Source organism: Hydra vulgaris, chromosome 15, assembly GCF_038396675.1.
Source record: "Hydra vulgaris chromosome 15, alternate assembly HydraT2T_AEP".
In the NCBI taxonomy this organism is placed as follows: domain Eukaryota; kingdom Metazoa; phylum Cnidaria; class Hydrozoa; order Anthoathecata; family Hydridae; genus Hydra; species Hydra vulgaris.
The window spans coordinates 1,920,001-2,044,862 of record NC_088934.1 but is presented as its reverse complement, the minus strand read 5'-3'; the positions used below and the strand labels follow the sequence as shown (position 1 = coordinate 2,044,862).

Sequence of the window (124,862 nt, the reverse complement as noted above, 5' to 3'; positions counted from 1 at the left end):
TGCACACACACACACACACACACACACACACACACACACACACAGATATATATATATATATATATATATATATATATATATATATATATATATATATATATATATATATATATATATATATATATATATATATATATATATATATATATATAGTTTTATTAAAGGTAGGTCAACGATGGTTTCAAAAACTTTTTAAAATGTCTAGATATTGCTAGGTTCTAAACATCACTTACAGAATTGCATGATTCAAATAATTTTACAATTAATTTTGACATTAAATTCAAAAAGAATGAAAAAATGTATAAAGTAGTTAATTTTCTAGAGATATCCATTACCCTTTAAAACAACAAATACATTAAAATGGATATACTTTACAAAGAAACAGATAATCAAACTTAAACAGTCATCGTCCATATCATATAAAAAAGAACATCCCATAAAACCTTGCTTAAATAATCGTTTTTACAGTTGCTTTATACAAAAAAAGGATTGAAAAAAGGTTTAAGTTTTTTTTTCTTCTACAAATTCTACCAAGGTTGCTACTCAAACAAGCTATCACCACTCTTTTCATCAAGGAAAACTTAATTTTGACTGACTTATCATTTAGCAAAGTTTCATTTTTTACCTGTTCCTTCATGCTCAAAAAACATTTATTTATCTGTTTCTTTTCCTGTCACATTAATGGTTTGAAATTCTCTCCCATCTAGATGTTTTCCTCACTCATACAATTTAGAGTTTTCCATATTTTCTAACACTTTCTTGCTCTTTAACTTTCTACTTTGTTTTCTGTTAACTCCCAAATTTTTAATTAGTTTTAAAGATGTTGAGTAGTGAATCTAATAATTTTTATGGATGTGGAGTAGTGAGTCTAATAACTTTAATGGGTGTAGAGTAGTGAGTCTTATAATTTTTATGAAATAGCAAGTTTAAAAAAGTTTTTCAGCTATTTTATTAATAAAACATAAAAAAAAACTAAAATATATCACCTTAAAAAAAATAATTAAAAATAATTAAATAAATAAACAGTATTTACAAAATAATCATAATTCAGGGCTGTGCAAAATAAGCCGCCTTTTACATGTTTGTGCAATCAATAAATTATAAAAACTCAAATGTAAATAACTTGCCAGTAAGTTGTAATCTAATTTTGATATATATATAAGTGATTAACATAGTGTGGAGTATCATTCCACTAATGGATTTTTTCGGGTCAGAAAGTTAAGGTTAGAACCTGTTTTATAACACAGTGTAAAGCTTTATCCTTTTCTTTTTTTTTGCACACATGTTTTCATCTGCAAATTTAAAGTGGAAAAACTTTTGTGAATAATAAAAGGGTAAAACAATAAAAAATTAACTTTAAAAAAACAATAAAATTTTTTTTCACTTTTCAAAAACATAGAACATTTAAAAATTTTTCAATTAAAAACAATATAACCTGGGATCATTTTAAACCTCTGTGAAAAATTAAAACAACATAAATGTTGATTTAAATTTATGTTCATATTAATATTTAAATTATAATTATAATTATAATTTAATTTTTGATTTTTCAATGCCAAATACTTTGAGCTCCGAATATTGCAAAAAAGTACAAAAAACAACTTTGAAACTTAAAAATTTTTTATCATAGAGTATTATTATACATTTGAGCCAAAAATTAAATAACCTTTGTTACCATGAAAACAAAGATAGACTACTGTTATTTTAGAATTAGATGGTGTAGAATGATGATATCAGTCCTGTAACCCAATTGTTGTTTAGGATAGTGTCATAAAGATTCAAAGTTATGAATTCTACTATTCAAGGAATTAATTTACATTGTTTAATAAATTTATATAGTTAAAAGAGTTTATATGTTTTAACTATGACAAAGCATGATGAGACTTTATAATACTAGCATAACTTTTACTGTAAATTGTGAGTCACATTAAAAATTAAACTATACACATAAATTTAAAAATCAAATTATACCTGATTGGCAGTTATATATACTAAGATTGGTGCATCTCTTGATTATTTAATTATGATGGTTACATTAGAACTATACCCAAAATGAACATTAATATTCTTCATGTAAGATTCTGTTCTGTCCAAATTAGAAAACTCAGAATATAGTAGAAATCTAAATCCAATGCATCTCTTGATTATTTACTTATGTCATATATAAAAAAAGACAAACCGTTGGATCAAACAAATGCTGAACTAGAACCTGTTGTCCAATAAAACTATAAATACAAAAAAATCCAAACTCCCAAACACAAGTAAAAAACTGACTGTACAGCAATTATTTGTGATATAATCAAAATAGGATCCCAGATGTAACTGCGAAACTGCCCTAATGCCATAAATACCTTACTATGATAACTTAAATCATTCTTTATTTATTAACATAAATTACTATTGATTTACAGCTCTAAAAAAAAAACAATAAAATTTAAATAATTCAATAATAAATATATTGAATTTTTTTTTTTTAATTTTTGTTCTTACCATTAAACAAACAACTCTAATTTCTGGTCTTCCAGAGATTGCTTTAAATTAATCAATATATTTTAACAAAAGTTTTTACAGACAAGATCATTTACAAATGAGTTAAAACTATTCTGAAGTAAATACCACCAAATAACTATACAAATAATTATTTCAAATCAATAAAAATAAATTATAAATTTACATTATAAATAACTTAACAGAATAAATAATTAGAATAAGAAGATAATTATATAGTATTAAATTATATAAATAATTAAATTTTTTGTAAAAATAGCATTTTGCCACTTCAGAATTAACAACTCTCAATGCAATTCTTGAGTTGACATATGCTTTTGGCTTTCAAATTAACCTCATAGACAGAGCACTTCAGAATTGCCTAAAATTCTTGATAGGCCAAACCTCTGATTACATTAGGAGAACTTTTAAAATTTGAAATATAATTCTTTTACGAATCTAGGAAGTTGATGACTTCATTTTCATGATGTGAACTTGCAAAATCAGATCAAAACAAGAAATCTTTATTTTTGTGATGCTTGTTGATGAAAGATCCATACAGAGAATTTTCATGTGTTAATAGTTAAGCAACTTTTTATCGTAAATGGCTTTGACACACCATTGGGTGATACAATCACAAAAACAAGCAATTTTTCCTCAAATTTCTATTTCATTTGGAATTCGATATTTGGTGAAATACCTGAAACATTGTTTGACTAAAAGCTATTGTTTCCAATAGTGTTGCCAATGGTAAAACATAACTTATCATCCAAGATCCAATCAAGATTCCTAAAATTGAAGAACCTCAATTATCAGCAGCACACTCAAGAACAATGTATATGGCTGTACTTGGCACCCATTCTTTTTAGAAAATGTTTAACTGAAAATATTTTAGGTACATCAGAGTGTATTATTTGAAATTATTTTAAATTATTTGAAATTTTAAATTATTTAGAGAATTGTTTCCAATAGTGTTGCCAATGGTAAAACATGACTTATCATCCAAGATCCAGTCAAGATTCCTAAAATTGAAGAAGCTCATTTATCAGCCACACACTCAAGAACAATGCATATGGTTGTACTTGGCACCCATTCTTTTTTAAAAATGTTTAACTGAAAATATTTTAGGTACATCCGAGTGTATTATTTGAAATTGGCAGATTTATTTTTGGAGTTCCTCTTGAACATTTTTCTGGAACCATTTTAAAAGCGGCAAGAAAAAACTAATGTGATTCAAATAATAAATCCTCTCTAAAGTGAAATACATTTAATTATTTATCAAGTCATACATTTATATTCATTAGGTCAAATGATCTTTAAGTCGCATACAATAAAGTGAATTGAACTTTATCTGAAATTTTAGTCAACATATGTTAAAAATAATTATTTGTAAAAAAAAAAAAAAATAAGTATCATCGTAATAAAAAGTAAAAATTTATTAATATATCATTAAAAAAATAAACAGAAAAAATTTACTATTTCTCAATAATTAATAGAAAAAATGTATACTTCAGATAAATTTGCAAAAAATATTTAAGAAACAACTTTAGCTAAAGTTGTTATTAGTAAAAGAAATTGTATAAAATAATTTCTATGATTTCATTTTGGTAAAAATTAAACAATTAGGTCCTTTTAAATTTGAATCACCTGGTGAAGCATATAAGGCAACAAAGGCGAGAGTAATGTGCAAGTAGATCAAGTTCAATTAATCTCACTTCTAACAAAAAGAGATGATGATGCAAGCGATGATGATGCAGTGAATTATATGTGGTAGTGGTAAAGCATTCATTATGTAATGAGAACAAACAACTAAAAATTAGAACAACAAATCAAAGAAATAAGTACCCTCTAAGACTATAGTTTATATTCTCCCCTTATAGTGTATTATATTTCCCCTTATAGTGTATATTTCTTCTTGGAAAAGTAAACACAGTAATAAAAAAGGTAACAAAAATAGGTAATAAAAAATTAAGCATTAAAAGTAATACACCACAAGTAAAAAAGAAAAATGGGCAAAGAAGATTAATGATGTCTAAAAGCATATACAAAGAACAGAGATGATGATCATATAAATGATCATCAACTTGACTCTAAAGGATGAAAAAGGTAATGGTAACTTTAAACAGAGATTGGAAATAGTGAGCGTATCAGAGAGGGTGACCTTGGGAAAATTAAGTTTAAAAAAAATCTTTTCGAACAATTTTAATTTTTTGCTTTAATTTCACTAAAATAACTGTTAAAAATTGAAAAACAAAAAATTTTGTCAAAATTCTTTAATTATTTTAACTTTGTAATTAATTATAAACATTGTAATAAAAACTTATTCTATTTTAATAAAAAATAACAACAAATATTATTTAAAAAAAACAGTGTAAAAACTTATAAGCAATTTAAAAAATCATTTTGATTTATTACTTATTATATTACCTAAAAAAAATATGTGCAAATAAAAAATTATTATGATTGTTTTTTAAGGAAGTAGTAAACATGTTGTGCATCTGCGCCTATACGAATGGTCAAACCTTCTGGAAGTTCATCTTCAGTATTTCGGCATAGCTCTTCATAATTGAAAGAACTACCAAACATCTTTTCAAGTCTATTTCTGAAAATAACGTGAGGGGGATTCCCACCACGCAAAGCAACATCATACTCAAAGCAGTTTAAGATGATATGTGCATCAGAGGATAAAAAAGATACTAATTTATCAACATATATCTGCTGTTCATCAGGAATCATAGCAGATAATGAATTAATGTCCCAACAAAAGTCAAAATGACCACCTAAAATGTCAACATTCATTAAAAAAAAATCTCCTTGATAAATTGTGATATCTTTTTCCGCGCAAACATACATTTTATAACCATTTTCTTCATTAAATTTATAAGATAAACCCATTTCTTTGAAAAAATCAATAATTGGCATATCTGCAAACTCAATACCAGTCACAGATAAACCTTGTTCACACAGCCACAACAAATCAGGCGTTTTTCCACAAAGTGGTACCAGCACTCTTTTTTCAAAAAAATTTTGACCTCCAGTAAGTACTGTAAAATACGATTTAAAAAAAGGATTCACACCAGGTAAGACCCAACCTGTATTTCCATTTACCCATCGATTGCACCAATACTCATTTAATTCCTTTCTTTTATCAACATTAGTTGTATTGCTACTCATCTACATTCAAAATAATAAATAATTAATTTTATTTATACAAATTAAATTATTTATTTTAATGTAAATATCTTTTTGTCAAATTTAAAATAATTTAAATTTGACAAAAGTTTTTGAGACTCTACAAATAATTATTTAGAGAATTAAAAAAAAAAAATTATGCTTCTTTTTCCTAATCCATAATATATTTAGTATAAATATATTTTGATCGCTTCTATATATGTCTTAATCGCTTGTATATATGTTTGATCACTAAATCTGTTGAAACAGCGCACAAAAATAACATAACAAAAACAATATTTATCCAAAAATTATAGCAAACTATTTGAAGATATATTTTATGAACACTGAAGAACAACTATTATCAAATATTTTTGATCATATAATAAAAAAAAAAATAATAATAAAGCATGCTGAGACCAAAAAATATTAATTAATATGTATACATGTAGTATAATTAATATGTATACATGTAGTATCCTTATGTTTAGTTTGACTTATGGCACTGTATGTAGGTAACCAGGATTCTGTTTTTTTTTTTTAATAGAGAAAAAACACACCACAAACTTTAAAGAAAATTAAAGGAAAATTAATTTACAAGAAAAATAAAATTAGTCATTAAAAATAAGTTTAAAAATTATTATTTTCATTAAAAACAAACAACTCCATTAATTGCTCTGCAAAAATTAAAATCATTGAATTAAAAATATATTACTACTTTATACACACTATATAACATAAATTCACTGGACATAAGTATATAACATACTTTTACTGGAAATAAGTATATAACATAATTTCAATGGACATAAGTGTATAACATACTTTTACTAGACATAAATATATAACATACTTTCACTAGACATTAAACAATTTTATTAAACTTTAAAACCTAATAATTTATATTCAATAATTCTACATAAAAGATTAAAATATATCTTTTAAAATTCTCTAGTTTATTTTTTTAATCATATAATATATGTGCCTTGTATTAAAACTGATTCGACTAGTATAGCCTTCTGGTAATGTATCTTCAGTGTTGCAACATAACTCTTTGATGATAAATTTATAACCAAACATATTTTCAAGCCTATCTCTGAAAATTGCATATAGAGGTTTATCATTACGCAAGGTAACATCATATTCAAAACAGTTTAGAATAAGACGACAATCAAAAGACAAAAAAGATATTAATTTATCGACATACAGTTTTTGCTCATTAGGGATCATAGCAGACAATGAGCTAATATCACAACAATAATCAAACACTCCACCTAAAATATCAGAATTCATTGAAAAGAAATCCCCTTGATAAATTACAATATCTTTGCTAATACACTTATAAACTTTATGACAACTTTTCTCATAGCATTCATATGATAAACCCTTCTCTTTGAAAAAATTGATAATTGGCACTTCACAAAACTCTATACCAGGTACTGATAAACCTTGTTCACATAGCCATAATAAATTAGCTGTTTTTCCACAGAGTGGCACCAACACTCTTTTGTTGCAGACACTTTTACCTTTTGTAAGATTGGGAAAATATAATTTAAAAAAAATTCACACCAGGAAAAACCTAACCATTATCACTACTTGCCCATCAGATGCACCAATATTTATTTAGCTCTTCTCTTTTATCAACAATAATTTTTATTACAGCTATCTGATAGCTATAATAAAAATTTCTATATATATATAAAGTTTCTTAGTATTTTATAAACTTGTTTTAAACTAGGAAGTCTTATTTTATCTCAATAAAAATATGTTTACAATTTAACATAGGTGATGTTAAATTGTAAACATATTTTTATTGAGATAAAAAAAACTTCCTAGTTTAAAACAAGTTTATAAAATACTAAGAAACTTTATAGTTCATCCTCAGTACAAATACAAATTTTAAAACAAATGTCAGCAATTTTTATGTTTCGTGTTATAAAATTTATTAAAATAATAATTATTTATAATTATTTCTATAGATACAATTGAAAAATAAATACAACAATAAAAGGTGTAATTTGAAAAAAATACCAATGAATGTAATCAATTAAATATCTTTATACACCATTAAGAAAGAATTGATATGCAATAAGATTAAAAAGTGGCAGGATATTGTAATTTGATAAAAGATCTTAAACGAACAAGGTTAGAAAAATGTCAGATGGCTCATCCTATCAAAATCACAATTTTTAGAATTGCATATATATTATAAAATATTTAACATTATAAAATGTTTAAATTTTCATTTAAAAATTTGTGAAATTTTTGTTAAAATTATAAATATTATGAAAATTGTGAAATTTTTGTGAAAATTATAAACATTTTGAAAATTCAGAGGATTTTTTTTGAACTTTCAGCAATATATGTTAATTCTGAGCAATAAATAAATAAAATTAAAAATACAATGATAATGACAATAAAGTAAGAAAAATAAAATAAAATGAGATTACGATAAAACAAAAGTAAATGCTGATGCACTGCAAGCCAACTAAAGGTTAAGAAGAGAAAGCTCACTCTTCTTGACCTTTACTAAAGGTCTTTAGTTGGTTGCAGCCTATTGACGTCTAAAATGACTGTTTACGTGTATAGACAATACATTTTCGTTATAGACAATACATTTTCTTTTAAACATATCTATAATATATATATAATAATTTTGTAACTATAATAATAATAATAGTTATAATAATAGCAATAATAATAACAATAATAATAATAATAAAAATTATAATAATAACAATGTAATAACAAGTATATAATAGTATACAGTAAAAATGAAACTAATAGGCCTGTAAATCGAGCCAAGCTTGCCTGGGCTCGGCTTGACTCGTTTACATATTAAGAGTGTTCAGGCTCGGCTCGAGCTCGTTTCGAACATGAGATTCTTTGTTCGAGCTCGGCTCGTTAAGGATTAGTATTGTTTGGGCTCGGCTCGTTTTACATGTTGCTCGAGCTGGACTGGTTTAAAATTCGAAATAATTATTGTAACCTGTTAGTATAAAGCTCGTTTAGTAAAAAAAAACTGTTTGTTAAAGGCTCGTCTGTAAATAATGCAAGTCCAAATCAACAAACAACATAAACAATCCTACAGTCTATTAAACATGCAAATAAACAACATAATGAAATAAGATCCCACAAATCTAATAGTTCAAAATAAAAGTTAAAACTAATAGTTCAATGTTCAAACTTAATGTTCAAAGTTCAAACATAATGTAAACTCTCACAAACATAATAATTCCTATTAAACACTGCACTCTAATAGTTCAAATTAGATTTTCACAAATAAAAGTCTTGCTCTCATTGCATTGGATAAATATATATATATATATATATATATATATATATATATATATATATATATATATATATATATATATATATATATATATATATATATATATATTCGAGCTTTAATCGAGCCTATATGAACGAGCCTATGATGTTCAAGCTCGGCTCGTTTAATAAATGAGCCTAATTTTTTGTTCAAGTCCGGCTCGTTTACCATTCGAGCCGAACATGAACGAGCTCTTGTCGAGACGATCACCGAGCCGTTCACGAACACGAGCCAAGATTTACAGCCCTAGAAACTAAGTATTTTAAATGAAAACGCTAAAAAAAATTTATATATATGATGTGATCTCGAATTTTTAAAAGTAAATTACTAGACCGTTATCTTAAAAATTAGACCGTCAGATAGAATAGCTGAAGATCTTCAAAACAAGCGAATTAACGAAAGAAAAAAAGGGCGTGATAAAATATTTCTTGGTTTTAACCATATATAAATTACTGGATACGGCATAGGTATGCCTGACCACATAATTTAGAAAAATATTTTGAAGACGAGCTACCGTTGAAAAAGTGACGTAGAGTGAGGCAAAACAACTTTTATACAAATTCGTAAACAGTAGTTTAATAAAAGTAAGATGTAACATAATATATGTATTATAAAACATATTACTGTTACAAAAAGTTTATTAAAAGTAATATGTATTAATATATTTCAAGAGAATTTATTAAATGAGCTGGTATAATTTTAATTATTAAGTTATTTGGCTCATGACTTGACCCTATTAACAATTTATCAGTATCACTTGAATCAAGACACCTGATATCAGGTGTCTTGACTAAAGTGATACTGATAAATTGTTAATCATCGATGATTTGATAACAAACAGTTATTTAAAGTGAATTTGTATAAGCAAAGAAAATATACAGTCTATATTGATTTGGTTTCAAACAAATAGTGAGGGGGCACGTATATATTTATATACAATTAAAAACGAAAAAGAAAAAAACTTTTGTTATGGAACTTTAAGTTCCATCCCTAACGGCAATCATCAGTTATATCATATGACTGATGATTCACATTTGGCATAAAACTTAAAGTTCCATAATTAAAGTTTTTTCTTTTTCGTTTTCAAATATAAACCGCTCTGTTTTGAAATTTATATATTATCAAAAAAGATTTTCTAAATATTGACCACTTTTCAGCGAACATAAGTTTTGTAATATTTTAATACTACACTTCATCAAACAATATATATATGTATACATATATATAAATATATATATTATATGTATATATATATATATATATATATATATATATATATATATATATATATATATATATATATTTATATATATATGTATATATATATATATATATATATATATATATATATATATATATATATATATATATATATATATATATATATATATATATATATATATATATATATATATATATATATATATGTATATATATATATATATATATATATATATATATATATATATATATATATATATATATATATATACATACATATATATAAATTAAAAACTTAAAAACTTAAATTAAAATTAACTCTTTCAGATAGACACCAAATAATTTAACTTTGATTAAGCAAGTGTAACTTTTTATACGAAGATAAAATCCGAGTTTTACCTACTTCAGGTCGAATTGGTTTTTCATTGATAGTGGTCATAGCTGAAGCATTTTTGCAAAATAGAGAAAAAAGAGCCCTTAATATAGCCTTTGTTAATTCATTCCAATCTACAAAAGATATGTAGACGATACCCGTGCTTGCTTCGATTCGAAAGAAAAACAAGAACTGTTTCTTAAAACTTTAAATGAACAAAACCCCTCCATAAAATATACTGTTGAACTTTAAAACGGAAGAAAACAACTTAACTTTTTAGATACATCTATTACAAAAACAATGAACGGATTTTATGAATTTCAAATACACCGTAAGGATGCGATAACCAATGTTCAAATAAAACCAAACTCCAACATCAACCCAAGCATAATCACTGGCGTCTTTAAAAGATTTCTATGTAGAGCAAAACAAGTCTGCTCTCAAAAACATGTCTCACAAGAAATTGATTTACTCATAGATACATTTTTAGAAAACGGCTATAACAAAAGTAATCTTATTAAAATAACCAAAAACTATTTAGACCGCGTTTCAAAAAATTCTAAACAAATCTAAAATCTAAAAAATTAAATAAGCAGTTTGTTAAACTACCTTGGATATCTATAATTGGCCCTAAATTCCGAAGAGAATTTAAAAATTAAAACATCAGAGTTATATTTACTTCACCTCGCAATTTAAATAACATACTATGCAACAACAAAACAAAACTATCACCGAACTCAAATCCGGGTGTTTATGAGCTTAAATGCTCATGCGGAAGTAAATATATTGGTGAGACCAAAAACAAAATCATTTCAAGAAGTGCGGAATACCAAAGAGCCTGTAAAAATCAAAGATGGTTGAGTTCAGGAGCCACAGAACATTTAAGAACATGCAGTGGTACTTTTGATTGGCTGAATCCTAAAACCTTGACAGTCATTCCAGAATACAGGATAAGAAAAGTTAGAGAATCCCTGGAAATAAATAAAGCAAGAATTCAACACGAGATAGGTATTGGACGAACTGTTCTAAATAGAGATGACGGGGATAATGTGAAAACAAAAACTTGGGGATTAATTTTGACGAAACTTTAACTGACGTCACTATTATATTATTTGATTGGTTTTTATATTTTCCGCATTTAATGTCTTCTTTTTTAAACGGTTAGTTTTATGTTATTTTGTAACGTTTTTTTCATTACCTGATGACGCTGACACAATAGGTCAGCGAAATATATATGTATATATATATATATATATATATATATATATATATATATATATATATATATATATATATATATATATATATATATACATATATATTGATTGGTTGTTTATGTATTATTTTATATTAAAATAATACGAAAACTCTTGAGCCTAAAACAATGCTCAATATTACTATAATAGAGCAATAAATATTTAAATTTTGTTTAAACGAAAAACACCATTATTAATAGTACTTAAAGTTTCGTGCCATACACTGCAATCATCAGCTATTAAATACATTAAAAAAAAACCGTTAGAAAAAATCGTTTAAAAACAACTTCTATAACAAATAAATTATAAATTTCTGTAGAATGACTTTTGAAGTAAAAAAAGATGTAACTATTTAGTCTCTGGTATAAGGACGGGCAAAGTCAACTTTTTAAGACTCGAATTTAAATGAAAGACGAACTTAGATCAAATGCATTCACCGAGTTTAGGACGTATATTTAGCTCAAGTTTAACTAGAAGACGAATTTGGACTTCTAAACCAAATTTAAATGAAATCCGAATTTGGATTTTAAAAGCACATTTAATTGAAAGAGAAATTTTAAAAAAATTTTTAAGAATTTTATAAATTCTTTTTTTTTAGTTGCCCCAAGAAGACCTTTCAGTTTTGTCACTGAGTACAACAGAAAAGTATTTAACTAGGAAGTTCAAACCTCCTTCCTTACTGATGGTGCGAAATGTGCCCAGAGCTTGCATTTAAACCCTAGGTTTCTTGCTTCAATAGCAAGTGCTTTAACCACTGCACCGCAGTTGCTGTGTATTCATTAATTATAAACTAAAGTTAATATTTTTTAGCTTCTAATTAACCATAATTCAAAACATGACAAAGAGCAAGTGAAGCAAAGCAATTTTTAATTTATTTTAAAAAAGTACGCGTACAAAAAACAATTTGCGTCGAAATAAAAAATCTAAAAATTTAGTAATAACGAGAATTTAAGTTACGGAACCTTTACAACTCCCAACTTTTTGGGACAAACATGAACAAAAGAACATTAAAAACGTTTATTTAAAAATTTCTTATGTCAATTTTATAAAGGAAAAAGATTGTTAAGAATATCAAGTTAAATTTTCATCTGTTTTTATGCTTGTTGGATTTTTTATAGCGATAAATAAATTTAATAAGCGATGAATAGACTTTGTAAACTTCGTAATCCGAATTTTAACGAATATTCGCCTGTCCTTACTCTGGTATCAAAAGAGGTTAGTAGATATTTTTTGGAATGGAAAATATTATCTAAGTGTCGATCCTTAGATAATATTTTGTCTTTTTTATTGAGCAGGTTGTTTTCTTAGCGAAATAAATTTCTCATGAAGGCAGAGGTTACTAGTTTTGGATGTTGTTTTGATAGGTTTACAGCGTTTTATAATATTCCACTTTATTGTGTGATTTATGTTTTTTCCTTTTAAACTCCAAATCTCCTTAGAAAGCTTGGTTTCATTTCTATATTTCACGGCATTAAAAGATTTTAAATGATTTGCGTATCTAAGCTTGAATGGTGTCTCGCTGATACCGAAGTATATTTTTCTTTTTCTTTAGGATTAGGATTTTCATCAATCACAGTAGCTTGATAAACAATATTACATAATAAACATTAATCAATGGGCAAGCGATCTTTGTAATGCAGTTACAAGTTCTTGCATTCAAATTTGTACTACTGAGTAAAATCTTGTGGTTATGTGAACTAATTATAGACTTTACGTTTTGCATTCACCTATAACTAACTTTGATTGTAAACGATTGTCTATTTTTGTTTCTACATTCTGACTAAAAGGATCGTTGTACCTTATGACTTTTTGCTTTCGATTTTTGTTTTTAGTCAAGGTTTTTGCTTTTTTCGTAAGGTGGAATAGCATTATAAAAAGTAGATTCGTTTACTGATGTGGCAGATAATCTCAATTCAACAGTGCGAGGGAGTCTTTTGATAATACTAGGTTTATTGGGTGGTTTGAATCAGAGTGAACATAGTTATATTCACTCTGATTCAAACCATCCAATAAGCTGAATTAATTCAGCTTATTGTCGCATTTACGGTATGGTTGAAAAGAGTTGTTATTAAGATCAAATGTCACGTCGAGTTAACTATTTTCTTATTACATTGGATGGAAATAAGGAAGTCGTTACTTTTAAAATTTTTACAATATGTTTCTTGATTTTCTACATTTGTTGGCCATTTTTGATTTTAAATATCGCTAGCCCGTCATCACGATATAGACCAAAATCATCTCTATTATAATAATGCGGAAGTTGGAATAAAAGAAAAAGTCCTACTAACTCACATACTTCAGCATACGATGGTAAGCGCCCATTGTAACATCAAAGAGTCCACCTTTTTTCCTAAAGATTTTCTTGCGCGTCCTAATAATGTTTTATATTTAGTATTTATTTTTTTTTTATTTTTTTTTTGCCGTTTAAAAATATACATTTCGTAATTTACTAACAAAATATAAATATAGCAGGGGCGACAAGAAGACTAATATGTCTAATCACCAAGCCCCTTTATAAATTCCGTAAATATAAAGTTTAATTTTAAAATAAGAAGCTTCGTTAAATTTATAAAATAAACAAATGTACAAAAGTGGTAAAATAATAAATAAAACATCTATTAATAAAAAAAAAAAAGTGAAGAATTAGCTAGAAGCGCTATAGGCTTAGCAAAAAATAAAAACAATAAGAATATATATGTTAGGATATAAATAAATTTAACTCAGTCTTTTTCTAAGATTAATATACTTTTCATGTATTTGATAGATAAATCATAATGTAATTTCAGAAATAGTTTTGTGGTAAATCATTCTTTATTAATAGCTGTCTTAGTTTTGTCTTAAACTCATTAAGCATTGTTAGAGTTTTAAGTTCAGTTGAAAGTATTTTATTCCATGCCTTTGGTCCTCTCATTGAAATTGAAAATCAGTTGCTGCATAATAACTCTTGAGCTGTATATATCTGTTATTTGAATATCTAGTTAAATATATGTTTTCCTTTATTTTGAATAACGGGTTAAATATTTTTGGAATGATACTTTTATTAATTTTGAACATAAAAATTAGGAGATGATAAATATTTATTTGGTAGGTATTTAGTATATTTAAGTTAATAAATAAGGGTCGAGAGGGTGTATAGCGGCTTTTATTGGATATAATTCTGATAGCATGTTTTTGCATATTAAAGAGTTTTTTCAATTTATTTTTATTGGTACTACACCATGCAATGCTAGCGTAATTAAGATAGGAATGAATAAAGGAGAAATATAAGAGTTTTAAACAACTTAGATTTAAAAATGGTTTTGCCCTATATAGCATGCCGATGTTCCTTGATATTTTACCTTCAATATATTTTATCTGACATCTCCAAGTTACATTTTCGTCCAGGAGTAGGCCTAGAAATTTTAATGATACCTCTCTTTTTATTTCATAATTGTTAATACAAAGATTTGGAAGTTTTAATGGAATTTTGTCTCTTTCATGATAGTGATGGAAAAAAGTATATTTTGTTTTTATTACATTTAGAGATAATTTGTTTGCTCTAAACCATTTAGAAAGATATTGAAGTTCTATGTTTACAGTTTTAAATAAGATTTTTATGTCATTGTGAGCATAAAATAGATTAGTATCATCTGCAAACAAGATTGAGTCTAATATATTACAAGATTTACTTAAGTCGTTGATATATATTAGAAATATAATAAAAGTTTTACTGCAATTATGAGAAATGTATTGCTGTCTATTTGACAGGTAGCTTTTAAACCATTTAAAGTTCGAGTGTTTAATACCATAGTTTTTTAGTTTGGTTAATAAAATATTATGATTTACAGTGTCAAAAGCCTTACTGAGATCAATAAACACGCCTAAAGTATATTTATTTTCATCAAAAAATTTCAGAATATCGTGAACAAGATAGGCAATTGCCTGATCAGTAGAGTGACCGTTTTTGAATCCGAATTGTTTATTATAAAGGATGTTATTAATATCTAAGAAATGGTACAATCTTTTATACATAATATGTTCTAGTATTTTTGAAAAACATGGTAGTATTGAAATAGGTCTGTAATTTGCGACACAATTTGCATCTCCAGATTTTAGAACTGGTATCACCCTATCACACTTTTAGTTTGTCAGGAAAGATACCTTGTTCTAAAGAAAGACTAAAAATGTGCAAAAGCGGAGTTTTTAAATAAAATATTGATTTAATTATTATATTGCTACTTACATCATCAACTCCATTACCTTTGTTTGATTTTAATAAATTTACAGCATCAAGTAGTTCTTGTTCAGATAACTTATTATTTTCCATGAGATCATTATTAGAGGTCAAATATGACTCGAAGCTAGTTTTGCTGTTTTTTACTTTGGAAGCCAAACTCGGGCCTGTATTAACAAACTCATGATTGAAAGAATTAGAAATTAACGTTTCATTAATAATTTCACAATTATTTATAATGAGTTTTTTGGGAAGTTCATTAGCGCTTATGTTTTTTTTTCCTATCACCTCTTTCATGATGCGCCACATTTTTTGTGCATCATTTTGCAGTTATGTAATTGGTTGGTATAGTACTGTTTTTTCGAATACTTTATAACTGTCTCGAAAAGACGTTTGTAATTTTTATATTTTGTTTCATTTTTATAAGTTCTTTTTTTTATAAATTTTTCGTACAAACGTTTTTTTTTTTGTGATGACTTTATTATTCCCGCCGTTATCCAGGGAATCTGATGGGATTTGGTTTTGATTAATTTACTAATAATTGGGAAAGCTTCATTATAGTGGTCTTGAAATATGCAATGAAAAATATTATAAGCTTCCTGAGCATTTTTAGTTTTTAAAATAGTTTCCCAGTTTGTTGTGGGTAACAGATTCATAAAAGTCATAGTGGATGTATCATTAATTATTCGCTTTTTAATTTCTTTTTTTTTCTGATATTTTATTGATGCTTTTTTGTGAAATTATAAAAACCGGAAAGTGGTCTGATATATCAGTGACAAAAATTCCAGTCTTAACTTTTATGTTTTTGAAATTGTTTATTATGATTTGATCGATCAGTGTAGCACTATTTTTTGTTATGCGAGTTGGTTAATTAATTGTTGGAATAAAACCATTTTGAAATATAATATTAGTAAGATTTCTGACGTTTTTATTATTTTCATAATCGAGAAAATCTAAATTGAGATCGCCTACACAATAAATTAGCTTGCCATAAGTATCTTTTTTTGTAATTAAACCTTTAAAGTGTTTGCTAAATGCTTTTATATTACCTGAAGGCGGTCTATATATGACGTGCAGAATTGCGTTTTTGCTGGCATCGTTTAAGACCTCAACGATTAGTAACTCAAAATCCTTTGTTATTGAGCACATTTCTTTACGCAGTTTAAAATCTAAAGAGTTATGTATGAAAATGCACACTCGACCTCCTATTTTTTCAGATCCTCTTATTTGATGAATAACTTTATAATTATTAAGTTGAAAGTTAGAGTTATTTTCGATTTCTTTATTCCTGCACCATGTTTCTGTTAGACATATAATTTGAAATTTTATTTTAACGCTAAACAAAAATTCTTTAAATTTATCAAAGTTTTTTTGTATACTCCTTATATTTAGATGCAGAATGGATAGTGCATTAACATCAATGTTGCCAATGAGCGTTGAAATGTTCGAGTTGTAATAATAAGGGCTTATATTTTCCTCTCCATCCCCATCCTTAAAAAAACTAATGTTTAATTCAGGGTTATTTTCGAAAAGTATATTTTTGTTTCTTAGGAAAGCTTTAAGTTTATTTATGTCATTATTATTGCCATTATTATTGGATGTGTAATTTTTTGCATCAAAATTAGATAATAAATTAGTTTCCATTTTAAAATAAGAATTTAAACAATAAAATAACAAATAAAAAACATTTACTTTTCTTTGGGAGTCCATTCGCGAATGATTAGTTTATCGTACGATATAACCGCATATTTTCCGCCTTCTCGTTCTTTTTTCAGTTGTTCTCGAAGCTCGTTTCTTATAATTGTAGTTTCGGCGCAGTAGTCTTCGTTTATGTAAATATTTTTTCCTTTTAAATTTTTTGCCTGTTTTAAAATTTCTACTTTGTCTTTATAGTTTAGTAGCTTAACAACTATTGGGCGAGTTTTGTGTGTGTTTCTAAATCCTGTCCTGTGAGCCCTCTCAATTTGTATACTTTTTAAATCAAGTGTATCTTCAAACATCTTTTGTACCTTAGATTCGCTTACACTCCAATTTTCGTTTTTGCTTTCTTTCAGGCCTTCTATTCTGAGGTTGTTCCTTCGTGAACGATCCTCGATTTCTCAAAGCTTATTCTTTATTTTCAGTATTTCGCTATTGTCTTTAATTTTATTGCTTAACTCTTTTTTTTTTTTCTTTACTACTTCAAATTTATTCGAAATAATCTCATCGTTAGTTTGGATAGATTTCATAATATCACTGCAATCAGATACAAGTGATATAACTTTTTTATTCGTTTCATCTAAATCCATTGCAATGTTATTAATTTTATATGAGTTTTCGCTTACGACTTTTTCATTCATATCTAGCCGCTCAGTAAGAATTTTCATATTTGCTGCAGTTATAGATGCGAATACTTTTTCGTGATCTTTCAAAAGCTTCCTCGTTTCTTCTAAAATATCTTTTTTTTGTTTCTCTAGTAAATCTGAAATCATCTTAATATCCATTTTGATTTAATTTTTATTTTTTTTATTTTTGAGGCAATAAAAACCATAGTTATAAGAAAGATATAGTTTGGAAGCGAACAATAGCGCATTGTTTTAACTCTTTCATACTGTTTTTTCTCGTTTCCGGACTTCCGAACCTGCACAAAAAGATTGTTGTTGTTAGCGGTTGCCTGTTATTTTTTAAAGTTGTCTTTCTATTTTTATTGAAATTGATTTTTTTTGATATGCCTGGTGAAAATTGTGCAATATTTGGTTGTTCAACTTCAAGAAGACACAAAGGTATCAGCATTTTCAAAGTTCCTACTCCAACTAATGATGCAAATAAGAAATGGAGTAATGAGCTTATTAACGTAATTACTAGAGACAGACTCATCGATGATTCTTTGAAAAAACGAATTGATTCCTTCAACATTTATATTTGCGAGCTTCACTTTACTGAAGATCAATTTTGGGTTTACTCATCTCGAAAAATTTTAAAGGATGGAGCATTGCCAACTCTAAATCTCCCTAAGAAAAGTAATCAATCACAGCGAAGTTCAATATCCATTACAAAACGTGAGGAGTTTTTAGTGACGCAAGAGTTAATTTCTCGAACTACAACGTCATGTTACAAATCTTTTGATGATTTTACAAAACGTATTTTAAAGCTCTCTCTTGATGATTGTTGGAAAATTTCTTTGGATGATAGATTTATAGTAATTACTTGTAATTCTCCAGAACATATTTTACCAAAGTATGAAATTTATGTCGACGAGTTGCTAGACTATTGTGTAAGAATTTTTGGTTGGATGTTACCAATAGATCATCTTTTGTACCTTCAATATAAAGGATCTTTTTTAAATGTTTCTTTATCAAAATTTATAAGTCATATTGAAACTCTTGTTCTTTGTCCTGGTGTTGAAGTAAAAAGTTTAGACTTAATCAACCAAAACTTTAAATTTGAAAAGCATGTTATAACTAAAAAATTTAACTACTTGCTTTTTAAGCAACTTCCTCTTAAACCTAGATTAAATCAAGATGAGTTTTATCGTTCACTTAATTGTAATATTTTAATAAAATCCCAGAGTTGTTGTTATTCATGCCATTCTTTGCAACTTAAAACTAATTATGAAGTAAATAATAAAAATAAAACTTTAAACCAACCTGCAAAGCTGAATGCTCCTCTTAAATTTACCTCCACCGAACGAATTAAATTAAGTTTGCAACAACATCGTTTAAAATGCAAACAGTTGGAAAATCAGATTGAACATATGAAAACAGTTTTGAATATGGAAAGTGAAAAAGTTAATTTAGAACTTGATCAAGACCTTAAAACATTGTACTCTGGTTTTAATCAAAAAAATATTCCAGACTTCATGAAACTATTTTGGAATGAGCAGCAAAAGTATATTAAAGCTTCTAGCCCCTGTAGTGTAAAATATCATCCAATGATAATAAAATTTTGTCTCAATTTAGCAGCTAAATCTTTGTCAGCATATTCTGATTTGCGTTTTGATAGTAAGACTGGTTCAGGATTTTTAGTTCTTCCAAGTTTACGCACCTTGAGAGACTACAAAAATTATATACATCCTTCAAGAGGTTTTAATCCTCAAGTCATTAATGATCTTGCAAATAAAACTTCTAACTTCTCTAGTTCTGAACGATTTGTTACAATTCTGTTTGATGAAATGAAAGTTCAAGAAGATTTGGTTTGGGATAAATACTCTGGTGAGTTAATTGGATTTGTAGATTTAGGAGATATTCAAACTAACTATGCAACACTTAAAAATGTGAGAGAGCTAGCCTCTTATGTTTTAGTTTTTCATGTTAAAAGTATAGTAAACCCACTTTCCTATAGTCTAGCAACATTTGCCACAACTGGAGTAACATCGACACAACTTATGCCAATATTTTGGAAAGCAGTGCGTTATCTGGAGAGTATAAATTTGAAAGTCATAGCTGCAACTGCAGATGGTGCATCTCCAAATAGGAAGTTTTTCAAAATGCATAAGAAATTAGATGGTGGCTCAGGGAAAAAAATTATATATCGCACTAAAAACTTATTTAGTAATGATAATAGATTCATCTTTTTCTTTGCAGATGTACCTCATCTAATCAAAACTTCTCGAAACTGTCTAAGTAATTCTGGTTCTGGATGTAAATCACGCTACATGTGGAATAGTGGATTTTTTCTTCTTTGGAATCATATTTCAACATTTTATAATTCTGATTTAGAAAGAGGTTTAAAACTTGTTCCTAAACTAACAAGCGATCATGTAAACTTAACACCATATTCTGTGATGAGGGTACGTCTTGCATCCCAAGTATTGAGCGAAACGGTAGGAAATGTTTTAAAGCAGTTTGGACCACCAGAAGCTGCTGGAACTGCAGAATTTTGTTTAATGATGGATATGTTTTTTGATTGTTTGAATGTAAAGAACAGTGTTGAGCATATAACAAAAAGAAAGCCATTTTTAAAACCTTATGAATCAGTAGATGATTCAAGATTTGCTTGGTTAGATAACTTCCTCTTATACTTTAAATTGTGGAAAGAATCTATAGATCAACGAGAAGGAAGTTTTGATGAGAGCTCAAAATCAAAAATGTTTATTTCTTCTCAAACTTATGAAGGTTTGCAAATTACAGTGCATTCATTTAAAGAAGTTGTTAAATTTTTACTTGAAAATGGTGTTCGATTTGTATTTTCTGAAAGATTCTGCCAAGATGACCTTGAAAACTATTTTGGAAGACAACGTGCAATTGGTCGCAGAAAAGATAATCCATCTATCAAAGATTTTGGCTACAATGACAATACAATCAAGTCACAATTTTCAGTTCGTTCAATTACTGGTAACATTCAATCTACTAACAATAATATCATGGATATTGAAAATAATCCTTTACCGAAAAGAAAAAAAAATAGTTCAAAGTTAATTCAAATTACAAACCAACATTAAGTTCTGCTTTTTCACATTTATTAATTGAAATAAAAAGGTTATTTTCATAACCACAAAGTTTTAAAAGCATTATTTGTCATTATATTTATAATGGTAAGAGTATCTATAAATGAATTAGTATAAAGGCATTGTGTTTTTCTTCAAAAAAATATTTTTAAACAAAATACGATTGGCATATTTTATTAAAATAAATTGGCGGGCTTCCATCAAGTTCAAGTAAGTTAAACTACTGATTTTGGACCCCCTCCTGAGGGTTATTTAAAAGAAAAATTATTTTTTTGAATATTTTAGGGGGCGCGGTTTGACTGTTGTAGGGGACATGGGGGTCAGCTTGCCCCCCACGTCTTAGACTAATTCTGCCATAGGTATAGTAAACATTTAAAATAAACAAGATCAATACTTATAATTTTAATTCACTTGGAATAACATTTGCTTGTTTTCTATTTGCTTGCATAATTATTTATAAGTAAATAAAGGGGGACTGTGACCGACGGTCGCAGGTGTGATCAAAGTTTGCTTTGAAAAAATATATGTTAAATGAAAGCGATGAAGTAATTCATCACTTGTGTGACTATGTAGTGATGAAATACTTTGTCACTACAGTCATAAGAATATCTTTAACGTAACTAAAATTAATTCATTTCAATAAAATTTTATTTTATTGGCTCAGCCAGTACCGTAGCAACTGAAAATTGCCCCATGCGAGTAAGGTTATTGAGGTGCAAAAAGAAACATTTTTTTTATATAAATAGCTCTTTTTAATTATTAAAAAAATATTTTTATTCTTCCTTATGAAAATCTTTTTAGAAAGATATTGCTATTAAATGTCACAAAATTATTAATAATTTTGATCTTAATAATTTTTGGTTTAAAAAAAATTGATTTTTTTCAATTGATTATTTCTAAAATTTGTATAAAATTCTGGTTCTTTTGAGACCCAGGTTGATATACTTTTTGAGAAAAAAAAAAAACTTTTATTAGGGAATTAAGGTATAATCAAGGTTCATGGGGTGTGTAACCTCTTTCAACGAAAACAATGACATTTTATTTTATATATATATATATATATATATATATATATATATATATATATATATATATATATATATATATATATATATATATATATATACTTACTCTTGCCAACTATAGTGAGCAAAACATGATAAAATATGTTACCTTTCTTTAAGTGTGTTTTTTTTTTAGAAAATTTTAGTTTATTTAGTAGTGTTTTTTTAGAAAAAGGAAAAATAATGAAAAAAAGCTGATCCCTGCCCTAACCCAAAACTTTCAATGTGCTAACAACTTACTTGCAGGTTCTCCCTAAATCAGTCTATGCATGTACCCTCTTCTCTCGCTTTATCAGTGTGTTGTCTGTGTGATATATATATATATATATATATATATATATATATATATATATATATATATATATATATATACACACACACACACATATATATATATATTAAATGATCAGGGTTATGATCAATTACGTATATATATATATATATATATATATATATATATATATATATATATATATATATATATATATATATATATATATATAAATACGCAATTGATCATAACCCTGAATTTACTATGAGATTTACAACAAAAAGCTAACAAAAAGTTTATTGAAGTACTATTTTAATAAATTAAGTAAATATTAAGTAAAATTTTAAACAGAATTAAAGTAGTTTTATGCCATTAATGTTTTAAAAAGATATGTGGCTATGAAAATAGCCTTTTATGTTCAATATTTATGTCAATTTCCTTCACTTGCTTTCTTTATTTCGCATCGCAATGAACGAGTTTTACAGGTTTTCTTTCTCATCTTATGTTTTTCAATAATATCTTTGGCATAAGAAAATGAACGAACTCTTACAAATAATGTAATTAAGTGCTCTAGCAAATTCTTACTAACTTCAGTTGATTCTGGATCATTGCAAACTTGTTTATAAAGGGATAAAACAATATAATTTGTAGACATGGACTCGATTAGAACTTCAGGATCTAGTTTTAAAAAAACTTGTGTTGTTTTTTTACGAAAAATATTCTCACATGTCAGAAAAAGATCTTGAATTATATTGTTTACTTTCCACAAACCCCCTCTATCTCTAATATTTACAAGTGTCTGAGTATCATCTTCCATAACCCTACAGCGCAGTAAAATTGAAACACACTGTTGGCTATACTTACATACATTTTTACTACTTTTAAATTTAGTATACACTCTCTGAAAAATATATCCAATAAGATATTGTAAACTCTTTCTCTCTATATCAGTTATTTCCTGAGTTGTATTTACAGATTCAATAGTATTTGGTTTTATATCAGAAAGATTGTTTAATATAAGAGAAGACATTTCAGTGAGTAGTGTATTACTCAAAGCTAGATCGCTGAAGTGTGAAGCTAGTAGATTTTCGCTCAACAATCCATAATATTCTTGATAAAATAAATCACTATTGCCTTTAAATTGTTCTATTATTGGTTTTAACTTTTGCCAAAGATTTTCAGCATCATCTAATGAATAACTAAATTTCTCGCATGAGAACTGTTTTCTTATATCAAATGGCAGACACATGTCCATTTGCAATAAACTTGCACATTCTTCAACTATGCTTTTCAGCTTTAGTGGTGACAATGTATTAGACGAGTTCTCCGTATTATACATTTTGGAAGAATCTATTTCAAAACTCTCTAAAATATGCTTCGATGCAATGTGTCTCTTTAAACCTCTAATTGTCTTGTAAACTTTGGGACACTGAATGCATGCATGCTGTTCGACATTATCTCTATAAATATCAATATCAGAAACAATAGAATCTATATCTGTAATTAAGTTAATGTCATTGTTCAAAAATCCTCCTTCAACCACGTCAAACAAACATTCCAAATCACTATTTATCTCGAAATCGCTGTTAAATAATGCCATTTTTTAAACTTGTGCAGGTTTGCCGGGTCGTTGTGCAGTTTTCAAGTTAAAATCGAAAAACAATGGAAACGGTCCGTGTTTCCAGACTATGTATTCTTATGACTATGTAAAAACACGTCTGTTCACCACGATGTTCGGGATGATTTTTGATTATTTTTATTTATTATTAGTTGTTCGGCAAAGTTGATTGCATTATTAAGCATTCACTTATTGAAGGATAAAAATCATCGATGTCGAAAATATTTGTAAAGATGTTTATACTTCATTTTCAAAAACCAGTCACGTGACGTTTAAAGAGCTTAAAGTTATGCTTAAAGTTCATTGTTAATGCAATGTTAATGCATTGGTAATGCATTGTTAATGCATTGTTAAGCTTAAAGTTCATTGTTAATTTTTTATAAAATAATTTTGCTTATTTTCGTTATCTCATTTATTACTGGATTCAAAAGTCGTACTGAAGGGTAATTGAAGAAGTTTTCTTTGTGATTTTTGAAAGTAAAAAAACATTCAGAAGACCCATTTATCTTGATTTTATCATAAATATCATGGTTGCCTTCTTTCTTTATTTTATCTTTAAAATTTGGGTAAGCTTTCTTGTAGTAGGTACGCGAATATCGCTATATACGAAGCCGAAAAATATGCTAAAACTCTGTGCCACGTTTTTTGAACTTTTTTTAAGTAGCGCCAGAGAAACGTTTTTTTTTGTAGCATTTCTTTTCAGAAATTTATATGAACTCAGATCATTTTTGGAAAATAAAAAGGTGGAGCTTTTTTTTTAATGTGGTATTTATTTATTACTAACACATTTTCATTTGACTTTATTGATGTTGAAAGATTAGTTGCTGTTCTCGTGTCAAATTAATATTGAAGGAATGTTGGGGTTTTTCTCAAAACTATCAGGATAATTTTTTATACACAACATCTAAGCACCTGCCAAATTTCAGAAAAAAATATTTAGTCGCAGATACCATAAAAAGTGTCGCACTTTGGTACCTAATATCCTTTTTTTCGAATTCTGTATTGGGTGAGGGGGCGGTATTAGATTGAGAACCTCGTGAGACTTTTTGAGACCAAAGACATCGTTATTGACTTAACTCCTAATATAATCATTTTATGATATTGTTAATTTTAATATTATTATTATTGAATTTAACATCATTAAACAATGTAATTATTAAATCTAATAAATATCTATTATTAGTAATAATGTATTAGTAATTATTTAATAATCATTATTATTAATAGTGTTAAATAATGTACATTATTAAAATACATTATAAAAATGTAATACATTATGTATTACATTAATATAAATTATTACTAATAATTTATTAGAAATAATGTATACATTGTACATTATTTCTAATAAATTATTACCTATACACAATTTAATGATAAATTATTATATAATTTATGATCCATTATTATAATGGACCATAAATTACAATTGTTGTTATAATTATAATGATTATAACTAAACTTAACATTGTAATATTGTTAGATAATAAAGACAAGTTATTAATTTGTGTTAATTCTATTAATATTAATAATAGTATTATTGGGAATAATATTATTAATGATAACATAATAACAATGTTTTTAAAAATATTAAATCAATATTTGATTTAATTTTATATGTGGTAAATTAAATTTTTTTTAAATATTCTATATAGAAATTATATCAGTCACGGGATATACTTAATAAGCATCATCTAAAACAAATCTATTTCAGTTTTATACAAAGTTACTTGAATTACGCGAATATTGCGTGGTGTAGTACATCCAAAAGCAAGCTTGAAGCACTCTATCGAAAACAAAAACATGCCTTAAGAATAATAAATTTTAAAAATAAAAACGAACATGCAAAACCACTGTTCGAAATTATGAACATCTTTACGTTATACGAGATAAACGTTTATAAAATTTTATGTCTCATGTACAAAAGTAAATTTCAACAATGCCCCTCAATTTTTAATGATCTTTATGAAATAAAACCTAACATTAAGTATACTTTACGCACAACAGGCTTAATTGAACCATTGTGCAAAACTAAACAAGAACAATTTAAAATTACGTATCGTGCTCCGCACATCTGGAATAAAATCTTAGCAAAATATAGTAATTTACAAGATGTAAACAATATAAATTGCTTTCAAAAACTAATAAAAAAGAGTATTTCAAAGTATAAAAATCTTATTAATGATTTCTTTTAAACTGCTTTTTTTTTTTGTTTTTTTTTTGTTTCTTGGACTATTTGTTTTATTTGTTCTTGTCTTTTTACATTGAATGTTTTTGGTGTTAACACTATTTACCTTAGTTAATTAAGTTTTGCTTTTAACAATATTATAGGAATTTAATATTGTAAAAACATAACTAGTACAACGGTTCTTGATGATAAGACTTAATGGTCTTCTGTAAGTTTCCCGCATTTTTATATATTTTTATATAACTCTCTCTTATTATTTTGTCTTTGATTTTTTTTTATATTTATAACTGGATTATTTTTGAAAGAATAAGAGTATCTTGTATTATATTACGGAATTTAATTGTAACAAAAACGGAAAATTTAAAAAAAAAAAAAAAAAAAAAAAAGAAATTACATACAACTATGGATATTGATATGTATAAAGGTTTTTATTATTTCTATTGTTGAGCATTAATTTTATTCCAATTTTATTATAATTTAGTTGTAACATAAATTTTGTTATTATTTTAATTGTAGATTTTTTTTTTAGTTGAGGTATGAGGTATATGAGGTAACCATGTATATGAGGCAACCATGAGGTATTGTTATCTATGATTGGTATGATACTGAACAATATATGTCTGTCATGTATGATGGCAGAGTAGAAAAAGTAAAGAAAAGATTGCAGAAAGAAAAAGATTGCAAGACAGAACTTGTACTATTTCTTACTGGCAACAAGATGAAACGGATTCTGAAGCTGTTGATTATTGTATAAAAAAATGCAGCTTATTGCTGATGTTGTTTCAAGAGAATTAATATTATTTTAATGTTAATATGTGTTATTTGTTGAAAGTCTTACTGTGTACTATTTTCATAATTTGCTATGTTTAATAATATTAAAATAGATACCACAGGTGTTGTGAGTTGCAAAAAGATATCGCAAGTGATGAAACTTGAAAAATCGATACCACAAGTGTACTTGCAATAAGGTTCCGCAAATGATGAAATTTGTAAAATAGATGCCGCAGGTATAGTGACTTGCAAAAAGGTATTGCAAGTGATGAAACTTGGATAAATTTTTGATAGACGGCTTTCTCTTACCTTTATGTGGTGTCTATCGTTAAAAATGATTATTATATAGTTTCATTATTGAAACTTTCATTTTTAATCATTTACTAAAAGCCTAGACAAAATTAAGTAACTAAATACATCCTCTGTGTAATTAAAAATTTTTTTTTTTTTTATTTATATTTTTTTTTCTGATTTTTATTACTTTTTTATTTTAAAACAGTCATAGTATTCCATCGATAGCAATTGTATAATATTACTTTATAAGGTTGTGTTGTATTATTTTATTATGTTGTAATGTATAATATTATTTTGGTAAAGCAAATTTATTACTATTTTGATTTCAAAATTTTTTTTAAAGTTAGGTTGGAAGAAGACAAACACCCTATCCCGAAAGGGTATATATAGGTATTTTTTAGCATGTTTTTGATAATAATTTTTACACATTTTATAACGATAAAAACAGTCATAAAATTGCATCATTTTTTTATTTTAGTTAAAAGAAATTTGTATTTTTGGACTGTAAAGATGGCGGAACAACCCACTCTGGTTATACCAAGCAACATGAGGTATCATAATTGCATTTAAATTTTGTTTTGGAAACTTTGGCGCACAGTAAAAGATAGGTATCATAGTTGCATTAAAATTTTTTTTTTAAGGGTTAAGTCAAAGGCGGACGCCCTTCCCTCCTATATGTCAACCTATGCACCACTGGTATATGTTGTAATCGAGTAGAATATAAATTTAATTTGTTATAACTGTTATAATAGTTTTGATAAAAAAATATTTATAAGAATAATTTTTTTTATGCTGGGATGTGTAAAACTATCGCCGCCACGTCCACCCAAACTATGAGATACACTTCTTATGTTTCCTTGCGATGTAAAATGAAATAATAACAACTTTTTGTATAAAAAATTTACTACCTCATTCAAATACACACTTTTATGGATGAAATTTGCATTTATTAGATGGTGGAGGCGGTGGTTTAGTGCCTCCTCTAACTCCCTGGAAACGCCCATTGACTAGTAATCAACGTAAACACATAGTCCTTTCATACACCAAAATTTTGATACCAAGATATAGTATTTTAATAAGTATTGACAAAGTTTTAACAATTTTACTTAAGGAAAATTAAATTTTGACCACAGTTTCTTCAACAAATCCATATATCGAAAAATCGGTACTTAAAACGTCATAACCTTTGGTAGGTATGTTGAATTTTATTAATTTTTTCACCTTTAAAATATTGAAGCCTTTTCTAATGATATATAACAATTTAGTATGTAATCAATTTAAAATTTTCATATCACATACTCACTTGAAGGTGGCAGTAATATTACCACCTTTTAAAAAAAAATGCTATTTAGCATTTTTTTAAAGGTGGTTATATTCCTCTTTGGATAACTTTTTTTTTTTTCTTTGCTTCCAACAAGGCTGCAAGCAATCACTACAAGAGTATTTTATTCAAAAAAATAAGTCAGTTGTGTTAACTTAACGAGAATATCGAAAAAGACATCGTTATCAATCAGCACCTGATAAGAAATCAATTCATGCTTTATCAAATCGATTTGAACAGTATGGAACAACTTTAGACTCTCACCATTCAGGAAGACCAAGAACTGTCCACTCTGAAGAAAATATCGCTTGTGTTCGTGAAAGTATTGCAGAGTCACCAAAAACGTCAACAAGAAGACGTGCTAACAATTAAACATTTCTCAGCGCTCTCTTTGAAGAATTTTGAAAAAAAATTTACACCTTTTCCCTTACAAAATCCAGTTAGTGCAAAAGCTAATGATAAGAGACCATAATCAACCATAACCCAGAGAACATTTGAACGTTTTTCGTTTGAAGAATATTGTTTGAAGAACGTTTGAAGTACAGTAATGTCATTTTGAATCTTGCGAGAGAAATTGATAATTTTAGTGAAAAAATGATAATGATTGACGAAGCACATTTTCATCTTAGTGGCCATGCAAATAAACAAAATTCTTGATTCTGGGGAAGTGAAAGCCCACAAATCATTCATGAAACATCATTGCATCCACAAAAAATAACAGTTTGGTGCGCTATTCATGCCAAAAATGTCATTGGATCTTATTTTTTTGAAGATGAAAATGGACAAACGACAACTGTTACTGGTGATAATTATCGACAAATGATCCGAGACTTTTTAATGCCACAAATGGAAGAACAAAATCTGGACAATATGTGGTTTCAACAGGACGGTGCCCACCACATACAGCCAAAGAAACAACACGAATTTTGAAAGACCTTTTTCCAGGTCGATTAGTTTCTCGTTTTGGTGATTTGAATTGGCCTGCCTGATCACCTGATTTAACAGCTCCAGACTTCTTTTTATGGGGTTATATAAAAGAAAAGGTGTACGTGAATAAACCACAAACTCTTGATCAACTGAAAAACAATATTCGACAAGAAATAGAAAACACACCGGTTGAAATACTCAAAAAAGGATTGAAAAATTCAATAAAAAGAGCTGATTTGTGTAGAACCGGACAATAGAAAGGCGGACATTTAGTTGATATCGTTTTTTAAAATTGACAAACAAAAAATTTAAATGCTAAATAAACATATTATTTCAAAATTTATTTCAAAATTGCAAGCAAGCCAAATGGGGGAATTAGTTTTGCCTCACCCTGTATTATCTTAAAATGTGTTTTTGACTTTTCTAAACTTTATTTTTTTTAAATAGATATATTACATCTTTCTCGAAAGAAGACATTTCTTTTAATTGAGGTGGACATTTGGTTAAATTAATTCCATAGCTTATATAGTCCTGATTATCTTTGTATGATAAATTGTTGTAATAAAATAAAATGCTTTCCATCTCATTTTTTTCAAAAACTAAGTTTTCTTGAGTGGTTTTAGTTTATTGTCTTTTTCCGATGGTATGGGAAAGGTATGGGTTTGAGGATGGGTATTGGGAATGGGGATGGTATGGGAATGGGATGATAATGTGGATGGTTTGGGAAGTTTGTTTAATAAAATGGAAAAAATAAACCTGAGATACTCAATCAAAAACATTCTGCCCACCTCTGATTTTTTTATCAACAAGTAAACTTTATGAATTATCATCAGTTAGAGATGTAGTATAGGCCTTATATTTAATAGATTTGATTAGTTAGCAACCACCTAAATACTTCACCATTTCTTCAGAATATTCAGACAATTTTGATGGTTCCATAATACTTACTAGTGTAATACCTTCATTAGCTGTACATTCCTGATGATTCATAATTCATTTTGTTACAGAAACTATTTCTGTAGCATCCTGAGTTAAACAATTACCAGTTTTTATGTTTCGTAATGAGTGATGTACTAACAAACGCCGATACGTTGTCATAAACTGTTTTGCTGATAGATTGTTATTAAAACCACCTTGACTAAAGAACATTTCAATATGATCTTGACTCAGTTTGTATGTCAACAAGAATTTAAATTGGCTCTCTGGAGATAAAATCAAGTATCGGCTAAGTTTAATTACTGATTGAAGGCCAAACATAAATCCAATGAAGCCAGTTTTTTGGTTTGTTTTATAAATTAAGTTATCAGCACTCTGTCAAACTGGACAAGTATTTACATACCATATTGACAAAGTTTGTACAATGTTCTAAATTGTTTAAAGATATAGAAGCTTTATAACTTTTACCTATAAAATTCCGACTGTTTAGTAAATCAAAACTTTTGTCGATATGCTGAATAAAATTGATAGTTGGTCCAAAATCTTGAAACTCTTATAATTTAAACTTGTTTGCACAAAAATCAAAAGCATCTGCAACACTTTGACTTAAAGTTTGTGCTGCCAATTTCACTTTCATTTTTGTTGTTTCCACTCTATATGGTGTTTTTCCAGTTTATTCGCAGCATGATTTCCTTCTTTTGTTTGAAGCTCATACAATTGTTTAATAAAAGCGTAATTAATAATGCCATTGTTACTTTCTTTAAGTAATTTCTTTTCACCAAAGCGATTTCTAACTAATTTTTACATATGGCAAGCATCAAGAATTAAAAATATTGGTTCTGCACTTACTGGATGTTGAAAGTATGGTTTCAGATTTATTACTAAAGTAAGCACCAAGAATTTTTATCATATTTACAGCTGTACCATCAAAAGTTAAAGAAATAACTTGAACTCCAGTTTCATAAACTTTGATGAGATATTCAGAAATAATGTTTGCTTTCTCTTTTGAATTAAGTCCATCTGTTAAAAAATATGTATTAAAAACAAAAACTTCTTTGGCAATTCCAACACTGTCATTGTTAAATCCTGTTCCATAAATAACAAAGCCATAAAAAATTTTTCCATCCATATCAATTTGCTTTTGAATTGACATTTCGTCCATCATCAAACTGCATACAATTTTTTTGTTAGATTCATTATTTTTTATTTTTAAAATTTGGAATTCTTCATGAGTAAAGCGTGGCTATTCATTAATGCTACTATACCATTTTCTCAAAGTATCTGGGAGAGGAAGACAAGGACTGTCTGACATAATCAGATGTTTTTGCTGAATAAAAATGCAATATTAATGGAATGACGGAGAGTATTTTAATTTTCAGTTTTCTTTGAATAATATAAATCTTTAACACCAGCATTAAGGCTAATTAAAGTTGCTGTTCTTAATCATTAATTAAACATTTTTCTTGTAATTCATTGATCACATTTTGATGTTTTGCAATTTTTTTATTTGAGTCTGCGCTTCTTTTGCATCATACACTTGATACGTTTTTTCTGTAATTTGTAAGTATTTAATACAACAGACAACTTATTGTTGGCAGTTTGCAAATTGCCTGAATCAGTTTCCATACAATCTTCTACATTCATTTTTTTCTTTGTATTAATCACCTTTTTTTCATGAGTATTCTCAAAAACTGTGTCTTTTTTTTTGGTATTGCATCAGATTTCAGATATTTTCTCAAGCAGTAACCTGGTGTTTTGCTTTCATCAATGAAATTAAAAGAAAATGTTCTGAACAAATAAAACTAGCGACAAAATTCTTTCTCTCTGTTGTAAGAACCCATGCTGCTCTTTTATCTGGATTCATTGGAATTCTATTTAAAAGTTCGTTGCTATGATTCATTACACATACAGTGTTTGCCTTTTAAAATCAACATAATAAATTTCTATTGAATCTTTAAAAACAAAATGTTATATAAATACTAAATTCCTAACTATTAAAACTTCTGGAGACCTCTTTAGCAGATCTAGCTGTACACCTAAAAGCACAGCACGAGCTAATCATTTTAAAACAAGTACTAAATCCCTAAATATATTGTACATAAATACATATGTATATTATAGATAAATATATTATACATAAATACCCAGACAACATTGACATACGGGTACCGTACGGAGCCCATACGGGTTTTCAACTGGGTCCCATATGGGAAGACCAATGGTATCTCGCCGGATCTTGGCCGCAGTTTCCATATGGGGCCCATATGGGTATATCCACTGGGTATCCCGTATGGGTCCCAGTCAAATCCCGTACTTTAAAACCGTAAGGGGCCCATTATGGTTTGCAACTGGGACCCATATGAGAAACCCATCGGGGACCCGTCGGATATTGGCCGCGGTTTTCCTCTGGTGACCATGTGGGTATGCCCGCCGGGTATCCCGTAAAGGCCTCACGAGGTTTACTATAGCAAATCTTAAAAAACTACGTTTAAATATTTAAAATTTACAGAAAAATCAAATTTATATATAACTTGATTGGTTTATTTCAAAAAAAAAAATTAAAATTACAGTCGAAATTAAGCAAACTTTTAAACGATTCTTCAATCGTGTATCGAATGTTTTCATGATTATCTTGCGAATTGGAAGCTTTTCCATTGTTGTTTAAACGACTTCTTTGAAAATATGACCTGTAAAAAATTAAAGTTAACTGTTAGTCTTAAATTTTATAGGTAACATAAATTATTTTTAATATGTTATAAAACTCTAACGATTTCTCCTAAAACTTTTCAGGTAAAAAAAGTAATTTTCACCATCGAAGGTAGAAAATTATAATCTTTAATTTTATAATCGACAATTTATTCAAACGTTTCAAAATGTACTTGTAATAAATAAGCACATGCTTGTGATTCATATAATAAATTGATAACATTCTTTTAGTTACTGATAAATAAATTATTTAAAACTATTATATAAATATAACTTTATATTTATATTGAATATAATTTGATATATACTGTTTATAACTTTATATATATACATATACTTTATATATATCTTTTACTGCTGATTTAGGTGAGCAGTGTGACATCATACTGAAATAGCCTGCTGCCAGGGGCTAATAATTTTTAAATGTAATCTTTAAAATAGAGTGAAAACTTTTTCATTTCACACTCAGGTTTCATGGTCATTCTTCAAGGTTTGACGTAAGTGTCCTTTATTAATGTTGACTTTATGTTGGTCCGCCAGACACAACAGGTGTAATACAGTTGGAGCAAGTAAGTCATAGTTTACACCATAATTATTGCCAACGTAAATCTAAACTGTTTTCTTGTATGATGACAATTTATCGTTCTGTGTTTATGGAAATATTATGAGAGACATCGTCATAATGGACAACAAATTTAATATTTAATCGAAGCAGCAAAAGTATTGCAGAGTTAGGTCTAAATGTTAACTGGATGCAAAATGATAAATTTAAGCAAGCAGCGAGATGTAGGGGATGAAACAAAAATTCTCATTTGTTTCATCCACTCGCGATGTAAGAACAGGTTCTTGTGATTATTTTCAAAAAATTGAAAATGCATATAGAGTTATCTATGATCTTACTGAATCTCCATTACCTATTGAAGATATTCCTGATTTGCTACCATATTAAAAGGCTACCCCAAAAGACATCTCTAGAAAAACCATAAAAGTAACTCAATGGAGGGGAAAAAGGTCTAAGAAGCGGTAACTGAACAAGAAAATGAAAAAAGACGAGAAGAAGCAGGTGAATAAAAAAAACCATCCAATAATTAAAAAACAATTTATCAAATGCAAACTTCAATGTCCATGTAAAAAAAGGTGTTTTGTATTTGGCTACAAGCAGTGCCCTATTTGCAATATTGTTTTAACGGGTGATGCGGAAGTTATCGGACAAATGAATATTAAATATAGAAAACGTGAAAAAAAAAAACTGAATATTAAATATAGAAAACGTGAAAAGACTTCAAAATACACTATAGAACAACAAATAAAGGCAAAGAAAGAAAGCAGGAAACTAGTTAACCAACTCCAAAATACACTATAGAACAACAAATAAAGGCAAAGGAAAGAAGCAGGAAACTAGTTAACCAACTCTATAACACAAAATCGCTTCTAGTCATCGATGACGAAAAATACTTTTGTTTTGCAGGGGACAACATGCCTGGAAATTCTGGATACTACACAAACAAAACAAAAAAACATGCCCAGAAAGTGTTCGTTTTATAAGAAAAGAGAAATTTCCAAAAAAATTATTAATGTGGATAGCCATATCTGACCGTGGTATGTCCGAACCATTGTTTCGCACTTCCAAGGCTGTAGCGATCAATTCATCAATCTATATTTATGAATGTTTAGAAAAACGACTTCTTCCATTTATTCACAAGTATCATGGAGACTTTAACTATTTATTTTGGCCAGATTTAGCAAGTTCTCATTGTTCTAAAGATTCTCTAAATTGGATGGACCAATATGTCTACTACGTTGATAAAGAATCCAACCCCCCAAATGTGCCTCAAGCACGACCAATTGAAAGTTTTTGGGGACATTTAGCACAGAAGGTTTACGAGGGAGATTGGCAAGCTTCAACAGAGCAAGTTTTGATTGATCGCATTAAACTAAAACTACAAGAAATTGATTTGAACTTTTTACAGTCGCATATGAAAGGCGTCAGAGCAAAATTGAGATCAATTGCAGATGGTGGTGTTTTTTCATATAAAAAATAATATACTTTTATTAAAAGATAAATGCTTTATTTAAAAAAATATAATAGTAGTTTGTTTTTTTATTTATAAATAAGTTATTTACGTTTGTATTTTGTCCGATAACTTCCGCATTACCCGTTAAGTTAGTTTGTAACAAGCAATCTTGCAAAGTTGACGGTATTAAACCAAAAATTTCCTGAAAAAAAAACTGAATGGAATTGTTGTTTTAAATTATATTCTTTTATACCTTGGTTATTTCCTTGTATAATATAAACCTTTTTCTAATATATTCAAAAATATGAGACCGAAATTCAATTATCAGCTTTTTAAGGTACGCATATATTTTAAGGTACTAATACCTGTACTTAATTTAATTTAAGAAGCCATTTACGTAAGTTCGATATTTGTCTTTAAATATTCAACTGAAGACAACAGGTTGCAATATTTTTTTGCGTCCCATACGTAAAACAGCATATAATCAACTATAATTCTTTAACTTATAATAATTGAACGAAATTTCAATATACAGGAAAACCAATCAATTTTTTGGGATGAATAATACATATATAAACATCTAGTCTGTTAAAATAAGATATATATATATATATATATATATATATATATATATATATATATATATATATATATATATATATATATATATATATATATAAATATATATATATATACATGTCTTAAAAACGAAACGAACTATACTACCACAGCAAACAGTTCAGGAGTCTGGAGTCATAGCATGCCATGACATGAGCAATCAGCTGACAGGTGACACCACACAGGCAGAATTTCGTTGACAAGTGCCATTTTGCAGCGGACAAAACAAGTGCAACTTTTATGGTTTGTTTCATTTTCTTAAGTCTGGTCCGTGTCAACGTCACGGAAGTTTTTTAATAATTAAAGGAAGTATCAAAAAGTTTCCAGAAGTTTCCAAAAGCATCTGGAAGCTTCCAGAATATTCCAGAAGAAGCATCTGGAAGCATCCAGTAGCATCCAGAAGTATCCAGAAACATTCAGAAGCATCCAGACGCATCCAGAAGCATCGAAAAGAGGCATCTAGAATCTTCCAGAACAGGTTCACACAGGTTCATTTTACTATATAAGAGACATGTAAATCGACATGTAATTCAGTCAGTATATGAAAGTCAATCAGTCAGTATTATCAAGACAGTTTATCGAAGTGAGTTTTATCAAAGTGTTTTATCGAAGAACATCAATACAAGAAGAGAAATACAACAAGTGTTTCATTACATCAATACAGTCCACATCCAACCAAGACGTTGTGTTCCACAGAGCATTATTGTATCATCACAAGGTAAATGTAGCACGGTAAGCCTTGAGAAGCGTGGTTATTTATTTTATTATTTTTATGACTTCAAGTGCAAAAATAGTTTTGGATTGGAACTAAGAAAGAAAATTATTGGCGATTACGTAATTGGAATGTCACAAAAAAGTATTTGTGATAAATATCGCGTGAAAAAATGGACCGTATCAAGACTATGTTCCAAATATCGTTCTACGGGGAAGTTGGCAGCAGATAACAAAGGTGGAAGACCGCGTTCCACCACTTCTAGAGAGGATTCTATGATCGTCATTTCCATCAAGATAGATCCCTGGATATCATCAGTCAAGATACAAAAGCAATTAGAGCTGCCTGTATCGTACCGAACAATCAGACGACGTGCTGTTGAAGCCGGATTGTTTTCTCGACGCCCTGCAAAGAAACCGCTGATTTCACTAAAAACCCAGAAGAAAAGACTCCTGTTTGCTACATCTTATATTGACTGGAATGTGCAGAAATGGCGAACTGTCCTGTTCAGTGATGAATCGAAGTTCAACATCATTGGGAGCGATGGCATTTGCCGTGTACGTCGACTGGCCGGAAAACGCCTCGATTTACGTTACTGCCATAAGACTGTGAAGCATGGTGGAGGCAATGTAATGGTCTGGGGGTGTTTTTCTGCTGTCTTGGTCTAATACATCGAAACGATGGAATAATGGACCGTTTCATGTATAAAAATATCCTGAAAGATGTTATGTTACCTCATGCTGAATGGAACATGCCAATAAAATGAGTTTTTAAGCAAGACAACGATCCGAAACACACTGCAAAAGTAGTCAAGCAGTGGTTTCAAGACAATCACCTATCGGTGATGGATTGGCCGCCTCAATTTCCAGATCTATCGAGAACCTGTGGGAAATTGTCAACCGCAGAATCGTGAAGGTGTTCGTAATAAGGATCAACTGTTTAAACAAATCCAAAAGGCCTGGGCAGCGATTCCACTAAGTTTCATTGATCACCTGACCAAATCTATGCCTTGAAGATGCAAGGCTGTGATCGACAACAAAGGATTCGCCACAAAATATTGATAGCGAATTACAGTTTGGTCAACATTTTGCTGAGTTGCACTTGTTTTGTCCAGAAGGAAATCAAAGTTTTTTAATACTTTTTATTAATTTTCGTGTGCAAATAATGAACTTTGTGATGAATAAAACTTGAAGAACTTTGTCTCTAAACAGTTACATAGTTATTTCTCTGAATTGAAAAAATGCAGAACTTTTATATAAAGAAACTAAATTAGCATTATTTGGTTGCACTCGTTTTATATAGTTTTATATAAAGTTATATATATCGTTATATATCGTTTTATATCGTTTTATATAAAGAAACAAAATTCGCATTATTTGGTTGCACTCGTTTTGTCCAATACTGTATATAGCTCAAATAAACGATGATAATAATAATTAAATTTTTGTTTATTATGACCATAATTAATAGCTGCGCATGTTGGAGTGTTCGAAGATTTGAACGGTGGCATAGAATACAAGTAAATTGACGTCGTGAAATCCGGTTCAAAAGATCGATTCCAAAAAGCTAATTAACCAGGTCTACCAAACCAACTTAAAAATGAAAGCCTGATATAACTAGGTCAAGATTAATGGTTAAATCGATCTTGTCGACAAAGATTACGTCCTCAAACATTTTCGTTCAAGTGATGAGTAAGTCATTGCTGCTTTCGATAAAGTTATCCAAAATAGTTTGTAGTAATAAGATGAAAAATTATATTTAATGAATATTCAAGTGGTTTGACCTGACCGATAAAATTTATTACTAATTACAATAAGAGATTCCAAAAAAAAAATCGAGATATCGAAATGTCAGGTTATTCCTATAAAAGGTCAAGGGATTTTTATGTTTAATTAGAAAAAAGAAAAATTCAAACGGGCGGCAATTATATATTTAACTTTATATATTACTAACAAAATTTTTATTAGTCATCTGTTTTAAGGTTTAAAATAAATTATTTGAAAGCTTCTAAAAATTTAATATGAAATTCTTTAAACTTTTCCAAAAAAACTTTTAACTGGTCTTCTGGCGGAAGAATAGTCAAACTACAATAAAACAAAAAGATAATTGCACAAAATAAAAATAACAACAAAAACTTACGATTTAAGATAATTTATATAAAAAGTTACGGAAAAAAAAGACTAAGAAAATACCGAAAATGATAGGTTCCTTCCTTTTGACGGAAACCACTACCTGGTACTACGCATATTCCTGTTTGTTCAAGAAGCTGCATGCAGTAAAAGAAATCAGCAGCTTGACCTAGTGACTGAAAAATATTAAATATTACGTTTAATAAAATGCTGAAACGCACACGAAAACATATGCAAACAAATTAATAAAAAAAAGAAAAAACTCAAAAAAGGAAAAACCTTAGCGTGATCAATAGCTTTCTGAGGAAGATGTATTTGAGGAAAAGCGTACATAGCCCCCTGAACTTCGTTGCAGGTAACTCCTTCTATTTTGTTTAAAGTTTCGTACACCAATCGAGCTCGTTTCTTTAGAGAGGATAAAACGCTGAATTTTTCCTTTAAACCAGTAAGCACAAATTATACAAGTATATCAGGTAATATTTTTTACTAATTTATGCTATGCTTCGATTTAAAAGCTGTTTCCTTTTTATTTTCATCAAGTTCTAAAAAAGTTCTGTAATTAAAGTAAACTTTGATGCTTTTGTACGTTGTATTTTTACATGTAATTTAAATATTTTTCCTCCCCCCAAAAATCGTACTTTTAAAAATGGGTAACAATAAAAAGCTATGGGTTACAAAAAAAATTTACTAAGTAACTAAAAAAAATAATTTTTATAAGAAAATACTTCTTACTTGAACAAACAAGTCATACGAAGGTTCACCTATCTTGGGTGGGTTAACGAGACAATCCAAAACTAACTGCCCAGTTACATTTGAGCCCAGTTGAGCAGATTGTAACTTATTTAAATGATAACGAACTTCATTACTAATACCAACTACTTCAACATACCCACCTCTCAGTCCGCATCTAAAATAAAAACAAAAGGACGATATTTTTTTTTATATAGAAATAAATATATTTATATATAAAGAAATATATAGTTTAAAATGTCATACTCTCCCAAGAAACCTTTAGAGCAAGAATGCATAGATGCTAACTGCAAATCTTTAGCAACATTTCCCATCTCTTTCATTACCTTTTTAAAAGAATAAAAGGAACATTCTTCAGCATAAACATTATCTTGATAAACTTCATCAGCGATAATAAATAAACCTTCTTCTATAGCAAACTTGATTATCTCTTGAATGTTTTGATAAGAAAGTACTTGTCCGGTTGGATTACCAGGATTTATTACACAAAGACATTTTACAGAACATGTTTTTCTTGCATCATCCAAAGAACGCTTTAACTCTGATATATCTAACGACCAATTTTTTTCTTCATTTAAATAATATCCTACCTGTAAATAGTTTGATAAATACAATAAAACAAAAGAATGATAAAGAAAAATGTGTATGCACACACACAGATATATATATATATATATATATATATATATATATATATATATATATATATATATATATATACATACATATATATATACATACATACATATATATATATATATGTATATACATGAATATATATATTTGTATGTATATACATGTATATATGAATATACATGTATATATATACAGAGCCGTTCCGAACGGGGGGTCTAAGGGGTGTCCTCCTCCCCCCCCAAGCTGTTATATATGCATTTCAGTAGGCTTATTTGTACCTTAAGCATTTCAGTTGGCATGTTTTAAAGTATAGTAGGCAAATGTCAAATATCAAGGACCTTTTTTTTCCTACCCATTTTTTAGGTCTAGTTGGCAAAAAACACATACAACACCGCCTGTGAAAGACCTCTTTAGGACAGCCCTGTATATATATACACACACACATACATATATACATACATAACTAAATGTGCATATCTGACTTTCAAGATACCAATTTTGATGCGAAAACCTATGACTTTTTTTTCCAAAAATGTTTAGGGTGTTGTAAAAATGAATTTGTTGTATATTAATTTTATATTAACTTAGATTTTATTTTAAAAGTAGTATAGTTTAAGTGTATTATGTTCAGATTTTTATAATTTATTTTTATGTAACTTTTATTATTAACAATCGTAAAATATATCTCATCTGTTCAGTCACTAGAGACAAGGGAAAAGATAGTGTTTACTGTGAAATATATGAGCAAGAATGAGAAAGTGTTTATAAACGTCTATGGATTTTTAATAATTTTTTCAATGTTTTCAAACCATTAAGGATAGCTACCAATATTCTCTATATTAGCAATGATGAAATCATTAGTTAAATAGACAACAAAAAACCTTGGTTAGAAGTCAAAAAAAAAAAACATAATATGGAAAATTTATCAAGTCAATGCTTCACTTTATTAATGAAATGCAAGTTCCTGAAATAATTCCCCATCTCCAAAAATGGCGATTTATAATTGGTGTCTTCAATCATCAATAGCCAACAAAACTATTTACCATTACAATGAAACTATTTACCATAACAATGAAACTATTTACCATAATTAAATAGAGCTTAAAAAGTTAAAACCTTAAAAAAACTATAAAACAAAAGTGCTTTTAAGTTCAATCTTTATTTCAGTTATGTTAATAAGCCAAGTGAATTAAAAAAAGCAATTACTTTTACTTAGTAAATAGTCAGCTTTACACGAACAAAAAATTAAGCAATTTTTTGCAGACCTCAAACACTTTTAGGTCAGCATTGCTGAATGACGAACTTATTTCTAATGGCTGTAAGTGCAAATCCATAAATTTTATATACAAATGCATCATCGCAACTAAAAACCAACACAGCAAAGTTTATATTGGATTAGTGGAAGGTGAATGGAAATCCAGATATAACAACCACAAATCATCATTCAGTAATGTTAAGTACAAAAAGTCTACTTCCCTATCAAACTATGTCTGGTCTATTGTGAAATCTGGACCCCCTACTCAAATGTTTCCAAAAGATGCCCACTATATGAGAAATTTGATATTATATCGTTATTAAAACCCGAGGAACTGCTAAATAAAAGGGCCGAAATTATATCAAAGTGCCAATGGCTACTTGTGGTTATAACCCTTTCCCAACTCTATAACTCTGAAACACGAACCTTGACAAACAAGGCCGCTGTGCAGAGAAACAAGTTGAGCGCGGTACTACCAGGGACGTAGTGGGAATCAAACTTGGAACCTCTCGCTTATGAAGCGAGCGCCAATACCACTACTGCATTACTAACCCAAACCGCTTAGCTTTACGTAAATAAAAATTTGAGTGAGTTTGCTAAAAATTTTATTCACATAAAGCTGAACAATTACTTCAAAAACGCTGAGTAAAAGCAATTGCTTTTTTTATTCACCCGGCCTAATGAAGTATAATATTAAAAAAACATTGATTTGAGTTGTTTTTTTTTTAAAAAAAAACAACATCTTAACTTCTAAAAAAGGCTGTATGCAACCGCTATTAGATTTGAAAGTTACTGGAAGAGAAAAGATGAAGTTTATAAAGCAAGATAATGATTAACAGACAACTTAAAAGATAGCAAATTATATAAATCAGGAAAACAAGATGAGGGAAGAGAATTGTGATATATTATCTAAAAATCTTACCAAAATATTTTTAAAAAGGAGAAATTAAAATTATTGAACAGTTTTATTACAGGTAAGTCGACAATGGTTTTAAAAATTTTTCAAAATGTCTAAATATTGCTAGGTTCTAAACATCACTTACAGAATTGCATGATTCAATTAATTTTGACATTGAATTCAAAAAAGATTGAAAAAATGTATAGTTAATTTTCTAGAAATATCCATTACCCTTTAAAACAACTAATACATTAAAATGGATATATTTTACGAAGAAACAGATAATCAAACTTGAACAGTCTTCATCCATATCATATAAAAAAGAACATACCATAAAACCTTAAATAATCATTTTTACAGTTGCTTTATACAAAATAAAATGTTTGAATTTAAATTTTCTCATCATTGTAAGGTTAAAATTCTTTTTTTTCTTCTACAAATTCTACCATGGTGGCTCAAACAAGCTATCACCACTCTTTTTATCAAGCAAAACTTAATTTTGAATGACTTATCATTCAGCAAGGTTTCATTTTTTACCTTTTCCTTCATGCTCAAAAAATAATTATTTATCTAGGTTTGAAACTCCCTCCCATCTAGATGTTTTTCGGACTCATAAAATTTTAGAGTTTTCCATATTTTTTAACACTTTCTCGCTTTTTAACTTTCTACTTTGTTTTCTGTTAAACTCCAAATTTTTAATTAGTTTTTAAGATGTTGAGTAGTGAATCTAATAATTTTTATGGATGTGGAGCAGTGAATCTATTAATTTTTATGGGTGTGGAGTAGTGAGTCTAATAATTTTTATGGATGTTGAGTAGCGTGTCTAATAATTTTTATGAAATAGCAAGTTTAAAATTTTTTTTTAGCTATTTTATTATATTATTATACATAAATTTAAAAAACAAAACTAAATTATATAACCTTAAAAAAAACCAATAGAAAATATATATTTATACAAAAGCTCAAAAAAGAGTCATACTTGCTTTAAACCAAATTCATCAATTGTTGCTGAGTAAAGTGGATATTGAGGAATCGGTATCATGATGCCAATATTTTCATTTTCACTCACAAATAACTCTAAGATGAGCTAAAAAAATATATACAAATAAACTTTGTTATATTGTTTTATAGGTTTATGACAACCATTTCAAACATTTAATGTGATATACATTAGTTTCCTTTTGAAATAACAAATTGAAGAAAAAAATATAAATTGCACATATTTGTTTAAAAACATAAATTTAAAATTAAAGAACACTTAAAATGTTATAGTTAAAAACAACACAGGTAAAGTCACACTTAGAAAAAACTAATTTGAGATTCAAAAGAAGCAGTGTTCTCAAACCAAAAGCAGTATAAATTATGTCGATTAGTAATAAATTACATCATTATTATCATAACAAGTATAACAAAAACTATTACAAAAATTAGCCATTGTCACAAGGGCTAGCTTGAATAAGAAATTTAAAACTTCTTTTTTAAGTTTCTTTTAATATATTTTATTGAAAAACTCATTTAAGTTGTTTTAGTTAAGTATCAAGAAATAAACTAATGCAATTTAAAATAACAATGTTAGAGCGCTAATTTTTTGCTGCAATAAGAAAAACTGTTTGAACAAATTTTATATATTGAATAAATAGATATTAATTTCAGATAAAAGTAAACCTAACTAATTTAGATTTAGTTTTATCTGAAATATCTGAGTTCAAATAAAACTCAATTTTTTTCAGCCAATCATTATCACAATAATTTAGATCTTCCAATATTTATGAACAGTAATGTACTCAATGAGTCATCTACCCTTCATCTTCTAGGATTAACTCACGCTTCCGATCTTTCTTGGAAACTATATATCAAATCCATTGCAAAATTTGAATCTGCTAAGGTTGCATCTCTTTGTTGAGCTCGACACTTTCTTACTCCTGATTCTATTCTCTATCTCTATAAATCTCAAATCTGGCCTTATATAGAATACTGTTGCCATATCTGGGGCGGATCTTCTAATGATGCCCTTTCTCTTTTAGACAAGGTGAAAAAACGCATTGTAAACATACTTGGACCTGCTCTTGCAGCCAACCTCCAACCATTATCACATCGTCGCAATGTTGCTCTCTTTCTTTTTTCTACAAATACTATAATGGGCACTGCTCTAAAGAGCTAGCGTCTCTTGTGCCATCTACTAAAGTTCATTCTTGTGTTACTTGTCATTCAATTAAGTCTCATCCTTTTTCTGTGACTGTTCCTAAGTGCTCCAAAAACTCTTATTAATCTAGTTTTTTTCCTCAAACATCAGTTCTTTGGAATTCGCTGCTTTCATCTTGCTTTCCTGATTCATATTATTTGCAATCTTTTAAGTCGTATGTCAATCATTATCTTGCTCTACAATTTCCATCTTTTCTTTTCCAGTAACTTCCAACTCTAATTAGTGGTTGCTTGCAGCCTTGTTGGAAGCGAAGATGTTAAAAAATAAAAAAAAAATTATTTAAAAATTTAAGATGAATTTGATTTGTAACCTTAGTTACATATCTTATTTATCTTATTTATTTATCACTTAAATTAAAGACCTATCTACCACCATAAATTAAAGGCCTATTTACAATAAAGGTCTACCTATTATAAAAGAAGATAAATGAAAATAACTTAAAAAAATACCAAAAAATAACCTACGAAATATAACGAATTTTAATTTTAGACTTTCAGATGTCATTACATTTTTTATATTAACTGCTTTCACAACAACAATAAACTGCAATTAGAAAGGCCACAGATTAATGACTAATAAATTAAATTCCTTATTTGAATCTTGGTACTAAAAATTCAGCAATTAAACTAGATAATTTATTACTCTTGAATCATCATTGGAAACATCAACATCTGTGTAAAGCAATATATCTAGACCTGTATTAATAATTAAAACATTGTTACTTTGAGCCAATTAAAGTAAGACTAAGTTATAATAATGACTTACTGGTTTATACAACACACGCCCCCTCCCTTCATCATCCTCCCATGTATAATCTACTATAATAAAAGAAAACTTAGTGAAAGAAAATTCTTTTCAAATAAATAAGAATATCTTATAATAAATATTAAAATAGTGTATAGAAATATAATATAAAGCATATAAATTTCAATTTTATAATTATATAGTTAATAACTATATTTCTAAATGCTATTTTATAGTAATTTTATAGTACTTTATATAAGTAAAAATAGTATATATTAGAGATACCAACTTAGTTTTCTACCAACTTTTATCAGATTCAATTTTATAGGACAGCCTAAAAATTGAACCAGCTTTTGGTAGAACTTTATATTCACCTACTTTAGCAAATTTTTCTTACAACAAAATTTAATGAGATCTTTATTGGTAAATTTTTAAAAACCTTTTTTTATATAAAAGACAGTATAATATTATACTTAATATTATGCACCTATTCACACCTAAATTATTTAAAGATAATAATGTTAATTATTTTAATTAATTTGTAAAAAAATTGTTTTTATTTTAACAAATCTTAACATGCAGTAAATGTTCCACTATATATACTAATGAAAGTTCTTTTTTATCAGTTTTTATTGTAAATTACTTTATCAATTTTTATTTATGTCTGATTTATATTTAAAACTAAATAGCCATTTAATAAATGCCCCACTTTTTCATTACTAGCTCCTGCACTTCTTCATTATTAACTCCTGCACATGCACCATTACTAGCTTCTGCACTTGCATAACATGGACCAATTTCTGTGGTCTTAAGGCTAAGAATTGTATTCAAGCACCTGTAACTATAAATTGCAATGCTTGCAGAAATTACCTGTGAAACCATGTGACAAGTGAATGGTGTTCACTAACCTCTAAGTTATTTAAGATTGATAAAAAAATATACAACCCTCAGAATTAGGAAAAATGAGGTCAGCAATAATTTGCCGAACTTACTTTTTTAGAGGTCATCAGGCATCAGGTCAGCAAAAAAAAGTTAATACAAAGGTCTTACCATAAAACATAGAAATGAGGTCAGCAATTTTTTGCTGACCTTAAACACTTTAAGGTCGGCATTGCCAAATGTCGACCCTAATTCCGAGGGCTGAATATAAATTATTATATACTTTTCCCCTAAAAATGGACCTAAGGCTCCAAATTTTAAAGCTTTTTTTGTTTCTAGGCTACATCCAACTTTTTAATAAAAGTCTTTATTTCACATCATTACTGCAAACTACCTAACTCACCCACAAAAAACAAGTTTATGTCTACGTTAAGTATTTTAGTATGTTATTTATCAGTATCACTTTAAATAGTTACAATCATAAATAAAAATAAATATAATATTACAAAAGACTAAAAGACTTTAGTCAGAGAATTTTATGGATTGTTTACCTTGACTGATGAACTTTTCAATTAATGTAATCAAAAAATACTAATGGTTAAAATAATAAGTACACCCTACAAACTAAATATACACATCTAATATGCTACAATTATTTATCAAAACATGCTAACAATTTATTATTTCATTAATTGGTTTAAAGTCTCCAAACTATTTGCAGACAACAGTAAAGTAATTGAAATAGCCTAGAACTGCAAAGGTTGAATAGATATATGAGTGACCTTAATAAACAACTAAAATGGAGCAAAGATCAGAATTTAACAGCAAAAAGTGATAATCTTTAAAGTTTATGGTGCCAAATCAAAAATAGTAAATATTTAGTGAATTAAGCTTTTATACAATACTACCTCAGTATTCAACAAAGAAATGCATAGAATATTAACTGAAACAACATTAAAGCAAGACCTAACTATGAAGTAACAATCATAAACGTTCAAGTATTGGTCCACTGACTTATTTTTTAAACTCTATTAAGACCTTAATTAGAATTCTGTGAATGGAACCCTAATACAAAAGGAAAATACTTGAGTAACAGGTCTTAAACACAAATCATATTACAAAAGAATTTTTATCAATAATACAATTAGGCACTCAAAACGATGTTTTAAAACACATAACAAAACGAGAATATCTACCAAACGACTGTTTTTAAAACACATAACAAGGTCAAAAATATATTATAATGTATTAAACAACTTTGTTTAGTTATTTAGGCAATCTAACAAGTCCTCATGATCTATTCACAGAGCACCATGATATAGCGTTTAACCAGAAAGTTTATGCCTTGGTTAAATGTTATTCCATGTTGTAAACTTTATATATATATCTTATATTTACATGGAAAGTTATAGTTGATAAACTTATTTATAAATATGGTTATAAATTTAAGTTTATAATTTATACTCAAAATATTACCAGTTTAAATTCAAAAAATAAAAACTAAAAAGTTATTTTAGTTTTTTTTTTAAAGCCACTTGGTTAATTTTGAAACAATCTCAATCTAAAATGAAACCAAAATATAAAAATACTAAATATAAGCTAAAAACAAAACTATTGATTACAAAATAAAAATGATTACTTTGACAGCAGTACTGGCACCATTTGTAATAATTAAATGTTCTGAATTGCAAGGATAACCATCACGATTACTGATAAACTTAGCAACATCTTTTCTAACAATGGCTAATCCAACAGAATCACTATAGCAACCAGTACTCTCATTGATAGTACTTAAAATTTCTTTAGCCCTCTCATTTACATCAGAAGGAAAAATATTTTCTTTTATCAATGGAGGATATGAACATGCTGCAAGAAGCTGCAACAAAATGATATTAAAAAATGCTTGTACATATATTAATATAATGATAAATTAAAATAATGATATATTAATATAACAATGCATATTAATATATACTAAATAAATGAAAATTAAAGTATATGTTAAAATGTAAAACATGACAATCTTTCCAAATAAATATAAAATATGAGAAAACATACCTGTCGAATGAAAGTAATTGGCCTTTGTCCCATGGCATGGCAGTCACCAATATTTGCTTTGATGATTTTTTCAAATGGATATTTTTTCCCCTAATATTAAATATGAAAGTATATATCTCGAAATGAATTATAAATCCTAAAACAAAAATTGTATATTATATACTATTATATATTACTATAACTGTTGTCAATCTCTGTTTTGAGGATAAAATTAAAATTTCCAACTATAAAAGAAGATAATAATAATAATTGCATAATAATTGTTTAAAGCAGGCTTGTGGTGCCAAGCCGGAGTCGCTGTTCTTTGCGGTTCTCGTGTTTTTTTAAAGGATAGTAGAATCTATGTTTTTTTTTACTGTAGACAAATTTTATTCATTCATTGTTTTACTAATTTTATGAATAAATTATTGAATTTCTATTTTTTCTAACAGTTACAGTCTTGCCAAATAAAAATGAACATTATAATGATTTTGTACTTAATAAAATATTATTCTTTAATAGCATTTCATATGCTTTATTACAAAAAAAAAAAAAAAAAAAAAAAGTAAAGTATATATGGAAACATTCTTACATTATTACATATATTTCTTTATGTTAAATTTTTATACTAATATTATGCTGTTAAGTATTCGATGTGCGGTTTAATGATCAAAGGTTATCAGTATCTTAAAAATTAAACAACCCAGTGGGCACAAAGCGTACAAAAGACATCTTTTAAACATGTTTGGAGCATTTTTAACGCCTTTAGAACTTTTTTACGTACCGTGTCTACTGGGTAGAATTAAAAATAATATTTACCCATGACATTTTTCTTTTTTAATGTACTATCCGGTAGTAAGGTAGTGATAGTAAAACTTTAACTTTGTAATTATGAAAGTTGGTTAAAAATAAATTGCTGCAATTGGTTTGGATTTGGGTTGGCATATGTGATCAAAAAAATTATTCTAGAATTTGCGATTTTTGTTCATAAAGTTTGGGAGTCGGAACCAAGCCGGACATTTCTTAGGAGCCGAAGATGAGCCGTAAAAAAAATTTCGACTCCACAAGCCTGGTTTGAAGGTGGCTTTGCATTTGATTCATAGAGATTAAGCTATAGAGATTTAACTTTAAATTAAAATTTTAAAAACAATCTTGCACCTTGCAACCTTGCAAAATAACAACTGAATAATAATTTATTAAGGAATTTTAAGATAAATAAAAGTTGTGTTGTGAAGATATGAAACAAAATGTAGAAAGAAACATAACAGAACTTTGTGGTAACCAAGAAGTTACTAAAAGTGAAAAAGAGTTTTGGCTTTGAGGACTTGACTAAATAAAGTAAAAAACTTGATAATCTATAAAACTTTAAGATTTCTTATGCTCATGGAGAAGATCAGCAAGGCAAATTTTATCAAAAGAAAATTTACTGCATTTGGAACAGTGATTCTTATTAAAAAATAATAATAACTCAATCGTATTCTTTCTATTTTGGAACTGTGTGTTTAGCTTCTCTTTTGACTTCTAAAAAAAAAAAGAAAATTTAAAGGATAAAAAAATCAAGGAGATGTTTTATATATCTAAAATGCACTTAAGTACTTTTACAGTAAGCTTGATTTTGCTGTCACCATGCCTCCTCCACTAATCACTTAGTTTTTAATCATCAGAATCTGTATCGGCATTAGCTTTTTTTTTACTATTTTATCATTTTCCGACTGTTGTCATTTTAATACTTTCATCCTGCATTATGATAATAATTAAATAATAAATAAACTAAACTTTATCAGAGATTATCCTGGTCATTTTTAAAATACCCAGAAAATTTTTTCCTAATAATATCCGCAAAAATCCAGAAAATATTTTTAAGAAATCACCGAGAATAAGAACTTTGTCTAATTAAATAATGAAATATTTTTAGGCGTGATTAACGCCTTTGTAGTTAATAAATGACGTCAAACAAAAAAGCTCAAATACTAGAGTTAAAAGCGTTATATTTGGGTTTTCCCTTTTGCAATTAACTTTTATGTAGATCAGGCATGTCAAACTTAAATCCTAACATGGCCCAAATGAACAATTTAAAATTTTAGGTGGGCCGCAAAAAAAAAAAACTAAAATTTTTTTTTTCCTCAAAGAAATCTCTGAACTTTTCACTCACTGAGCTTTTTTTTAAAGTAAAAACTGAAATAATAAAATAAGAGAAAAAAATATGAAATAATATAGAAATTAAAAATTCAGTTTGACAGCCTTGATGAAGATGAATGCTTTTATATATCACCATTTATAAAACATAAAAAAACTGAACAAAAATAGCAAGCTCAATAAGTAAATGCTTTAAAAGCCTAATTTATATTTGTTTTGTTAAAAAAATATTTTTTATTGTGCTATAACTAAAAGATATGTAAATTTAAAAAATATGATTCTGATAAAATCTAAAAACCAAAATAACTATTTTTATTTTATATGTGAACTTAGTAAGAAAATAGTACAGACAAATCTGATTTCATGGTAAATAAAAACAAAATATTTAAACTGTATTTTCGAAAAACTATTTGGATATCCAGAAAAAATAAAAATTTATAAAAATATCTGGAATTCCAGAAATATCCGGAAAAAGATAATTCCTGCTTTATGCATTACTTAGAATTTTTTCGAGAAACTGTTTATATTTATTTTGTTTACAGGCAAATTTGCTTTTCTTAAGATGATATTTATAAGCTTTAATTTAACAGCAAAATGTAATTATACTTTTATTACCATAATGTTGTTTTTAGAATAATTTTATTTTGTCATGTTCTCTATCTTCTGTTGAAAGTGAACAATTGTTTAGTTGTTGAGGATTAACTTATTCTCCACGATGAAACAGGTTGGCTCCGGAAACAGGAGAAATCCTTATGTTTTTACAATATTTATATACACAATTTTAAATACTAAACATTTTACAACTATTATTGGTGGTTTTTTTAGAATCTTAAAATTATTATTTTCTTGGTATTTAATATTTGATTTGATTGATAAGTCTCTTATTTTATTTTGAGAAAATATATTTCATGTTGTAAAGGTTTTTTTTTATTTGTTTTTTAAAGTTCTAACTTCAAAATTTTAAGTAAACTGCTTATCTTAATACCATTTTTTTTTTCAATTGAAATAAAAAGAGTTGCTATAAAATTTCATTTATTTTTTGAAAGTTTTCTTTTCATAGGTAAAAAAAACTAAAAAATGTATGTTATTTTAACTCAGCTTTTCAAATATCTTAAAAATAAAGGTTTGGCTCTGATTTGGGTCCAAGAATTGATTTACCAGTTCTGATTCCATGAAAAAGTTTACACGATTTAAAATTCTATGGTTTTATATTTTCAAAAATTTTAATTAGTTAATCCATTGGTATCGACCTTTTCCTATCAATTGGCATCAGTATCTGTAATGATGCTATTTATGATATTGAAATTGCTGAAAAAGATAAAACAAATGTGTAATTGGTACATCACTAGTAAGCAGTACTTTAAAATATTGAACAGTTGATTTTGGAAATGCATTAAAGAAAATATATATCCTAAAGAATACTGGAAATTAAGGTGAATATATGGTACATAGTTTTATGGTACTTTTTATGGTTTTATGGTTTTACTTTTTTTGTCACTAATTGGTAACTGAGCTAACACTACACTAGAGATTCAAACAGAACACAAACATATATATATATATATATATATATATATATATATATATATATATATATATATATATATATATATATATATATATATATATATATATATATATATATATATATATATATAGTAGCAGTTTGATAATAGTGATCATAGATATGACCTGACACCAAATCTAGGGAGAGCAAGAGAGAGGGTATCCAGAACAAGAAAAAAGAGCAACCAATATTATTGACAATCAATATTGTTTGTATGGTTTCTAAATAATTTTATGTTTTAATTGATATTTACCCTTTATGGCTGTCTACTATAATGATATATTGAGATGATACAAATAATGGTTATGTTTATAGAAATGATGCTTATAAACTGTTATCAAATTTCTATTAAAAAAACTGCTTGGATTTTATAAGTGGGTTTTATTGGGTGAGTTTTTTTATGTCACTCTGTCTTTGCTTAAATTGTGTCATTAAATTAAATTGCTAAAACTGAACTGTATGTGACATATTTTATTTAAAATTTTATTTTTCCTAATTATCTGAAATCCTAATTATCTGGATGTTAAATTCTTTGAGATTTATTCTTTTTTTCGTTGTTGTAAATTCTTTGAGATTGATTTATTTATTTATTTTTTTTGCTGTGAATTCTTAAAAACTATTTACACTAAATCAACTTAACTTATACAATCTTCTGTAAGAAAATATTTCTTTAAAAAAAAATGTATATGAAATTGGAAGTAAGAAATGCACACACTAAACAATATCAAGGGGGGGAGGGGGGGTATTGTGAGGCAGCTTCTTTTTATTATAAAACACTTTTACCATGAAATTCAGCTTTGTATACTTTGAATCAACCCTTATTTTGAATTTACAAAAATAAAAAATATAAATTTTATAATACAACGCTTACACACTAGTTCGTAATAGTATAATAAATCACTCCAATTAAGTTAGTACTTCATTAAAATCCAGACCACTAAACCAACAGTCTGCATCTGATGAATTCAGACAGCTGTTTCAGCAGTCTGGCTACTGCTAAAATGTTTCTAACTTTACAAAAACAATTCATTGCCTGCAAAATAAAAGTCAAACTAAATGCAATAATTTAAATGTTCTTTACTTTTATGTATTACTATAAAGAATCGTTTAAAAACTATAAAGAATCATTTAAAAACTGTTTAAAACAATCAATTACATTTAAAAAAAACAAGAAACTATTTAAAAAAAAATTTATTTATAAAATTGGTTATCATTTTAACTGGTATGTATTTTATTGCAAATTACAAACTATAATTATAATTATAAACTATAATTGCCACAAATTTTATCATTGCATGAAGTTTTTCTCATTTTAATATAGGTTAACTATATAGGTAATATAACAGTATGTTAATTATTTTAAAAATATTGTCTGAAAATCTTTCTTGAGATTTTTTGCAAAGGGTAGGATTTAACAGACAAAAAATTACTTTATATTCCATAAGTATTTGTAAAGCATAAATTAAAATATTTTGGTAATGATGTTTTTTGTTTTATTTAAAATTTAATTTGTTTTTTAACCCTTGATTTATTTATTTAACAAATAAATATATCAAGGATTAAATTTATAATTTAATCCTTTATATACTTATTTATTAAAAAAACTTGATTTAAACAGTCAGCAATTGGAACTAGAAAAAATTATGGTTGGAATCAAGTTGGCACAGCTTTTTAACACTAAGGTTGCCATAACAACATATAAACAAGATTAAAAAAAATGAAAAAATACGAACAGATGCAATTATTCAATACTTAACTATTAATAGTGTTTAAAATGTAACAAATAACTTTTTTATTTTTAAGAGTATAGAAGTGTAAATGAAACACCAACACATTTCTTCTTCATCCCATAAATGCTTTTCAATGTTGCTTCTGAAAAAATTGATGAAATCTTTCTCTTTATCTATCAACTAATATAACTGTTTTTGGTAACTTTATTGGTCATCAAATTGGATGGTTTGAATTAATTACCACTGACCCTGTTGCAGAGTCAGCGGTACTAAAAAATAAAGCGTAAGCAATTGCTATGCGCACACAAACTAAATATTCAAGAAACTAATATGGGTGGATAATTATATTATAATATATGATATTGTGAACTAATATATAAGCAGTATATTACAAATTATGTAAAATTATATTTTTTGTTTTGTAAATTCTAAGGCAAGCCTGAAAGCCTTTATATCTTTTTTTTCGTGTATAGCAAAGTTTGGTGGGGCATTCTTGCCAATAAGATTGTCAAAATTTAAAAAAAAATCAGATCAAAATATTTTGATCTTTAAAATAATGTAAACAAAAAAAAAATTATTTACATAATTCGGTGTCAGATGGCAATGAAATTAAAAAGCTGACATTTTTATATCTAAATACTACTTATTTGTCATTCTCTTGATAACAAATTAAGTTTAAAATGGTAATCAAACAATAGATACCAAATGTAATTTCTGTGAGACATGGTTTAAAAGTGATTTAATAGTAAACATTGAAGGTTACCATTTGTATAGAAAAGATAGACCAAACTGACAAAAAGGCTATGTTAATGCAATTTTAAATGAGAATGGAATTGAATATAAATTTAAAAATAATTTAAATGATAATTTTCTTTATCAGCATATTAACATACCAACTTTCCAGCTGTCACAACTTGTTATTACCTTAGACAATTTTTTTTTGTTAATTCACCTCCCCAAGGCCAATAAGGCCACTACAGATGAGGAGGCTGCTTGTGGTTATAACCCTCTCTCAACTCTATAACTCTGAAACACAAACCTTGACAAACAAGGCCACTGCGCGGAGAAACAAGTTGATTGGTCAGAAGTTAATTGGTCTTTACAACTCAGTCAGCAAATATTAATGAAATGGTTTCTAAATTTTTTTGAGAAACATAAAAGAGGCCATCTAATAATATATTTCATTTTCATCTTGTCAGATAAAGCAGTCTATGCCAACAAAGGAAAGCAAAGATTTATATTTGCTAATTTCAATTTAGAACTCATATCTGATCTAATTTCAAATAATGACTGGATACAATGCTTCAGTAATAAAAACGGACAAGAAATGCTTGATAAACTAATTTATTACACAGAGGTGGTAATTTAGATCAGCAAATATCACTCCTACGTACAAAAAAGACTAACTTTTACCAGTCCGAAACTGCTGACCGGTATCACTCAGTTTAATTGCATGTAAAATAATGGAAGGCATAATTAAATAGATACTTGAAACTTTTTTATATTAGTTCAAACTAATAGTCAAGCAACAGCGCGGTTTTGTTAAAGTTAAATCATGGTCAACAAATCTACTTTAAATACTTGATTTTATTTCAACCGCCTAAGAGAATGGTTTTGACATATTTGAAACCTTTTGATGTTGTTTTTTTGGATTTCGCTAGGGGGTTTGACACAGTGCTACATAAAAGATTATTACTCAATATAATAGCCTATGGAATATCTGGATTGACAATTCAATAGACTGAAGCCAACAAGACAATAGGCAAACAAGTAACAAGATGCATAGGCAAAGCGAACCAAATATTGGGTCAAATTAGAAAATGTTTTGTTAGTTTAGATATTAGACTTCTGAGAATACTTTATGCTTCTTTTGTGCCACCACTGTGAGAGTTTGTAGTACCAGTTTGGTCACCTATTTGAAAGGGTGAAATTGATTTATAAAAAAGACTCCACCATCGCGCAGCTCGATTACTCAAAATTAGTTGTAAAAACAAACTCAAGAGAGGTTACTGCTTTAAATATGTCAAAGAAATCACTAAGCAAACACATCATGAAAACCTTTTATTTAACAAATCAGCTAATTAATGAAATAGCTTGCCAAGTGAGTTGGTTAACGCACAATCAGTTAACAGTTTTAAAGCAGGTCTTGATTGCTGGATGAGCAGTAATCAAGCAAATTGACTGCCATAGTGTGTTAATATCACACTAACTGGCTCACACAAGTTACAACAATTACTAATACTAATATTACCAAGAATCAAGCAAAACTTTATGAACAGTTTATAAACAATAGGATCACATAAGATGTAATGGAACACAAGAAAACATAGAAATCATAGATATCACCGAAGATTTTCACTTGGTGTCAAATATTGACACTGCTATATTTATTAATCCATTGTTACTCACAGATGTATCAAACAATACACTGTCATCTCCTTTGAAAAGACTGTTATTCATTTAAAACCCTTTTTTATTGCAGCCTGGATTGTTCCACACCCATTAGAAATTTCAATTCTGTTATAAGCTGAAGGTCATTGAGGATTGGTAAATTCAAAATAACTGCTATATTTTGTCTTGAATAAAAAATATCTGAAAAAATGCTTTTTGTCATTTGACAAGTTTTACTCATTAATTTGAATAATTTATTATATTAAGCACATTTAGAGAGGGAGACAATTTAAAAGAATAATAATAACTAAAGAAGCCTAATGAAAGTAATTAAAAATGTGAACAAAGCAATAAAAATCAGCTTAAAGAAATGAATATTTTTAAGTGAACTGTTTAAGTTTCTTGACTTTGGGATGTATTTAGAGAGCAGAGTAAAAATTGATTATACAAAGCTTTTGAGACATTTTTATGGATGTTTAAAGTTTAAGATCAAATAAAATGGTGATATTTATACAGTTCTTTAAGTCTAAGTACATTTGATGCTTTGTTGATGACACCTTTATTTTAAAAAAACCATTAAAAAAATAAAAAATATGTAAACTACAGTCTAAAAAAACTTAAAGTTAAATGTCAGTTAATGAGAGTATAGAACAATTTTCAGTTTTCTTTGCATTAAGAATTAATATTGTTTAAAAAGTGTCACCAAAATGCAGACCACAAAATCAAAAATAAATTTAATGGCAAAAACAAAAACTACTAAGATATAAAACTTTATGAAAACTGGAATTTAAATGATATCTCAGCTAAGTTAAACAATACTCTTGCCATTCTTTCTAAGGTAAAACATTTTATAAACAAACAAACAAAAAAACCCATTAAAGTCTACTATGATTTATTCCTTCTCGCTGATCATCATTAAATCCAGTCTGACACCAATTAATAAGTATTTAAATTTCAGACTCTAAAATTGACAACAAATTCATCATGCAGGTTCTATTAAATATCTAGGTATTAAAATTGATTTTTATCGTTTCTTCCAAGAACATTAAGAAAATATAGAAACTCGGCTAAACATTTAACATGTTATATATATATATATATATATATATATATATATATATATATATATATATATATATATTTATATATATATATATATATTTAAATTTAGATTCATTTAGAACAAAGATGCAAGCCACTATTAATTTGGGAGTTATTAGAAAAAAAAGAATAGAGTTATAGAGTCTTTTTCTTGTATAATTCAGGAAAACACAAAGATGGGAAAGAGTTCCAAAGAGTTGAAGTACTGGAATAAAAAAATTAACAAATAAAAGTTTTTAGAGAATGGGGCAGATACAGTAAATGAATAAGACTTTGCTGAATGATTTTTTAGTCGATGGAGCTAGAGATGATAGCTCTTTTGAGCTTTTTGGGTCATATCTTAGAAATAGATGTCAAATATATGTCAATACATGATTTGGGTTGATCTAAGATATACTTATTATATACATGAGGACAATCCATAAACAAAATTTTCAAATAACTAAGTTTTGGTTATTTCTAACTTACTAAAACTAACGAACCTTGACGTATATCTTAACTGCCAATTTGTCTGGAATTACAATCACAAAAACCTTCCTTAACATTTTAGATTTTTTTACAAGTACAAACTGTCAAATCATCTTGTTATTATCAGTAACTTAAACTTAGTTATTCCAAAAGACTATTCTGCTAAGTATGGATATTAATCCATTAAATATCAAAGTATAATTCTCTGACTTTGAAATCAAGCATTTCAATCACACTTCAATACTATTAGATATTTCTACAGTTTCAGATTTAGATTCTTTATTAATTTATAAATTTATAATCTTTCAGTTTTTCTTTCTTCTATTTTCAATATTATAAAATCATACATTTATTTATCTATATATTAATCTCAGGTTTTATTAAACTATTTATTCAGTACTTTGTAGCATAGCATTGATATTTATATTATTACTAATATTACTTTTATTGTTAGCATTATATAAACATTATTATAATTACTACTATCATATTAAAATTTTCATTGGAAAAATAGTAAAATATAAAAAATAGTAAAAATAGTATGACATCATACTATTTTTATCATTGTTACTATTTGTAGGATCTATCTTTAGGTGTTGACATTAGTGCTTGTACTGTTATAAATGTACTTGAAATGTTACATCTTATTGTGAAATATATTAGATATAAAGCTTGCTTATTTATGCACTATGTCTCAACAAAAAGCTGTTACCTATATTAAATGAATGGTTTACTTTAAGTAAATTTGCTTTTTAAAGTGCAAATAGTAACCATTCTACAAGAAATTTTTGCAGAGGTGCACAAGTATTCACCCTATAATTTATTATTCTATAACAAAAATTCTTATAAAAAATTTTGGCAATGATGGATTAGAATTATATATATATATATATATATTAGAATTATATATATATATATATATATATATATATATATATATATATATATATATATATATATATATATATGTATATATATATAAATATATATATATATATATATATATATATATATATATATATATATATATATATATATATATATATATATATATATATATATATATATATATATATATACTTATAATAGGGTGTTTCATATTTTATTAATTTTTGAAATTGAACTCGTGAATCGATTTATAAATTGACCATTTATATTAAAATAAGTTTGAATAAAAAAAATGTATATATAATTTTTAGAGTCCCTGCAAGTTTGATTTTGGGCAAAAATGTTGGGTGTTTTAGACGCCTGGTGGGGTTTAAAACACCTTAAGATTTATCCTATGAACTTTTTTATTCTTTTAAATAATATATGATGGATTGAATATTAACTACATAAAAGAAGCATGTTGAAAAAATTGAGAGATTATTCTACAGAATCATCTAAAATCGGTTAAAAAAAATTTTTTTCTTTACAAAGACCTATTTTATAACTCGGTGGCGTATTTTATTTTATATATATTTTTTTATATATTTTATTTTATATATTTCATTTTATATATTTTATATATTTTTTTTGCTCAAACCTATTTATATATATATATATTTATATATATATATTCATATATATATGGTCAATTTATAAATCAATTTGCAAGTTTAATTTTAAAAATTGATAAAATATGAAACACCCTAATATATATATATATATATATATATATATATATATATATATATATATATATATATATATATATATATATATATTTGTACTCTTTAACAACTCATGTAATACGTCTACATTTTTGGCAAATATATCATTGTTGTTGTTGTTGATGCAAATTTTTATGCTGCATGACCATTATTAAAACATTATTGTAATTAAAATTATGAGGTTTTTAATAAATTTAATAAGCATACAATCTGTGTACCTCTTTGAGCTCTTTATCCAACGCTGCTGCTTTAATTACAATAGGTCCTCTAACTGCATATTCTACTTGTTTGACTCTGGGGTTCATATTTTCAATATTAAGGCCTTCATTTTGCAGTTTTTCTGCATTAAGTAAATACATTTCAGTCATAATCGTTCGAAAATCTATGGAACGTGAGCTACAAAAACTACGATTACGAAGCTTGAGAGCATTCAGCATTGTAACGTTCTCACAAAAGTACGAAACTCACTTAATTTACCCGACTTGGCACGTGCGGCATACGTTTAATATTTTCAAATGTAGGCAATACGAGTTTAGAGTCACTTCTGTTCCGCAGATTATAGCAAACTAAACAATTTTGACAATTTAAACAAAATGTTTAAATTTAAACATTTTATAAAATGTTTAAATTTAAACATTTTGTCCAAAAAATCACGGCTAATATATACAGTGCCGTGGCTAGGATACCCCCACACACCCCAATTAGGAGGGGTGGGGACCCATTTAAAGGCGATTCCACGATTACAATGAGGGGGATTAATCATAAAAAAGTACCGACTGGTTCCTTAAAAAAAGAAAAATAAACGGTCTTTAAAACTAAAATTTACCCAACTAAATTGTGTCAAATACCTGACTTGCCGACTAAATTCGTAAAAAAACCGACTATAACTTGAAAATTACCTTCTTTGGGGTGAGAGTAGAACACCTCCCCCCTCCCTAAAACGGGGTGGGGTGGACCCCCCCTCTAACGCACACACACCCGTCACACACCCCGTAGAACCGCCTCTGGACCCATTTGAAAATGTATGGCTTTTTTGGAAATTTAAGGAGCTTTATTTTTCCGTTATGCATTATTTAAAAAAACAAGGTCCTTAAATTTTTAAAAGGGCTTAAAAATTTGCAAAATATTCCCTTAACTCACATTTAAAATCTTTTTTTTTTCTCGTTGTGTTTTAAATAATCCCTTAAAGTTAATTCAATAAAAAAGGCACCGAATAATTGACATTTCCAATAAAGTTGAACCATGCTAAAAAGGCTTTAAAGTTTAACCTGTGAAGATATCAGTTTTAATAATTTTTGATTTTTTTGTGCTTTATAAATCTACATCAGCTTCTGAAATTGTGATTATAACTGATCTTTATTGTTACGTTTATAACTTTATTATAAATTTAAGTTTATTATAAAACTTTATTGTTACGTTTGTAAAACTCTTGTCATATATTATTAAATATAATATTTATTTTTTTTTATTTTTTTTTTTAGGTGCCCTAAGAAGTCCTAACGGTCTTGTCATAGAGCACCAAGTGCATTTAACCAGGAAGTTCACGCCTCCTACCTTACCGTGACGCGAAAATATGTCCAGATGTCGCAGCGCTCTAACCACTGCGCCACGGCTGCACAACTATTAAAGTTAAGTGATGTAATTTAGTAGTCATAAAGTCATAAACTATTTTGTATATAATTACGCCCTCGAGAATTTTTGTTTCTGTATAAAAGTTGTAAATAGAATTTAATAAACAGAGTCAAAATGAAAGTAAACAAAGTTGTCAATTAACAGAAATTACCTGAGAAATGCAAGATATATATAAGCTAGTTATTTTTGTATTCTTCTTGAATGGTTTTAATTCTTTTATACATAACTGTAGTTAAAAAATTTGGTTTATATTTTTTTAATAACTTTTTTTAATAAATAATTTTTTTAATAAGATTTGATTAAATGTAATAACCACATATCAAGTGTCGCCGAACATTCGGTGCTTCGACCGAAAAAAGTTTTATGTAAATAATATTTACATAAAACTTTTTTAATATAACAAAAAGTTTTATGTAAATAATATTTACATAAAACTTTTTTCGGTCGAAGCACCGAATGTTCGGCGACACTTGATATTTGGTTATTATACTTAACCAAATCTTATTAAAAAAATTGTTAGTTCTCTAGATATTGGACTTTAAAGTTTGACAAAATTTTCTGAGAATATTGATCAAATGGTGTCGAAAACATTTCTAACCTTGAAAATAGAACAAACTATATAGAGGGTGTTCCATTATAACGGACAAAATGTAATAGTAAATAAAATAGTTTTATTGATGAAAATTAATTGATTTTTTTTTTGGATAATAAAAATAAAAAATTAAAATTAAAAAAAAAAAAAAAAGAAATGTAGTCTGATTCGTGGCAATTATTTGTGAAATATGATATCGGCCAAATGCCCGCCACGGCTTTTATGACACACATTCACCCGGTGGTCAAAATTTTCAATGACGTTTCTGCATAGATGGTCGTTAATGTAATGAATATGCCTTATTATCTCATTCGTTGGCTTGTTAGCATAGACTGTACTTTTGAGATATCTCCAAAGGAAGATTTCTAAAGGCGTAAAGTCGCACGATCTTGGTGGCCGATTCACTTCACTGTTTTGAGAGATTGTGCAACCAAAGAACTTCTCATTCAGTAAAGCCATTGTTGCATTGGCTGTGTGACAGGTAGCTCCGTTCTGTTGGAACCACAGATCTTCACAATCCGCATCATTCAATGCAGGCCATAAAAAGTTGGTAATCACGGTATCGCTCGCCTGTCACAGTTACAGAATTTCCGGCATCATTTTCGAAGAAATATGGCCCAATGATTCCGTTAGCAGACAATGCACACCATACCGTGATCTTTTGTGCATGAAGTGGCTTTTCATCAATTTTCTTTGAATTTTCATCAGCCCAAATGCGACAATTTTGTTTATTAATGAACCCGGAAAGTTAAAAATGGGCTTCATCGCTAAAAATGATTTTTTGCGAAAAAGCAGGATCGACTTGCCTTTGCCCTCGTACCCAATTGACGAATGTACGGCGCTTCAAATGATCATCAGGCTTCAGTTCTTGAGTTAATTGAATTTTGTAAGCGTGCATACACAAATCTTCAAAATTCGATGTAATGTTGTTGTTGAGAGGTTCAATTCTTGTGCACGATGAAGAATTGAGGTGCCTGGATTCTCGGCCACATTCTCGCGTACTGCAGCAATGTTCTCATCTGATCGGCGTAAGCGAGTACGAGTTGGTGTTTTCACATCTGTCGCTGATCCAGTTTCTTTAAATTTAGTCACAATATTTCCAATTGCACTGATGGTTGGTCGATTATGTTGACCAAAGAAATCGCGAAGTGCTCTAAATGCATTTGCGGTCGAACAACCATTTTTGTAATACTCTTCAATAACTTTAATGCGTGGTTCGTTTGTAAATCTTTCCATTATTTCAATTGCCAAAAGCTGCAGTTTATGAATCTGGAAAAAGTAGAAAAAAATTATTCATCGTTCAAATATAATTTGCATTTATGCTTTTGAAAAGTATAGGGTGAAATACCCTATACTTTTCAAAAGTTTTTTTTTTCTTTCTTGCCCAGTAAACTCACAAATGTCTGTTAAACGTCAAAACAACGTTTCGACAAAATGTTCAGATTTGGGCGATTAACCTTTTAGAATGAACCCAGTAAACACACAAACGTCTTTTAGACGTCAAAACAATGTTTCCACAAAACGTTCAGATTTGGTTGATTATCCGTTTATAATGAAATCCAGATTAACGTTTAGAACAAACATCCATAAAACGTCTATATTCAAACGTGTTTTAGACGACTATTATAGGATTATTATACGCATATAAAACCTTTAGATTTAGTCTACTTTACGTTTAAATCTATTTTAATTAACGTATATAAAGTGGTTAGATTTAGTCTAAGGAAACCTATATTAAACTTTTAGATCTTGTCTAATATTTTCTTTGATTAAATTAACGTAGTTTCAATTTATTTAAGTTTTGAAACTAATATAAATTAAAACTACGTCATAACTTTTTAACTTTATATAAGTAATAAGAGCTATACACTGTATAGCTCTTATTACTTATATAAAGTAAAGTAATATAGTAAAATAGTTTGTATCTTATTTATAAATTTCAAGACCTGTATAGTATACAGGTCTCAAAATTTATAAATAAGATACAAACTTTTTTACTATACTACTTATACTATACTTTATATATTTTTCATAAAACTATAAACAAAGTTATAAACTTATATAAAACGTTTTCATATAGTGGGAATTTAAAGAAAAAATGTTTGTGCGCTATACTTGTTTATGTTTCGATAATTAAAAAAAATTAAATGATCAAGCTTTTTGCAGTGGAAATTTTATTGTAACAATTTCAACCAAATATTTTTTAAATTTAATCTCATTAGCAGAAAATAAAACTTTACATTAAGAATAAATCAAAGATTACTAATAAAATTAATAAACTGTTTTCTCTGGTCAATGTCGCCATCAATAATTTCTAAAACATCGGAGTCCACTGATTTGTTGGTATTTAGGAAGGTAGATTGTCGTGATAAGAGCTTTTTAACTTCCATGAATTAAAATGGCGCTCCCGACACTCGTTTATTATTTATTTATCAGTCGTTTTGCTTTCAGTTGTTGTAAATCTTAAAATCATTAAAGTCTAATTTAGTTATTTAGCCAAAAAAAAGTAATTTTTTAATAAGTTTTTTTTTCATTTTAATTATGCCTATTTAAACCGCGTGACTTAAGCTGTTATGTGAGTCTTTTGACCAATGGCTATATTACTATATTATCATATAATAATTATATTATATTATAATATACGTTACTTAAACGTCGATCATACGTTTAGAATAACGACTTATATTAGTCAATATTGTAAACGTTTGATCGACGTTTAATAAACGTATAAATTAAAAGATTTAAAGCGTAGAATTTAAATCTATATAGATTTAAAATCTACGCTTTAAATCTTTTAGTATATATGCTTATTATAAAATGCATTGTATCGTATGCCCCATAAGGAATTGATTCCCATTGTATCATATATGCCCGTAGGGCATTAATTCCCTATTGTATCGTATGCCTTTAAGACATCAAATCAACAAATGCCCGTAGGGCATTTATATAAATGTTTACGTTTAATTAAGGTCGATTAAAGGTTTACAATATTGGCTAATGAAAGTCGATATTCTAAACGTTTGATCGACGTTTAGTAAATATATATATATAAAAGTTTTGAATATACATTTTAAATCAAGCGTCGATTTTTGATCAATAATAGGTCGTTAAACGTTTTATCCATTTTTCGACCGGTTTTGACTAAATATTGACCGATTCTGAAACCAGATTAACGTTTAGAACAAACGTCCACAAAACGTCTATGTTCAAACATATTTTAGACGTCTATTATAGGATTATTATACGTATATAAAGCGTTTAGATTTTGTCTAATTTGCGTTTAAATCCAGTCTAAATAACGTATAAAGCGTTTAGATTTAGTCTAGGCAAACGTATATTAAACTTTTAGATCTTGTCTAATAGTTTCTTTGATTTAGTTAACGTAATTTCAATTTATTTAAGTTTTAAAACTTATATAAATTAGAGTTACGTTATAACTTTTTAACTATAATTTTTTAACGTAATTTCAATTTATTTAAGTTTTAAAACTTATATAAATTAAAGTTACGTAAGAACTTTTTAACTTTATATAACTAATAAGAGCTATATAGGTCTTGAAATTTATAAACAAGATATAGTTATAAAAGACCTGGTCTTATTTTTTATTTTTTTTATAACTATTATAATATGTTTAACTTTTATACTAAACCACTTATATTATACTTTAATATTATAAAATTATATATAAAGATATAAACTAATATAAAACGTTTCCATATAGTGGGTATTTAGAGAAAAAATGTTCATGCACTATACTTGTTTAACTTCGATAATTAAAAAATATTAAACGATCAAGCTTTTTGCAGTGGAAATTTTATAGTAACAATTTCTATCAGATATTTTTTAAATTTAATCTCATTAGAAGAAAATAATAGTTTACGCTAAGATTAAGTTAAAGATTACTAATAAAATTAATAAACTCATAAACATATATTTTGGATCACTGTTTTCTTTGGTTTATGCATTATCAAAAATCTTCCTAGTATTACGTCTACCGCTTGTTTATCATGCACCTGTTCTTGTGCAACATCACCTTCTACATTCGTATCCTGATCGTCTGATTTCGTAACCTGATTTGTAACCGCAAAAAAATAGGCTAAAGTAGTTACATGGGTGCCCGCAGGATTTTTAGATGTTTCAGATAGGACACTTTCACACATTGTGCAAACTCCAAACTTAAGTATGTTCATACCTATGCCAAGTGGAACCCTCCCCCCCCCCCCCCAAATGAGGGGTGTAAACTTTGTATAACTTTTGTAATTTACAATATTTTCCTACGAAATTAAAAATCTGTCGATAAATTTAAATTTAGTTTAAGAAAGTAAAGTTGAAAAATTTACTACATCAGTGCCCTCACGTTTGGGCAGGGGAGGCAAGCGTTTTGGGTCTTTTTTTGTTCCCAGGCCCCCACCATATTAAATTTTTGCAAGTTCCCCTCATTTGGCATAGGTATGAACATACTTAAGTATGGATTTTGCTCAATGTGTAAAAGTGTCCTGTCTGAAATATCAAAAAATCCTGCGGACGCCAATGAATAGTTAGCATTCTAAATGTTCATTCTCATTGGTTGTTGGGTTTGAATGAACATTCTAAATGTTCATTCTCATTGGTTGTTGGGTTTTTTAATCTCATATCAAAATTGGAATTAAACAGAACAACTTTACATTTAGAGGATTTACTGAATAGAAGTTTTCCAAAATTTCCTGTAACATCCATTTTATTTTTGACATTAAAAATTATTAACGTCACGACATAACATATGCAGTGGTTTTTAACAGCTCTGTTCCACCAATTTTCTTTAGCAAATGTAACTAATTTAAGCTAAAATACATCTAAAATAAAACAATAATATTTAGTTATTAAATCTCTTGATTATAGAAAAGATGAATACCTACTGTTACACAATCATACTAGCGTTTACAAAATGAATTTAAATTGTTTATAAAACTTTAGAAAAAAGTTCTTACAGCAGGACTTTCATAATGAGAGACCAGCAACTCATTTTTTAACTGTGTCAATGAGACCATCAATAATTTCTAAAACATCGGAATCCATTGAATTGTTGGCATTTACGAAGGTAGATTGTCGCAAAAAGAGCTTTTTAACTTCCATATATTAAAATGGCGCACCCGAAATTCGTTTGTTAATTATTTATCAACGCTCTTGTCAGTTTTTAATTATTTTTGATTGATTTGTTATATCATTAGAATACACAATTTGTTGAAATTATTTTAACATCTGTGTTTTTGTAATACTATGCGTTTTTGAGGTGTACCTATTTATTTTTGTATTTCGTTTTAATTATGCCTATTTAAAGCGCGTGACTTAAGCTGTTATGTGAGTCTTCTGACCAATGGCTATATTACTATAATATAACATACTATATGTTTATTAAACGTCAATTAAACGTTTAGATTAACGACTTATTATAGTTAATATTGTAAACGTTCGATCGACGTTTAATAATTGTATATATTAAAAGATTTAAAGCGTAGATTTTAAATCTATCAATGTTTACGTTTAACAAGACTACTTGTTTAAATATTATGCTTCAAAAGTACGCAAAAAATAATTTTTTTGTTCATTTAATAAAATTTTATTTATTTATAAATCTTTATTTAGTGAATACCCTAAAATACAAAAATACCCATAAGGAAGATAATTTTTAGGAGCTGTTCATAAGTTACGCTAAAAATGATATTTTTATTCATATGATAATTTTTTTAATTTATAAATCTTGATTTAGTAAAGCACCCTAAAATATTAAAAGATCCATTGGGAAGATAATTCTGAGGAACTGTTTATAAATTGCGTAACGTTGTAGAAGGATAGAGGAGGATGCGTGGATTTATTTTTTGAGTGTTGCGAAATCTTTTTTGTAAAAAAAAAAATATTTACCCCACAATTAGGCACAATACCATACAACATAGCAATATAAACGTCGTTCTAAAAAATGAATTTGATGAACACTTAAGAAGTAGTGGAGACTCGGACGTCCGAGTCTGCCGGACAGAGATGCTTTAAACGAATATGTTATTAATACCCACAATAGTAAACGCACATAAACAAAACAAATTTACATGAATATTGGGCAATAGCATTGCTCTAGAGTATGTCACACGTTTAAACACAGGGTAATTTCTAAGAGACGGAGTATTCAATCTGATTAGCATTCAAGCAGCAAAGCACATTGTTATCTGTTTCCAATAGAAATGGAGGATTTCAAATGGACTATTTAGGCGCGTGAATCAGTAAACAAGGCACTCATTAGTGATTACAAGCCTAATGCTTACAGCTTCTGTAGTTGGTAGACGACTGGCTCAGATGCAACTAAATATTCCAAGTTTACGAGCCGCCACAACTAGCCATTAGTAGCTTTTCGGGCTAGTCATAATTCTATTGCCATTAATCGAGCCGCTAAGCCTGCTGAAGAGATATACAAACATACAAAATATTTTATTTAGAAAATAATAAATTCCGATACATGCATGAGCCAACTTATCAAACCCTAAACCATAAAGTAGACAAAATAAGTTGTCTTTTCTCTATTTGGCAAGGAAATACTTAATTGCTATTAAGATTATTGCCAAATGAACATAAGACAAACTTTTGAATAAATTTTATAATGTCAATTGACAATTGAATTGTGGATGTCAATTGTCAAATGTCAATTAAATTGTGGAGAGTTTACCAGAAGGGTATTTTCTAGTCTAAATAATTTCAAAAAGATAACCATGAGCAAGATCTCATCTCGTTCTCGTTTCTCGTGAGAAATGGGACTTCTTGTGAGAAACGAGAAATAGAAAATTCTCGCGAGAAGTAGAATGAGACTTAAGTATTATATTATTTTCCAAATTAAAAATTATTATAATTTACAAAATGCTTATAATTTGTTTTTTTTAATTAATTAATTTTTTGACTCCGTGATTTTAATAAATCTAAATAAAATATGACAAAGATAATTCCATTAAAAAACAGTTTGACTCTGCAATGCTGAATTACTTTTTTCTGTACTGCGTGAACGACCAGGCAAGAAACATGAAACTTGCAGTCAAATTGTCAAAGCGCCTTGACCAATACTTGTGCAACAATCATATTTTGCAATGTGCAGTTCGAGACTCATTTGGAATGACTGCTGGAATGGATGATGCGTTGATTTGGCTTCTTTAACATACAAAGATTTGGCTTCTTTAACTCACCAGTCAACAGTTGCAGCTGAATTGCTTGAATCAGAATCAGACGCTCAAGGAATCAATTTTAGACAGTTACGCCAATCTGTCGACACAAGATGGAATAGTGAACTGGATTGCATGGCTTCTGTCCTACATCATTTTTTTTTTTTTTTTTTAATTTTAATTTTATTTTAATTATATATTTCGTCGTTAATAGTATTTACAATAACAATGTTCATGAATAAAAAACAATATATGACAGGGGCAAAAAGAAGACTATAGTTGCCTTATCACTAAGCCCCGTAATAAATATACCGTAAATTACAATGCTAATAAAAACCGTAAAAGTTACATATGCTATAAATTATTTTTTTTTATTAACGCTTAAGTTTACTTTACTTACTAAAAAGACCAACGATAAAGAAGAAAAAACAAACAAACAAACAAACAAACAAACAAAAAAAAAAAAAAAAGACAAAACAAAAAAAATAAATAAACAGAAACAAGACTAGAGACAAGATTATTTATCATATTTATGTATTAGAATAGACAATCTTAGTAATAAACAATTATTAATACTAAATCATTAATAATAGTACTCTCATTTTAAACGCTTCAGAAGAAATTTAGTTCATTGTCGTTTGTAAAAGATTTTGCTTAAGTTTAGTTTTAAATTGATTAAGCGAAGAAAGTGGTTTAAGATCATTATTTAAAAGTGTATTCCAGAGTTTAGGTCCTCGGTTTGTGATTGAGTATTTAGTGGCAGAATAGTAGGTTTTGGATTGAGTATAGTTATTATTTGAAAATCTTGTGCTGTATATGTGATTTATTTTTTTAAATAAAGAGTTGAATAAATATGGTGCCATTTTCTTATCAAGTTTAAACATAAATATAAGAACATGATAGAGATTTAAATTATAAACATTTAGAATATTAAGTTTACTAAAAAGTATTTTTGAATGAGAGAAGCGATTTTCATTTGTAATAATCCTAATGGCGTGTTTTTGTTTACATAGAAGTTTACTTAGCTTTGTAACATTGGTGCATGCACCAAGCAATGTTAGCATAGTTTAGGTAACAGTGTATAAATGAAAAGTATATGTATTTAAGACAAGATTGGTTTAAGACCTGTTTAGCTTTATACAGTATACCAATATTTTTAGAAACCTTATTCTCAACAACACTTATATGTTGTCTCCATGTAACATTTTCATCGAGTATTACGCCCAAAAACTTTGACGATATTTCCCTTTTTATTATATTTTTATCAATAAAAAGATTTGGAAGTTTAAGTGGAATATTTTCTTTTTTATGAACACGATGGAATAATGTGTATTTAGTTTTAGTAATGTTTAAAGATAATTTATTGGCTTTAAACCATTGGGTTAGGTTATCAAGTCCTTTGTTAACTGTTAAAAATAAAATATTTATGTCTTCATGAGAATAAAACAAATTCGTATCATCGGCGAATAAAGTTGTGTTTAAAATATTAGAAAATTTATATGTCATTGACATAAATTAGAAACAAAAGGGGCCCTAGAACTGATCCCTGGGGAACACCGCATGTAATAATCATATTATCCGTTTTACCACCATCGTAAGAAATATATTGCTTCCTATTAGACAAGTAACTTTTAAACCAAGCCAAGCTAGAATTTTTGATGCCATAGAACTCGAGTTTGGACAAAAGAATTAAATGATTGACAGTATCAAAGGCTTTACTTAGATCTATGAAAACACCTAAAGTATATATTTTTTCATTGAAACCTTTAAATATATCGTGGACAAGATGTAAGATTGCGTGATCAGTAGAATGACCAGATTTAAAACCAAATTGTTTATTGTACAAAATATTATTTTGGATTAAGAAAGAATAGAGTCTATTATACATAATTCGTTCAAGAACTTTTGAAATACATGTAAGAACAGAGATCGGCCTATAATTAGTAACGTCACTAGGATCGCCTGATTTAAAAATAGGGACCACCCTAGCAATTTTTATTTTTTCTGGAAAAACTCCCTCTTTTAAAGATAAGTTGAAGATACACAAAAGCGGGATTGTAATCAGTTTTATTGAATTTATAATGATGTTACCACTTATATTGTCGACGCCTATACTTTTTTTAGGCTTAATCGAAGAGACTGCGCATAGTAATTCTTCTTCAGTTAGATTATCATTAGGCATAATATTAGTTTTATTAGAGACTAAGTATGCATCAAAGTTGATCTTAGAGGATTCAATTTTTGATGCTAAAGACGGACCAATATTAATAAAAAATTTATTAAGTGCTTCAGCCACTAATTCTTTTTCTATAACATAGTTGTCTTTGAATTTAAGAATTTTCGGAAAATTATTTCTCTCTGGATTATTTTTACCAATAACTTCGTTAATTATGCGCCAAGTACCTTGAGGATCATTTGAATGCTTTTTTAGTTGATCTGAATAGTAGTTTTTTTTTTGAGCTTTTTATAATTGACTCAAAGAGTCGTTTGTAGTTTTTATAATTGCTTTCATTACGTAGGGTTTTTTTTTTTTAAGAAATTTATTATATAATCTTTGTTTTATTTTAGAAGATTTAAGGATACCCTTAGTTATCCAAGGATTTGATAACGTTTTTGATTTAATTAATTTTGTAATTTCAGGAAATGCTTTGTTATAATATTTATAATATTCTGATATAAATATATCGTAGGCTTTATCAGCGTTTAGATTCAATAACAAGTCATCCCATTTAACACTTGATAAAAGGTCATGAAATTGGTTAATTGAAGAGTCGTTTATTATTCTTGTTTTTATTTTTGTATTTTTTTGGCAGTCACTTTTATTATATTTTTGAACAACGATGAATATGGGAAAATGATCAGAAATATCTGTTTTAAATATTCCTGTTTTTATCTTTATATTTATGAAGTCATTGGTGATAATTTGATCTATCGAAGTTTCACTTTTGTTGGTTATGCGAGTAGGTTTGTTGATGACAGGAATGTAGCTATTTTCAAAAATGACGTTAAAAAATTGTTTAATGTTTTTATTTGAGTCATAATCCAAAATATTGAGGTTCAGGTCACCAACCATGTAAACAGTTTTTTTTTAATATAATTATTTTTAATGACGTTTCTAATGTGGTCTTCAAACACTTTAATAGAACCTGAAGGTGGTCTGTATAAAGCATGGATTATTATATTTTTGAAGGTTTTATTAACGAGTTCAATGCACAATGACTCATAATCATTAGTGGTTGAACTTAAATCTGACTTAACTTTGTGCAATAGTGAGTTTTTAATAAAAATACACAAACCCCCGCCTACCTTGCCCGAGGTCCTAATTTGGTGAATCACTTTATAATTTGGTAAATGGAAATTATAATTGTTCTCGATATTTTTATCATCACACCATGTCTCGCTGAGACAAATAATTTGAAAATTCATATTAACTTTATACAAAAATTGTTTCAATGAATCAAAATTTTTTTGTAGCCTTCTAATATTAACATGAAGAATAGAGAACGAGTCGTTCTCCATTCCTTCAATTATATTTTTTGAATTTACGTTATAATATAATGGGTTAATATTTTTTATTAAATCGTTGTTAAAAAAATTAATATCCGGATCAGAATGTTTTTTTTTAAAAGTATTGATTTTTTAGTTAGTAATGAATTAAGTTCAAAGTTTTTTAAAGGAGGATCGTCAGCCATTTTAAATAAGAGTAATATTAAAATATAGAATATAGTTTTTAATAGCTGGGTTGCTTATTTTTAAATTCTTTAACAATAAGTCTAAATCTAAAGAGTGCAATTATCAGCTTATGTGCAAATGAAGATATTTTTTCTTCAAATACCATCAGTGCATCACAGTGGAAATCAATCGAAGGAGGAGTAGAAATTTTGGCACCACTTAAAGAAGCAACAGAAACGTGGTCGGTTGAGTCTATTCCAACAATTAACACTGTCGCCGATTCTCTTTATTTAATCCATGACAAAATTGATCAATTTATTGAGACGGATGGAAAAAATGGCTACGGTGTCTTGTATCCAAAAAACTTGAAAAACTGCATTGAGAAAAGATTTCCTCTTTGTCACACTGGAAACTTATTGAGTGCTGCAGTAAACTACTTAAATCCTGCTTTAAAGGGACTTCACTTGAAGCTCTTCAAAAAATTTCAAACAACAAAAGAATGGTTAGCCTCAATATGGATAATGTTGAGTGCCAACCTGTTGCCAGAGTCCTTTCAGCAGATTTGTCCCCTAATTCAAAACTGAAGCGCAAGTTAAACGTTAGACTTGAAACACAAGAGCCAACATCTGAGTTGAATCCTATTTTGAGCGAAATGTGCCAGTATGAATATCTCCCTGATGCCAAAAAAGACTTTCCGATTTTTGATTGGTGGAAATTGCATTCAAATACACTGTCAGAACTCTCTTCATTAGCTAGACAAATTTTAGCTATTCCAGCAAGTTCAACTAAATCAGAGAGAGTTTTTAGCTCAGGTGGAAATGTCGTCCGATCATCCAGATGCAACTTACGCCCAGAAAAAATAGAACAAATCATTTTAATCAGAGAAAACATTGTCTTGTTGGAAAAGTTTGACAAAAAAATTCTGAACTAATATTTGAAAAAGTTGTTTACATTTGACAAATGTCATATGTGTCTATTTGTCAAAACCATGTTTACATTTTTTTTTTTTACTTGGATTTTAATAAATTTGTTTTCGAAAATTGTTAAATTTCTCGCTCGTCTCGTTCTCGGTCTCACGAGAAGTACTAACTTCTCGTCTCAGTCTCGTCTCGGTTTGAAAAAACCTAGTCATGGTTACAAAAAGACAAACACCTAAAATAATGAATGCGGCAAGCAGTACAATTTTTCCATATTCACAGGTGCGATGAGAGAAAGGGAGGGGGGACAGTTTGTCCCGGGACGCAGACGTTGAAGGGGCGCCAAAATAAAGAAAGGTTTCTAAAAAGAAAAAACCTTTCCGATATTTTAATATAAGAAAAATTATAGAAATAGGATGCTCTGTCCCAGGCGACGTAAAGGCTCTCGGCGCCGCGTTCTTTTTTTCCGTTAACGGTGGCTCCCATTTTCGGTAAAAGTAACTTTGAAACTACGCGAAAATATAATCATAAACATTAGACAAAAAATATAATCATAAACAATGACCGCAAAATGAATAAAATTGATGTAAGTGATAAGCTTATATCAAATTTATTACATTAAAAAGAAAATTAAATTTTTATAAAAAACTAAGTACATAAAAAATGATTATGTTACAACATCTTATCGTTTCTAAACGTTAAGAAAGTAATTTTAAAGAAAATCACGTGACCTTGCGTAATTTCGATAGCGCGAATGGTTACCATCTTAGTAGGGGTAAAACAAATTATCAATTAAATGAAGAAAGCAGCAGAAAATTATTTAAATTTAAATAAATTAATTATGTAATAAAGCTATGTAATACTTAATTGTGCTCAAGAGAGCAAATAATCTCATACTTCTATTTTAAATTTAAACCTTGCTGTACTTTATGGAATCAAACTTCATCATCAAAGTTTTTATTTTGGTTCACTATTTTATTTAAATTATGTTATGAGTCTAACAACAACAAATCGTTTTCAACAAATAAAGACTTTCTACTCGCCATTTTCATAAATAAAAGTATATAATATATTCATAAATAAATTTATCTCAGATAAACATAACTATTAAAACAGTTAACAGTGAAACTACTAACTTGTTTAGTGAACTTTAATATATTAATTAATTCAAGTCATTAAGCTGCGTCCTGCTTTTTTAGCAACGGGTTCGATATTCTTAACGTTCTCAGCAAACTTATGATTTCTTTTTTTTGATGGTGTCTTCAAGGGCATAAGAAATAAACTAATTCCTTTTTGTAAAGCCCTTTTTCCCCCGATATTTATTTTACGACGTTTCACTGCCTCCGGCTGGACATTAATTTTATTTTTTTGGTATTTTTTCAAAGACGTGCATACATAGTTATTCTTTCAACTAATTTGCTGCGTACCGAATGTAAATTTGTTGTAGGTAAACTCGAACTCATTTTTTCTTCTCTTTCTTTGAATATTTTTATGCCAAGTAAAAATGATTTATCTCCAACAGCGATTTTAGAACGTATAGTTTCAAATGAACTTGATAGTGCTTCGAAAGCTTCGTCCCTCAATGTATCATCTTTTTCACAAATGTTTGAAGCTTCAACCTTGTTAGCAACATTACTGGTGCTTTTATTTAACTCTATACATAAATTTATTTCAAAATTATTTTTACATATATTGTTATCAGTGTGGAGTCCTTCATATAACTCTCTTGGTAAACTCTTCCCTAGCGCAATTTCAGCAAGATATTTTCTTTGGTCAATGTTGAATATCGGCATAAAGTACAAACTGTTTGAAATGCCATTAGACCATAGCACAAATCGATGTTTACACGGAGCGCCATTTCCCCCAACTCGACATTCACATATTCCAATATTCATATCTACATTATAGTTTTTTTTCCAGACGCACTAGGAACAACAAGTATGTTGCTACCGATATTTTGTGTATTACGTAACATTGTACTAATATGCTCGGTGGATGACTTTACAAATCCGATTACTCCTTTCTTTTTTTGGGGTTTACCAAAGTATTGAGGAGTATTATAGCTATCAAAAGATCCGCTAGCAGCAGATAACAGTTTATTTTTATAATGTTGGTCTAATTCGTCAGTAAAACTGTCAAATAGTGCGTTAACATTATATGCTCTTACTCTTTGCAAAATTAAGTCTTTCATAACTAAAAATTGCGCCTCGGTGTAATTGTTAGTGTTGTTACCACGTGTTCGTAAAGTCGACCGAAATGCCAATGCCCAACATTTTTTCATTTCATATATATTTTAAATAAAATATTAGATTAGGGTATTTTTTAATGATATTGTCGCAAAGCAGTTGCGAAAAAGTAACCTCAAACATCTCTATTGTTTCAGAGTAAACAGTGTTTTTAAAATTTGACATAACCGGTCGATCCTCTTTTTGAATTTGGTGTTTGATATCGAACAGCCATCTCCAAACTTGTTGCAAAAGATGAAAAGTACATAATAATAATAATGAAGAAGGTCAAACGTTATATAATGCATCTCTTAACTCCGAACTGTTGTCTGTGAGCATAACATCCGGACCAGTTCGATCACCGTCATTAAAAAATAGCATTTTCGGGTAATAAGATTTTGTAAGCTTCTTATAGTTCAAATAGGTTGTATACATATTGCATTTACTAATTCAAGTATTTAATATAAGTTCTCGTAGGTTCCCTAAATTATGTGACACTTTTTGTACAAAACAAAAGTATTAAATGTTAAAAATTTACCTCTTTATTTTAGATTATAAGTGTATTATAAAGGCTGATCTTTACTTACATTTTTTTCCCTTTACTGTTAAATAGTTTAAATATATAAAATAATCCCATAAGCTCAAAATTTTTTAAAAGTTACTGTTTAGTATAGCTATGCATAAAAATAAAAATTTCAGGCTTTTTTTTTAAAAAAAAATTAAAAATTAAAATTTTTTTTCATTATACATGAAACTGCAACTGATTTTATGGTTTTAAAAGATACTATTATACTCAAGACAATTTTCAAAATTTTAAATGGAGTATTACAAATATGCTTTATTATATGGTTTTGAATATAATAAATATTTATTTTGTAGGTTTTGTCTACCACCTGGCCCACTGTGTCCTGTCTTGACAAAAAGTCATCACTTTTTGATCCCTTAGAACAGGCAGCCAATCTTGAATTTGATCTCTTATCTGTAACAGCTTGGGGCCTGTAGTGGGTCGTAAATTTTAACTCCAACAAAACACAACTATTTACTCCAAACAGTTATTACAATAATGTTGATAATCCTATATTGATGAATGGCAACGGTCTCACTGAGTCCTCTACTTTATTTCTTCTCTACAAACATTTTGCTTGCAATATCCTTTTTTTTGCTCCCAATTTCATTCTCTACCTCTACAAATCTTTTATTTGTCTCTGTATGGAATACTATTGTCATATTTGGGCTGATTCTTGTTTTTATATTCTATACTTTCTTTTTGAAAAAGTCTAAAATCATATTGTAAATATAGTTAAACCTGCTCTTATTGTCACTATCAATTGTCTATTACTGTCAATACCACTATTGTCTATTATTGTTATTACCACCATTACACTATTATTGTCACAATCACTATCCCATTGTCATAAGATTGCATTTCGTTCTCTTTTTTACATAAATCATTGTTGCTGCTCAAATAAGACATTATCGCTAGCTCCATCATTCAAAACTCATTCTCGCTTTACTCATCATTCAGCAAAGTACACATCTACACATTCAACACTGAATGAATAGTATATGTGTTTTCATTGACCAAATAAAAACTATCAAAACAAAAGTTGAATAAGTCTTTTATTTCTATATAGTTGTTACATTCCATTGCAAAAGACGACAAAGTTAAATTATTTATTACGTTCTGTTTAAGGCCTAATTGCTTGAGCCAAAAATCAAAAAATATATTTGCGTGATTTTGAGTTTTATTAAGATATTGAGATTAATTGTTCACTTTTTTTATGACATTTTTTTCATTAATAAATATCCTATTCAGAAATATTTACTTATTTAAGTTGTAAACAATTTAACATGATCGACAATTTCTACAAAAAATTTAATTTAATTTTCTTTGATTTATGTATGCTTTCTCAGTTGCTCTAAAATAAGGTGAATAGATGGCCAACAATCAGCCTAATAATTCCATTTATAGGCTGTGGCATCAGACCCATAACTATTAAAAATTAAACAGCATTTGCAAAGAAAATGAAAAATGATAATCATATCTAGTCGTCAAATAACTTTGCCATCGTCATAATTTTCGTTTTCATCCTGAAGTTTCTTCAGCCCTACTAACAAACGAAAACAAATCTCCTCAATAATCAGAAATTTATTTGTTATTTATATATATAAATATATATATATACATACATGCATGCATATATATGTATATATGTATATGTATATATGTATATGTATATATATATATATATATATATATATATATATATATATATATATATATATATATATATATATATATATATATATATATATATATATATATATATATATATATATATATATATATATATATATATACACACACACACACACACACACACATAATATTACATTTTTTGTTTTTATAAAGTTTAATGTTAATTCTAATTTTTTTTTTTAAATTATCAAGTTCTTTTTAACTTTTCCCATGTAACTAACAACTTTTTTGCAAAAGTTTCAATTATTTCATACAACATCTAAGATAATTAGTTAATATTTTGTTGCATGTTCTTTATTATTTTTAACATCAACTAATCTTTTGGTCATGCTGTTAACCAATTTATTGCATGTTAATGGAGAAATAGAGTTCCATCATACTTGTACAGCCTCCCACAGATCCTTTTTGTTCATAGGCTTTTTCTCGTCTTTTACAATTTTCCATAAATTATCAATTGGATTTAAATCTAGCGATTGTGCTGGCCACTCCAATTGTTTTATGCCATTATTTTGAAACCATCTCTTAGTGATAGAAGCCGTATGCTTTGGATAATTATCATTATTGAGTATTGGCATGTTGTCATCAGCATAAGAAAGCATTATTTCTTGAAGTATATTAGTATAAATATCAGCTGTCGTGTCTGTTTAAAAAAAAAGGATCAATACCAAATGATGAGAAACATCCACACACCATAATAGTTCCACCACCAAACTTCACTATTTCCTTAATGTAATGTAGGTCAAACTCTTTATTTAGTGGTCTGCAGAATATAGGGAAACCTAGCTTTTATATGTCTTTTTTTCAATAAAGACTTCTAAGTGATATTGAAAATAAATTTCGTTTAACCTCTAATTTTACGTTTAAATATAAATGTTACATTCAACTCTGAAATGTTTTTAATGGCATTGTTGGAGATAAACCGGATCCTTTTTAGGTTCAAAAATAATTAACTATTCTTTTGCATCCTCTAGATTCAACACACTTTAATGTTTTAAGAGCATTTTGAACCATTCCAACAGAGCACTTAATTATTCTTGAAATCTCTCTATATGACTTTCAACTGTTTTTAATTCGTTGAATTACTAATAGCTCAGCTGAGGTGCAATGAGACTTTCTAGCCATAATATCCTAATTTAATGTTTTTTGAGTTATTTTGCTAATAAACACAATAACATTACAATCTAATTTTTAAAAATAATTACTGGTTTAAAATCCAAAGGTAATACCTTCAACTTCAACAATATTTTTTACTTTATTTGTAAATAATTAACAGAAACATTAGTAATATAATGTATTAGTACACTGTAAATATTTAACTGAACATACATATAACACTTTTAAAAAAAATATACAGTATAATTTTACTCAGTGGCATTGGAATGTAATAGCAGTTTGATACGTTGGCTAAAACAAACGTATCAAACTGCTAGAGTTCGGGATTTGAGGGGGTGGGGTAGATGTAAATGTCTTTGACTAAATATAAAGGAGGCTGGCAATTCTTTTCCTACGCCTGTGGTATTACCTGATAACAAAATTCAATACATACACTGAAAAAGTGATGATTGAAATTTGAAGAAAAAGAAAATTTCTTTTTTTTACCAGTAAATTTTGAGCCATTTTAAACAAAGTTGCTAGTTACATGGGAAAAGTAAAAGCTTGAGGAAGAGCTTAATAGTTACAAATTTTTTTTTTTATTAACATTAAACTTTATAAAAACAAAAAAAGTGAATCAGTTACCATCAGTAAGTGTGAATAAAATGTATTTCTCTTTCTCTATCTCTCTCTCTCTCTGTGTATATATATATATATATATATATATATATATATATATATATATATATATATATATATATATATATATATATATATATATATATATACATATATATATATATATATACATATATATATATATATATACATATATATATATATATATATATATACATACATATATATATATATATATATATATATATATATATATATATATATATATATATATATATATATATATATATATATATATATATATAAATATATATATTTACATTTCATGATTGTAAGTAGAAGGGAAAGAGACATACAATATAAAGCTAAATTATTTTGCATACGTTATATTTTGTTTAATTTTTTTTTGAGAAGTTTCAGATAGACTGTTGCAGTAATAAAGTTGAGAGTTAACAATGCCACAGGCAAATACTTTTGCAGCATCTTTGGTAAGATATGGACGAATATAGTGAAGTATTTAGTAAGTGTTTTGTAATTGAACAAAAAATTTTATGTGCTGGTCCATAGAGAGTTATATATAATACATATATACATAATATATAAATATACATATACATACATATATATATATATATATATATATATATATTTATATATATATATATATATATATATATATATATATATATATATATATATATATATATATATATATGCTTTAACTTTAACCTAGGGAAATATAAAATCCTTAAAACAACCTTAAATAAACATTTCATAAAGTACTTCATAAAGTTATATTTGAATTATATTTATTGTTAACTACTTCAACCTGTTTGTTGGCCAAATCTTTAAGAACCCAAACCGGTATACTATTTTAAAATTATTCTGTATACATCACTTATATGTTATTTTTCAATACATGAGTAAATGCTATTTTATCACAAACCTTCATTGCCTAGGTTTCACTGCCAACTATCAGAATACTCTGAACAGATGTATAGCTTTGCTTCAATCTTTATTGATGAACTTTTTTGTTAATTGCTTATTTGAATACCCTATTATAATTTACGAGCGTTTAAAACTCGTTAGTGTAAATATGTCATAAACTATTTTTGGTAAATTATCCCTAGGGAGTTTTGTTGATTACGATAAATTGTATATATAAGTTGTAAAATAACACGTATCAAACAGAGTTCTTAAACGTAAATATAGTTGTTGTTTTTACACTTTTGATATTAGAAGTGTAGATAATAATGGTATATCTTAGGTATATCTTACTCTTAACCTTATTGCTTCTTATGTTCAGCTGACCCATTTGTAATAAAATTTACCTTATCAATATTTACCAAAAAAAATATTATATAATCAAAACAAATGATATTAATTAAACCTTGTATACCACTATATCCTTTATGAAACTAGTGTTTACAAATTGTACAAACAATAGTTTGCTCCAACTTCTTTCCTACACATGGTCACTTTCTGGTATTTTGATTGCTCATAAAAGCTTAAAATCGCTCTCACTCTCCATCTTTTGTTTTAATTGCTGTTGTGATATTTTCATACATAGCTACAATAACAGATACACATTTAACACCTAAATATCTCAATACCTAATACACCACCATTCGTAGTGTAGATGATTCTAAAGGTTTTTCTCCAAATCAAAGTCCCAAAGATCCATCCATCAGATCATTATCTTTTTTTTTTAACTTGACTTACAATAAAAATTGCATCTGTTTTTCTCTTTCCTGTCCAAAAATCAAATTACATATCATCAATAAATACAATGCTTTTATTTTGTCTGCAACAATTCTTTCTTAAATGCTTTCTTAAATACTAATTATCTGATGAAGCAGTTTTATTCCTGGATAAGAACTATTATGTAGTTTGTCTAGACCTCCTTTATAAATCATTACCAGCCAACTTTCCTGCCCTTTTTGAATAGCTTATTTAGTTTCACTATATGTTATCAGCTATATTGGTCCAATAAATTTATTTACTGCAAACAAATAAAGTTTCTCCTTTATCCCCTCTAAACACTTTATTTAGCAATTTTAAAAACAAACAATCTAACTAGTACATAGTATATATATATATATATATATATATATATATATATATATATATATATATATATATATATATATATATATATATATATATATATATATATATATATATATATATATATATGTATATACTATATAAGCTATGATGTATATATATATATATATATATATATATATATATATATATATATATATATATATATATATATATATATATATATATATATATATATATATATATATATATATATATATTAAAATTTTAATGTAACACAAATTTTAATAAATATATTTCACTTATTTATTACATATATATACATTATTCACATATATTTCACACATTTAAACCTTCTAATTCATGCATTTTCTTAATTCTAAACTCACCGCGAAAGCATTCGTTCAGCCAATCTGTTACTTATGATATTTCCGCATGTTGTTCGTTTAGTTTCGAAATTGTTTCATGCGTTGTTTGATTAGTTACAAAGTTACTTTTACCGAAAATGGAAGCCACCGTTTGATTTGGGAGCCACCGTTAGCGGAAAAAAAGAACGCCTCGGCGCCCCTGCATACCATTTCCTAAACATACTGCAAAAAAAATCTCTTTTTTATGGTCGCAGCTTAGGAGCTTAGTTTTTGCAGAAAAATGAATAAAATTTGTTGTCATGTGTTGTCTGACTTGTCTAAGAGATTCAGATTTGCCGACTAAATGCACGAAAAATTCATTGATGGAGATCTTATACTTGAATGAATTTGTTGTGAAACCGTAAATATTTCATAGTTCTTTAGTTTTATTGAATATTTGTACTAATTTAGTTGTTAGTACATACAGGTCCTAATCATCCTTTGATTGTGTGATACTGTCAGCAAACTGAAGTTTAATCGGTTTTGAGGCAATTGGGAGATATTTAACATAAATATTAAAAAGTTTAGAACTAACTCTAATTCCCTGAAGAAGTCCATTAGACACTAGCATCTATTGACTTACTTGATTAGGTTGAATGACTCTGATTTTTGCAACTCAATTTGTCTGTAAATTGGTATTGTTCTAGAAAAATTGTATTTTTTTGCGCACTGTGTTGTTGCTACCTCTTTCCTAAATATACTAATATCACTGATATTACTGATATTATTTAGGAAGGAGGTAGCAACAACACAGTGCGCAAAAAAAAATACGATTCTTCTAGAACAATACCAATTTACAGACAAATTGAGTTGCAAAAATCAGAGTCATTCAACCTAATTAAGTAAGACCTGCTTCAATACTCCTGACATTATCAGCAGTATCGAAACAGGTCTGTAATTGTCTAGCTCAGATTTCAACTTTTTTTTTTTCAGACTGCAACTATATTAGCACCTTTCCACATTATGAGAAAATAGTTTTTATCAATGCTTTTGTTGACTTTGCAAACAGTTTTAAACTGAATGGATCTTAAATGTTACAGCCAAATATCAAATTTAACAATGATACTTCTGGAGCTTTATCAGAATCTGGTAAATCAAAAAAGTTCAGGATATTGAAATCTATGTCTATCTTTTCACTTTTTTGAGAAGAAAAACTTTTATTAGTACCCATACATTCTCAGTGTTTTTTAATTGTTATATACTAGTTTTGAGTATTTTTCTTATTTGCAATTTATTTACTAGGTCTAAATTGTTACATTTATTAGTTATTTTTTGAATCGTTTCTTTATTTTCTTTGTTTGTTTCATTTAGGTTTATTTTACCTCAAAGGATACTGTTTTAGTAGAATCAGATTGTCAAATATTTATTCAAATATTTAAAAAAAATACAATTTATCTACCATTGTGTGTAAAGGTGTGTTATGATTATTACAGTTATTAGTAACTATTTGGCTTGTCATCAAACTAAGCAGTGACAGATCCAGAAATTTGTTTTTTTGGTGGGAGGGGAGTGTTGAAATATTTTTGTATTTTGTACCACATTGTGATACAAAATACAAAATTTGCGTCTCTTAAAAAAAAAAAAGGTCTCCATTTCTAACTTATTTACATCGACGAATCCAGGGATCCCCTGGATCCATCACTGTTACTAAGTTTAGAAAAATCATCTTTATTAAAGGATGGTATAACAATAAGTTAAATTTTGGTATGAAGACATTAAGAGATATCTTAACTTGAAAGTGATCATGGATGGGTAATGAGGCACGCAGCTCATGCACAACAATTCTAATGGTACAATGTCTAAACAAGTTGCAGAAGGCATTTAAGTTACCAAGTATGCAGTTAGCCCAATTGAGCTGGTATCAACAATATTTTAGTTAAACTTTAAAAACAAGTTAGCTGGAGTTTTAGTAGTCAATATATCATGTGAAAGCTTAAATAAAACTCCTATAACTTGAGAAAGCCTTAATCTAAGATAAAATAAAAAAATGTTTTTTTGTGACTTGATAACTAAATTTAACAGATCTAAAAATGAAATGTTTTCTAATGTTAAAATTGTAGAAATTAAAATTGTGGCATTTCAAAAATGATTTTTTTTTTTCAAATTTATCAAGAAAAAAATAAGCTGAAGTAAATGCACAAAATAAGTGAAGAGCTAGAAAATGGTGGATTAACCAATTATTTAATCTAATTTGAGATGATGCCTTATTATAAATACATGATTAATTGTCCTAGAGTATTTATTGAGTATCTTTTTGTAATTTGTTTCTTTTTATATATATTTTTATAGGTTATATACGTAGGGTGACCAGAATACTTTTTTTGTAGGAGATTTTTATGCACAGCAACAAATTAAGTTTAACAAGTTTTAGCGCTGTGCTCTCCTATTTAAAAAAAAAGTATTATCAGCTTATTTACATGTAAATGTAATATAGTAACTTATATTTTGTCAACTCCTAAATAACAATATAAAAGTTACTTTTTTGTAACATTACTCGCGAATTGACAGAATTAACATTTAATTAATTAACATCTTTTTATTTTACTTATTTGTAACGATAAGGGGCCAAGTTAAAAAAATATTTAAGCCCAAAATTTTGATTATACATATATTTAAAGAAACCTAAAATAAATTCTCTTATTTATTTAAAGAAACCTCAAATAAATTGACTCATGTTTTGTATAGTGAACTGCCTTACGAAGCACCTGCTAAGGTATTGTTTTTGAATGTGGGGGTTTTATAAAACTTGATTAAGTTTAACAAAATGTCTGTTAAAAGTATTTATTTTTAATTTAATCTACATAAAGTATTGAATAATTTAAATCGATGATGAGAACATTAAGTAAAAAGCTTGTTTAGTTAGAATTGTAAAAATAGTTTTTTTTGGTTAGCAAGTAGAAAGTAACAAGTAGAGAGCAGTAACTGGTTTTACTTTTAAAATTTTTTTAATATTATTACATTTAATGGTTCATAGAAACTTTTCCAAAATGGTTGAAACATTTACAGGAGAATCATTACAATATGAAGTCCTTAATGTTGAAAATATGAATCCAAGAATCAAGCAGGTTGAATATCCAATTAAATCACCTATTGTAATTAGAGCAATAGAGCTAGAAAAAGAACTTAATGAAGTAAGTTATTTTTGTTTCTTAGATTCTAATTAATGTTTCATGTTTTACAAAGTATATACATCATCATCATAACTCTACATGCCGAAAAATCAAGCATCCCAAAAGCAAGTCCCCAAAACACCTTAACTCTCCTTAACGCACTCTCAAATACACTCACAATTCCCAATCTCTGTCTAAAGTTATTACTTCTTTTCTCATTTTTAAGTCATACAATATATCCATCTTATCATTACCTCTGTTTTTTCATGAGTGCGGTAGTAGGCTAGTGGTAGCATTTTTGGCTCACAATTAGGAGGTTTAGGTTCAAATCTAGCACCACACAAAGGTATAAAGTGGGTTTAAACTCTTTAGGTACTGTGATTGTCCTGTTTTTTTGCACAACAACTTTTAAATTTTTAATCATCCACTTTTTGTTGTTAGAAATGGAGATAATTCTCTAAGGCACACTGCCTTGCAGAAATAAATGTCAGGTCAGGTTATCCTGCTACGGGTAACATGTAACCCAGTACAATCTGCTTCATGTCCTGCTGCCTTGTAGGATACACCTTTTTAGGCAAAGGCTAGGAGATGGCAACTCTGACTTAAAACACCCCCTGCCTTGGGGCCCTTGGTTGAGTAAAGGCTAGAGATGGTGTCTCGATAAAAATACTCATCTTGGGCAGACGTTAAATGCATCTGGCTACTGTCTTGTAGAAGGCCTCCAGGCAAAGATCTAAGGGGTAATCAGATTCTATCTGTTGACCAGCCTCGCACCCCTTCTTCATCTATTAGGCTAGCGCAGATGTATTTTTAATACATTGTTTCTAGTTTGGATGTTAAATGCTGGATCTTCTTGACTCAATGCATGGGTTTTACTTATGTCTCTGTTTATATGACTAGGCAACTCCTAATGAGGGTACAGCTCTAAAACTCAATTTTATGGTTTGAGGCTGGCAGGTAATCAGGTTTCCCGAACTCTGTGGTAGCTCTCAGAGAGGCTGATTCCATCAACAGCTGAAAAATATCAAAGTATTAACAGTGCCATGTTGCGCATAGATGGTGTCCCTGTTTGTACTTTTGGTGTGCATTGCGGAGGCCACATTTGGAGCCCTTTGTTACGGCTTAGGGTTTATTAATAGTAATAAGGCAATTGCTTGGGCTATTAAACGGTGTTCTGAGTACTATCTATGCTTTGAGTCAAGTTCTTTAACAAATTTGAAAATTAATAAAGTACCAAAAACTATAAAATACAAAAAACCATCATCATTACCAAGTTCTCCAAACCTATTATTCACTAATATTCGTGGTCTTCAAAGTAACTTTTTTTCTGTTGAGTCTTATCTCTTGCTCTTTGTGAGACTAATCGATTCTTTGGAATTTGCTTCCTTATCTTGCTTTCCTGATTCATAAAATTTGCAATCCTTTAAGTTGTCTGTCAATCGTTATCTTGCTCTACAATGTTCATCTTTCCTTTCCCAGTAACTTTCAACTCTAATTAGTGGTTGCTTGCAGCCTTGTTAGAAGCAAAGATGTTTAAAAAAAAAAAAATTATTCATTTGAATGCTGAAATAGAGTTAAAACTAAATTTTTGATAAACAGCTAAAAAATAAAAGCTTTATGAAAAAGCTTTAAATTTTTATTTCATATTACTTTACAAAAACATATAGTTTTGTTAATGAAAAACTAAAATTTTATGTTTAGTATAAAATTTAGAACTCTAATAGTATGTACTCTAATGTAGTTATTTATTCATTACTGACATTAGGTATTTTGTTAAATGAGTATGTGATTAGGGTTGAGGTTTGACTGGAGCCAGGGCCGGGTTTGATAAAAAATAGCCCGGGATGGCTTTTCTTGTCTTGTTAGAATCATGCCACATCCTTCTGATCATCATCTCTTTTGAGTTATAATATTATACCATATAAATACTAAAGTTTATATAAATACGTAAGGATATTGTTCGCCAGAATCTAAATAAATAGCAAACATATTTATTTATATTCATATATATCCATATTATATATGCATAAAAGCGCTTGAATCCAAACAGGTATGGAAGTTTTTGTTTATTCTCATTGGTTTAAAGTCAAGCTTTATTCTAACTCCTTATTTCTTATCTTCTTGTGCAGTTTCTATATTTAATGGTTTAATCATTTATTTCGATATTAATCATTTTTTTCATCTTTTTTACAAAAACATATCTCTTAAGAACAAATTTCTTTTTATTAGTCAATGTAAAAAAGTGTAAAAGGCTGATGCTAAGCCTAATTTTACTCTGTTTACTAAATCTTGTATCTTATCTCAGATGTTAGGTTCTAGAGATCTTTGGAAAATTATCAACAGTGTTATTAACTTCATTTAAAGTCTAACATTCCATCTCTAATTCATGGGTCTAATCCTATTACTTTTCACCAGAATAAAGCAGAGTTAAATCTAATTACCATACTCTTCCTGCCAATCCAGTTAAACAGGTTTAACCATTGTTAGACATTCAAATCATTCTAGCTTCCAATGTTATAGCCAATTCTAAACTCTTCTATGGTTTATGGTTCAAAATTTCCATCATATTCTTACAAAATTGTTTGATTCTATTACTATTAATAAGTGTTAAACTATTAATATGTACTAAATAAGTGGTTCCAATTTTTAAAAACTCTAGAAAACACAACAAACTCTTTAACTATCTTCCAATTAGTCTCCCTTATTAATTTCTTTAGATAAATATTTTGAGATTATTAAATCGTTTTTTTCTAACCATAGTATTTAAGCCATTCTCGAAGGCCTCCAATCTTCTTCGCTTCCAGTAACTTTAAGGGTACCACAATCTTTGTTCCTGTATTCTTTCTTATCTATAAAAAAAATATTTCTGACAATCTTTTAACAAAAGTGGCTTTATTTACTGACAAATCATTTTTATACTTTTGTCTGGTAAAAAGTCTACAACAAGCAGTCAACCTTTAGTCTGATACCTCTTCTGTAACAGCTTAGGACTTGCTGTGGTTTGTGAATTTTAATCCAAAAAAACTAAGTTATTTACTGCAAACAGCTATTGCAATATTGTTGATATTCCTATATTCATGAATAACAACCCTCTCACTCTCATAAAAAGTCCTAAAGCCACTGTAAATGTAGTTGGACCTGCTTTATCTGCCAGGCTTGGGCCACTATCCTTATTGTATCCTATACAATAAGGATAGTGGCCCATCATAATCACCATGCTACTGGAAATCCAAGTATCCAATGTAACCTGTTTCTTGTCCTGCTATTTTGTAGGATTCGCTTTCTAAACAAAGGCCTGACATATATATATATATATATATATTTATATATATATATATATATATATATATATATATATATATATATATATATATATATATATATATATATATATATATATATATATATATATATATATATATATATATATATGGCCTTGTTGTGTTATGCGTAGAATGATTTACATACACCTTGAGCAATTTTATGTAAGCAGTAAGGGATTTTGGTGAAGCAACTTTTTATCATTATTTAACTTTTAAATTATTCTATAAGCGGTAAGATAAAGGAAGTATTTAATTAAAAAAAAAATGACATTAACTTTTGAATGGCGTTTATGTAAAAATATTTGTTACAAAAGTTTGAATGAAAATTATGTTTGATATAAGCGCTATTTACCAATGAAAAAAACTAAAATAAAATTAAAAATTTATTTTTATTTTGTTTTTATTTTATTGTAATAATTAATTTTTTCACTTGAAAACCGCTAATACTTTAGGCTTGAAGCAAAGATCATATTATTATGATATAATTTAATACTGATAAAAAGATATATGATTTAATTTAAAACTAATTTAATAAAAATACAAAATTTTATTCTAATAAATAAAAAAAATTTAAGTTGAAAAAATTTTAAGTTTCTTTTTTAGGGTTGTCAACACTTTACTACATAAAAGGCTGCAAATTTAAATCTTGTGTTAAATTTGGGACACCCTTTATATATATACAGGCCTCGGCTGGAGCAAATGAGTGCGAGAACTGAGAAAAGCTCACTTAAAACGAACATGAGCTGCTCCTCTTCTCAATTTTTCAATTGTTCAATTATGTTCAAGCTATTTGCCTAATAAATACAAAATTTTTTATTACACTCTTTAAAAGTATGTGCTTGTAACATTAATTTTTCAAGAACATATATATATATATATAACCCTAACCCTAATGAATATATATAATGAGCGTCATTTATTGCGCCACAAAAATTTTTCTTTAGACAATTTTTTTCTTTGGGTTTTCACACTAGCTATCTATTTATTTATTAACAACATAACTTATTTGATAAATATTTACTAACAACATAACTTATTTGATAAATATTTACTAATAACATAACTTATTTAATAAATATTTACTAACAACATTGCTTCATTTTTAATTACTTTTGACTTTGACCCTAACTAATCTTTCAGTCAATGTAACTGCACTCTTACCGGCAGCAGGCTTTAAGATAGTCAATGTATGCAAGTTTCACTTTTCCAAAAAGTTGTTACAACAAAAAAAATGTATACTTACAGGGACAAAAAATTTATGGATAAAAAAAATGTATACTTACAGGGACAAAAAATTTATGGATATACTAAAATGAGCATATTTCATACACTAATATATATATATATATATATATATATATATATATATATATATATATATATATATATATATATATATATATATATACATATATATATATGCATGTATATGTATTTATATGTATGTATGTATGTATATGTATGTATGTATGTATATGTATGTATGTATGTATGTATATGTATGTATGTATGTATGTATATATATATATATATATATATGCATGTATATGTATGTAAATGTATGCATGTATGTATGTATGTATGTATGCATAGGAAAATGTTAAGTCTTCTCCATAGTTAAGCATTTAAATGCATATTTAATAAAGAATTTTTATATGTATTTATTATGTGTATATGTATTTAAGTTTAATGATTTTTATGCTATTCGTGTGACACTTCAAAAAATAATTATTTATGAAATGATTTTAGTAAGAAAAGTTATAAGATCCATTTTTACAGGTTATAAAGATTGTATAAAGGTTGTTTAAGTAAAAAAATAATATAATAGGTAAAAAAAAGTAGGAGCAAAGTAAAGAATAAAAAGGCAAAATGCTTCTAAAAACAATTTTCTAAGAAAATTAATAATAAAATTATTAAATTTACTGTATGAATGATAAACTAAATGTCATGGTTTGTAATTACAGGCTGTAATTGTCTTAGAAAAAGATAAAGTAAAGTCTAATATCGACCATATATAAAGTTATTATAAAATAATTTAACCAAACATTATATTAGACCAATAAATAAGACCAATTTAAGCAATTACAAATTAAATGGAAAGTTAAATTTGAGAGAAATATAAAATTAGGTATAATAGCAATATAAAATTAGGTATAAGACCATTATAAGCAGTTAAAAATAAAGCATTTACAACAACACTGAATAACAAATATATGAACTAATATTAGCTATGCAAAATTTTATTTGAAGTTTTTACTTTGAAGAGTCTGAAGAATTTTTCTTCATGATGAAGCAAGGAAATAATACTTAGCATCATTTTTATTTACAGGGAAAAAAACTTCCATTTGAAACAATAATTAAAGCATATGTTGGTGATTGTCATGCCATGGGACAAAAACAAATTACATTTGTTCGGCAGGTATATATTTTTTACATTAAATGTATCTTGCAGCTGTATTTATAGCGGCATTGTTATACTTTTTATTATTATTTTTTTTACAGCTTCTTGCTGCATGTTTATACCCTCCATTAATCAGCAAAAATATCTTTCCTTCTGATGTAAACAAAAGAGCAAATAAAATTTTAAGTACTATCAAAGAAAGCATGGGTTGCTATGGTGATATTGGTGGTTTGGCAGTTGTTAAAAAGAATGTTGCAAAGTTTATAGTTCGTCGAGATGATTTTCCTTGCAATTCAGAGCATATAGTTCTCACAAATGGTGCCAGTACATCTGTCCAAGTATCTATTTAAATTTTTTGCTTAGAAAATTGAAACTAACATGCTAGTCTATTGTTCATATTTTTATTATATATATTTGTATATTTTGTATACTTGTATAATTTTATAAAATTTTAATTTATGATAATTGATTTTAAGGTACTTGATTGTTTTGCATGCTGTGAGTGACCTTACAGCTTATGAGTGACCTCAAAAAATTTTTAATAGAACAATTTTGTTCTTATCAATTTTAAACCAATCAATAACTTTTTTTGCATCAATTCTAAAAGTTCTTTTTTCCAATATTTGCCTTAATTTTTTTTCATTATTTTCACCTGACAAATTTTCCTGATAACAAGCTTTTTTTCATTCTAGAAAGCTATTAATGCAATAAGATAACATTTTATGCTAAAGATATTAAACTTTGTATTTTATCTCAGTAGCTAGATTACAGTGATTTTTGAGAAACCATTGTAAGTACCTTTAACAAAGGCAAATCGAAAATTAAAATATTGTTAACTCATCTGAAGATAAGACTTGCTCTTGACATATTAAGAGCTTTTGATTAAATTTGGCATGCTGAACTTTTTCATAAACTATCTTCAAATTGTGTTATCTGGTAAACTTATTGAATCATTTCTTTCTAAGCACAGTATTAAAGTTATCTTTAAAGGCAAGCTTGGACTCTGTACCATTGTCTTGAGGTTGCATCCTTTTTTTCTTTTTTACAAATATATCATAGTTGTTGCTCAAACAAGCTTTTATCTCCTTTTCTATCAATGAAACTTTTGACTTGTCATTTAGCAAAATCTTTTTATCTGTCTTAATCTTAAATAAGTATAAATTGAAAAAAAAACCCACATATTAAAGCTGGAAAAGTACCTGTTGTGATTTTATAGTAGCTGTTGTTAATGCATCAGTTATTAATAATGTTGTTAAGTAGAGTAGTATTTCTCATAAGATTGCTCATAGATTGTTAATTTCTATGAATTGTTGTGTTTTTACTTTTAGATAACTGAAAAAGTAAATAATAGATTTTTTTTATACATATAATCACATTGAAAGGAACATTAGCATTAATCATCCACACAATTTTTGTTACATTTATGGAAAGTTATAAAAGATAAAAAATTTAACCAAGAGACTCAAAGCTGCATATCAAAGTTACTTTGGCATCAAATTTGGTTTGATGCCAAACCAGGATAAATGTTGGACCCCTCCTAAGTGCTGCACAACATGTTGTTCTGGGTTAACAAAATTGCTACTCAAAAAGAAATGTTCTTTTCTCTATACCCATGGTGTGGCATGAACCAATCAATCCACTTTTTACTTCTGCAAGAACAACATAGTAGAATTAATTGCAAAGAACAAATCAGCTATAATGTATCCAGGCTGTTCATCAGCTCTGAAGCAAGTCTGGCATATTGCTGAGAATTCTGAAACCCAAGCTAATCTTAACAACCTTGTGAGAGACCTTCCACTATCTAAGGAAAATGCAAAGGTTTTGGAATCATGCCTTTAGCAATGGAATCTTCTGCTTCCTGGAACTAATTTAAGTAATTTTGGAACTTATATATTATTTTTATATCACACAAAAAAATTTTTAACCAATCATTTGGCTTAAATTTATCTGGTTTTATTACAGTATTTAGTTAGTCTCATTACAATATTTATTAATATTATTTCTCTGCTAATTTTCATATTACTACTATTAACAAGGAATTTTTATGTTATATTATCTTACATTCATTTCTCAGCTTCGTTTTAATTTTCACATGCTCAATTTTTGTCTTTTATTATTATGAGAATTTCTTATATCCTTCACTACATGTTTACATTTATAGGCGTAACATTTTTAATGGTTTTTGTGCGACGTTGAGTTATGGCTATTTGTAGTGAGTGTTTTTTTACTGCAGTATGGAATAGGTATAATTTGGGTTAAAGCATGTGGCGATGATGTTTTTCTGACGGGATAAATTAGTTATTAGTGCTGATCCTCATCGAAACGCCAGTAATAATAGACGCGACTCTGAGAAGATGTTTATTACTTGATCACTACACAAATTATGTTTACACATCAGCATTAATGTTTGTTTTTTTCCATTTTGAGGTCTTACATTGTTGTATGCATACTTTTTATTTTGTAATCAATTTTTTTTTTATAACTTTTTGTTTGGTGATATATTTGTTGTATATCTTCGTTCATATAAGTGTTTATAAAACAATTTATTTTTTATTATTATTGTACTGTTTAGGTGCATTGTCTGTCTTACTTATTTTTAAATATTTCTCTATTAATCTTTATTTTTGTCTTGACAACTCTCAAAATATGCTTTGTTCGAAAAATAATTCTCCTTTATTCTAATATACTTCATTTCTTCCCTCAGGCGTTCACTGCTCGTGTGTGACCATTCGGCAAATTTTATATGCCAAAGTTTTTAAATAAATGACATGCAACATGGTAAGCACAATTTACCACATCAATCTCTTATGGATTCACTAAATATCTCTCTGCTGCCTCTTCACATTTTGTAAAGGCTTTGAGTTGAGAAAATTAGGCTTTTCAATATCTTAAGGAGAGGTTTGGAGCATTTTTGAATGGTGCAATCTCAAAACTGGTACTTTCATTGGTAAATACACAAAGAAGTGCACTAAGTAAATTTTGCCTGAATCCTAATGTACTGGAGTTGCAGGCATAGAATGTCTTTGTTTCTGTCATTGAAAAATTTTCAAATTACAGTCAAGGCCAAAAAAAACCGGCCAAGAATTTTTTTTTTTACAAAAAACAAAATTTCTTAAAACATTTAATGAGTGACTTTATTTAAGGTATTGATATATAAAAATCATGCTTATACAAGTATAATTAATCTGGAAATAGTTCCATGCAGCTTGGCTTTGCATGATAAACAAGGATTCCATAGTACTGGTATTGATCCATAATGCCTTTAATCTTGTGAATCCTTGCCTCTGCATGTGTTGCAAAGCATCCCCATACATTTATCTTCTTTTGACGTTTAACAGTGGATTTAATGATACTTTTCATTACTAAGTCTCCAAACACAAAATCTTTGAGTGCATCAAAGACCAAAAGGAGACTCATCTATCAAACAACTCATCTATATTGGGCAATAGTCCAGTCTTTATGTGCACTGCACCATTGGAGCCTATGCGCAAAATTGACTTCTGATAGAAGAGGCTTCCTGACAGTCCAATGAGATTCTAAAGTTTTGCACTCATGTAAATGACGAATTATAGTTTTTCCAGAAATGTTGGTAATACCAGTTTTCACTTTTATTTCATCTGAAGAAATGCAGCGATTTTTAAGGGCAGCTTGAACAAATTTATCTATCTTCTTTTTTTGTAGTTTTTTTCTTTCTTCCTGATCCAGAATGACGGGCTGTTTCTCTTGTGTCCTTATACTTTTTCAGAAAATCAGTAATGGTACTTTTTTCATATCCAATCTTAAGTGCAATATCTCTATTCTAAATGATGACATTTCAATAATTCTTTTTTTATTGACACCATTAAGGACCTTATATATATATATATATATATATATATATATATATATATATATATATATATATATATATATATATTATATATATATGATATTTTATATATCCAATCTAAAAAGTAATAAATTAGCATTACGAATACATATCAGTTTTTGTTTATACAGCTTAGGGTTAGACTAACCCTGTCTATATACAGTTTATATTTTATTAAAAAAATATTATTGAGTTATTAAACCATAAAAAGTCATAAAAACAAGAAAAAAATAAACTTAGATTCAATATGAAATTCATATTTAATTATAAAAAATACAATAACTGAAACAAAAATAAACAACAAATATTAAAAAAGCGGAGATATGGGTTTAAACCTCCTTAAAATGTTTTGAAAACCCAAAAAAAGTTTTTTTTGCAAAAATAAAACTTGGCCGGTTTTTTTGGTCTTGACTGTAAGTATATAATATAATAAAGTATATAATATAATATTATTTTAAATTATGTTCTGGCCTAACTTCTCCTGGATTAAAGACCATAATTTCTGTTGTGGAGATTTTACAAACTTATTTTTTACAGAATTTTTGATTCTATTAAACTAGCTTTTTCTATTTCTATTTGTTTTTTTTTGTTGGAAAATCATATTTTGATCATTTAGTTGCATTTTTATTTCTGTATTATTATATTATTTTAGAAGGCTTTTTATTTTTTAAATGTATTTCAAATTTTCATACTTTAAAAGTAATTCTGATAAAAATTTAATTTAGAAAATATAGGTAATATAGATAGAAAATATATGTAATATAGATAGAAAATATAGGTTAATTTTTTGAAAGTTTTTTGTTTTGTTTTAAAATGAGTTTAGAAGTAAAAAGTTGAGAGAGAGGGTATTAAAAAAAACTTGAGAGAGAGATATTAAAAAAAGTTGAAAGAGAAAGTGGTATTAAAAAAATAGTTGAAAGAGAGAGTGATATTAAAAAAATAGTTGAAAGAAAGATGTATTTAAAAAAATTGAGAGAGAGGTATTAAAAATAAGTTATGAGAGAGAGGGAGGTATTTAAAACAAAGAATAGCCTTCTATGCAATAGTAAAAAAAAACAATCACAAAACCAGTTAAATATTTATTTTATCTAGTTTCCAATATGCAATTATCTTTTTTCTAAAACATTAAAGCCCAGTCTTCCTTGGTGAATTTAAGTCTTTTTTGCATACAATATGATCATGTTCATTTTGCACAAACAGTACTTAATACAATGATGAGTTGTGGAATGCTTTTTGCTTGCCAATCTGCAGTAGTTACTTAGCAACCTTTTGTTTTAAAAATCCACTTTAAGTAGTTATGTTTCTGATATTTGCAGGATTTTTTATTCTTGACAACAAATTATGCAATAATTTAATAAATGATATGGGAGCTTTTCATATGAGTTCAAAAGTATTGACATTTATTTTTTGCAAAGCATCTTTGAGCATCATATATGTTTAAAATATTTCCCCTTGCGAAAAAATAACAGCAGTAAAGAAATTTATCCAATTAAAGTAATTTAGATACAAAGTAATTATAAATTTGTCTATTCTTGGTGGTTGTTTGAATAGAGAATTTTTTTTAGTAAATCTTCCTAAGCTTTTAGTAAAGCTTCCTAAGCTTCTGTTATTTGATTGTTGTTTGCTATTATCTGTTGCTTATTATTATTATAATATTATTATCTAATATTATATCAAAATATGCTGAGAAAAATATACGAACATTTCATTGTTAAAAACATTCCAAATAGAATGCAATATTCTACAATAAACTGTGTCCAAATAAAAGATATTTCAAAGGATTTCTACAAATAAAATGTTATTTGTTATTTTTTATTATTATCATTTTGAAATTATGTTAAGTTACCATGTTACACAACTTGTGCTGCCATAGAAATCATTTAAAACAAAAATGCACAAGATCTCAAATGTTAGAAAAGCAGTATATCAGGAAATCATAGAGGTAATTTTTTAAAAATTTTTTACATTATTTTAAAATGATTTAGCTTCCTGTTTGCTTGAACCTGAATCTTGTTTTCTTTTCTACTGCAAAATAGCATCTGTGGTTCCAATTTTAAAAATTCTAGAGATCTTCATGTAATGTCATTGACATGACATTACATGATCATAACAATAATTATTTTTTTAAATTTAAAGCTGTTTGTATGGGAAAAGTTTAAAAAGAAATAATTTAATTAAAATAATGAAAACTGACATCTGAAACTATAGTATATTGGAATAAATTTTTAATAATTTCAACTAGATAATAATAAATAAATATAATAACTAAATAAGTAATAACATATATCTTAGGGAGCCCTTAGGGAATTTTTATGATTTGCAGTAATAGGTATGAAAAAAATCTGCCAAAATGTTCGAATAAAAATCTGAAATTAAGAATTGAGTAATCTATGAGATTAAAGAATGATTATGTAAAATGTGTTTAAAATGCATTGTTATAATGTGTTCATTTATGTAAAGTATCATTGTTTATTGTTGTTATCACTACTTACTAATTATAACTAATATAATTATTTATGGTTTTTATAATAATATATATAATTATTTATTGTTATTACATTATTTCAATTATTGTTGTTATATTTTTAGTTATAATGTTTTATAGTTTTTTAAATTATTTTAGTACATCTTAGAGTTATTTGTTCGTGAAAATGAAAATGTTGGTGTCATGGTTCCAATTCCACAATATCCACTGTATTCTGCAACTATTGATGAGTTTGGGATGAAGCAAGTTAGTTTTAATTTTTTTTAAACATAAACAAAATTAACCTAATACGTGCAATATTATTTTTTTGTTCTTATGTTTTGAGTTTTTTTATTGTGATCTGGAAATAACAAAAGAAGAGAAGCTAATAATAAAATGAGACCTTTACATGATAGAAACATTGGATTGTGACCACAACCTTATTGCTACATCTGTTACTGTTTTTGTAAAAATTGTTTGCTTGTAATTACAATAATTATACATTAAATAAGTCTAAAATATCAAATACCACCTATAAACTGATATGCAAAGGATTCAAAATCGAGAAAAACAGAGTCGAGAGAAATCGAGAAAAAACTCCGTCTAAGTCGAGAAAAAATTGGAGTTTCAATAATGTTTTGTTATAAAATAAAAAATTAAACTATCAAATTGATAATAAAACATTGTTAAACAATTAAATATTGTTCTTGTATTTATTTTTTTAATATTATATATCTTAAATTATAATTCATTATAAATTTTTTTAAACATTTATATTTTTTTATTTCTTAGTATTTAAATAATTTTCTTATCACAATTCTTTCACAAACAGGTTTTATCTAATAAATGGCTTGAATTCTATGGAGGGCTAGTTCAAATTTCAAAATTGCTTCAGATTTCACACCTGTTGCTTCATATACTTTTAACTATGAAGGTTCTGAGTTTTTTGTCTTTTTAGCTGTTGATTGATTTTAATTCAGAGCTTCTTGAATTTCGGCAAAAAATGGATGTTGATTGTGATGGTTCTCCTTGTTTGCATTTAGGCAATCATCTAGTTTTGCTTGGAAACTATTTTCTTTTGTTAAAATTATTTGATCAAATAGTTTTGCCATCCGTAGTTTTAATTGTAACATCTCACTAAGCCAAATTCTTTTAACTTTTCTATTATAAAAAATGTTCAAATATTTCAGCAGAACGCGGAGATAGCAATTTCACTTTAAGCAATATGTGAAGTCATGGTGAACACTTAAATTATAGTATCTTCAATCAATTTTGCTACACCATTCGTCACCTGTTAATCCTCAGATATTTGTTATTAGTTCATTTAAATTAAATAACTTAGCTTTGAATTAGCTAATTTCAATTACACTTAACTTTTAGATAAATTAACTTTTATTTTTTGTTTTTGTTTGTTTTTAAAATTAAATTTTAATAGTATAAAGTTTTCTGCTAACTGTGGCGTAACATTAGGTCATTGAAAAAAAATTTCTAAAAAGAACACATTTTTAAAATAACAAATTAAAGTTATTGTAAAAGCAATGTAGAAAAAAGGAAGAATTTTACTATTTTACTAGTAAAAAACTAAGAGGCCCCTACACTTTTTGTCAGCTTGTACTAACAAAAGGTGTTAGTTACCTCTTAGTTATCTGATAAATTTTATCCAAGAATATTAAAAAGTTTGTTGACTACTTAGAATATAACAATATATTTAAAAAATATAGTATATTTAGTTTCACATTTATAGGTAGGATACTATTTAAATGAAGAAAAAAATTGGTCGTTAGATATATCAGAGTTAAAGCGTTCTTTGGACGATGCAAGAAAAACATGTTCTGTAAAATGTCTTTGTGTAATAAATCCTGGTAATCCTACCGGACAAGTTCTTTCTTATCAAAACATTCAAGAGATAATCAAGTTTGCAATAGAAGAAGGTTTATTTATTATTGCTGATGAAGTTTATCAAGATAATGTTTATGCTGAAGAATGTACCTTTTATTCTTTTAAAAAGGTAATGAAAGAGATGGGAAATGTTGCTAAAGATTTGCAGTTAGCATCTTTACATTCTTGCTCAAAAGGTTTTTTGGGAGAGTATGAGTATATAAATTTTTGAAATTTGTAATAAGTTTTTATTTAAAGAAAAAAAATTATATTTTTTATTTGCAGATGTGGTTTGAGAGGAGGGTATGTTGAATTTGTTGGCATCAGTGATGAAGTTTTTTATCACTTTAATAAATTACTTTTTGCGCAAACGAGTACCAACGTAACAGGACAGTTAGTTTTGTACTGTCTTGTTAACCCACCTAAAAATCACGAACCTTCATATGACTTGTTTGTACAAGTAAGAGTTATAATATTAAATAATATACAGATAACATAAAGTTTTATTAAGTTTGTCATTATTTAATTATCAATTTAAGGAAAAAGCGAATATTCTGTCATCTTTGAAAAAACGAGCCCGATTGGTGTATGAAAATTTAAACAAATTAGAAGGTGTTAACTGCAAAGAAATTCAGGGATCTCATTTTGCTTTTCCTCAAATTTGGCTACCTGAGAAAGCTATCAACCAAGCAAAGGTTTTCAACTAAACGTTTTTTTCTATATATATATATATATATATATATATATATATATATATATATATATATATATATATATATATATATATATATATATATATATATATATATATATATATATATATATATATATATATATATATATGTATATGTATATGTATATGTATGTATATATATATATATATATATATATATATATATATATATATATATATATATATTACTTGTAAGCGTATATTTTACAGAATGTAATATTTTTTCCAGTCACTTGGTCAAGCTCCTGATTTTTTTTATTGCATGCAACTACTTCAACAAACAGGAATATGTGTGGTGCCAGGTAGTAGTTTTTATCAAAAGGATGGCACCTATCATTATCGGTAATTTATTTTGTTTCATTTATTATAAATGTTTGTTGTGTTTTTTTACTATTGATTTAAGTTTTTGTAAAAATTGCGCAGTTGGACTATTTTTCTATCATTTTCTAGTTTGAGCATTCTTCCGTCAGATGATCAATTAAAAGCTTTGTTGGAAAAGCTTGGAGAATTTCATAAAGGATTTCTTAATTTTTACAAATAAAATTTTTGAATTTTATAAAAAAGTTTATTATAAAATTAGATTATAATTTCATTAGTTTTTCTTTATATCCAGGGCCGACGACACGGGTTTCGAAGTGGGGGGGGGGGGGCACAATTGTCAAATCTTAAAAAAAGTCTTCTATATCTAGAATTTTATTAAAAAAAAAGGTACTTTAAAAAAAAAGTAGGGAGGGGGAGAGGCACGTGATCGTCGGTGTCGTCGGCTTTATATCAATTTTTTTATACGTTATGCTTTTTTTTTTATATCAATGACTTATTGTTTAGTATAAGATATGTTTTTCTTTATATTGATGATATAAATTCATCGATATGAATTCGCGCGATTTTGACAACAGTTCTGATGCGATTTTGAATTTATAATTTTTCCGAATTGCAAAAATACGATTCTTTTCGTGAATCATTTTTAAGGAAACTTAAAAATGTTAAAAATTAATTTACAAAAGATCTGCGTCGGGTGATTAGTGGGTGTCGACTAAAATTTAAAGTTGCTTTTCTCTTGTCTTTTTTATTATTAAGACTTAGTAGTTTTTTGAAATTATGGAGTTGAGTTTAGTTAAATGGAAATTTTTCATTTAATGGGATACAGATTATTTATGAAATTCGTATATTATTTGAGTAAATATAATATTTGAAATCATTAAATTTTATTCCTTTTTTTTTTTTAATCAAATATTTTATCAATACAAATTAAATAGGCAAGCTCTGCTGTATTGTATTTAATTTATACAATAAAAATAGGCTAATTTTAGGGTTAAAATGTTAGGAAAGTCTTTTAATAACTTGAAAAGGTTATTATTGTTAAATAAATTGAAAATGATTATATAAGAGAGGTTATAGAAATGAGAAAAATCATTTTAAAAAACAAAAAATATTGCTATCAAAAATTAAATAATCGAAATATTTAGTTTTTTATTTCCTTCGTTCTGGTTTTTAACTTTCATAATTATAAAAGTTATATACCAGAAGTTAATATTCAAGTAGCTGGTACTAATATTCAATTTTTTTAGGATTAAAAGATATTTTTTCATCATTACGGTGGCTCATCCCCATTAAGTCTAACTTTTTATTTATAAAATTTCTAAACTTGTTTTTAATATTTTATATAAGGAAATTACATTAAAACTTTAACTTTTCAAAATAAAAATAAAATTTGCATTTTTTGATGCTGAGTCAGCATAATTTGTCTAAAATCTTACCTTATCTAAAACAATGATATCTTGAGTAAAATTTGCACTTATTACACTATATTTCGCCAAATAGTTGCTTTAGGGTTGGAACTAAAAAATTTTTCAAATGTTAAAAAAAACTTTCCATCATTCTCCTTCTCAATGTCTAAATAGCCTTTTTTTTTATCGATCTTAAATGTTTTCTTCGTTTTTTATTAATATCAGTTGATTTTCTTGGCATACTTGGTAGTCGCTTTTTATCTTTTTTAAAAGCTCCTTTTTCGAAATAAATACCTCCAGGAAAACCAAGCATTTTAAAAACATACCTTAAGGAAGTAAATCCATCATTATAATTTAAAATAGAAGAATAAACAGCTATTTCAAGAATTTTTCTATATGAAACCATTAAATAACTCATTGCAGTTTTGTATCATTCCATGTAAACACATTCTTAGCATTTCAGGGTTTGACAATTCTTGAAAAATAGGTTTAATTTCCTCCATAATTGCAACTGGTAAGTTAATTTTTTGTTTATACCTTGTTTTACCTGTAACTTTATCTGATTGCCATTTGCACCAGCTGTTTTTCCCTTTTAAACAAAATTGATAACGAGTAACTTCATAAGGAAAATTTGTACAATGGTAAAGTACAGCTATTACAGAATTTCTCATACACAGTAGGTTATTTTTATTTTGTCTTATAGCCATTTCAACAAAGTTCTGCATTGTGTTAATAGATTTATTGGTTAATTTTCCTTTTCCAGATATTTTTAAGTCGTCACTTAACAACCTGCCTTTAAAATCTTTAATTTTCTGACGCAAACGAGAGCCTACTCTTTTCTGATAATGGCTAATACATTCTAGCTTTTCGATAATACAATCGCCTGGCAATTGTGTGTAGCTTTCCAACATTCAAAATCAATAGGATTCTTTATTCTTTTATGTACTTCACACTGCATGCAAAACTTAGATAAAGAAAAAACATCAATCATTTTTTTATTTTCATGTGAAAGACCAGCAACAACACCATTTAGGGAAGAGTGTCCAGAATTGCCATGTTCCGTCTATTGATATGCCACAGTAGGGTGTGTCGATTTTCACTTTTTTTTGAAATTTGATGATGGCTAGTATTATTTTTTCGTAAATCAGTATGCAAAACATGAAAATAATTTTTTTTTTGGAAAAAAAATCTTTTAAGCTACTTTTTTTCACCCTTAAACTATTATTTTTTTAGACTTAGTTTTTATTCTTTAAACTGAAGTTTGCCGTAAACTCCGAAGAAGATCGCATTTATTTACCAAACCATGTAGTAAACTAAAATTTAACTTAGTTCATAAAATTCGCCATTTCAAAATTTAGTTTATTAAACAACATTAAATAACAAATATATTTTTGAAGTATACACTCTCATTTTCGCAATGTTTATATTTTTTGTATTATATAGGATTGATGATTTAAAGTTGTTTATTTTAACTGTGTGTTTAACAAGTTAAAAAAACTACAACTCATAATGTCTCGGTATTAAATTTTAATACTTTTTGAACATCAAGTTTTTTATACACTCATATGTTTTTATTCACTTCATAAAAAAACAAGTCCAAGATATAAAATTTAAAATAACAAAACAAGTCATAAAAAAATACATACATATATATATATATATATATATATATATATATATATATATATATATATATATATATTTATGTATATATATATATGTATACATATACATATATATATATATATATATATATATATATATATATATATATATATATATATATATATATATATATATATATATATATATACATTTGTAATACCAAAAACTAAACGTATATCAGCTCATTATTTTAATTAGAAAGAGTTTAGATTTTAAAGTAAAAAGTAGAACATCAAGTTTTTTATACACACATATGTTTATATTTACTTCTTAAAAAAACAAGTCCAAGAAATAGTTATCTAACTAAAGATGATTAAATAATAGTTTGCAACTAATTTTTTTTAATGAGGTTTACCATGTCTTTCTTACTAGAATTACTGGACATTAATTCTCTGCTAGCAACTTGACCTTGAATGTAAGTATTTCTTCTGGCCTGACCAAAGACATGGCAAGCACTTTCAGATGTCATTTTTACACATCTTTCAACAGATTGTGTATGGGAAGGCCACATTGTTACTTTCATTGGAGTGTTAATAAATTCTTTAACTGCTTCAGTTGATAAATGACATGTTAGAGGTGGTTCAGTAATATCACTCCAGTCTATAAGTTCAGACAAACAGGTTGCTTCCATAATGAAGGCGGGAGTCTTTCGAATCCTAAAAGGTCTATCTCCAAATTGAAGTGCCTCATTCCCTGCTCCTCTTATTTTAACTATTTTAGCAACTGCTTCTTTTCGCTCATCTTCAATTTGACTACAGAGCATACTTTGCAAAACTGATTCAGGGTGAGCATACCATGCTGATCGTTTGAAAGTGGGTAAAACAATGTCAATTACCTCCTGAGTTTGATTTTGTAGTAATTGCATATGTTTAAGTAAGTTCATTGGTCCTTCCACCCAGCACGAATTTACTTTAATGCTAAACCAGTTGGGAATATAGACACCTACTATGTACTCAACAATCATTTTCAACCTATTTAAAAGGTCACCTGTTAACCCATGTTTGGATACCCAGATTCTGCAAAACCTTAAAGCAGTAGTTAGCCATCTACTATGACAAACAGGACCGATTTCTAGTAATGCAAGTCTCTTAGGCAGAACTCCAGTTTTAATAGATGTCACAATTTGGTACGCATAGCTCTGATCAGTGCTTAGATCTTTGATAATGTCAGGACTAACGTAGATAAGTGGAGAGTTTTCACACACTTTTAAAAATTCTGGGTTAATTTCAAGGTTGGTAGCATCATTCAACATCTTACCCAGCGGTCCTGACCAATGATTGCTGGCTTTAGTAGGACCATCAAGAAACTTAATAAGACTTCTTAACCCTAGTTCCCCAGTGTGCAGATCACATACAATCCATACCAGTTTTTTATTAAGTTTTTTTTCAACCCATTGTATTACTCCTCCTGCCCATCCAGTATTTAAATTAGTACTATCACAACCTATAGCTTCCAATGTCAAATGTAAACATCTTCCTTTAAGCCATTCGATTAAATGATCAGCAATTATCTCTGCAGGTTTTTTTAAATCTGACTCTTCAGGAACAAAATGGAATAGATAATTTCCACCAAGTTCACTGCACACAGTATAATGTTCTTCTTTTATTAAACCTGGAAATTTTCTGCCTTCAACATCAAAGAAAATTTTAGTCTCATCTTTTCTACCATCAAAAAAAATACAACTCAAACCATTATTGTTAAGTTCATTTTGGAGTTTTAAGGTCAACTCTTTTCCAATTTTTTCTTGAGCTCGCTTAACTTTGTTGTGGTCAATAATTAAGGAAGCGTTTCCTTTAGTGATAATTTTAGCATCAATAAGGGCAGCAGTTGCTATTTCTGCAGTTTCTCTTAAACCTGTATGATGCCTTAAGCTTGCTAATACTATATTTTTTATATTCATTGTGTTATATAATACACTTTTTTCTTTCACTTTTTTCATTTTTGAAATATTAATTTTTATTTTATCATTTGTATCTTCACAGACTTCGAGTCTGTGAAGATACAAAAGAGAGTCACTCTCGGGGAAAAAAAAATCATTTTCTTGATTAAGAATCTCCTGGTCTATTTTTTATTTTTTTATTTGTGAAACCTGATTTTCTATTGACAATCGTTTATTTTTTTTATTTTGTTTTCGAGTTTCAATATGATCAATGCCAGCTATTTGAAGGATAGCTTTGGTTCCAAATTTTTCTCTTTGATATCTTTGATAAAGTACAACTCAAGAAGAGGAATTTTTTTTTCTTTTTTACAAGTACATACAATGTGAGCTTTTCTGTCACAGTTTTCTTCACAATTATTCTCTAAGCAAAAAAGTATTTTACAAGTGCATGTAAACAAATCAAAAAGTTTATCAAGTTTTTCCATAAATATATTTCTAATTGGTGAGGATACATTGCCATTACTAACTTTAACAGCCAATAACCACAAATCTTTTACTTTACATTTGATTCTTCTTTCAGAATTAATAACTGGATTTATAAATTGAGAATTAGCTTTTTTCCACTGTAACAAAATTCCTGGAATAATATCTTTTACAAGCTGATCTACAGTATAGTTTCTGTAATTTTTTTCACTAATCTCCCTTAAATATAGGCCATACTTGAGAATATCTCTGGAAGTTGGGAGTTCTGATGGAAGAAACTCTGAACTCTTTCCAATCAAATTACTAAGTTGACAAGCTGATTTACTTCTGGTTTTGGTGGTATATGACATTTATATATATATATTTTTAAAAGATTCAAAATATCGTTTAAGCTCCAAAAATACTTTAGTTCATCTACAAATAAAAAAATATGACGGAGGCGTTTTACTAATACAGTAATACTTTTCAAAAACATTGAGCCATCTTTCTGCAAAACAAATTAATTTTATTTATATAAACTTTTATTATATAAATAAATATATACATAAAAAATTTTTCGAAATAAAAGTTTATATATATATATATATATATATATATATATATATATATATATATATATATATATATATATATATATATATATATATATATATATATATATATATATATATATATATATATATATATATATATACACAAGTTTTTAAAAGGTATTAAAATTTAATAACAAACAAAAAATCTACAATTTATAATGCTTTAAAAATAAAATGTAAGACACACATTTCATCATTCCTACATAATCTGAAAATAATATAAATATTGCGAAAAGGAGAGTGTGTATTTAAAATATAATTGTTGTTTACACGTTGTTTGTTAAACTAAATTTTGAAATGCACCATTTTGCGAACAAAGTTAAATCTTAGTTTACTTCATGGTTTGGTAAATAAATGCGATCTTTTTCGGAGATTACGGCAAACTTCAGTTTCAAGAATGAAAACTAAGTCCAATAAAATTATAGTTTAAGGGTGAAAAAAAGTAGCTTAAAAGATTTTTTTTTCCAAATAAAAAATATTTTCATGTTTTGCATACTGATTTACAAAAAAAAAATACTAGCCATCATCAAATTTCAAAAAAATGTGAAAATCGACACACCCTAATGCCACAGCCAATAATTTCATCATCAGAAGCATTTGCATTTATCATTTCTCTTAGTTCTGATACAGCAGCTTTCATACTCTGAGAACTTATTTCCATATAGACTTTATGTAATTTATTGTTTGTAAGGTCATAACTGTGATTCGTAAGAGGTGGAGGCATATTCATTATAGCAGTAAAAGTAGACATAGCTTCGTTACCACGTCCAATTTCACAAAATGCCATAACAGCACGTAAATTTATTTCATATGGGTTTGAACCAGGTTTTGAACTTTGATTTATATATGGAGATGAATAAAATGCACTTTCAAAGTCACAGTTTGAACATTGTATAATAATTCCAATAGAAAACCCCATTCGTCCAGATTTATTATGCAAAACAGTTAGCTTGCTATTAGACTCACTGCATGTAGAATACTGTTCAAATATATTTTTAATAATTCTAAAGTTACATATAAAGAAAAAAATGTCGACTTCAGAATCACTAATTGTTTCAGCACTAAAGTTATGTTTTTTCTTGAGCTTTGATGCACTTGTTGTTTCTGATTTCCTGCTACATTCAATTACTTTCTTTGCTTTCCTTGATTATCTATTTTCTTGATATTTTCTCTTTAAATTTCTAACTTTATTTTTTTTGTTTGCCATATTCAGATAGATAATTTTCAGTTAAATTCAGACATAAAGTTTTCAGTTAAAATACATAAGAATAATGAAACAGAGCACATTTTTTTAAAATGATATATTTTGTAGAACAGTAGAAAAGCATAATAGATCTATCATAAGCATAATAGATCTAACACTGAGAAATACTTCAAAATTTCTAGTGGAAATCTTCAAGAAGTAATTAATAAAACAGTTGTTTACACCGTTGCTAAGTCGTTGCAAAGGTGTTGCTAAGGAGTAGGAAAGTGCATTGATCACAATAATTGTAGTTTTTGTTACTTTTTAAGCACATAATAGTAAAAATTGATTATGGATTTTGTGCTTTAATGTTTAAAATAGTATAATTAAAAAAAAAAAAAAATTTATTTTTTATTTTTAATAGGGGTGAACCACCTTAACTTTTTGTAAGTTGTTGCTAAGCCGCTTGATAGATACAACACATAATCACATTGCTATTATTTTGATAATAATCACATTATTGTGATATATTAGGTTGCTGCAAAAATAATCTCGTTTTTCAACCGTTAACTTTGAACAAACATAACTCAGCATAGAATAAACTTTATTAATCGAAATAAGAACCATTACAATCAACACATTTTTGCCAACGAGAAACAAGTTTATTTATGCCGGTAGCGTAAAATTCCGAAGTCCTGGAAGCGATGAAGTCATCAAAGGTCGTTTTGACATCGTCTCGGCTTTTGAAGCATTTCTCGTGGAGGAAGTTGTCGAGATGCTTAAAAAAGTGGTAGTCGGTGGGCGAGAGGTCCGGTGAGTATGGTGGATGAGGCAGAGTTTCGTAGCCCAATGCGTTCAACTTCTGCAGGGTCGGTTGTGCGACGTGCGGCCGGGCGTTGTCGTGGAGGAGAATTGGTCCCTTCATATTGACCAATCTCAAGCACATACATCGGAGCTTTTGATGCATTTCGTCGATTTGCTGGCAGTACTTCTCTGCCGTAATCGTCTCGCCAGAATTCAGGAAGCTGTGATGGATGAGACCGGCTGCAGACCACCAAACAGTCACCATAACCTTCTTTTGGTGGAGATTCGGCTTCGGGAAGTGCTGTGGGGCCTCATCGCGGTCCAACCACTGCGCGGAACGTCGTCGGTTGTCGTAGAGGATCCATTTCTCATCACACGTCACGATCCGGTCGAGAAACGGATTGTTTTTGTTGCGCAGAAGAAGAGCAGACGATACCTCAAAACGACGATTTTTTTGATTTTCGTTCAGTTCGTGCGGCACCCATTTGCTAAGCTTTTTTGACTTTCCTATTTGCTTGAAGTGGCGATCAACTGTTGAGTTATGAACGTTGAGTTCTTCCGCAACCTCTCGTATGGCTTTGCGCGGGTCGGCTTCGATTAAGGCTCTCAATTGATCGTCATCAATCTCAGACGGGCGTCCGCGACCCTCTTCATCTTCAAGGCTCTCCTCACCGCTGGGGAATTTTTTGAACCACCACTGTGCCATACGTTCGTTAGTGGTTTCTGGGCCAAATGCAGTGTTGATATCGCGAGCTGTCTCGGCAGCTTTTCGGCCCATCTTGAACTGGAACAGAAAAATCGTGCGAATTTGTCTCTTGTCCATGATAGATTTGACGTCCTGTAAAAAATGACTAAATTATTATAAAACAAAACCAATACGATAACTAGATCAAGCGAAAAACGCGCTTTTAAATAACATATAGCATGACATCTGCCAATAATAAATTTATTCAAAAATTCATCCAAAAATATAAAATATGAAAAACGAGATTATTTTTGCAGCAACCTAATATATTTATATATCACAATAATGTGATTATTATACATAATCACATTATTGTGATATATAAATATATTTTTATATATAAGTGGTAGTGGTGTAGTGGTTGAGCGTTCGCTTCATAAGTGAGAGGTTACGAATTCAATTCCCACGTCGTTCTTGGTAGTACCGCGCTCAACTTGTTTCTCCGCGCAGCGACCTTGTCCATATATTTTATGTGTATATATATATGTATTACATATTATATATATATATATAATTAAAATTTTAGCCTATGAATTGTTTGAAGTTTTATTTTTTGCGTACTTGCCCATGATATGTTGGGATAGTTGATTTATTAGTGAATTAGGCTAATATATATCAATTTGAGACTGCAAATGAGGCGGATGAGAAAACTCAATGTATCACGCCAATAGTTTTGATAATTTTTAACTGAATATATTTTATTTAAAGAAGCCGAGATTTTAATCAATACAAGTTTCTAAGAACTTTATACTGCCTTTTTAATTTACTATTTAAAAAAACTTCGCGTAACTTAAGAAGAATATTTAATTTATGTTTTTTTTTTTATCGATCAAAATATAATTCGTTTTCTTAATATTTAATGATAGTTTGTTTGCACTAAACCAGTTATTAACTTTTAATTAATTCAACATTTTTAGCCGTATATAGTTGTTTAATGTCATTATAGGAAAGAAATAGGTTAGTATTGTCAGAAAACATCATTGAGTCCAGTTTAACGATACATTACAAAAATCATTAACATAAATTTGGAAAAATAGCGGACCATGGGTCTTTAAAGAACGACATTAAATATTCCAATTTGTACATTATCCGTATATTTCCTTCTACATGTCAGATTACTTTTAATACAATTATAGGTTGTGTTAGTTATACTGTAAAGCTTTATTTTATCTAAGAAAATGCAATGATCAGCTTTGAGAAATGCTTCGAACAAATCAATAAAAACCCCTAGAGTAAATTTTTATTAGCAAAATCATCAGTTATTCAGTTGACTATTTCAATAATGTATGCTCAGTCAAATGATTTTTCTGAAATCCGAATTTTTTTTAAGTAAAATAAGTTATTTTTAGTAAAATATCCAAATATTTATTTATAAATTACTCGTTTGAACAGTTTTGAAAATACAGAAAGTATTGACATTGGTTTATTATTTGTAATGTCCCGCAGCCGTATTCACATCTCTCCGTTAAGCTTAACGGAGCTTTTGTCTAAAATTTCATTACAGTATTTCTAAGTAAAGAAACGACAAAAATTTCTATAAATTCGTTTAAATAAAACTAATACCAAAATAAAACATTCATGTTTAAAAAGTTATATTTTTAAAGAATTTTTTTATTAATGTAGTTAATAATAAGTTTTTGACAAACGCTCCGTTAAGTTTAACGAAGAAATGAGAATACGGCCCCCGTAGCCGTATTCTCATCTCTCCGTTAAGCTTAACGGAGCGTTAGCCAAAAAATTCTCTTAAATTACATTAATAAAAAATTTATTCAAAATTATAATTTTTTAAACATAAATGTTTTATTTTGGTATAAGTTTTATTTTAACGAATTTATATAAATTTTCGTCATTTCTTTACTTAGAAATATTGTAATGAAATTTCAGACAATAATTCCAATTTATAAATGCTATAATTATTCGGCAGCCGAATAATTATAGCATTTATAAATTGGAATTATTTTAGCTAATTTAAGAGCATCGTGGGAAATACTGTGCTTTAGTGAAAGTTTTAGTATCTGGAACAGAGGTCTGCTTAAGCAACTTTTATTAAAAATAACCTTATTTTATCATATTCTAGTGATTTCTTTTTCTTTAAAGAAGAATATGCAGCTTAAAATTCTTTGTAGCTTAAATCATTATTGCATGATATGGCGTCATTTTGGGATTTAAGGTATATTTTAATGATTTGATGTTGGTATCATTTTATTAGTAAATTTTGGACCAACATTTGAGAAATACCTGTTAAACTTTTTTGAGATTAAGAAAACTTTAATTCATGATGAAATATTTATTTTGAGAACTATTTTGGAAAACTAAAATTTATGGTTTAGAGCAAGTAAACTATCCTTAATTTGTGAAAAATTAACTACATTTTGTTTCATAAAACAAGGCAATCAATGTCTCTACCGTTAAAAATTTAAAAGTTGCTCATTAACAATATAACAATACAACTGGAAAAATATGCAAGTTTCTTGGTGTTCAAATAGATAAAAATTTATCATGGAGAAATCTTTTGCGCACATCGAATTAAAAAAATCATCTGCATTGGTTATTTTATAGCTCATTTTTTGGTTTTTGTTCAAAAAATTTTTTGCTTTGGTCTAATTCATAGTCATCTCACATATGCTAATATAGTGTGAGCTAATACAAACAAAACAAAATTAAACTAAAAGGCGTACAACACCATGCTTATAAAGCAATTCATTATTTTAATAGAATGGACAATCCTTCTAAAGCGATGACAAATAGGAGTTAAGTTTTTCTAAGTCTTAAACTTGGAAAAAACTTTTTCAGTTTTACTTGACTTGATGCCAAACATATTATTCTTTTTTGTTTTTTTTTTAAAAAAAGTGCACAGCTTAAAAAAACTTTTCATTTAACATCTTAACTTTTAGTATTAATAACTTAGCTTTATGTCTACCAAATCAATATTTTTTTTATGAGAACGCCATAGCAACCAATACCTAAGTAAAAGTTATGCCAGTTTTTGCAAAATCTTTCCGCGCACAATGCCAGTTTGCACATAACCCAGCTTATGCTTGCATTTATGAAGATTTGAATTTATGCAAATTCACACTTATAGTACTGTCAAAATTATTATGGATTTCTAATTTAAATAAAAAAACTCCAATATTATAAATACTCCAATAGACAGACAAAATCGTCTTTAGAATTTTTTTTCGAATTTTTATTAAACAAAAAATGCATATATCATTATGTGGATCAGTTTTTTAAGACCTGTCCTTTGATTTTAAGGTCATAAAGGGTTTTTAATATAATTAGTTCTTAAATTGTGCAACAAAAGATGAAAAGACATTTGTAACTGGGTCCGGACATTTTAATCAGTATTCAAGTCAGTATTCAAGTCAGTTGGGACGGTATCCAACCTGTTCTACTTTCTTCTAAATCTACATGGTTTATCATTTTTATCAATAAAGAATTGAACATGGGTAAAAGGAATGACTTGAGTCTAAGTCATTCCTTTTGATATGAGTGGTCCAAGGAGCATGAACCCTGGACAGAAGAAGATTGGAGAATCGTTAAGGATACAGACATCTTTTTATCAGTAATTTTTAAACATTTTACTTCAAAAATTTTGAATGAGATGTAAAATTATGCACAATATGATTTTAAGTATGAGAATATCGCAAGTGCTGAATATTCGATTTTTGTTTAAAAGGTTACTTCTTTTTCAGGTGATCTTTTCTGATGAGTTTACAATTGCAATCTTAGATGACAGAGTTCAGACAGTTTGAAGAAAGTCAGGAGAACAGTTAAATCTTGACTGCTTGAAGATTACTTTCAAATTTTTAATAAAGATTATGGTCTCGGGAGCTATATCTGTGTACGGCACAAGTCGACTACACATAGTTAAGGGAACTTTGGACGAGTACAAGTACATCAAAATGCTATAAAGTTATCTAGTTCTTTAAACCAGGGAGTAGGTTGGTAGTAGAGAATGGATTTTTAAACAGAATAGTGCCCCATACCACAATAGAAAAAAAAAAGAAAGGAGAGGTTTCCTAAATTATTATCTATAATAATTTTAGCAAAGTTATTGTTGATAATAATTTTGCTAAAATTTATTATCAATAATACTGATATATATATTTTCAATCAGATCAGATTATCCTGCTACTGGTAACATGTAACCCAGTACAATCTGCTTCATGTCCTGCTGCCTTGTAGGATACGCCTTTTTAGGCAAAGGCAAGGAGATGCCAACTCCGATTTAAAACAGTAAAGGCTAGAGATGGTGTCTCGATAAAAATACTCATCTTAGGCAGATTTTAAATGCACCCGGCTACTATCTTGTAGAAGGCCTCCTAGGCAAAGACTAAAGGAGTACACAGATTCTATCTGTTGACCAGCCTCGCACCCCTTCTTCATCTATTAGACTAGCGCAGATGTATTTTTAATACATTGTTTCTAGTTTAGGATGTTAAATGCTGGATCTTCTTGACTCAATGCTTGGTTTTAGCTTGTATCTCTGTTTTTATGACTAGGCAACTCATTCTATTATCTCCTAATGAGGGTACAGCTCTAAAACTCAGTTTTAAGATTCTAAGGCCGGCTGGTAGTCAGGTTTCCCGAACTCTGTGGTAGCTCTCAGAGAGGCTGATTCCATCAACAGCTGAAAAATATCAAAGTATTAACAGTGCCATGTTGCGCATGGATGGTGTCCCTGTTTGTACTTTTGGTGTGCATTGTGGAGGCCACATTTGGAGCGCTTTGTTACGGCTTAGAATTTATTAGTAGTAATGAGGCAACCGCTTGAGCTATTAAACGGTGTTCTGAGTACTATCTATGCTTTGAGTCAAGTTCTTCAATCTAATTTAAAAATGAATAAAGTAACAAAAACTATAAAACACAAAAAACCATCACCATCACCAAGTTCTCTAAACCTATCATTCACTAATATTCGTGGTCTTCGAAGTAACTTTTCTTCTGTTGAGTCTTATCTCTTGCAAAGTTCACCAGACCTACTTGCTCTTTGTGAGACTAATTTGAGTTCGGCTGTCTCATCTTGCGATCTTAGTGTTGACGATTATCTTCCTCTAATTCGTAAAGACTCCAATAGTCACATGCTTGGCCTAGGCATTTACATTCGTAAGAATTCACCCATTTGTCGTGAAACTAGGTTTGAATCCACAGACTATTCTTTTATGTGCTTTCGTTTAGCACCACTTCACTCTATTGCCTTTCTCTTTGTTCTATATCGCTCTCCTTCATCTCAAGACTGCACTCTTTTTGACTTTATTTCTGATTATATTGACCAAGCCCTCTCTCTTTATCCATCAGCTAATATAGTTGTTATCGGTGACTTTAATGCTCACCACTCTGAATGGCTTGGCTCTAGTGTCAGTGACTCTGCAGGCATTAAAGCCCACAACTTTTGCCTTTCTCAATCCCTAACTCAAATAGTCAACCTTCCAACTCGCTTTTCTGACAACCCGAATCATCTACCTTCTCTATTCGACTTATGTCTTGTTTCTGATCCTAGTCAGTGCTCAGTTTATCCACATTCACCCTTAGGTTCTTCTGATCACAGTTTGATCTCTCTAAAACTAATATCTCATTCTTCTTCATCACCTGAATCCCCCTATTATTGAACCTCTTACAACTACAGTAAAGCTGACTGGAATTCTTTCCGTGATTTTCTTCGTGATGGCCCTTGGGTAGATCTCTTTCGTCTTCCTGTCGACAAATGTGCTTCTTACATAATTTGATGGATTCAGGCTGGCATGGAATCTTTTATTCCCTCTCGACGATTCCAGGTCAAGCCTCACTCTCCTCCATGGTTTTCCTCAAACTGTGCTGCTGCGATTGCCAATCGAAACCGTTACTTCCACATTTATCAGCAAAACAATACTCCAGAAAACAGACGTCTGTTTATTACTGCTAGAAACAATTGTAAAAAGGTTTTGTCTAACGCCAAAACCTGCTATTCTCAGGTCATGAAATCTCGTATCTCATCTTAAAAATTAGGCTCTCGTGACTTCTGGAGGATCTTTAATAATATCAATAATCCACCTCTCTTGTATGGTTCAGACTTTGTCACCTCACCTAAAGACAAAGCCGAATTGTTTGCTTAAAACTTTTCATCAATATCATCTCTTGATTCTACTAGTTGCGTTTTACCTGATATTGCCAACAAACAGGTTGATCCATTGCTTGACATTCATATCACTCCAGCTTCTGTATATAAATCGATTTCCTGCCTAGACTCTTCTACAGCTTGTGGCCCGGACAACATACCTGTTATTGTCTTGCAGAAGTGTTCTCCGGAGCTGTCGTCTACACTCTCAAAACTATTCAATAAGTGCTTATCAGAGTCTTGTTTTCCAGCCTGCTGGAAAGCGGCATCTGTTATCCTTATCTTCAAAAATTCTGGAGAGCGATCTGATTCGTCTAACTACCGTCCCATAAGTCTTCTTCCTATCATAAGCAAGGTTTTTGAATCTTTAATTAACAAACACTTAATTTCTCATCTTGAATCTAATAACTTACTTTTTGACCATCAATAGGAATTTCGATCTTCTCGTTCTGCAACTGATTTGCTAACAGTAATAACTGATAGGTTTTATCGTGCATTAGATAATGGTGGAGAGGTTAAGACCATCGCTCTTGACATTTCAAAAGCTTTCGATAAAGTTTGGCATGCTGGTCTTCTCCATAAACTTTCTTCTTATGGTGTATCCGGCAACATCTTTAAGATCATTGAATCCTTCCTTTCCAATTGTAGCATAAAAGTTGTCCTCGATGGACAACACTCTTCTTTTTATTCTGTAACTTCAGGGGTTCCTCAAGGTTCTATCCTTGGCCCTATACTCATTTTAATTTACATTAACGATCTTCCAGATATTCTCACATCTAAGGTGGCATTGTTTGCTGATGATACTACCATTTATTCTTGTCGTGGTAAGAAACCAACACCCTCTGATTGCTTGGAGGGGCCATTTGAGCTTGAAAAGGATCTCACTTCTGCTACAGCATGGGGCTCACAGTGGCTGGTGAACTTTAATTCAGATAAAACTCAGTATTTTTCAGCCAATCTTTATCGCAATAATTTAGATCTTCCTGTATTTATGAACGGTGATGTACTCGATGAGTCACCTACTCTTCATCCTCTAGGATTAACTCTTACTTCGAATCTTTCTTGGAAACCATATATCAAATCGGTTGCAAGATTAGCATCTGCTAAGGTTGCATCTCTTTATCGAGCTTGTCACTTTCTTACTTCGGATTCTATTCTTTATCTCTATAAATCTCAAATCCGGCCTTGTATGGAATACTGATGCCATATCTGGGGCGGATCTTCTAATGATGTCCTTTCTCTTTTAGACAAGGTGCAAAAATGCATTGTAAACATAGTTGGACCTGCTCTTGCAGCCAACCTCCAACCATTATCACATCGTCGTAATGTTGCTTCTCTTTCTCTTTTCTACAAATACTATAATGGGCACTGCTCTAAAGAGCTAGCGTCTCTTGTGCCATCTACTAAAATTCATTCTCGTGTTACTCGTCATTCAATTAAGTGTCATCCTTTTTCTGTGACTTTTCCTAAGTGCTCCAAAAACGTTTATTCGTCTAGTTTTTTTCCTCGAACATCAGTTCTTTGGAATTCGCTTCCTTCATCTTGCTTTCCTGATTCATACAATTTGCAATCCTTTAAGTTGTCCGTCATTCGTTATCTTGCTCATCTTTTCTCTTTCAGTAACTTCCAACTTTAATTAGTTGCTGCTTGCAGCCTTGTTGGAAGCGAAGATGTTTAAAAAAAAAAATTTATTAAATAAATATACTGGAGTCCTTATAATTATTAAATAAATATACTCGAATCCTTATATGTGGGGATTTTAATTTCATCACAATCAATTGGACAGACGAAAAAAAAAAATGAAACTCTTGTTTGTAGCCTTAGTTCGCCCACATTTGAAATACGCAGCTCCCATCTGGAATCCTTATCGGCAGTATGATAAAGATAAGCTCGAGTATCTAACAAAGAGCTTCTAGAATTAAAAGCTTGAAAGGGTACAGTTATGAAGAGAGATAAAAAAAAATTTGGATTTACTATGGTTGGAGAACAGAAGAAGAAGGGGTAATTTGATACAAATGTTCAAATATTTGAAAGGATACGATATCATAATTTTTTACCCGAAACCCGAAATGCTAGACAACATATATAAAACTAGAGGTCACAATAGTAAACTGAGAAGGCAATATACAGGAGATATAAAACGGCATATTTTTTCACCAATAGAGTAATAAACGAGTGGAACAATCTTAAACAAGAAACAATAGACGCAGTCAGTAGCAACCAAATCAAAAACAAATTGGAACATTTTCATTGGATGAACATTTTAAATACTAACTTTCATTATGTTTATACATTTGTGTGTTGTTGTTATAGTTACAAAACTCTACGTAGTTTGGATTCATCACTCTAATAGTGTACAGCACTATTATATACAATATTATACAATGTTATAAAGTTATTATCTATAATAATTTTAACAGTGTGCATGTCAATGTTTGCAGATTCTTTCGACGCACTTATGACAAATTTGCACTTATGCCAATGTTTGTGAATTCTTTTGGGACACTTATGCCAGTTTTCACTTATGCCAAACCGCAGTTATACCAATTTTTTTAACTGTTTCGCACTTATACCAGATCCCATTTTTTTCCAGTTTGTACTTATGCGAATACTTGCAAATGCTTTGCATTTATGCCAGTTTACACTTAATACATTTGCACTTATTTGGGCACTTACTGCAAACTATCGAAAATGCGTAAAAAAAATTTAAAATTAATTTTATACGCATTTTGGATAATTAAAACTAACCTTTTCATTGTTAAAATGGACCAGTAAAACAAATAAAAAAAAATTAATATGGACAAATAAGCATATTAATAAGGATCAAATCAAATCAAATCTTTTTTGTGATTTTCCACCTTAAAAGTAAAAGTCTTGAACCAAAATAATATAAAAACGTATAGATTTTTTTTTTTTTTAATTGTTTCAGTTTACAAAGTCAGTCGTTATACAATAGAATAAACTATTAAAATACTTTTACAAATACATAAATATAGCAGTCTAACAATATAAACTAGGTTTCCGAAAGAAGATCACAAGGATCTTGTCATCGGGACCTATAAAATATATAGTTTTTTACATCTTTTTTAATATTTTTTTATTTACAATAATTGTGAAGTGCAAGGTATTATGGAGAATACATATATATTAATCTTTTACACGAGTTAAATTGTAAATAATATAAACTAGCAAAATATTGTAAACAATATAAAATACAAAACGTGAGAAAAAATAAGAAAAAAAAAAAGTTCACAAGTTAAGTTAAAATAACAAGAAATTAAATTTTTTCAAGTGATTAGTAATATTGTAAAATGTTATCTTGAGAAAGAATAAAATTTGTTGCTTTGTTTTTAAGAAGATGAAGAGAATTAGTTAGATCAAAATCAAAATTTGACAAAACAAGTTTATTCCACAGGTGTGGCAAGACAGAATTGATTAAAATTTGTGTGACAAAAAAGGTTTTTTTAAAAAATTTATATTTCTAAGTTCGTATTTGTTGGTTGGTGGTTTTAAATTGAAGAGATCTTTAAAGACTGGAGGAGATAAATTGTTTTTCCACATATAAACAAAACATAAAATTTTCAAGACGTTGAGTTCATATATATTTAAAATTCTCATTTCAATAAAGTAAGGTTTACAATGAGAAAAACGATCAGCAAAGTTAATTATGCGAATTGCCCGTTTCTGACAGCGATAAAGACGTTGTAGCTTACTTTTTTCAATACTTCCCCAGGCAATATTTGCATAGTTTAAGTAACAATGAATAAATGAGAAATAGAGTTGTCTTAAATTTATCTTTTGAGATAATTTCGAGCTTTGTATAAAACTCCAATGTTTTTAGAGACTTTAGAGCATATATAATTAATGTGTTGATTCCAAGTAATGTTCTCATCGAGATAAACACCTAGAAATTTGGTGACGGGATCTCTTTTAATTTCAATATTGTCAATAAAGATTTGAGTCAAGTTTGAGGGTAAGGAATTTTTTTTCTTAAGCGAATGAAAAAGTGTCCATTTAGTTTTTTCGGTGTTTAGTGTTAGTTTATTAGATTTGAACCAGTGGAATAAATGTTCAAGTTCTTTATTTGCTATAGCAAAAAGTTCGTTAATATCACTCTTAGAGACAAATAAGTTAGTATCATCTGCGAACATGATGCTCATCAGATTAGTTGCTTTGTTTAGATCGTTTATATAAATTAAAAAAAGGAGTGGTCCAAGGATTGAACCTTGTGGAACTCCGCATGTTATATTTAGACAAATATTTTGATAGCTGTCATTACCAATAACAAATTGTTTTCTATTCGATAAGTAACTTTTGAACCACCTTAACACTTGTTTATTTTTTCCATAGTATTTCAGCTTTTCAAGTAAAATGTGATGGTTGACCGTATCGAAGGCTTTCGATAGGTCAATAAAAATACCTAAAGTATATTTTGATTGTTCAAAAGATTTTGAGATTTTATTTACAAATTGGATGATGGCATGCACCGTTGAGTTATCCTTTTTAAAACCAAACTAATTAGCGTATAGTAAGTTATTTTTGTCAAGATGTTTGTATACTCTGTTACACATAATTCTCTCTAAAACTTTCGAAAATATAGAAAGCACAGAGATAGGGCGATAGTTTGTTATTTATTGAATCATATAAATTGTGACTAAATGTAAAAAAAAACTAAATACATACTACTTTGCTTTAATCAACATAAAAATCAAACACCCACATTAAAATCAAACACCCACAATTCTAACAATAACAAGTATAAAAAATCAAGCTAATCTAACTTACTTTCAAACACCCCTAATTCTAGCAAAAACAAATATAAAAGATATAACTTTCTAATCGTAAACGTGTTTACATGTTTAAATTAATCTAGTGTTTTATTTGTCGGGATTTGTTGTATTAAGTAATGCTTTTCATCCCTACAAAATCTTTCATAAAAATCTTCCAAATCACCTGATGGATACCCAGCAATACTTCTAAAACTAATCGCAAATGCCATTTCTATTGTTTTTTCCATACTGTTTAAATTGTAAATGTCATAAAAATTCCATACCTTTAATCTGGAAAACCGCTATAGTGTGCCCAATATTTAAGAAAGAAAACCCATCATTAACCTCAAACTATAGACCTATTTCTATGGCATGCATTGTTTGTAAAGTTTTGGAGTCAATCATTGCAGTATGCATTAAAAATTATTTACTAATCAATAACCTTATTGCCGCTCATCAATTTGGATTTATAAAGCGTAGGTTCAGCTGTACACAGATGTTGACATCCTTAAATTAGTGGACCACTGGTGCTAATAAAAAAAGATTTTTTTTGTATATATAAACTTTGAGAAAGCCTTTGATTCTGTGACTTACTCTAAGTTACTGTTCAAGCTGCATTGTTATGATATCCAGTAAAAATTGCTAAACTGGATAACAAATTTTTTTAACAAATCTTTCTCAATGTGTTTGCGTCGGTTACTCGTACTCAAACAAAATTCTTGTAAAGAGCGGAATACCTCAAGGGACTGTTTTGAAACCCATCTTATTTTTAGTTTTTATAAACAATGTAACTTCATGCATTGATGGTGATTGCAGTATTAAGTTGTTTGCTGATGACAGCAAGTTATATCAAGTCAGCATTGATGGAAACAACATACACCTTATCAATACCTTAATTAAATAAATTTTTTTAATTAAATTTTTCAGAACGGTCAAAAGTTTGGAAACTTAATATAGCAACCGAAAAATGTTTTCATCCACGCTATAGAAACAGTTCTTCACCAGAAAAGGTTCAGAAATCTTTTACAAGAAGTGTTTGTAAAAGATGTCGCATTCCTCATAAAGCCTATTCTTCAATACCCAATATCTCCAATTTAGAATCTCTTGAATGCCGTATAATAAAATTTTGTAATGGCCTTTAAAATTACAAACAACCTTGTCGATCTACGTTTTTCTGATTTTTTTACATTTGCTCTTTCTTACTGTCCTACAAGATGTCATGACCAAAAACTTAATTCACGTATTAAATGTAAAATGATACACGAAGGACTTTTCTACAGTGAAAAAATTATCAAGATATCTCTATCTGGTATTACTGTTTACTCGTCCACTTTGTCTTTGTTCAAATCAAGTTTTCAAAAAAAGTACACCACGATAGCACACGATTTTAACGAGTTGTTTTTTTTCGGTGTTATTTAAGAGTAATTTTGATATTACCAGTATCACCTTTTTGTATTTCTTATTTTTAAATGAAAATAAATCAGAAATAATAATAAATTGGATGATGAAATTATAATAAAAAACTATTAACTACGGCCCCTTAAAAAAATTTCAGAACAAATTTCAGAAGCTGTTGCGCAAAGTGAGATAAGAAAACAAATAAGATTTCAATATAAGAAAAATTTTTATTCAATTTTTGATTGGATTTCTCTAAGACTCTATGACGTTATAAAAGTTCACGAGATAATACGCTTTCTCCCGCACGGTGATTCAATACTTATTAAAACTTGGGATTTTATTATGCGCATGCGTTAGCTGCAAATATATAAATATCATTAATTTGATTAATTGTGTTAAGCTTTCATTATACAGTGCTTACCGATTTGCCCGTTTGTTTGTGTTTTTTTGTTGTTGGTAAACTTGATCTTGTAAAATAAAGCAAAACCGATCACAAATGAACTTGATTGAGTATTGTAATTATTAGAATTTGAAGTAGTAAATTTGCTTTACTGGGATCAACAAAGCTTTGTTTTTAGCGAAATTAACATATTTTATTCATTTGTATTTTAGAAGAACTAAAATTTTTGTAAGATTTTGGTAAGTTGTTAACAATACTCCTTCTTTTTATCTTTTGAAAAAATATAGTCCATATTACCAGTCATTTTTTTATAAGAAAATATAATGTTTTTGAATAGGGTAGGTTTCACGAAAAAAACTCCGTAAAATATGGCGAGTAATCACCAACAAAAACTATCCAGAGTATGTAGAGTATGTGGAAACCTTTTAGGAAAAAACAGTTTAAAAACTGACAGTAAAATAGATCGAATTTATAAAGCTTTTAGAATAAATGTATCAGAAGATTCTCAGTGTATTCATCCAGAGAAAATGTGCATGAAGTGTTATACTTCTCTTAGAAACATCGAAAATAGAGGCTGTAAAGTTTTCAAAGCTCCATAAATTTGGGTAAAATGTCCAACAGTCGAATGCAAATGTGTTTTTGGTATTCCTGGTCGAAAACCTCTATCTAATGTTGGGCGACCAAGAAAGGTTAAAAAATGGACAAAATTTTATATAAAATCATTTCTTGATTCATTGCCTATACAAGAAGATAAAGAAATTTTAACAGAACTAAACCATGAACTAAATCCACTATAGTTTTATGCATTTGTAAGATTTGTGGGGAAGTTATGAATCAGCCATATGTCATGCTAAAGAACTGTCAACACTCATTCTGTAGCTTGTGCATTTTATCAAATGTTAAAGATAAATTAGAAAATGATTCAAATTGTCCATTGTGTAAAACTAACATCACAATTGACAGCCTATCATATTCTGTCCATATATCTGAAATTTAGAAAACATTTAACTATTATATGCAAGATTTGTGACAAAAAAGTATTTTTAAAAGACAGAAATTTTGAAAATCAAGACTGCATAAAAGTATCAAATAACACCATAAATGAAAATGACCAATTAGTTAGTATAAACAGTTTTTACCAAATCACTGACACAAGTGAAATCCCACGAGAATGATGCTGTTTTACATATCATTAAAAAAAAGTTGAATCAGTCCAAAACATCTACAATAGAATTTTCATCAGGTGGGCCTAGGGTAAGAAATATGTTTTAACTTTATAGCAAGTTAAATAGTGTTTACTCTTCTATTATGCTAGATATAATTGTAATTATTAGAAATGTAGTAGTATTTAATCTTTATTATATCATTTTGATGCAATCTATATTTTAAGCAAGAGTAAATCAGTTTGATTTAGTTTTTTTAATATTAAATATAAGTTATAAAAAAAAAAAAAATATTATTTTATTTTCTATTTGAAGTAATGTTTTGTTTAATTTACAGTCACTTTGTTTCGTTTCTGCTCCCAAAGCCTATAAAGATAGCGCAAACTGTAGTAATAGCTCTCTAAGAAAAAGACAGAAATATTTATTGGAACAATTCAACCATACAGCTGGTAGCTTTCAGGACTCTAAAGTATGTCAAACAGCTGTAATGTTAAAGTCATATGATAATGATGAAGCAAATAAAATTTTAAATAAAGCCAATATTGGAAGAGTGGATTTAAATGCAGAAGAAATGGTTGCTTTAAAAGCTGATATGGGTATTACTTGGAATAAATTGAAAACTATGGCTAGGTAAATATAAATATGGAACTTAAAATACTTTTTGTAATTTCGTTTTTTATTTGAAAACTTGTAGTTCATTTTTACAATTGTTTATAATTGCAAAACTTATTGCTTGTATATTAATATTGTAGGTGGTTAAATTCGAAAAATATTAAAACTGCTTCAAACAACAAACAAAGAGTTGTTGCAAAAGAATGGGCTGGAAATGATTTAGTTGTTTTAGATGGACCATTTACATTTCAAAATGAAAATAATAATGCTGTTTTTGAAATTAAACTAGCTCCTTGGGCTTATATCAACGACCTACCACAAAATATAGAAAACCTACTAAATCTAATGGAAAAGTAATAGCTCATTAATTTGAGATATTTTTAGTAAACACTTAAATTTATAAATTACTAGAAAAATAAAAGTTAATCTTTATACTAGTTTGTTTAAGATAAGTATATATATATATATATATATATGTATATATATATATATATATATATATATATATATATATATATATATATATATATATATATATATATATATATATATATATATATATATATATATATATATATATATATATAGGTATATATATATATAGATATATATAGATATGTATATATATCTGTGTGTGTGTATTTATACAAACTTATATACAAATTTAAATGTTAATATTTTAAGGTTTAACTTACTTAAACATGGTGGGATTATAAAGGATGAAATACATATAAAAATTGGTGGTGATCATGGAGGAGGTTCTTTTAAAATGAGTTACCAAGTTGTTAATCAAAATTAGCCTAACTCAAAATCAAATAGTTTTGTGTTTAGTACTTTTGAAGCAAAAGACTATCGTGTCAATCTGAAAGTTGGACTGTCTAGATATACACAGCAAGTTGATGAGATGCAAAAAATGGTTTGGAAGTAAGTTAATATGTCGCAGCAGTCACGGTTAATATTTGTTCTGAACAATAAAATATAATATTTCAGAACAATTCATATTACTTTTTTTTTCTTGAGTTTTCACACATGTTTGGATGGGTACTTTGTAATTAGTTTTAGGATGTTATTACTGTATCAAAGCTGTAAAATATTTATTCTCCATAAAGTCTTGGATAAAAAAACCTTTTTGGTTTAGAAATCACCATTGTCGTGTTTTTATGTTTGGAGATTACGATTTTCTGTGCAGTGTATATGGAATCACAGGAGCTAGCGGTAAGTTTTTTTCTACTATGAAATAAATAATTATCCTAACAAATCTATTTCTGCAAGTGAATAACTATTTTTTTAATCAGTCATACAACACATTATTTATTCCTTTTTTTCTTCATTTCAAGATCGACACTGCTGCCTTTTTTGTGACATAACAAAGGAAGAGATCAAAATAACTCC

General features: G+C 28.0%; 8 protein-coding genes and 3 long non-coding RNA genes across 13 annotated transcripts in view; 5 read left to right on the top strand and 6 right to left on the bottom strand.

Annotated features, from left to right (window-relative positions):
* Window positions 1–3,719: 3,719 nt before the first annotated feature.
* Window positions 3,720–5,666, bottom strand: LOC136092459 (probable thiopurine S-methyltransferase). The gene has a single exon (XM_065820721.1). The coding sequence runs from the start codon at window positions 5,659–5,661 to the stop codon at window positions 4,945–4,947; it is 717 nt and encodes a 238-aa protein (XP_065676793.1). The 5' UTR covers window positions 5,662–5,666; the 3' UTR covers window positions 3,720–4,944.
* A 21,037-nt stretch (window positions 5,667–26,703) lies between these two features.
* Window positions 26,704–30,403, top strand: LOC136092253 (uncharacterized). Its single transcript, XR_010644301.1, has 5 exons — window positions 26,704–26,829; window positions 27,151–28,076; window positions 28,165–28,237; window positions 28,798–28,879; window positions 29,105–30,403. It is a non-coding gene; the product is annotated as an uncharacterized LOC136092253 (long non-coding RNA).
* Window positions 30,404–35,150: 4,747 nt separating this feature from the next.
* On the top strand, window positions 35,151–35,618 carry LOC136091671 (uncharacterized). Its single transcript, XM_065819379.1, has one exon. It carries the CDS (start codon window positions 35,151–35,153, stop codon window positions 35,616–35,618), a length of 468 nt encoding a protein of 155 aa, XP_065675451.1.
* Window positions 35,619–38,829: 3,211 nt separating this feature from the next.
* Window positions 38,830–60,151, bottom strand: LOC136072079 (alanine aminotransferase 2-like). Its single transcript, XM_065820269.1, has 9 exons — window positions 59,716–60,151; window positions 48,474–48,563; window positions 48,055–48,291; window positions 43,569–43,676; window positions 40,047–40,390; window positions 39,783–39,957; window positions 39,330–39,485; window positions 39,114–39,226; window positions 38,830–39,005 (listed from the first exon to the last, which is right to left on the bottom strand). Exons 1-9 carry the CDS (start codon window positions 59,932–59,934, stop codon window positions 38,915–38,917), a joined length of 1,533 nt encoding a protein of 510 aa, XP_065676341.1. The 5' UTR covers window positions 59,935–60,151; the 3' UTR covers window positions 38,830–38,914.
* A 5,516-nt stretch (window positions 60,152–65,667) lies between these two features.
* LOC136091629 (uncharacterized) lies at window positions 65,668–69,359 on the bottom strand. The gene is made up of 2 exons (XR_010644135.1): window positions 66,689–69,359; window positions 65,668–66,553 (listed from the first exon to the last, which is right to left on the bottom strand). It is a non-coding gene; the product is annotated as an uncharacterized LOC136091629 (long non-coding RNA).
* Window positions 69,360–69,913: 554 nt separating this feature from the next.
* On the bottom strand, window positions 69,914–71,969 carry LOC136091670 (uncharacterized). The gene is made up of 3 exons (XM_065819378.1): window positions 71,480–71,969; window positions 70,484–71,332; window positions 69,914–70,302 (listed from the first exon to the last, which is right to left on the bottom strand). The coding sequence occupies exons 1-3, from the start codon at window positions 71,967–71,969 to the stop codon at window positions 69,914–69,916; spliced, it is 1,728 nt and encodes a 575-aa protein (XP_065675450.1).
* A 33-nt stretch (window positions 71,970–72,002) lies between these two features.
* On the top strand, window positions 72,003–73,499 carry LOC136091669 (uncharacterized). Its single transcript, XM_065819377.1, has 3 exons — window positions 72,003–72,086; window positions 72,634–72,913; window positions 73,024–73,499. The coding sequence occupies exons 1-3, from the start codon at window positions 72,003–72,005 to the stop codon at window positions 73,497–73,499; spliced, it is 840 nt and encodes a 279-aa protein (XP_065675449.1).
* A 940-nt stretch (window positions 73,500–74,439) lies between these two features.
* On the bottom strand, window positions 74,440–82,241 carry LOC136092386 (uncharacterized). Its single transcript, XR_010644382.1, has 2 exons — window positions 82,158–82,241; window positions 74,440–77,821 (listed from the first exon to the last, which is right to left on the bottom strand). It is a non-coding gene; the product is annotated as an uncharacterized LOC136092386 (long non-coding RNA).
* A 99-nt stretch (window positions 82,242–82,340) lies between these two features.
* On the top strand, window positions 82,341–100,539 carry LOC136072119 (alanine aminotransferase 2-like). Of its 3 annotated transcripts, none has more exons than XM_065820520.1 (10): window positions 82,341–82,536; window positions 85,150–85,306; window positions 90,938–91,027; window positions 91,111–91,347; window positions 97,501–97,608; window positions 99,086–99,387; window positions 99,505–99,679; window positions 99,759–99,914; window positions 100,182–100,294; window positions 100,403–100,539. In XM_065820520.1, exons 1-10 carry the CDS (start codon window positions 82,436–82,438, stop codon window positions 100,491–100,493), a joined length of 1,530 nt encoding a protein of 509 aa, XP_065676592.1. In that variant the 5' UTR covers window positions 82,341–82,435; the 3' UTR covers window positions 100,494–100,539. The 3 variants fall into 3 exon arrangements, with proteins under 3 accessions (XP_065676592.1, XP_065676591.1, XP_065676593.1); XM_065820519.1 differs by having other exon boundaries at window positions 82,342–82,536; window positions 99,086–99,429; XM_065820521.1 differs by having other exon boundaries at window positions 82,405–82,536; window positions 83,109–85,306; window positions 99,086–99,429.
* Window positions 100,540–108,021: 7,482 nt separating this feature from the next.
* LOC136091668 (histone-lysine N-methyltransferase SETMAR-like) lies at window positions 108,022–115,212 on the bottom strand. The gene is made up of 2 exons (XM_065819376.1): window positions 115,130–115,212; window positions 108,022–109,137 (listed from the first exon to the last, which is right to left on the bottom strand). Exons 1-2 carry the CDS (start codon window positions 115,210–115,212, stop codon window positions 108,090–108,092), a joined length of 1,131 nt encoding a protein of 376 aa, XP_065675448.1. The 3' UTR covers window positions 108,022–108,089.
* A 7,791-nt stretch (window positions 115,213–123,003) lies between these two features.
* LOC136091667 (uncharacterized) overlaps window positions 123,004–124,862 on the top strand; it is a 4,329-nt gene continuing 2,470 nt past the window's right edge. The window contains exons 1-6 of the mRNA XM_065819375.1: window positions 123,004–123,018; window positions 123,196–123,488; window positions 123,611–123,823; window positions 124,302–124,394; window positions 124,609–124,685; window positions 124,808–124,862. The exon at window positions 124,808–124,862 is cut by the window's right edge and continues 151 nt beyond it. Coding sequence (XP_065675447.1) covers window positions 123,004–123,018; window positions 123,196–123,488; window positions 123,611–123,823; window positions 124,302–124,394; window positions 124,609–124,685; window positions 124,808–124,862 — 746 coding nt within the window. The remainder of the gene's footprint in view (window positions 123,019–123,195; window positions 123,489–123,610; window positions 123,824–124,301; window positions 124,395–124,608; window positions 124,686–124,807) is intronic.

What these genes read in the sequence shown, in the direction of transcription:
- LOC136092459 (XM_065820721.1), bottom strand. Translation starts at nt 5,661, where the DNA reads ATGAGTAGCAATACAACTAATGTTGATAAAAGAAAGGAATTAAATGAG.
- LOC136091668 (XM_065819376.1), bottom strand. Translation starts at nt 115,212, where the DNA reads ATGTCAAGCAATGGATCAACCTGTTTGTTGGCAATATCAGGTAAAACG. An exon ending in AGAGATGATATTGATGAAAA is followed by an intron (nt 109,138 to 115,129) that starts GTTTTAAGCAAA and finishes ATAATAATTTAG; the next exon opens with TCATTTTTTACAGGACGTCA.
- LOC136091670 (XM_065819378.1), bottom strand. Translation starts at nt 71,969, where the DNA reads ATGGTTGGTGACCTGAACCTCAATATTTTGGATTATGACTCAAATAAA. An exon ending in AAATCCTTGGATAACTAAGG is followed by an intron (nt 71,333 to 71,479) that starts GTATCCTTAAAT and finishes ACTACTATTCAG; the next exon opens with ATCAACTAAAAAAGCATTCA. An exon ending in ATATATTTCTTACGATGGTG is followed by an intron (nt 70,303 to 70,483) that starts GTAAAACGGATA and finishes TATTTTTAACAG; the next exon opens with TTAACAAAGGACTTGATAAC.
- LOC136072079 (XM_065820269.1), bottom strand. Translation starts at nt 59,934, where the DNA reads ATGCTGAATGCTCTCAAGCTTCGTAATCGTAGTTTTTGTAGCTCACGT. An exon ending in TGGATAAAGAGCTCAAAGAG is followed by an intron (nt 48,564 to 59,715) that starts GTACACAGATTG and finishes ATTTAATATTAG; the next exon opens with GGGAAAAAATATCCATTTGA. An exon ending in CGTATGACTTGTTTGTTCAA is followed by an intron (nt 39,486 to 39,782) that starts GTAAGAAGTATT and finishes ACTGGTTTAAAG; the next exon opens with GAAAAATTCAGCGTTTTATC.
- LOC136091671 (XM_065819379.1), top strand. Translation starts at nt 35,151, where the DNA reads ATGTGGATAGCCATATCTGACCGTGGTATGTCCGAACCATTGTTTCGC.
- LOC136072119 (XM_065820519.1), top strand. Translation starts at nt 82,436, where the DNA reads ATGTGTTGTCTGACTTGTCTAAGAGATTCAGATTTGCCGACTAAATGC. An exon ending in AAATTACATTTGTTCGGCAG is followed by an intron (nt 91,028 to 91,110) that starts GTATATATTTTT and finishes TTTTTTTTACAG; the next exon opens with CTTCTTGCTGCATGTTTATA. An exon ending in CATATGACTTGTTTGTACAA is followed by an intron (nt 99,680 to 99,758) that starts GTAAGAGTTATA and finishes TATCAATTTAAG; the next exon opens with GAAAAAGCGAATATTCTGTC.
- LOC136091669 (XM_065819377.1), top strand. Translation starts at nt 72,003, where the DNA reads ATGACGTTTCTAATGTGGTCTTCAAACACTTTAATAGAACCTGAAGGT. An exon ending in GGATTATTATATTTTTGAAG is followed by an intron (nt 72,087 to 72,633) that starts GTTTTATTAACG and finishes AGTTTTTAATAG; the next exon opens with CTGGGTTGCTTATTTTTAAA. An exon ending in GGATGGAAAAAATGGCTACG is followed by an intron (nt 72,914 to 73,023) that starts GTGTCTTGTATC and finishes CCTGCTTTAAAG; the next exon opens with GGACTTCACTTGAAGCTCTT.